Genomic DNA, 144,179 nt, shown 5'->3' with positions numbered 1-144,179 from the left:
TCGCAACTAGTATCACACAGGAGGTGTGGGGATTAGGTTTCCCAGTTGCTAGAGTTCTCCCTTATATAATCTTCAAATCAGGGTTTGCAATCAATGCTACCATGGTAACAAAGCATTAAATATTCACCGTAAGATGAAAAACTGATTAGACTCAAGCTAATATCTTTCAATCGTTAGATAGAACTTAGCTTGTTACACACAAATGAAAAGTGACTTCATTTAGATATGAGTAACCGTACCTAAGCGTGTGCACCTTGCTGGCTCAACAATAGTTAACCGAAGTTAGCCATATGAACACTTTCATATCAACCTTATTCATCTTAACCATAACTAGTTCAAATGACTCAAATGAAACTAGTTCTAGAGTTGTTCAATTGTTTATATTCTCATAGAAGTATACAAGACACAATTGAAGCAAAATCGATTTTGATTCACTCGAATCAATTCATGAACATTATATCCACGGTTTGCAAAAGATTGCATTCCTTAATATATAAATGTATTAGTTCATGAACAAATCGATTTTAGAACATAACCTACTCAAGTATGCAAACGGGTACGCATACCTAAGTGGCCGGACTAAGTTTGGGTTCGCCAGTATGCGAAGGGATACACATACCTCCAAACTCAGCTGAATTTCCGGACATGAACTTTACGCCAGTACGCATACGGGTATGCATACTAAGTTCCCGGACTTTCATTACCAACCAGTACACATACGGGTATGCATACTATGGTTCCCGGACTTGGAATAACTTGCAACAGTTTAGCATACAAGTATGCATACTGTGTTATATCCAATCATGGTTAATTGTTCTGAACTCTCATTTCAATCATTGAAATATTCTTAGAAGACGACAATAGCTGTCTCACACAAACTATTAGCTTCAAAGCAATTTTCAAGTGATCGAATGATCAATACAAAACATTTAGAGTCCACATCAAATGACTGTCTCACAGAAATAATGTAAGATGTTACCAGGAGATTTTGACATGATCATCTTTTGAATTTCGTCAAGAATATAAGATGAACTTGGTTAAAGCGAAAGCTTACTAACACATATTTCGAGAAATATGTAAGCGAGTTAAACTCAGCTCGAAATATCAAATGTGTATAATCGAAGTCTATATAGCTATACGACTTTTGTCTCAAATAGGAGATATAGTAGATAGATTTTTGAGTGATAGATGAGTTCAAGTCTCAACATACCTTTTGTTGATGAAGTTCCACAAGCTCCCATTAGTAGTTTTTCGTCTTCAATCGATGAACGCCGTGAAGTCTAATGCTCAACTACACTTACTATCCTAATATGAGACTTAGTTATAAGTAGAATATAAATCAAGATTTATAGTTTTGACAACTAAACTTGACAAACAAGCTTGAGATAGCAACACTTGCGAGTTCGACCGAGCAGTGCTCTAACACTTTCTGCAGTAACTTGTTATAGTTATTAGTAATGCTTATGTAGTGTTTATATCACATAAAACTGATGATTTATAAACATATAATGCAGCGTATATATGTTTGATTATTGAATTGTTGTATTTATTTTAAATCTTTCAGTATGGGTAGCGAGGATAGGGATTTTTTTGTAAGTATGATAAATGTCAAGTACCGAGACTTGTACGGTTGTGATTGTAAAGTTGGTACAAGTGGAGATGGTTTGCATGGTTTGCATAGGTTGGTAAATGGACATGGTTTTCATCCAAAACTGAATCTATTTGGTGATGATAATGGGTTCTCATTTGATACGTGTGATAACTAATAAATGTACTTTTCATTTTGGAGCAATGGGAAAGTAGATGAAGATAATTTTATAAAATTGCATGTATGTACTGTTAATGGTGTTATAGATTGGGGTTTCCTGATAATACTAGTGGTGTTAGTGGAGTTAGTGATCTGATAAAATTTCAAAGTTCCAGGAAGAAGGTACTTATTAGTAAAATAATTATGGTTAGGAAGAGTCTTAAACGTAATAAACATGATAACAACCAGATTAAGAATACTGAGATAAGACCAACAATGATGGATTTTTTTTTACGAAGAGGAAGTCATTATTAGTAGAAATTGTTGAAAACTGGACGTGCAAAATTCATATTTCTCTCATATGGACGTGTTATTTCATATTCCTAATTAAGGAACTCTCTACTGATGGAGGTCAAAAAATAAATATTAATGACATATTCATTCCTTTTGGTGTCCTCACAACAAAACTTTAACTCGAGGTAATATCGTATTCCGTCAGATGTACAGACCAAATGAAGCAGCAAAGTCTCGATAAAATAGCGAGGAAACATCATTTGTCATTTATTCATGGGTAAAGTTACCTATGTTATTAGAGTTTTGACTCCAAAAAAATATAATTGGGAAACTCGGAGAGGAAACAAATCATCCCCGAAAGAAAAACTTTACGTATTCCTTATATCAGACATATAGACCAAATGAATAAGCGAAGTCTCAATAAAATAAGGAAATATCATTTGTTTTCATCTCCATGGATGAAAAATAACAAAGTTATCAAATTTTTCAGCCCGAAAAAATCAAATTAGGAAATTCAGAGATGAAGCAAATCATCCCCGAGAGAAACACTTTACTAACAAATCTCCATTAAAAAAATATACGGAAGGATACATCGATGCAGTTAGGGTGAGATTTGTAAAGAGAGAGACTACGAGAGTTTCTGGTGTTTTCTCAACACACCTTATTAATAGTCAGTGTGAACTGGTCAACCTTACCAGTAATGGCGGACAAACATGGCAGAAATTTTATTTGAAACTTCATATAAGAAGAACCTTTGTTCCAGACACGATACCTATACCAGTATTGATGCATCCTGATTTCTTGTTAACATGGATGCATATATGTCTTGAATTTCATCTGAAATTTCCTGCAAAATAAATTTTGTTCCTAACATGATACTTATATCAGCATTGATGCCTCCTGAATAGATAGGTTGAAGCCATCCATAAGCTGGAAAAACTTTATGTAACCTACGTCAATCCAGTACAGGAGATTGGTACAATTTTAGAGAGGATGAGTACACGGGTCCTCGAAATATAAGAGCAAGAGGTGTCTTATGTCATTGAGCTCTCAATGTTTGGCAGGGGAAGAATAACACCATTATTTATTCCCTCAAGAGCAAGCATCAAGGTGGTATGCTGCATTGTAGCGATGCAGTTAGGGTGAGATCCATAAAGGTATGTACTTCTTAGTTTGTATGTTCATTATTATATAATCATGCCTCCTGATCTATCACTGACGAAGGCATTTCCTCTTTGGGTTCGAGTTTCTTGAATAATCCACTTTCGTATTTGAGAACCAAGTACATGCCTCACCATTCTCGCAACGCACAATACCAAAATCTAGAGGGTAACTCTGTCCAAAATATACACTACAGGCTAGGGGAGTGCATGCTTCAGTGGTTCAAGTAACTCTACAACTCGTTTTTAAAAATGATTTGAGGTATGGCAATATTGATTGACCTAATTGATACCTAATACAATCTTGATTTAGGGTTAGTGTTTGGATGGTAAAATATTCTTCTACATCAAACACGAATTTGATGATGATGACGTCATACTGACTTCATGACGGAAAAAGCTAACGACGTCAGTTAACGGTAACGGAATATTCTTAGCATATTCTAACAGTGTTAGTAACGGTGACAGAATGTACTATGGAATCAACATCTGCTGACGTCGGTGTCCAATCAGCTGCTAACCGTGCTTATGTTGACGACGTGTCAGTCTCTGGTTGGTCCATTCTGGTGACGTGGCAAGCTGACGTGTCATGCTGGTGATGTGGAAACCTTCGGTTGGTTGAAATCGCTGACGTGTCATTGCTGACGTGGGATTTATGCTGACGTGGAAGTTGCTGGTTGGTCGGTCCTTGTGACGTGGCATGCTGACGTCACTGTTGCTGATGTCATTGTGGGCTGATTTCTTACCCTAGTTTGGGGGTTCTTGCACATGGGCTTGCACATGGAGTGTTTGTAAGGCCTAGTTAGCCATGCTTGGCTAACTAAATGAGCATATTAGGCCCAATGAACTATACTTAGCTAACAGGAGGAGTTTTGTAGGCCTAACTTAGCCCATTTTTGGTGTAGAATATTTAAGGGTACAAACAGTTAGCATCAGATCAATCAGTTCGCACTTGGAGAATTAATTTTTTACCTGGTGAACACACTTTCCCTACAGATCTGTGGCGTTCGATGTTATACAGAATCTTGTTCTACTCTGACTTCCGCATACAAGCTTGTGAAAATATGGGTTTTAAAATATATTATATAAATTAAAATATCGTCATTTGGACCATACGTGTTTCTGCTAAATCCTGAATTTATTGTGAAATGTATGTTATAGCTTAGAGGAAGCTGCAGTTGCTCATGCACAAATTTGGAAAAGCGCTTGCAATGCTTAAAGGAGCACTTTTAGCTAGATTATACTTATAGTCTGGTAATCTCAAGGATAATTATTGATTTTAGTATAGTTTAATAAGGAATTGCAATATTCTAAGAGTTCACTACTTTCCGTATAGAACCAATACTCGATCATACTTCAACGGGCTTCTAGCTAATCGTGTGAGTTATTATAGCACCAAATATGTTTTCGTGTTATGAATAATTTAAAGGCGTGTTCTTTCCATTTATATGTTTTCTTATCATGTATAAATATTGGTTTGGGATTGACTTAAATCTATATTTCTCGAATTATTTCGATACATTGGATCAGTACTTAACTATAGTATGACGAAGAGGATGTCGTAGCACTACAAATGTGCATTTCCTTAAATCTGCAACGGTTCTGTCGCGGCTGCGAATTTCACAACAGGTTAGCCTCTATTGGTGCACCATCACTAGATAGACAACCATATGGACCATGAGTTTTAAGAAAAAAAAAATCAACCTGACAAGGAAATACGACAACCATCTTCACACGGAATGCGTACTTCAGCAGATCAAAGCTCGCTGGTTCAAACATGTACTTCCACCAAGTGTTCATCATCCAATCTCATTGAAAAATTAACAGTTCGTTACTTGTTGATGAAGGGAACTAACTGGAAGTCATAAAACATGCATTGCCCCATTTTATTTCCATGGAAAGCTTTTTCTAAGAGAAATCACATATGTCATCGATTCAAGAGGCTCAATATCGTCAAGGTTTTCGAGAGGTTAACTTCTTTGCAAATATTTAGGCGAAGACAGGGGTGTTACTTAGTTGTTGTCAGGGAATATGATATAATACGAGATACAATTTTCAGTAAAGGCTTCAAGGAACAAACGAGTCAGAGATTATATTTGTTTAATTTATGTATGGTTCAACCCTTTGTGACTAATTTTGGTTATACTCATTGTTTTAATTTAATAATCTCTTCGGTATAAAAGTTTTCAACGATTAAACAAAAAGTAATAATATCTTATTTTTTAATTCTGACGATTGATACTGTAAAATACTATTGTGTTAGCTCATCATATATGCACAAAAGTTTAGGATGTGTAAAATTGGTATGCATACATGTGACACCCAGACTTTTCACATGACACGTTCTCAAAGATACTTCATTGAACAAGATGAAGCTTCATCTTAAGCTTGTGAATCTTATTACGGGAAGCAACATTTAACCACGTTGATTACTAATGGAATCATTAATGATGTTGTGACACTATTATGTTGTGAGGCTTCCCATGAGGAAGTGAAAGATGTTTCCCCTCGAGGAAGATGTTTCCTTAAGGAAGTGGTACTTGGTAGGTGTCAATCCTCTCCAGAATTTTTATTTGTAGATATGTCAATAAGTCATATACAGGAAGGAGGTGTTGGTTGGTTGGAAATCGAGAATGTTTACTCAAGGAAGCATCAGTTATGCACAACCTTGTGCATATCTTGCAAAATACCGTTTGGCCTATACGTGCTAGGTTTTTCTTGGATTTGGTCTTGCAACACGAGTTTGTTAGAGCATTGCTCGGTCGAACTCGCAAACGTTGCTATCTCAAGCTTGTTTGTCAAATTTAGCTGTCAAAACTATATGTCGTGATTTCTAGTCTACTTATAGCTAAGTCTCGGACTAGGATAGTTAAGTGTAGTTGAGCTCCAGACTCCACGGCGATCATCTTACGAAGACGAAGAACTACTCATGGAACCAGTGGAACTTCATCCGACTAAAAGGTATGTGGAGACTTGAAATTATTTATCACTCAAAAGTCTATCTACTCTATCTCCTACTCTTGAGACAAAAGTCGTATAAGTATGATAGTTTTCTTACATGCACATTTGCTATTTTGAGCCGAGTTTACTCGCCTATCTATTTCTCGAAATATGTGTTGTTAAGCTTTCACTTTAACCATTTTTCATCTTTATCTGTGACGAAAGTCATGATGACGTTTCAATCTTGAAAATAACTTTGATGACGATAGTTGTGAATAACGACTGTTATAACATTATAGAAGAATGTTTCAATTTTTGAAATATGGAGTTGAGATTACCATCTATGGATATAAGCATATATAGTGTGTTCGCACATTAGTGTATAATTCCATGTGCCGGAAACCAAGTGTGTGCATATGTGTGCACACGGTATTGGTAAAGGAGACGCGTACTCATGTGCGTACTGGCGGAACTTTTCCTCCCGGAAAATTCTGCTGAGTTTGGAGTTTACGAACTCATAAACTAGTCACCTTAGGTACGCATACCCGTACGCGTACTGGCGGAACTTTTCTACCCGAAAAATTCTGCTGAGTTTGGAAACTCAAATCCGGTAACTAAGGTACGCATACCCGTACGCGTACCCAACTGGTTATTTCTTAAATCGTAAGTTCATGAACTTAAACAATAAATTATAAGGAATGCAATCTTTGCAAACCGTGGCTATATTGTTCATGAATTGATTCAAATAAATCAAACCGATTTTGTTTCAATTGTGTTTATGCATAAAGATCTAAGCAATTGAACAACTCTTCAACTAGTTCTCTTGAAGTCATTTGAACTAGTTATGAGAAAGATGAATACGGTTAATATGAAAGTGCTCATATGGCTGACCATTGGTTAACTATTTGTGAACCAACTAAGTGTACACGTTTAGGTACGGTTACTCAAACCTAAATGAAATACATTTCATTTGTGTGTGACAAGTTAAGTTTCGATCTAACGGTTGAAAGATATTAGCTTGGTTAAATCAGGTTTTTCATCTAACGGTGAATATTGAATGCTTTGTTACTAAGCTAACATTGATTGCAAACCCTGATTTGAAAACTATATAAAGGAGCACTGTAGCAACTGGAAAAACTAATCCCCACACCTCCTGTGTGATACTAGTTGGTTTAGCTAGAGTCGATTCTATTTTAACCTTAGGTTTCTTCTCGAGACCCTGTAGGTTAATGACTTAAAGACTTCATTGGGATTGTGAAGCCAGACGAAACTACTTCTCTTGTAGTTGAGCGATCTGATCTTGCCATTTTCTATCGTACGAGTTTAATTGAAAGAATTGACTTGAGATTATATCTCCGATAGGTAAAGACAAAAAGAAATCATAAACATCTTCGTCTCATCGTTTGTGATTTCGCAATATCTTGTTTCGCTACCATACGATTAAGATTATTGTGAGGTGATTGATAATTATAGGATGTTCTTCGGGAATATAAGTCCGGGTTATCGATTAGTTCATGTTCACCTTGATTTCTATCAAAATACGGAACAAACTCGTAGGTTTATCTACGGGAGACATATTTATCTATTATCGTAGACTTTTCTATGTGATACATATTTGTTTATTCAAGTCTTCGACTTTGGGTCGTAGCAACTCTTGGTTGTGGGTGAGATCAATTAAGGGAATCAAGTGCGTAGTATCCTGCTGGGATCAGAGACGTAAGGAGTGCAACTGTACCTTGAATCAGTGTGAGATTGATTAGGGTTCAACTACAGTCCAGACCGAAGTTAGTTTGTAGTAGGATAGTGTCTGTAGCGGCTTAATACAGTGTGGTGTTCAATCTGGACTAGGTCCCGGGGTTTTTCTGCATTTGCGGTTTCCTCGTTAACAAAACTTCTGGTGTCTGTGTCATTTCTATTCCGCATTATATTTTGTTATATAATTGAAATATCACAGGTTGTGCGTTGTATCGATCAATTGTGAAATCCAACCTTTGGTTGTTGATTGGAAATTGATTGATCCTTGGATATTGGTCTTTCGTACCATCCAAGTTTATATCTCTTGTATTTGATAAAGACTCATAGATTTCTATTTGTTTGAGTATATATCAAATCGAGAGATAGAGATATTAACTCCTTGATATACTTTTTATAAATATTGAGTCTGACTGTCTAGTTGATTCTCTTAAAAGTATATTCGAGTTAGTCCATACAGATTGCTAATCGAAATATTGGGTGAGGTTGTTAGACCCCCACATTTTCAGAGTTAGATTTAGATGCTAGCGGTTATTGATTGATCCCTTCAAGGTACGGAGAAGGGTACGTAGGCAGCCGCAATGAGTTGCAAAATTAATGGTCCAAGACTTTGTCGCTCATATTATTTAATTGCGAGGTGATTGCGACATTATGGTGAATTATCATATGGCTCGGCAAAGTGATGCAAGAGATGATTGTTGCCATACTTGATGAGGTAAGTCACAGTCCTTTCTTGGATGTTCGTGCTTCTTATCAAGTTGTTCCAGGTAGGCGCGCACCAATTGCGGATTGGGAATGGCCATTAAAGGAAAGTAACATGTACGCAAGTTAGGAGAATTTCATATGCACTTGCATCACAAGGATGATGCAATACAAACACGAAATGATCCTGACTGATGCACCCTTGGCACGAGCAAGACCACTGCGTTCTTTCATCAATGCTGAAGCGAAGTAAGAAAGCTGGGAAAATAAGCTTGCACTGGCCTATGTGCAAAGATATCATGCCCTGTTCCTGGACAAGACTCGGAAGTTAGTGACTCATGCAAGAATACATCAGCATTAGCCTTTATGGCATTGCACGCTTCGCAGAACAAAGGTAAGTTAGAACGGTGTGGAAATTGAGTTTATGGTATCATGGTTTCAGATAATGCTTGGAAAGGCCAATGAACGTGTATTTACCAGGTGCGCCTTGAAGTTTTAAGGCCCTGTCACTATGTTACAAGTGGCCTATAGGGTAGTTTGGCCTGCGCAGTAGGCTTGATTTTCCGGTCCATCACAATTGGTATCAGAGTAAGTTCTGACATAACACTAAGGATTGTGCGTTGTTGGACTCGTCATCGAGTATTTCGTATTGAGATTACAAAAATTTCCTTCAAAAATTAGTTTGTCGGGCCTTGAATAGCAACCTACCAAATAGTTGGTGACCTGGAAGACCGTTCAGAACAGTGGGAAACATTAAGATTGATCACCCCCTCACCCTTTTGGATCAGTGTGTGTAGTCAAGGTAGTTAACTTCCACTTCCTCAGTGGAAACGCGGAAGACCGTATGGGATGGTGGCTTGCATATGACTTCTCTGGCATTAGAGTTTGGTCCTCACAGTACTGCGCTAAGAAAGGTTTGCCATATTTGATGACCCTTTTTAAACTGTGAACTTTAGGGATTCCTAGTTTTGTGGTCGGGGACGTGCACTTAGTATACTGTGTTGGGATAATCCATTTGGCTATTCTGAGTACGTGGTATGGGACACATTCTTAGGGGATCCAAAGCGATATTCTCGGTAATATTATGGAGTCTCTTAGGATTCTTGGGTACGTGGTGTAGGACAGATGCTCAAAAGGTATTAATTGTTATTCACAACAAATTGAAGAAACCTTGAGTTATTTATGAGCATCGTGGTATGTGACATATGCTCAGGAAATCCAAACCCAAGAAGTTTATCCACTGTAGTTTTGTTTTGAATTTCTGGGATGAATTTTTTCACCCGCACTTTTGCATGAAAGATGCGTCATTGAAGAAGATGAAGCTTCATCTTAAGCTTGTGAAGCTTCCTCTGGGAAACAACATTTAACCATGTTGCTTACTAGTGGAAGAATTAATGATGACAAGGTGCATGCACGTGCTTCGCGCGTCGGAGGAATTATAAGGGGATACCTTGTGTGTCAAATTTGAGAAGGATATATATGTTGTTATATGATTCAACATCATCTTTTTCGTCATAGTTATTTGGAACTCATATAAGCGTTGCAATATCTGTAAAACCATGGATGTTTGGTTAACTGAAAAAATCATGGTCGTTTCGGTTAATCATTAGTTGCTTCAAGATCAACAACCCGCCTTAACTGGTCATCTCATCCAACGGCCAGGATTGCTCTGGGTTAAATTTTTCTCCTCCTTGCACTGTTCATTCCCTTATCCGTATTAAAAATCGTGAAAACGCGAGGATACCAAGTACACCACCAATTTTTTTGTTCGACAACCTGTATATGGACAAAACCAAGTACAATTGAAATTATACCAATTTAATGATCCTTGAAAATATGTATATAGAGTTTATATCTCTACCTATTCTCAATCAATATGTATAAGACAATGAGCCCGTGAACCTGACTGTTAAAAAGAGTACTTGTACGATCTCAAAAATCAATATCCAAGATCAATCTAGTCGTATCCAAATAATCCAATTGGAATTCTTCCAAGTAATAAAACTTGTTATCTATCTTTCAAGATACAAATTCTACAAGAAACAAGTCTTATGATCAATCACGCACAGAACGAAGTGTGTTAACATTGGATTATCGCAAGATGTCTTTAGATCCGAAGATGTTTTTAAAGATCCCGTCAATACTTTGAACTAGTCTGAGTGAATTTTATATCAGAAGAAAACATTCTCAAGAATAAACAAATTAGGTGCAATCAAAGTTTCAACGACCATTAGTCAATCAAATCAATAATCGAAAACTAATAACACTGCAATTATCTAGTTTCCCACCAACGGTACTCGTAGAGCTTCTTAATCCCACTGACGTCTTTAACGAGCGGTCGTAAGAGATTTCATCTAATTAGGATACTTTCCTCTCCGGATAGACGGCTCCACCAGAAACAACAAGAAATGAAGTTTGCCTGGCTCTTAGGATAGTTTGCAAGAAATGAAAACTCAAGTATTTATAGACCAAGGTTGTTTGGACAGGAAGGAAATTCCAAAATCGAAAATATTTTCAAGATATGCATTAAAGTATCTAATTTCGGTTTTCCTATTTCCACTTAAATGCCAAACATATCCAAAATCTCTCATAGAAAACTTCTATTATTAGTCTAGCACATTAACTAAGAATATTTTCCACAAGATATGCTTTAATTGCTGGTAATTAAAACATATATGATGAAAATCGTAATTAAAAGGGTTTTTCAATTTTTCGGACCAGGGATCACCTTGAGTATCAAGGAATATCTTTGAAAAATAGATGATAAGAGTTATGTACATGTTCAAATATGTCGACATCTAGAAGTTTCTTAGCAAACCCTAATTCTAAGCTTCACAGAAAACTTACAGAGATATGTGAATAATGGAGACTCGGTTTTGCTTTTTGGGATCGTTTGTACCAACCTCACAATGTAAGTTTTGATCGGTTATACCATGTTTCCCAAATCAGGTTGTGACCGGTTACACCTTGCTTCCCAGAGGTAGCTTGTGATCGGTTTCACCTTACTTCCTGAGTTAGCTTGTGATTGGTTACACCTTGCTTCCTAAAGGTAGCTTGTGATCGATTAAAACTAACTTCCCAATTCATCTTGTGACCGGTTATACCTTGGTTCCCAAAGTAACTAATGACCTATTACAACTTGCATTCCAATATAGCTTGTGATCGGCTATAACTAGATTTACAATGAAGCTCATGACCGATTGCAACAAACTATATTATATAGGATACGACTGGTTATACCATAAATCTCAACTAGTTAAGATAGGTTCTACCAAAGTCATCTTCCATTGGTCATCCAAAAGATATTCAAAGAATAACAAGACCATTCATGATTACCTTTGATTACGAAACAATTTCATAAATGTACTTCTTTTAAACAAATATTATAAAACATTGTTTCCTAGAGTGAAATCATTCCTAATAATGCATACATAATCATATAACTATATACAATAGATTATGTCGATGTCGTACTTACGAAGTTCCATAAGATAAGTGTTTACACTTCGCAATATGTTTTGCTTGACACTTTAATCATACCATAATGACCAAGTCACATCACTAGAGTATTATATACAATATATACATCTTCGCATGTTATGTTTTCAATATAGCACGACTTGAAAGATATGTTAGGAATGGAAACAAAATCAAGTCAATATCACTAACCTCAAGCGGAAGGATGATGTCGTCGTTGTAGTCGTTACTTCTTCACATTCTTCAGGTCTTCGGAGTAATACTTGCATATCTCAACATTCATATACTTTCTAGTCTAACCTAAACGAAGTTGACTCTAGTATTTAATCAAGCGACTCTAGGTGAGCTTTGGTACTAAAATATGACAACCAAACTTGACATACCAACGCTTGGTGAGTTCAACCGAGCTATGCTCTAACACCATGCATTCCCCGGCCTCTGGACTTAGAACTGCATTTGTGTAATTTCCTTTGATGCCTTCACAGGTACCATTAGAATTCCGGAGCACAATGCCAGTGCCACATTGGTTAGTATCATAATCAAATGAGGCATATATATTAAATTTATAGGTTCCTTGCATAGGAGGTTTCCAACGGGAAACAACAATAAATGGAGTACTAGGGTTAGACATGTCATTAATCTGAAAGTGCGAGTTAAGATGAAAATTGATCTTATGCACAGAGTTCGAAGGTTTAATAAAAACTTCCTGAAATACAGAGTCACATCTATCCTTCCAAAGAACCCAAGCTCCTACCATAAGAGTGTATAAACGTTTTTCATCCACAGTTCTCTGATTGCCAGAAAGCCAACTTTCTGTCCATTCTGAAACACTATTAAAACCATCTTTTTATGCTTTAATATTAATGCCAACAACTCTCCAGACTGCTTTTGAATGATTGCATTCGAAGAGTAAGTGCTCTATAGTTTCAACAGTTCCACTACAAATTCCACATTGAGGATCAATGGAAGCATTATAGAGAGCTAGTCTTGATCTTGTAGAGTGAATACCATGGATACATTTCCAAGAAAAAACTTTGATTTTGTGAGCAGTGTTACTCTGCCACAAAATTTTCCAGACTGAAGCTTGTATTAATCTTTCATTGACCTGAACATTCCTCTTACTCATAATAAGCATCTTGTAAGTGCTTTTAACTGAAAATTTCTCATCTTTTGCTGGCATCCAAATCATGACATCATCTTTTGAAATATCCATGAAGATACCTTGAATTTTAGTATCAGGATCAAAGAGCTGGTTCAAGAGATCAATATTCCAAGTGTTGGTGTTTAGTAGAAGTAATTCCTCCGCATCCTGATAGAATCTGTGAAAGTCATTCACATGAGAAGGTGGTTCCATTAATCCTGGTATCCATCTGTCAAGCCAAATCTTAGTCTTCTTCCCATTATTCACCTCCATGAAGAAATTTTGTTGAATGATTTTAAGACCTTTAGTGATTCTATTCCAAGTATAGGAACAATTTTTAGCATTCATTTTTTAATGCAGGATGTCTCCATTTTTGAAATATTTGTTATCCATGGTTTGAGTCCAAAGAGAATATTTTTCATTACAAAGTCTCCATGCTAACTTGGTAAGTAAAGCAAGATTGAGCATTTCTAGATCCCTGAAATACACACCTCTCGTATCTTTGGGCTTGTGCAGCTTGTACCATCCTAGAGGATTCAAGCTTCTATTTGAAGTATAACCCCAAAAGAACTTCTTTTGAAATAGTATTAAGCTTGGTGATGAGCTGAGATGGTATTTTAAAAGTGCCCATATGATATATAAGAATAAAATTAAGAACATGCTTCACTATAGTTGCGCTTCTTTCCTGAGTGAGAGAAGTTGAAGACCATGTTGAGTATCTATTCTGAAAATTTTGTTCAATGGATTTAAAGGTTTCTTGTTTAGAATGGCCAACTTTCTTTAGATGTCATTGGTTTTACACCAAGAATATTTGTGAGTGTATTTGATATCTATGGTTTGGTATGTTTACTTAAGTACACTGAAGACTTTTCAAAGTTGATTAACTGACCAGATTGAGAACTGAAGTCTTTCAGAAGATCAAGTAAATGATTAACTAAAAATAAGTTAGCTTGAGTGAAGATCAAGCAATTATCTACAAATAACAAATGATTAATGGTTGGAGAATGAACATCCACTTTAATACCTTTGATGGTGTTGTTTTGTTGAGTTGAAATGAATTGTCTTGACAAAAACTCCATAGAAAGAATAAAAAGATAAGGTGAGAGTGGATCACCTTGTCTTATTCCTCTTGTAGGATGAAATTCTTCACATGGTGAACCATTGATAATAACAAAAAGAGAAATAGTGATGATACATTGATAAATTAGATCACAAAAATCTTCACCAAAACCAAAATATTTGAGCACCTTCATGAGAAAACTCCATTCTAATCTGTCAAAAGCTTTTGACATGTCCAGTTTTAGTGCAAACCAACCAGTCTGACCCTTTTTTTCTTCTTCATGGAATGAATTATTTCTTGAGCAATCACAGTGTTGTCACTTATAAGTATTCCAGAAACATAGGCTGCTTGAAATGGAGAGATAATTTTACTCATTAAAGGCTTCATCCTATTAACCAGTATCTTGGAGATAATCTTATAAGAAGTATTACATAGACCAATTGGTCTATATTCTGCTGCACAAGTTGGTTTTTTCTTCTTAGGTATAAAGGATATATAAGTTTCGTTGGTCTGTTTTAAAATGTATTTTAGACTCAAAAAATCTAGTTACCATTTTGCAGACATCTTCACCCATAATATTTCACTAGCTTTATAGAATCCTTCTTGAAATCCTTCAGGACCTGGGGTACTCCAATTTTCCATAGTTTTACGAGTGTCAAAATGTCTTGAGAGGAAGGAAGTCTTGTCATCAAGGCATTATCAGCTTCTGTTATGATTATGGATATATTGATGAATAAACCTTCTTCTAGAAGTGGATTTTACTAAAAGTACTTATGTTCTTGAAATGCTCAGTGAGATGTCGAGAAATTTCTTCTCTAGTATGCAACCAGTTATTGTTGCTTTTGGCACTAAAATACTTATTATTGTTATCCATGTCCTTTATGAAGTGACCTCTATATTTCTGCTGATAGAATCCATTTTTTTCCATTTTGTGACATTTATCCAGCTCTTTGTTGATTTAGAAAATTTTGTTGTGGCTTTCATCAGCATGAGTCTGACCTTGTAGTAAATTTAGTTCTTGCTGAAGTTTATCAACTTTTTGATTGATATTACCAAAATGTTCTCTGTTCCAGGTAGATAATTCCTTTCTTGTATATTGAAGTTTCTTAACCAGCTTATACCCAGGAGAACCGGTAGCACTTATATTCCAAGCATTCTCAATGACAGAAGCACAAGACTCATCATTTAATCAAGTACAGAAAAATTTAAAAGGCTTCCAACATTTAGTAATTGTGGCATCTGTGATAAGCATTATGGGCTATGATCACTACCTACTTGAGTAAGATGCATGAGCTTAGAATTAGGAAAATTAACACTCCAATCACTATTACCTAAAGCCATGTCAATTCTAGATCTTATAGAGCCAGTACCTAAGTTATTGCTAGTTAATTATAATATTTTCCTACAAAACCAATGTCCTCTAACCCACAAGAGTTGAAAATATTGTTATCCCATCCATCAATAGAAGAAGATGTACCACTATCATTATAAATTAAGTGAAAGTTGGTACACTTATAAGTATCCAAGGGGTACTGAAATCTCTACTAATTTCATGAATATACTCCCATTTCTCTTTCTCTTTTGTGTAGTTTGAGAAACCATACATACAAGTAAGCAAATATTCAGGTTTACTATGATCAGACTGGATAACCAGGTCGAACATGTTATTGCTAGAATCAACCAGGTTACAGGTGAAACCATTCTTCCAAAGTAAGACTAGACCACCAGAGAAACCAATAGGTCCAATGTGAGCTTGATTAATGTATTGAAGATGGTTAAGAAGAGGTTTGCTTTTAACTTGACTGATTTTTGTTTCACATAAAAAATTATGTCAGAATTTTGAGTTCTGACAAGGTCATAAGACGATTCCTAGTAGAAGAGGATTTAAATCCTTGAACATTCCAAGAAAGGATCTTCATAGAGAAAGCTTCAGAATTATTGAAAGCAGTACTGAATCTAGGACTTGAGATTAGTACAAGGAGCAAGAAGTATGTAAAATGGTAGTAGTGATATGAAAAGAAAAAAACTCTAAAGTAGGATTTCCTAAAAAATTGAAACAAACTCTAAAGTAGGATTTCCTAAAAGAATTTTTATGCAGTTTGTAGTAAAAATTAAAACACAATAAATGATGAAATAAATTTTGAAAGGCTCTAACCCTAACTTGAAATCTAATGATGATATAATATATGAACAATAATGCAAAACTTGCTTAGAAAATTAATTAAACTACTCAGGTTGATTTAAGTATTAATAATGAAAAGCAAGAATTTAATAAGAGAAAGCGTATGTTGAATAGGGGTTACTTGACCCTCCTTAGATGCTTGTTCAGTTTGTGTATCTTGTGTTGTGCACCTTTGAGTTGTGTGAATATCCGAGGAGTCATAAATATTGGCAATGGTAGAGGATGATTCAGCTTCAGTCAGATTGGAGGAATCTTCATTAGTAATTCTAAGTCTTTTGCGTAGCCTAATAGCATCTTCATTGTTGACATCATTCTTTTTAAGAAGTGATTCCATGTTTACGGGAACACCATCCTTAGGAGGAATGAAAACTTTATTTTTGGAAAATTTCTATTGAATCTTTCTAGAAGTAGGGGCGGGTGATTGTTGAAGTGGATAATACTGTCTTCTTTAAATTGCATACCTTGCCAAAAAAGTAAGGCTTTCATGCTCTTTGGATAAAAAGTTGGTAGCATACTTACATGCACCTTTGCAGTGTTTGATTGTGTAGGAATCCGTGCATATACCACTTGGATGACGTTCATAGAAAAATTTGATCCATCGAGTCAGTCCTGCATTAGTTATAACTTTGAAATCCCTTCTCAAAGGATTAGTAAGGTCTATGTTGACACAAACTTTCACAGGATCACTTCCAATTGGTGTGGCATCTTTTGGTTCAATAGCCACACCTTCTCCCATAATCTCACCAATTTTTGTAACAACTGATACATTCATATGTTCAGGTAAGAGGAATTTGAGTTGAATCCAGAACTGTTGAAAATCCCAATGATTCTCTGAGTAAACCATATCCGGAATGTATTCATGTACCCCAAAAGCTTTTTGTTGATACTCCGTGGACGTTCTTCAATAACCTTATTGAGCAGAATCTAGTTATCAAACTTGAAGATGAAAGTGTTTGGGTCAATTTCCACTATTCTAAGATCTTCCTCAGTTATGAATTTCCAAGTAAACTGAATGTATTTTTGAACCAGATCGTGACTCATTCTTCCTTCAAATATCACTTTTCCAAAAGCAAAAGCTTCCCAGTTTGCTTCTTCATCACCTTTTTCATTGTTGATGTCATGTTGAAAGATTACCACTTCATTGGTATCTCCTATGTCAATAGCTACTTGCTTGAATTTGTTAATCAGAGCACCAACTTGAATCGAGTTGTCTTCTTCCATTATGTGAGTTTTAAGAGATTTAGGTTTTGTGGAAATGTAGTGATGATACAAGCTGTTATATGGAATAAACTGATAACGGTTATTAAAAAATATTTGCATAATTCTGTTTCCTTTTTTCCAAATAATAAGTATTAATCTCCGAAGATATTGAAAAATTCTGCCTAAGGAAAGTACAGCTGGGTATAATTAGGCTGGAAATAATGAGGATCCTGAAATTAAGGGTGAAACATCTCTTCTGAATTTTGATTTTTTTTTGAAAAAGATGTTAGGTGGGCTTTACTGCTAAACGAGGTGATTGAGTTAAACCAAAGCTGAATCATTTTCCACCAAACACCATTGATGACTACACATAATTTCCAATTATTCAAACGATTAAGATGAACAACAGACTCGGTAAACGCCAAGAACACAACAAAAATAGTGGCAAACGCCATGAGATAAACCACAAACTGCATACAAAACTTAGGAGAGTACAAAGAAAGGTTAGGTGCACATGATATAACAATCAATGAAATCGATACAAAAGCTTTTAAAAAACTGGTAATCAACACTAGAAAATAATCAAAGATAAATTATAAATATTCTAAAAGTTAACTAGATATATGCAAATAAATTACTCATTTTGGGAGAAATATGCAAACTATTAGATTTTGGAAGCACTGAGCCAGAACAACATTATCACCAGATTCGCAGAGAGGAAAGAGAAAGATCAACCGAAAAGATGATTATATTGATTTTGATCGGTAATGATCTTATTTTCTCCCTCTGCCATTTTTATAAATCAAATAAGATATTTACTTAGAAACAATTCAGTTCACCGATGGCCCCGGTTGTTCTCACATTTGAAGTTAGAGGTTCCCGTCTTCGTCCTAGAATTTGCTAGTATGTTAAAAAAGAAGAAGGTTATTTTGCGTTTCCTCCCCTCCCAAGATCGCTAATTAGCGTTTCTTCCCCAAATAGATTCAAATTAGCGTTTCCTCCTCTCGTCAAGTATTCCGTATATTTTCCTGTTAGCTAAGTCAGCAAGAGTGAACACGTGGAAAAGATAAACGCATGTGAATCGAAATACCCTCATATACTAATATGATCTGACGGAGGTAGATAAAGTAAAAACAATCGACAGTGGAGTTTTACAATCGATGGTTTAAGCATTTATACAAACACCTTCCGTGTGTGGCTTCAGTAATGAAGAAAACTTCTCTGTTGGTTTTCACACAGTTCTTTATATGCTTCACTGCAGAATTTCTTCTGCAAAACCATTTAAACTATCACAGTAGCAACCGACTCCTCTTTCAATCATCGTTGATTTCCAGTGACAACATCAAAGTTCTTTTCTTTCCCATTTGTTCATGGATTCAATCAATTGATTCATGGCAGCGAGATTTCTTCAATCACCTGAATTCTATGTCATTGGGGTATAAGTGGAAGTGGTGATCTAATGGGAGATACAAGGTCATTAAGCCACACACTCCCTTTCTGCAATGATTTTTCCTAACATTTACCTATACCCGCAACTTAAACCTTCTTCCATTTACCTTAACATCCCCACCAGTACCCTTAACAACATATAGTTTCCGTTATTTTCCTTTAATCCCAACATCAAATACTCACCAGAAATTTACCAATTTGCATCAACTCATCAGCACACAACACCATCTAAGATATGTAACTGCAATCATACAAACTCCTACACAAATTCGAGTATAACCCATCTAATTAACAACATCAACAACTTCAATTCATATACTTCTTCTCTTCTTCATTTAAAACCAAACCCTAATTTATTTATTTCATCTCTCCTGATACAGGTGTATCCCTACTCCTCTTAGAAACTTAGTAAACCTCAAGCTAAGTTGAGGGAAGAATCCTAAATTAGGGAGGAAACCTTATTTGGGAAGAATTCTTAGTTAGGAAGAGTTTTGTTTTTGGCAACACTCTTAGTTTAGGAAATAGATTCCTAATAGAAGACCTTGTCGGCTGAGTACGATGAAAGTCTATAAATATGGAGGTTTGGTTGTTTACTTTACATACCTAGAGAAAAGCTTATATACAAACACTTGTCTTAAGCTTAGCAAACAATTTAGGGTTAACTACTGTTTAGAGAGATTGTGAGCGCAACAAAGAGAAAATTGTAAATCGTTTTCTTGTTCATAATCTAGAGAAGATATATTTCTTCGAATCACTACTTTGTGTTCTGTTTTCTAAGTTTCTGTCTATTATTATTCTGAATTCCGCCTCTATAATAATAGTTACCAAAGTATAGAGATCATACGTACCACCTCCATAGCAACATCATGCTCTCTTCATTCATTCACGACTTTAATTGTAAATCGATAAAAACTCTCATTCTTGGAGCTCAACTCCAACAACGCCATCTATTAACTTCAATTCAGATCCAGAACTGACCCATCTTGTAATTTCTAATTTATTCACTATCTTCTCAATCAGTACCACCGGAACATCATCAAACCATCCCTTTTCTCCCATTAGATTTCAGAAAGAAACGATTAGAAAATTATATTTTGAGATAAACCCAATTTGGATATTAATCTCATAGATAAAAAAACAAAGAAATTACCAGTTTCGTTCCATTTCAATTGATCTATATTTTTTCTCATCATCAATCTTTGTTAATTTCTCATCTTGTACCTATTTTGATTATTCTGCAGAAATTTCAAAGCCGCTTTTCCACCACCTGGTGAATTAACAAATCAGATTTGTCTCTCGCAGGATGTCGCGACCTAGTACAACTTCAATTCATTGATATGCAAATCGAATGAGGTGCTAATAAGAACCAAGGGTTATTTATTATTCATTTTTTTTAATCAGGAATCACATTTTGGTGAAACTTTAATGTGAACAAAGAAGATGAGGTTATTTTGGACAATTTGTCAAAAAGATTTTTATTTCTGCCACGTGTACATTGTTACTGACTCAGCTAACTGGAAAATGGACGGAATACTTGACGAGAGGAGGAAACGCTAATTTGAATCTATTTGGGGAGGAAACGCTAATTAGCGATCTTAGGAGGGGAGAAACGCAATAACCCTAAAAAGAATTGGAAAACAATTCACTTAGACAAAAAAAAAAAAGTTTAGGTGGTATAGGTTTTTCTTTGAACCATCATTTGAGGCATACCCAAAATTTTTGGGGCATATTGAATAGGACAAAAGCGGGATGTTAATTGGTGTTTCTGTAGTGCCCCTTATCTAGCCATTTTTCATAATAGCAAAAATGCCCTTATTATTTATATATTTTTAATTATTTTTAAAAAAAATAAAAAAGAATTTTCTTAAAAAATTAATTAATTTTATTTTTTTAATTTAATTTATAACTTTTAGAAAAGAAAAAAATTGTTAAATTTTTTTTATTTACGAACCTAAGTTCGACTGATATGCCGAACCTAAGTTTTTTCAAAACATACGTATGTTCGGCTGATAATATGTCAGCCGAACTTGTGTTTTGTGAAAACATACCTAGATTCGGCAGAATCGATAAAAACGTAGGACATCCAAACTTAATATTATTCTTCATAAAGTGAAGTTCGGCTAACATCTTCGTGTTTAATTATCAGCCGAACTGTTTATCGACACTTTCAGGATGAAAAATGAAAGAGAAGTTCGACCAATAATTTGATTTTATTGTTAGCCGAACTTTGCTCTGTAATTCGTAAAAAAAAATTCCATGCAATAAGAAAAGAAAAAAAAATCAAAATTTTCAAAAAGAAAAAAAAATATCCAAAAATAAAATTTAAAATTTTAAAAAAAATTAAAAAATAAACTAAAAAAGTTAATATTAAAAATTAGTTAATTAATCAAGAGTATTTAAATAACTTAACCACTCATTAGGCACCATTTGTCACCCCACACTAGTTAGGGTCATCCATATGTATGCTCCAAATGATGGTTCTCTTCTTTTTAGGACTTGGTAGGCTATTATCCACCCATAAGATTAAGATAGGACCATAGTAATAGTTAGGTCCAGTTAAAGCATCTCTATAATTGAAGCCCAATAAGTAGTATTGTCCTTTGCTTAATAACCACCGTTCTACTTCTCTGTGTCACGTATGGTGCTTACCACCTTACGCAGCACTTATAACCTGTGCAGCTTTGGCAACGAGAGATATCTCCAAAGATCTTAGGGCCACTCTGCAGCTTCGGCAATGAGACATATCTCTAAAGAACTTGTTAGTCATGTAACCGGCCTACTGTTTCTAGATCTGAGAAAGAAAAAAAAAACATAAACAAAAACGAATTGCCCTGCTGTTATGATTGAACCCTCCATCTTATATTTCGTCTTTTTCACATGCTCTTGAGCTCAAAAATGATGTGAAAACAACACATTAATTTTTATGAATAAAGGGAAAACTAATCCAAATCGGTAATTAAACTCCGATTGTCGAGACACTTCCATACAAACCCAAAAATATACAAGGTGAACCTGGGGACATTTGGACTGAGAAAACCAATACCGTCAACATCTGATCCCTAAGCATACATTTATTCTTTAAATTAATGTACATCACTCGTCAGAACTATCTGATCATACAAAGCCGTCTCCCATGAATCTTTACACCAGGCATTCGGATAGAAGATAAGGCACATGCTGCACCTCACATTTTAACCGACTAAAAACCAATCAGTATGATGTAGGTATGCTCTACACATTTTTACCGAGTACGAGCTGTTTGTATCCACATTAATTCCAACCGTTGCTGCTAATATTTTTGATCATTTTAAATAAACAAGTGTGGTTCAGTTCAGTTGTTAAGTGGTCGTTTCATTTGGATTCTAATCTTGGGCCGAAGCGAGATAGAGAGCCCAGTAACAATATGGAAATTTCTCTATAAATTGTCAAAATCAGCCTGTTGAATCGTTTTTTGGGAACGACTCCTTTTCGGAGGGGGGCCTTGACTTATTTAGGATATCCACCCTACACTGCGTTTAAAGTGATGAAATGACTTACATATCCTTTGTCCTAATTTTATTTATAATCAACAAAACTAGTCATAAAAATCCAAAGTGACCAAATTTGTGGTACAAAAACCCCACTCAAATGTTGGGATCCATTAAAACTCCATCGTAAATAAAATTGATACAAAAACCCCAAATTTTTAAAAATTGATACAAAAACTCCAAATTTAAATGTTGGTTTCATCAAATTTTATTTTGGTTTCATCATAAAATTTGATGAAACCAAAATAAAATTTGATGAAACCAACATTTAAATTTGGGGTTTTTGTGTTAATTTTGTTTTGATGCGGTTTTTGTGTTACTTTTGTTTTGATGGGCTTTTGTGGAAGGATGGTGACACCTCTAGGGTTATAACTCGCGGACCGTATAATCAAATATTTTTAATCTAACTCTAATCAAAATCATCAACAAAAACAAAAACAAAACCCGCCGAAAAAAATCAAAAGTTCAAAAAAGAACTTTTTGTTTTTTTACCTCTTTCTTTTAATTCCTAAAGTGTACATCCGCAGGTATTTTCCTACCGACCCATCTCTTTTAATTCCTTTTTGATTGAAGAAATCGGGTAGTAATCATCAAAAAATAGTGAAAACGGTAGTTACAGTAGCATGTTCGGTTAGGAGATTTTTGAAAGAAACCTAATTTTATAACCGAACTTGTTAGAAACGAAGAACACCAACAACAGTTTGGTTAGGCAAATAAATTTGCTCCAAACCGAACAATAAATTTTGAGTTCGGTTCAGTCGCAAAAAAAATTGCGTAATCGAACTCTTCTCTGTATAGACAACTCTAGAGTTCGGTTGAATCGAAGAAAAAAAAATCCTAACCAAACTTTTCTCCGTATAGCCAACTCTTGAGTTCGGTTAAACCGCAAACTTTTTTTCAAAGCCGAACTCTTCTCTGTATTACCAACATAATATTTCGGTTGAATTGCAATTTTTTTCTAACCGAACATTACTCTGTAAACCCCAGCCTAAAAGTTCGGTTACCTATCCTGGAAATTTGACAGAGCAAAAACTCCATCAAAGATCAGTTCGGCTACCTGTGTCTGAAGATACAGTAACCGAACTACACTTGCAGATGAGTTCGCCTACCTGTTCTTCAGATATTGTAGCCGAACTTTGTTGACATAGCATAAATTTATTTTAAATTTTTTCCTTTTTACAGAAGTGTTGGCCAAATCAAGCATCATTATCTAAATTTGATGTTTACCAGAGTACCCAAAACCCTCATTTCGAAATCATCCATCCTAATTTATTTATTTTCCAAAAATATCTTCTTCTTCTGCACTCAAAAATTATTTTTCTAAAAAAACCCAAATTATTAATTTAACCTCACTAATAACTAACTACTTAACTTAATCATTTAACTAATCATTACACTAACTAATCACTACACTTACTTAATTAAATAGGGTAATTTGGGTATTAACATAAATATTTGGATAACAGGTGGCTTCATTTTAGTTCTAATGTCTTGCCAAAATAAAATAATGGCCCCCTCCAAAAGAACGCGTAATTGGGGGATAGAGGAAAAAGACAAAAACTGGATTTAAATATTAAATCAGGGTCATCCCTTATCTATGTATTTTAAATAATTCCCAATCTACCCCTCACTAATCAGATATAGTGATTAATTATAATTAGTAAATTCATAAGATTATTTGATAAATGATTAGTGTGAGGTGAGAGTAGAAGGAGGGAAAAAATTTGAGAGAAAACTTTTTTTGGTGAAAATGGTGGATGATTGTGAAGAGAGAATTGTTGTTGGAATCTTTAGCTCAAATACAACAAGGAGCATATCTTAAATCTTCAGCTAATGATAACCATTCACAATTAGAATTATATGATGAACCAACACCCTTAGATCGTGATTTTGTGAGCAAGAAGAATTTCGTGACGAACCAACCCAAGAAAGTAAACAAGCTCAACATATAATCACTCCCAATAATCAGGTAAAGGTGCCAATGTGTTGAAAATTTGATTTTTTTTTTTTGATTGAATCCACCATTGTTGCAGTTGAAATAGCTCGGTGTCGGCATGGACGTAGTATAAATACAATGCCGGCAGTGCTATTACCGGCATAATATTCATACTACGACCATGCCGACATTTAATATCACCCATTTTGAAATGCAAGCCGACATTGTATTCAACCAAAAACACGATGCCGGTACAAAAGTTACTTTTGACCTACCACCAAATATGCTTCCGACATAGTTCAATTCTAACATGACCATGTCGGTACCTCCAAAAAAACATACATGAAGCAGTGTCTTCCAAAGCTTAATATCGGCGTGGTTGATTAATTATCGAGGATGCCCGCACTTTGTACAGGCATGGAACCACGGGTAACGAGCATGCCGACACCTAGGTTTCCGGCGTTGATTTCAAATGAAATTTTAATGCCGGGAGCGTTTCAAATTTAGTCTTCAGTTTCGGTTCAGTTCGACCATGCTGGAACTTTGGTCGAGCACCGGCATAGTATTTAATTTTTTTGGAACTAATTTAAATTTCTTTTAATTCTTCTCTCAGATTGTGACATATACTGATCCAACAAATGCAAGACCGCTTGGTCGGGATACGTCGGAATACTATAAAATGCCACATGTATGTCACCAATGAATACTTTTGACTTAGTATCTTGAACTTTACAAATGGATTTCTTATAATGAACCTTATAATCTCCCATTGTTGTCTTTATGTAGGGAATAAAATCTAAAGAGGAAGCAATTGTTTGGGCTAAAGAGACGGCTCTTAAGCACATGTGTGTGTTGGTGAGGAATACCCAAGGTTCAAAGATTCGTTTTGAGATTGCTTGCGAGAGAAGTGGGGTATACAAGGAGAAGAATAGCCACAAGAGAAAGGGTTATGTATATCCAAAGAAGACTAATAGGGTATACAAGACTCGTACGAGGAAGGATAACTGCCTATTTAAGCTTGTATTCCATTTAAGAGACAAGGAATGGGATTGTGATGTGTGGTTCGACCGACATAACCACCAGGATCCAGAAGATTTTGTTGGTCACTCCCTAGTTGCGAAGCTAAAACCTCATGAATTTGAGGATGTAAAGAGAATGACCAAATCATGTGTCAAACCAAGAAAAATTCTCAGAGGCTTCAAAGAAAAGGATCGGAAGAACGTTTTTTCTCTAAGTACAATTTATAGAGCACAAGAAACTATTAGAAAGGTGGAATGGAAAGTAGGAGCGTTATGAAAGAATTTGAGAAGATAGCTTGGGATCACAACTACACTCGTATCATCAAAAAAGGTCCGGACAACAAGCCCCTTCAAATATTCATTTCGCATCCTTTGCTTGCACAATTGGCTCATACATGTTTTGATGTTCTTATGATGGATTGCACCTACAATACAAACAATACAATATGTCGTTGTTCAATATCGTGGGGCAAACATCGGAAAATGTATCATTTACATTGGCTTGGTGTTTAATGGAAAACGAGAAGGATTATAATTATAATTGGGCATTAATACAATTGAAATTATTCTTCCAGGAAAATCAACTTTCGAGGGTCATCATAACCGATAATGATGACGCATTGATGAATGTAATATCCGACGTCTTCCCGAATGCACAAAATTTCCTATGTACATATCATATAGGTCAAAATGCGATAAAACTTGACATGCTTTGTTTGAACCCACTAAGGCGGATACTATAAAAAGAGAGTGATTGTTCAATTAGAGGAAGACGTTCGCAAGAAGAAACTATCACCCGAAGAAGAAGAAGATGAAAGAGGAAAAATTAAAGAGCGAGTGGACAAAGAACACGATGAAAATCATAAAAAGTGGTTGGAACTTCTAAGAGAGTGGGAGAAAGTTTATTAGTCTCTTTTCGAGGATACGAACGAAAAGAATTTGAACATGTTTTTTGCCAATTGGAACGAAGTGTATCCAAGTGTCGTCTCGTATTGTTGGAAGCAATTCTTGGATAAGTACAAGGAAAAATTTGTGCGTGCATGGAAAAACCGGTATAGACATTACTGGAATGAAGCAAATAGTACAGCGGAGTCCACTCATGGGAGATTTATAGATCTCATCGAGTCTAACCAAGGAAACGTGGTTATGGTAATCGAGGCAATGGAGCAATACTTCAAGAGTGATATCGATAGGATCAAGAAGGCTTTTGAGAAAAGCTCGATGGAAAGGATGACTCAATATCTTCTGTATGGTAAGTTGCTACGAGGAATATAATTCAACGTGTCTCGGTGGGCAATAAAACATATGATGAGAGAAATGCAAAAGGAGATAAACTACGACAAACCTGGTGATGTGTCTATTTGTTCCGACATGTCTTCATTGGGACTTCCGTGTCGTCATATGCTTGTGAGGTATGAAGAAGTGATACCTATTGAGGTTATCGATCCGTTTTGGAGGCAACTATCTCTCCCCCTACGTAAACTCCCGGACAACCACCATGGGATACGAACGAAGCAAAGGAATTCTTCGAAGCTTACTTACGTGGCAACTCAGCTATCCGACAAGTCTTGTTGATCCAACTAAGGCTAATTACTCGCCCATTGACAACACAAAGTGAAGATCCAACAAAGGGAGATCCTCCCAGTAGACCACAAACCAAAACCTCAAGGAGAAAACAAAGGAAAGAATTAAAAGAAATGAGCCAACGTGAATGTGAACTCGAGGCAAGTAAGAAACGAGATCCAACCGCATGTGAGATTTCAGAAGCAAATTCATGGAAGCGATGATTCCAAACAAAAGGGTTAGGCCAAGGAAGGAACCGCTATCAAGTCAACAACAAACGGCATATTCCTTATCCATACCAAAAGTCGATGGAGCGGTGGTTGCAAAGAAAAGGGGAAGGACGACGAAGGTACCTACATCAAGTGACAAAGAACAACAAGGTGAGCGTTCCGAAGCCAAACCCATAGTTGATGAAGCGGCGGTTGCAAAGAAAGGGGAAGGACGACGAAGGTGTTAGAGCATTGCTCGGTCGAACTCGCATCCGTTGCTATCTCAAGCATGTTTGTCAATGTTAGTGATAAAAACTATATATCTTGATTTCTAGTTTACTTATGACTAAGTCTCGGTCTAGGATAGTTAGAAATAGTTGAGATCCAGACTCCATGGAGATTATCTTACGAAGACGAAGAACTACTCAAGGAACCAGTGGAACTTCATCCGACCAAAAGGTATGTGGAGACTTGAACTCATCTGTCACTCAAAAGTCTATCTACTCTATCTCCTACTCTTGAGACAAAATTCGTATAAGTATGATAGTTTTCATACATACACATTTGCTATTTCGAGACGAGTTTACTCGCCTATCTTTTTCTCGAAATATGTGTTGGTAAGCTTTTGCTTTAACCATTTTCATCTTTACCCGTGACGAAAGTCATGATGACGTTTCAATCTTGAAAATAGGTTTGATGACGATAGTCGATTCTTTATGTGTAACGACTATTATAACGTTATAAAAGAATGTTTCAATGATTGAAATGTGGAGTTGAGATTACGTAATCAACTATGGATATAAGCATATATAGTGTGTTCGCACATTAGTGTATAAATCCATGTGCCGGAAACCAAGTGCGTGCATTTGTGTGCATGCGGTATTGATAAAGGAGACAGGTTAGGTACGCGTACAGGCGGACGTTTTCATACCGAAATTTTCTGTTGTAGTTTGTGAAGTTTGCAAACTGAAAACCAGCCACCTTAGGTATGCGTACCCGTACGCGTACCCATATAAGTTTTCAAATCGAAAATTTCTGCTGATTTTCCAAACTCAAGTCCGGTAGTATGGTATATGTACCCGTACGCGTACTTAAGCTGGTTATATTTCTCAAATCGGTAGTTTCATGAACTTAAATAATAAATCAATAAGGAATGCTATCTTTGCAAACCATGGCTATATTGTTCATGAATTGATTCAAGTGAATCAAACCGATTTTGTTTCAATTGTGTCTATGTATAAAGATCTAAGCAATTGAACAACTCTTGAACTAGTTCTTATGAGTCATTTGAACTAGTTATGAGAAAGATGAATACGGTTAATATGAAAGTGCTCATATGGCTAACCTTTGGTTAACTATTTGTGAACCAACCCAATGTACATGTTTAGGTACGATTACTCAAACCTAAATGAATACATTTCATTTGTGTGTGAGACAAGCTAAGTTTTGATCTAACGGTTGAAAGATATTAGCTTGGATAAGTCAGGTTTTTCATCTAACGGTGAATATTGAATGCTTTGTTACCAAGGAAACTAAGATTGCAAACCCTGATTTGAAAACTATATAAGGGAGACGTCTAGCAACTGGAAAAACTAATCCCCACACCTCCTGTGTGATACTAGTTGGTTTTGCTAGAGTCGATTCTCCTTTAACCGTAGGTTTCTTCTCGAGATCCTGTCGGTTAACGACTTAAAGACTTCATTGGGATTGTGAAGCCAGACAAAACTACTTCTCTTGTAGTTGAGCGATCTGATCTTGCCATTTTCTATCGTACGATTTCAATTGAAATAATTGACTTGAGGTTATATCTCCGATAGGACAAGATAAAAAGAAATCACAAACATCTTCGTCTCATCGTTTGTGATTCCACAATATCTAGTTTCGCTACCATACGATTTAGATTATTATGAGGTGATTGATAATACTAGGCTGTTCTTCGGGAATATAAGTCTGATTTATCAATTGGTTCCTGTTCACCTTGATTTTTATCAAAAGACGCAACAAACTTGTAGGTTTATCTGTGAGAGACAAATATATATATTATCGTAGACTTTTCTGTGTGATACAGATTTGGTTATTAAAGTCTTCGAATTTGGGTCGTAGCAACTCTTGGTTGTGAGTGAGATTAGCTAAGGGAATCAAGTATGTAGTATCCTGCTGGGATCAGAGACGTAAGGAGGGAAACTGTACCTTGAATCAGTGTTATATTGATTAGGGTTCAACTACAGTCCAGACCGAAGTTAGTTTGTAGTAGGCTAGTGTCTGGAGCGGCTTAATACAGTGTGGTGTTCAATCTGGACTAGGTTCCGGGGTTTTTCTGCATTTGCGGTTTCCTCGTTAACAAAATTTCTGGTGTCTGTGTTATTTCTATTACGCATTATATTTTGTTATATAATTAAAATATCACAGGTTGTGCGTTGTATCGATCAATTGTGAAATCCAACCTTTGGTTGTTGATTGAAAATTGATTGATCCTTGGATATTGGTCTTTGGTACCATCCAAGTTTATTATCCTTGTATTTGATAAAGACTCGCAAATTCTTAGTTGCTTGAGTAAAGATCAAATCAAGTGAGAGAGATATTAACTCCTCGATATACTTTTCTCTAGATTGAGTCTGACTGTCTAGTTGATTCTTGATGAGTGCCAAATATTGTATATATTTGCACCTTTTTATTGGCATTTAACTCATCATTCATGCACTAACGCTCCATTTTATCCCATATTATGTGTTTTCGTTGTTTTCAAGAATAAATACTTTTCTCAATTAATTTTGCATTTTTAGGTATTAAATAAAGCCTGGTTAACTCACGGAGCAAAAAGAGCAAAGAAACGGCAAATACTCCCGCAGAAAGGCAGTGAAGATTGATGTTTGCAAGAGCCGGATCAATTAAAAGTGGGCTTGAAGAGGAATAATTGTTCTTAAAGAAGATATGGGCTTGGCATACCCAAGGCCCAAAACCCTTACCCAAATCCATTTCCATTATCCATACCCATTTCCATGAGAGCCGTCAGATTGGATCCATCTCATCATCCAACGGCCACCTCATCATTGTGCATCAAAATCCGAAGCTCCTGTCAAACACCATAGTACCTAACTCCATCTGAAGCCGTCTATTTTGTTGTATCTCATAATCCAACGGTCGCTACATACCTCTCCATCGTAGCCATTCGATTCAATCTATATGGGATCATCCAACGCTCTTTACTCGCTGTGCATCAAATTTCGCTATTCCCGCTCAACACCCAAACGCCAAAAACCTACACCACAAACCAAACAACCCCTAACCCATTCTTCATCGACCTCTGCTCCTCTTCTCCCCAAATTCCTCTCTTCCCTATCACCTGCAACTTCCGCCACCACCATCTCTTGCCATCACTGCCACCACCAGACCTCGAACCACACCACCACCACAACCACCCGACAACTCCACCATCTCTCTACCTAGCCTAGGTGTTTCATCAAATTCACATCCCACTGACCTAGGGTGTGGAGTTGATGAGACGACTCGAGCTAGGGTTCGCAGTTCACAAAGAAGAGCAGCAAAAGCAGCAGAACAAGTGGGAAGAACAGAAGAAGGTATGGGTCGAGGTGAAATCGCAAGTGGGTACGTCAAATTGAAAATCCCCAAATCAAATTTTAGGTTTTCAAAAATTAGGGTTTAGAAATTTGGGGATTCTGCACTATAAATAGAACACGGTGTTTGTAATGTTAGGGGTATGCCCGGATTAGCCGGTGCACCAAGCTGTAGTAGTATATTGTGTTCATCATGTTCTAATTACTTTTGCTAGGGTTGAGATGAAACCATTAATTTACTGCTAAGTTTGATTCATGTTTCTGATATTGTCCTTGTTGTGCTTTACTTGTTTAGGATAAATATAATCTGATCTCTTCATCATTTTACTTTCACAGTGTATATCATGCATCCATTGTAGTTAGAATACTTCTGTGATGAATGTGTTGCAATTCATGCTTCATTGTCTGTTATTGATCCCTTGACTAATTGTGCCCTGAAAAGACAGTTAGTGCTTTGGAAAGATACCCTAATTGCGATTAGAATATCCATCTTAGGAAAGGTTTAATTATCTAAGTTATCAAATTGATCTGTTATTAGTTGTACTGTGAGAAGACAACTAATACTAGGGATTAGTTAGTTGGCTTAGTTGATATTAATCCATCCATTGAGACCCTGGATAAATGGCAGACTTGCATCTTGTCCGGTGTCCATAAAAAGGGACAAGAACATTATTGAAACTGGACTGACTTAGCTGAGATTAGGTGGTGGATTCGACTGCCCTAGGGCCCTTTAATATGCATTCTTGTTTTCTATTTTGTGTTACATAACCAACATCTAGCCGTATCGGCAAACAAAATCCCCTATTTGTGTTACTTCTTGTTCTGAAATCAGTTGTAGTGAGACCATAGTTTCCAAGCTACACCCACCTTGTCCATGTGGATCGACCTATGCTTGACCTGTGTTACATTGTGACACTGTGCACTTGCAGTTAGACATAGTCGTAGGTACTCTTTCAAGTCCTACCAAGTTTTTGGCGCCGCTGCCGGGGACTTGGCTGCTGTGTAGTTGAACTGTTGTCCTAACTGTTTTCTGGGCTAATTTCTGTTATAGCTGTGTAGTTTTGTTGTGCATCTTAGTCCCTGTATCTTAGTTCTTGTGCATCTTAGTTCCTGCATCTTGCTGTGCATCTTAGTCTCACTTGGCATAACTTAGTTCTGTAAGCATTTAGCTCACTTGTTGTGCATTTAGTGTAAGCATACTTGTTGTTCTTCTTACTTGTTGTGCATTTAGTGTAAGCTCACTTGCTGTCTTGTTCTTTGCATCTTTTAGCTTAGTGTTATTCTTGCATCTTTTAACTAAGTGTTGTTCCTAATTCTTGCATATTCATCTTACTTGCATCATCTTTGCTGTTCTGCATACTAACTTGTCTGCATATTGTTTTGCATTAACATGTTCATCTTAGCTTGTTCATCTTCATTGCTTTTCTGAGCTAGTTCTTAGCTAGTTCTTGCTGTGTAACTGCATCTTAGTGTAACTTGCATATCTTGCATAGCATATGTAGCTTAAACCCACGTAGTAGCTGTAACTTTTCTGATAAGCATCTTAGTGTAGTAGTTTTCTGTAGCTTTGTAAGCATCTTAGTGTAATTTTGCTTGTTTCTTTTTCCTACACACAACTGAACTTCCCTATGTGAAGGTTATGACAAGCTTCTTTGATCCACTAGGTACCTGTGGTGCTGTTGAGGAAGAAGCTTGTGCTGCTGTGCTGCTGCTTGTTACTGCTGCCAGCTGCTGCTGTTGAGTGTTGTGTAGCCCGGATGCTGCTGTGGCTCTTGCTGCTGTTGAGTTGCTGCTGAACAGGCCTGCAACATTGTTGTTGCCAAGGCTGGGAGAAAAGGGAAAGGAGCAGGAGCTTGTGAACTGTGAGTTGCTGCTACAGCAACCAAAGCATACAACCCAGTTTATTGGGTTTGGTGTTACAAGCTGTTGCTGGGCTGCTGTTGGAAGAGCTAAGAAGAAGTGAGCTAGCTAGTTCTGTTGTTGGGTTGTGCTGTAAAGATTAAAATCAAAGCCCAACTGGGCTTGTGCAACAAAAAAGGGATAAAAAGCCCAACTGGGCTTCCCTCCAAAAATCAGGTAAGCCTAAACCCAGTAGGAAAGCCCAATTGTCTGTTGGGTTTATATTTTTGAATTCTGGGCTTGTAATATTAAACATAACAGTTGGGCTTGTATTTTCTTTGGGCTTGTAACTTTGATTATTTGTGGGCTTGTAAAAACTTTTGTTTCAAAACTTGAGTAGTTTTTAAAGCCCCAAATGGGCTTCACTTCACAAACTTTTTAAAACCCACTTCTCAAAACCCAACAGTGGGCTTCAAAACCAGGGCTTCCTTCCAACTCCCAACAGTGGGCTTCAAAGTACAAACTTTTAAAGACCCAATAGTTCAAAGTTTTCAAAAAAGCTTTTGGGCTTCTTTTCAAAACCAAAAGTGGGCCTTGCTCAAATTTCTCCCATTTTGAAACCAAAAGTTTCAAAACCCAACAAAACCAAAAATTTCTCCCATATTCAAACCAAAATTTAAACCAAAGCTTTGCTCCACCAATGTGGGCTTGCTCCCAATTTTAAAACCAAATTTTCTCCCAATAACCAAAATTTTTCTCCCACATTCAAACCAAATTTTCTTTTCAAAACCCAACAAATCCAAAAATTTTCAAAACCCATCAAAACCAAATTTTTCTGAAAACAATGGGCGAGTATGTGAATAAACCCCGTAGTCTCCATGAATACATGTACTCTAACAGAATAAGTCAGTTATCATGTATCGTCTTACCCCAGACTGATGGCCCATTTGAACTAAACGCAAGCATGATACAAATACTTCCTATATTTCGAGGGTTCGATTCTGAGAATCCCTATAATCATGTAAGAGAGTTTGAACAAATTTTCCGGGCTATACAACCTGACTATATGTCTGAAGACTCTTTGAAATTGCGTTTGTTTACATTTTCTTTAAAGGAAAGGGCTAAAACATGGTTTTACAGTCTGAGACCGCAGTCAATCACCACTTGGGACCGACTCACAAATCAATTTGTCAAAAAGTTCTTTCCGCATCATATGACCATCTCTATTCGTCAAAGTATTAATTGTTTTGTCCAGTTAGATGGAGAGACACTTTTTCATTATTTTGAACGGTTTAATGATTTGTTGTTTGAGTGTCCTCACCATGGCCTTGAGAAGTGGAGACTGGTCACCATTCTTTATGAGGGACTAGACTTTAAGTCTCGAGCCTTGGTTGAATCTATGTGTAACGAAGAGTTCATTGATAAAACTGTGGACGATGCATGGTCATTTCTAGCTGAAGTTGCAGAGAAAACCCATCAGTGAGAAACCTATAGGGAAACTAGGACCATGCCACATGATATGGGTAATCACCATGAGTCAGATGTTGATTTTCCCAATGAGCTTAATTCTGGATATAGTGTTTCATACCCTATTGCTGAAAATGTCAATCCATATTCACCTATTTTAGAGGCAAATGTATGGACGAAAAACACTAATGGTTTTGACAAAGTAGGATTTTCATATATTTGTGATGATGATGATGATGATGTTATGTTAGAAGAACATGTCTATTCTGAAAAAATGTTATGGAACCTTTGGGTTCAAATGCATTAGGCTTTTCTACCCCGACCTTCATGAATGATGTTTCTTCTAGTATTCCATATACATGTGATGAGGCTACTGATTTAGATATTATGCAGTTATCCTGTGAAGAGCATGACTTAGGTAATGTTGAATCTTATGTTGACACTAATGATCCTATGCATGAAAATATAGTTGATGTGTCTGATTTCATACTTAAGACACAATATATTGCTTCTTTTGATGCTGATTTGGATATTTCAGATAACCATGATTCTGAATTTGGACTTGTGCAATTGTTTTGTGATGATAAGCATGCTACACAACTTGATTATGACTTAGAAAATGCTGATGTGACTGATAATATTGGTACTATTGATCTCATGCATGTGAGAAACTTAGATGTCACCTTCCTACTTAAGTCACAATCTGATAGCCTTCCACCCGACCTAGATTTGGTTTGTAACAATATTGTAAAACCAACTTTTCTGAGAATACCTAATCTAGGCCTGAAACTGTGTGCCTCCCAAGTCCTCTTGGACTATTTTGCATCTAAATACAATACCTTTAAGGAGCCACGGTTGGAATATGCATGTTTTCCCGTCCCTAGAAAAGTCCATTTCGAGTTAGACCTTGTGCATGATGAACCCCCAAAACTGCGAGATTTTGTATCCAATAGTATATCTAGTGTAAAATCCAGGTTTAGGGGTAGCTCATTTGGTTTTTCACTCTCACTCGCATTTCAGTCCAACTATAGTTGTTTGAAACTGTCTATGTTTCAACACTTTGTCTTTTGGGTTGATCCTCAACTCTTTAGACTGTATGTATATAGTGAATTGTTTGTATATAATCTGGTAGGTAATGTTTAGTGGAATCATATGTTTCTTGTATATATTGTGCTAACCCAATGTGAATTCAGTTGAGTTACTGTTGGGTTTTTCCTTGAATAATGGAGTTCAAAACTTGCTTTCGCCAATATCCGGTAATCTCTTTCCTTTTTCTACACTTAGCATCGTTCTCATGGTATGTGTAATAATCATGTTTATCTTTTGAAACATTGAGGACAATGTTTAGTTTAGGTTTGGGGGTAAAAAAGTAGATACTTTGATAACATGCTATAATTGAAAACAGAACTCTTTCTTTTTGAAAAAAAAAATGAAAAAATGAAAATGAAAAATTAAAAAAATTTGAAAAAAACATAAAAATGGAGCTCATTTACCTTGAAATGTTGACTCTTGTGCATGTATGTAAACATAAGGATTCTTAGTCTAGATATTTAGGCACCCTGATTCTAGCACAATTCACATTGTGATAAGAAACTTGCACGCACACGATCTACCAATACATGTATAGCCTCATCCTTGAGGTGTTCTATCGGAAGTCATGATTGCCAATCACTTTAGAATACTGAACGAAACTTGACTAGCTTGTTCTTTGGTTGGTTGGGATAGAAGGTGGAGGTTACATTAAGAAAGACAACCATCAAATTTAACTGGGTGCATCAAAAAGGACTACCTCTTGCAAAGTGTCATGTAATTTTTTGTTTCTTTTTGCTTATGTATCAAAAGAGTTACCATGTTGTAAATAAATTTTTTTCAAAAAAAAAAAAAAAAATCAAGTATTTATCAATTCCATCCTCTCTTGTTCCAAAAATAAGAGAGAGTAGTCAATGTAAATAAGAGTCATGTAAAGAGTCATCTTTTGTATTTTTGTGTTATAAGCAAGGAAGGGTGTATTCCATTGATGTACAACGCGAGTAATTGTGAAATACCTCCAACTCATTCATAATTCTCGTAAAGTCCGGACAGCTAGCTAGATTTCGACCTCGGTTCTTAGCCTGAGAAACTATCTCTTGGTGATTAGTAGTCATAACATCCGATCTTTCTTTACACATGTGTAGATACACTTTACACTCTTATCACATGTCTTTATTTGTTATCAGTGCTAGGATTGTGCCTTTGATAGCTAGATTGACATCTCCATTTTGTTGTGAGCTTCTACTGTCTTGCACATGTCACATTTCATGGAATCTGAGATTATATTTTGTCCTAGAACTTTGTAGGTACGTCCTAAGAAAACCTTCACGAGACTTCAACTCGTCCACTAGGGACACTTAGTGGTTTAAAAGGCTTATTGCATTCGCTAAATGCAATCGAGAGACCAGCGACAGTGGTATAGGTAGGATTTCCTTAGTTTTGTTTTACTTGAGGACAAGTAAAATTCAGGTTTGGGGGTATTTGATGAGTGCCAAATATTGTATATATTTGCACCTTTTTATTGGCATTTAACTCATCATTCGTGCATTAACGCTCCATTTTATCCCATATTCTGTGTTTTCGTTGTTTTCAAGAATAAATACTTTTCTCAATTAATTTTGCATTTTTAGGTACTAAATAAAGCCTGGTTAACTCACGGAGCGAAAAGAGCAAAGAAACGGCAAAGACTCCCGCAGAAAGGCAGCGAAGATTGATGTTTGCAAGAGCCGGATCAATTAAAAGTGGGCTTGAAGAGGAATAATTGTTCTTAAAGAAGATATGGCCTTGGCATACCCAAGGCCCAAAACCCTTACCCAAATCCATTTCCATTATCCATACCCATTTCCATGAGAGATGTCAGATTGGATCCATCTCATCATCCAACGGCCACCTCATCATTGTGCATCAAAATCCGAAGCTCATGTCAAACACCATAGTACCTAACTCCATCTGAAGCCGTCTGTTTTGTTGTATCTCAAAATCCGACGGTAGCTACATACCTCTCCATCGTAGCCGTTCGATTCAATCTATATGGGATCATCCAACGCTCTTTACTCGCTGTGCATCAAAGTTCGCTACTCCCGCTCAACACCCAAACTCCAAACACCTACACCACAAACCAAACAGCCCCTAACCCATTCTTCATCGACCTCTTCTCCTCTTCTCCCCAAATTCCTCTCTTCCCTATCACCTGCAACTTCCGCCACCACCATCTCCTGCCATCACTGCCACCACCAGACCTCGAACCACACCACCACCACAACCACCCGACAACTCCACCATCTCTCTACCTAGCCTAGGTGTTTCATCAAATTCACATCCCACTGACCTAGGGTGTGGAGTTGATGAGACGACTCGAGCAAGGGTTCACAGTTCACAAAGAAGAGCAGCAAAAGCAGCAGAACAAGTGGGAAGAACAGAAGAAGGTATGGGTCGAGGTGAAATCGCAAGTGGGTACGTCAAACTGAAAATCCCCAAATCAAATTTTAGGTTTTCAAAATTTAGGGTTTAGAAATTTGGGGATTCTGCACTATAAATAGAACACGGTGTTTGTAATGTTAGGGGTATGCCCGGATTAGCTGGTGCACCAAGCTGTAGTAGTATATTGTGTTCATCATGTTCTAATTACTTTTGCTAGGGTTGAGATGAAACCATTAATTTACTGCTAAGTTTGATTCATGTTTCTGATATTGTTCTTGTTGTGCTTTACTTGTTTAGGATAAATATAATCTGAGCTCTTCATCATTTTACTTTCACAGTGTATGTCATGCATCCATTGTAGTTAGAATACTTATGTGATAAATGTGCTGCAATTCATGCTTCATTGTCTGTTATTGATCCCTTGACTAATTGTGCCCTGAAAAGACAGTTAGTGCTTTGGAAAGATACCCTAATTGCGATTAGAATATCCATCTTAGGAAAGGTTTAATTATCTAAGTTATCAAATTGATCTGTGATTAGTCGTACAGTGAGAAGACAGCTAATACTAGGGATTAGTTAGTTGGCTTAGTTGATATTAATCCATCCATTGAGACCCTGGATACACGGCAGACTTGCATCTTGTCCGGTGTCCATAAAAAGGGACAAGAACATTATTGAAACCGGACTGACTTAGCTGAGATTAGGTGGTGGATTCGACTGACCTAGTGCCCTTTAATATGCATTCTTGTTTTCTATTTTGTGTTACATAACCAACATCTAGCCGTATCGGCAAACAAAATCCCCTATTTGTGTTACTTCTTGTTCTGAAATCAGTTGTAGTGAGACCATAGTTTCCAAGCTACACCCACCTTGTCCCTGTGGATCGACCTGTGCTTGCCCTGTGTTACATTGTGACACTGTGCACTTGCAGTTGGACATAGTCGTAGGTATTCTTTCAAGTCCTACCAATTCTCTAGAAAGTATATTGGAGTTAGTGCATACAAATTGCTAATCGAAATATTGGGTGTGGTTGTTTGAACCCCGCTTTTTCAGAAGGTACCCTATATCAAGTGACAAAAAACAACAAGGTGAGCATTCCGAAGCCAAACCCATAGTTGATTGAGCGGCGGTTGCAAAGAAAAGGGGAAGGCCGACGAAGGTACCTACATCAAGTGACAAAGAACAACAAGGTGAGCATTCTGAAGCCACACCCATAGTTGATGGAACGGTGGTTGCAAAGAAAAGGGGAAGGCCGAAGAAGGTACCTACATCAAGTGACAAAGAACAACAAGGTGTCATTCCGAATACACACCCATAGTTGATGGAGCGACGGTTGCAAAGAAAAGGGGATGGCCGACGAAGGTACCTACATCAAATGACAAAGAACAACAAGGTGAGCATTCCGTAGCCACACACATAATTGATGGAACGGATGCAAAGAAAAGACAAAGGCCGACGAAGGTACCTACATCAAGTCAAGCACATCAATGTGAAAATTCCGAAGTCATACCAAAGATAAGTGATAGCAAAGGTAAGCGACCCATGTCTAGACAACAACAACACGATGGTGACAACTCCGTAGACATGACCAAAGTTGATGTAGTTTCGGTTCTAAGGCGAAGGGGTAGGCCAAGGAACTACGCACTCCCATCACATATTGTATCCATTGATAGTCTAGAGTTTGCAGAGGATGGATTGGAGATTTTAAAGCTACAATATGGTAATATGAAGATGTATAAGGATCCGAAAACAGGTAGGACCATTAGAAGTTACCATTGTAGGATCAGAATCTCGCAGCAATAATGCCTCAGCGAAATTATTAACAACACAACACACCAGTGTCGCAGAACAACTTCAGAAATGAAATAATAAACGTCGTTAGCTAAATCATGAGAAAAATGTGATGGTCCTGCGAAAATTAGGGAGTTTGTGAGATTAACATTTGTAAGGTTGCGAGAATGTCACAAACCATATCCGAAAATAAAGGAAAAGTTAGCTGTCATCCACTATGTAATTCCCTATAAATATCCGTTCAATTGTAAAGTAAAAGAGGGAGATCTTTTCTGAGTGAGAAACAAGTAAATAGGAGAGAAAAAATCTAGAGCAGTGGTTATTCTTGATTCCTCTATTTTTTCTTGTAAGATTATTCAAAGATTCATCAATAAAATTAAGATTGTTAATCTAAAATGAGTTGAATGTTAATGAAATCTTGTGAGGGGTGTAGTGTAGGATTTCCTGCAACTACATAATGGCGCTAGAAACAGGGAGATTGAAGATTATTTTCTAGAAAAAATTGAAGATTAATATTGAGATTTGTGAAGATTTGGAGTATTGGTTAAGAATTTTACATAATCTCTTGCAATTCATTAATATTGAAGAAATGGCTAGAAGAAGAAATACATCAGAACAACCAACTACTGTTAGAAGAAGCAAGAGAATTGCTGGAAGGGAAAGAAGTGAAATGGGAGAATCTACTAGAATGAGAAATAATGGAGAAAATCAAATTCAACCACCAGTTCAACAAACACTAGTACAAGGAAGGAATAGATTATGATAGGGTGAGTATACACACTTGGCAATCAAATTCAGCAGAAGAAGTAGAAGAAGAGCAGCAAACCAGAAACCATAGACAGGTAGAGAGAAATCAAGAAGAGATGAAGGAATAATTCATGGAGATGAGGAAATTGGAGCGTTAGAAACGTTGAGACGAAGAATACATGAAGAAAGAAGAGCTGAGGCAGAAAACGTGCAAATCTAACAAGGCAAAATCACGAATTGAGGATGGAAAATATGAGACTACAGAGTAGAAGATCGAGAAGTATACAAAATCATATTCAAGATCGACTAGAAGAGAGATGAGGCGAAACTCACCACACAATTAATGCTGGAAATAATATTCGAAAGAAATATCAAATCCTAATGAAGAACATCGCGAAAATAGAGAAAGGACTGATGATCGTTACGTTCCACAAAATGAAACTTTTGATGATAGGCAAAATGATAGAAATCAAGAGAATGGACAACGTCAGGGACGAAATAAATCAAGATGGCGAAGGGAATCGAGAGGAAGGAAGGAGAATTTTACATGAGAGAGAAGCTCAAAGAAATCAACAAACGATTGAAGAAGAAATTGAAAGACATTATGCTGAACAAGCACGTTTAATTTGCGAACGTGAAAGATTGAGAGCGGAAATGGAAGAACAAGAGCTTCAGGAGACAATTCGCCAGAACAATCACGACAATCGAGAAAGAAGGCGTACACAAAACCGGAATAACGGTAATATCAATGAAGAGTATGATAGAGTACAGAGGATGGCTGAAAGACAGCGAATGGAATTGATAAGAAATGAACAAAATCATGGAGGGGAAAATGAGAGACATCATCATATGCGAATTCAAGATAGAGATGAGGAAGAGAATCGCAGAAGAAGACGAGATGAGGATGATGAAGAAGAAATGCAAAATTTCGCGAGAGAAGAAAGACATGAACAGAAGAAGGGAGGCGAAATTAAAAAGACCAATGGATCAAAATTCAGGTGTAAATAAACAAATCTTAAAAGAATTAGAAGAAATGAGAATGCTAAAGAGGAGAAGTAGGCAGAAGACAATTAGATGAAGCTATAGAAGAAGCTGCGAAAACTCCATTTACAAGGGAAGTACAACTAGGAGGAATACCTCCGAAATGCAATTTGCCCGCATTAACCAGCATTTTTGATGGAACAACTTGTGCAATTCAACACATTAAAGCCTACGTGAGGTGCATGTTGCAATGGGAAAATCATGATGCGTATTATGCAAGTATTTTGCATCCAGCTTAACAGGGGAGGCGTTAAAATGGTTCGAAGGTCTACCAAAGAATACAATAACATCCTTCAATCATTTGCAGACTACATTCCTGGGGGCATATATAAGTAATAATTCTTCGCGACCTGGTATTGAAGACGTGTTTGGATTAAAACAAAGGATTGGCGAAAGTTTGAAGCACCTAACTAAAAATGGAGGACTATGTGTAGCGAAATGGCTGGCCGTGTGGATGAGAGATATCTTATCTTATCATTTATCAATGCTATGTTTGCAACCAACTATTGTATATCCAAATTTTCAGAGTCAAGAATACATCACAATGACTGAATTGCGAGAACTTCAGGAAGAATATATTGCTCTAGAGGAAAGGCAAAATGAAATGGAATCATACCCAGTTGCGAACACCAGTTCACAAACAGCGAATGCAAGCTTATTACCCAAACTAATAAACACAGTGGCGAGCACTTCGCAAGTACAACAAGAAAGGTGACGGGCAACAATCAACAGAAACTGGTGGCTATGGGAAGCCGAGATCAAGAGGAGTATGAAAGAGAAAGAAATTTCTACAATCGTGGTGGAAATAACAAATTCAAAGACTCGATCAGCCGCAAGAAACTTATGGAGGTCAAAGACAAAACTAATAGAGGACAAGGAGGTCACAAGGTAGTATGGGAAGAAATCAAGATGCCACCTCTAAATGCAAGTGTGGAGAAAATATGGGAAGCTATAATTTTGATGGAGAATATACCAACACCATGGAACATGGGAACGGAACCACCTCCAAACCACAGAAGTCATGAGTTTGTTCTTATCATCATTTTCATGGACATACTACAAATGATTGCAGAAATGTAAAAAGAATTATTCTGAGAATGATAGATCAAGGAAAACTAAACCACTTTTTGGTAGGGCACCCACAATCTCAACCATTCCACCACCACCAGAGCATCACAAAAGTAAACACGATGAAAAAGAAGGAAACATTCTTCATAGAAGTTGGTGCAAAAGCAAAAATCTATTCTGTCACTCTATCGTACATTCATACAAGACAATTGAAGATTTTCATGACAATGTTTTGAGTAGAGTGTTCGCAAGAGATAATGATGGAAGAGAAATTATGAATATTGCGAAAATCTCGCCACTAGAGGAATGGCAGAAACAGATATTTCTTTTACCGCAGAAGAAATCCCCGAAGGTGAGAGGTACATGATAATCCATGTGGTAAAATTAGAAATTAATCCAAAACCGAAAGAAGATGAGGATGATGAAGCTGAAGATTCATGGGCAATTAATAGGATTCTAATCGATACTGGAAGCTCTGTGAACATCTTATTTTATCATACTTATAAAACTATGGGAGGAAGAGATGATGATCTTATACCATCAACATATAAGATATATGGTTTTAATGGTACTGCCAACAAGCCTAAAGGGGAGGTTACTATGCGAATTCCATTGAAGGGAATATCTTCTGAAATCCTATTCTGTGTCGTTGACGTAGAATCACCCTACAATGCATTAATTGGTCGACCTTGGCTACATGGGATTCTAGGTGTAGCTTCAACTTTCCACCAGTGCATCAAATTCCCTCACCCCAGCGGTGTAGGAATCATAAAGGGAGATTGGGTTGAAGGAAAGAGGTGTTACGAAACTGAGGTAGAATCCTGCGAAGGAAGAGCAAACAAGAAGGAAAGTTGGCGACACAAAATCAAAGAGACACAAAGAAGTGAGAGGTTGATGGTGGATGCAATCGAACGAAAAGAAGAAGAATGTTGCGAAACTAATGCTAGCTCAGAATAAAAAATGGTGAACATACCACTACCAAGGAAGCAGTAGCAGAAAATAACAAAGAAGCAGAATGGCAAAGGTAATAAAAATAAGAATGTATGAATGATTGATTTGTTGCGACACTCTCGCAAAATAAAATTCTCAAAAATACATTTTATTGAATGACAAAATTGAGATTGCGAAATGCAAATACGATATGATGATGTGCGAGAATCTCGCAGAGATAATGAATTCTACAAAAGACAATCAGAGAACAATGACAAAAGAGAAAGGGGCGAACCTTTATGGCGTACACCCTAGTTCGCGAATACAATTTCGCAAGAGGCAAATGTAAGACCTAAAGTACGTCATATAAGGGGGTACCTGTTGCATGGCTCAGGGAAAGGCTACACCGCCACCGGAACCTGAGTCATGGAGATTTGGGGTCAATAAAGCCCATCCGGGAGAGGCACCTTGGATTCTCAGCTTAAGCATATGACTTAGGTTGGGCGACTAAGGTAATAAGGACTCTCCCAAGGAGTGCAGAATCTGACAAGGCGCCGAGGTACACGGTTGAGTCAAGAGTGCCAGGGGCGTCTGGAGCGTACCTTGCCATTCTTGACAAGTCTTGGCTTATACTGCACTCGGCCCGAAGAAAACCCCACTTAGGGTGCAGTCTCGTAACCATAAACCCTATAGGTAAAAGGGATAAGAGGCTGCGAAAACAACTGGTTGTTGTTAAGACCGGATGGGAGGAGCCAACCTTGTATGGTAGAGTACGCCTCCTTGAAGGGGCAACCAGGGGGAAGATAAGGGCGGCACCCTCCATTAGGGAGCTGATAAGTGTCTTAAGACGCAAATGTCATGAGGCTTTTTACTCGCAAGGGTATTAAGGCTTGTCATATTTGTGCGACAATCCTGAAGAGGAAATAATACAAAAGAAAAAGATAAGACGAGATCAATGGGTTTTCGCATGAAAGTGCGAAGACGTCCTGCGATTTCGTCGCAAGACGGCAATGTAATGGGGCTTTATTTTCGCAAGAATATTTAGGCCTGTCATATTGTCGCAACATTCCTGAAGAGGCCATAATACAAAAGAAAAAGTTAAGGCAAGATCAATGGGTTTTTGCATGAAAGTGCAAGGACGTCCTGCGATTTTGTCGCAATGACAAGAGGTGGCATAATAAGACCTTTAACTAGGAAGGCAAAATAAGACCACACAGGAATGAGATTTTGAAAAGAATCAAAATTCACTTCGCATATAATTGCGAAATTATACATAAACAACTGCGAAGTTGAGGCACAAAATAAGAAAAATCTGCAAAATCTCTCATTTGGATACAAATAACAGAGGCAAGTATGGGAATGAATGAAATTAGAAAATGTTATTTGTCTCCATATGATAGATTTACGCAAAAATTCAAAAATTAATGATTATATTGATTAACCATATTGCAAGGAAGAATTGTTTTAATGAATGCAGGTCAAAATGAAAGAAACTCATATATTAAGGAATATGGGGAACCAAAAGAATTCGCAAATATACAGAAAGGAGGAATAAATGTACAAGTATTACAGAAGATCAAAGAAAGAAACAAAGACTACTTATTAGTTGATCCTTCATCATCTTCATCATACTTGTTCCCTTCTTCGTCTGCATCAGAACATTTATCTCCATCAGAACCTTCATCACCATCAGATTCTTCATCATCAGCTTCGCTATAAGAGATGGTCAGACTAGGAATGTTCTTTGGGATCTCCTCCAAGAGACAAGGATAATCAGAGTGAGGAATACTATGGTCATCACAAAACATTTGAATAGTTTGATTGCGAAAATGCAGAGCGTCGTTCTTAAAGTTCGCAACAGTGATCTTGATTTGATTCTTTAATCTAGAATACTTGTCGTTGCGAGAAGAAAGATTCTTTGCGAGTTCCTCTTTTTCAACTTCAAGTTCCTCAATTCTTTCGCTATATGTACTTTCATAACCTGGGAGCAAAAGGCAATCAATTAATAACTTGATGAAGATTCATAAGAAACAAAAGATTAGTGAAGAAGAACAGTTGATAACCTTCTCTGTCAGAAATCATATCTCTAATCAAGGATGTATGCTCAACTTGGAAACTAACATTTACACCTAAATCTTTTCTGGGATCGTCTAAGATTTTCGCAGACAAGCGAATTCATCTTCATTATTTATAAGGAGACACAAACGAATTTGGTTTTCTCTCTCGTTAATCACGGCATTTTGGCGGTTAGATTCATCCCATTCAAGTTGAACTTCAAGAAGAATTTCTTGGAATTTCGCCAAAGTCTCAGCACCTTGGTTAGAAATGCGATCCTTATCATCTATGAGACCGCTAATTTTGGTTCTTAGCTCATTGATTTTCTCTTTACAATTAAGAAAGAAGCGCTTAAATTGGTTGGCTAAGCCTAAACTAGATCTATGGTCAATCTCTAAGAGGCGAAATTTGGATCTCAGTTCATTCAGAGAAAGGGATGAAATTTTATCATTTGAGAAACTATTTAAAGATTTATTAAGACGCTCAAGAAGAGTATCATTATCCAAGGCATTAGGAAATGAACGAAGAACGGTAGCTTCATCAGAAAGACCATAAATGTCTGCAAAAAAGATCAATCAAATAAGATAAAACAACATGATGAATGAATAAAGAAAAAAGAGAAAAGTAACATACCATAGAGTTGATTATTAGCTTGCTGAAGACTAGAGATTTTATTCTTGTACGAAGAAGAATCAATTTCTAGTTGTTTGTTCTTCTCTCGAAGACCTTTGACTTCAATTTCCAGTTCCTCATTCTTTGTACGAAATTGAAGATTCTTCTTTTCAAGAATTTCGCGTCTCCTCTCCAGATCTGAGGCAACATCGAAAGAAGCTTTTTCAGCCTGCGAGAAAAGGTAAAAAGTATTAAAATAGAAAGAGATTTTGAGTTACAATAATGAAGAAGTAAAAATATGAAAGCATACCAGACTATTAAGAGAATGCAGGAAGTTGGGAGTCACCGATCTAGAAACTCCGCGAAGAGAACTATCACCATCCAATAAAGGAACATCACAAATAGTGGCGAGAGCTTGCAGGTATTAGCGAGTTGTCTATCTCTCATTCCTTGCCAAGAATCAGAAAAGATACTAGAGAGCTTAGCCATAGAAGATTCAGATGGAGAATCTTCATTTGCAGCAAGGTCATCATTATCCTCATCATCCTCATCACTCTCGGAGTTTTCATGAGAAGGAGTATTTGAAGGAGAGGAAGAACGAATTTTTCTCTTCTTTGAAGGAGTAGCAGTTGGTTTTCCCTGCAAAGAGCACATTTGCCTTTATCACCAGTCTTCGCAACATTGGCAAGCTTTTCTATTTCAGCAATAACCTTCACACACAGATAAAAATAAGAAATAGAGGCAACAATATATTGTTTAAAATCATAAGAGAATATTTCTTACCTCATCTGTGTATGAGCGAAGAGCTAACAAGGTACTAGCCTTACCAGTCCTGTAGTAGCTATCTTTCAGTTTTTGGATCTGTAGAATTTCGCAAGAGTCAACGAACAAAAGAATAAAGATAAATAAAGAAATGTAAAGTGGGTGAAACTGGAAGAAACATACCTCTTTCTTCTTCTCGGGCCAAGAGAATACCCAAGGTTGATAAGTAGCGAGATTCTGAGGAAGAACATTTGACCCAGCAATGTAAGGTCCTTTCAACATCAAAGGAAAAACGCACCATTTATCATCTTTGGATTGGAAAGGGGTTGTGTTCTTACCAGAGTGCCAATCAATGTCTTGCATGAGTATTTTACCTTCATCAATATTATCTTTCCTTTTCAAGCGAATACCCCATCGAGTATTCTCTTTCTTCATGGAGATCAATTCATAATTCTCAAAGAAACTCGCTACTGTGTATTTTTCCGCGATTATCTCCAAGTCTGCAAATTTAGGATCCTTAAGTTCTTTAGAGTAAAGAGATCCTTTACCAGCACCATGATTAGCGAATTCCAGCATCAGACGGATGCAATCCCCACTTAATTGAAAGATAGCTCGCGAGAAGTTTGGATGAGCGAGAATCTCATAAAATAAAGGAATGTCAGGGTCATAAAGAGGAATGGGGAGACCTGCGAGAATTTGACCCAGCGAAACTATGATTATCTGATCATCACAGTGTTGATCAAAAAAAAGTTTAATAGAAAGAATTGATTTGGTACTTTCACTAGGAATGGTAGAAAGTGTAAAACCTCTCTCGTCGAGATCTTTTTGGGTTTCCTTAAAAGTTTTCTCATGCTTTTGACCGCTTGGAGGCATATCTGAATATAGAGTATGGGAATGAATGAAAAGTAAGAAGATTGAAGAGGGAAGAATTACAGTAGCAGAACTTACGGAAGAACAATAGAGTTGCAGAGATGAGAGAGTAAAAAGAGAAGAGAAAGTAAAAAGAAAATGGAAAGAAGAGTAAGAAGAATGTATAAAGAAGATTTTTTTTACTCGAAGAAATAAACACCATTAATGCGAAAAGACGTGAGCGGTTGAAAAGCATCGGTTACAGAAGACGTGTCAAGAAATAGATGGAAGAAAGGATATGTGTGATAAATGCAGAATATGAAGAGATGGACAGCTGCGACATTTCTCACATCGTTCTCTACTTCGTAGAGAAGATATGAGAAGAGGCAAGATGTAGGATCAGAATCTTGCAGCAATAATGCCTCAGCGAAATTATTAACAACACAACACAGCAGTGTCGCAGAACAACTTCAGAAACGAAATAATAAACGACGTCAGCTAAATCATGAGAAAAATGTGATGGTCCTGCGAAAATTAGGGAGTTTGCGAGATTAACATTTGTAAGGTTGCGAGAATGTCGCAAACCATATCCAAAAATAAAGGACAAATTAGCTGTCATCCACTATGTAATTCCCTATAAATAGCCGTTCAATTGTAAAGGAAAAGAGGGAGATATTTTCTGAGTGAGAAACAAGTAAATAGGAGAGAGAAAATCTGGAGCAGTGGTTATTCTTGATTCCTTCATCTTTTCTTGTAAGATTGTTCAAAGATTCATCAATAAAATTAAGATTGTGAATCCAAAAATGAGTTGAATGTTAATGAAATCTTATGAGGGGTGTAGTGTAGGATTTCCTGCAACTACAACCATACCAAAATAGAGTCTTATATAAAGCAACTTCCCAAGATTATTCGCGAGTATATTGTATATAAATATGATGTCGATGCAGATGAAAATTGTGGTTATCATGCCATGACCGAACAATTAGGAATCTTTGAGACGGAGGTTAGTAAAGGGATGACACCATGCCAATACGCTAGAATGAGGATGGCCGCTTAACTTGTTAAAAAGAAGAGCTTTTATGAGCAATTTCTTGGTGATGATGAAGATTTTGATAGTTTGTATGCTCGAGTGTTAGGGCTCGAGAACGAGATCAAGTTCCTTCCTACTCAATATTGGATGAGAATGGTGGTTTGTGGGCATCAAGTGGCAAATACATTTATTTGTGTTGTTCATTATTTTTCCCCCACCGTCCAAGCAACATATATACCAAAGTGACAAAAGTGCGAAGGATCTTTTAAGAAGAGAAGAATTGTTTTGGCGTTAGTGAACGAGAATCGTTTCATTATTTTGAAACTCAAGGAAAATTGTCCATTTCCACAGGTGTGTGCGTTGATTAAAAACAAGGACATAGTTCCTAATCACTCTGAGGAATTGATGAAATTGTAATAGGAGAATCACCAACTTTGGGATGCGTTGGCCCTATCAATTACCCGAGAAAACATACTAGTTAATTTGTGTGGAAGCGATGATGAGTAATTTGGATATATGTGGTTCACTAATATGCAACATTTTGTGTTTTTGTAAGATTGAATTGCAATCATAAAATGATATTTTGATGTCAATGCCGACATGATTATGTTTCAATACTACAATGCCGTGAGCTGGTACCGGCATAGCCGTGAGCTTTTGAGACAGTGCCGGAATTTCAGAAAAATATCCAGAGAAATTAGTACATATGTCGGCGTTAAAATTAAATTACAAAAAACGCCGGTACTCTGACAAAAATATTTTGCGTATGGAAAATGCAGACTACCGGCATAGTAGAAAAAATAATTTCGATGCCGAAACTCTAAAATTTCGGTTATTTTGAAAAGGATTATAAACAGATGTATCCCTATATTTACATCCGACTTAAAAATGTACCCCCATTTTTTTTCTCATTTACAAATATAGTCTTGTTGGATGTTTTCTATCCAAAAACGTTAGAAAAGTCAATTTTTCGGTCATATGGTCAATTTATCATTGACCGAGATGAGAAAATGAAGCGTAAGATTACACTTATACCCTCTAATGGAATTGTAACCATTGATTAAAAATGAAAGACTGAATCTCATCCTTTCGTCTATACCTAAAACATAAAACATCTTTATTCTTCATTCTTCTTAGACAAATGTTATCCCACACGATTTTGCGGGATGGCTTCCCGCAAAAGCGGCTTCTTTACCTTTGGATGATTAAATAAACGGTTAGATTCACATTCAGGAAAGGACCCATCACTTTCAGGAAAGACCCACCACTTTCAGGATAGGATCCACCGTTTTTTCTAAAGGGTTCAAGGTTGTTAGATCTGGATTTTAGCATGATCCAACGGTAAAAAAGCCGCTTGAGCGGGATAGCTTCCCGCAAGGTCGTGCGGGATAACACTGCTCTTCTTCTTATGTTCTTCAGTTTCTCCCCGAGCAGCAAAACCTTCGGTCTTCTTCTTCAATTCCTCCTCGAGAAGCAACACGCAAACACCTGCAATAGTTGTTACAAATACAACAGCCACCAGCACGGCAACACCGTATTTCTCTTTTTCTTTTTCTCCTCAATCCCAAGCACTCATGTATTAATTCATTGCCCCAACTTGAAATTTCTGTTTGTATAGACTTATTTGATGATGGGTTTTCATATTTATGTGCTATTATGATGCTAAGAATGTTTAATTTGGTGAATTGATCTTTAAATTTTCTGTTGCTGTTTGATTTTCTGTAACCTTAACAATTAAAATGGATTCATGTTTTCATTTATCTGGTATAATTTTCCTTAATCTATTGATACTGGATTTAATTTTCCCCGGGGATTTATATTTAGCTGATTGAAATTGGATTCATTGTTTAACTATTTTGGTTTCACAGTTCTACCTTTCCCTAATCGAGTGATACTGGGGTTACTTTTGAATTCGTTCCTTTCTCCTTAATTAATTTTATGCATTGATATTCGATTTCATTTCTTACTGTTATAGTTATACTGAGGAGAGGGATTTATATTTGTTTGATTGTTTTGATTTGAGATTTCTTAAAATAGAATTTTTGAATTTATATATAGTCCAAAAACTCCAAAGAATAATGCTTCTCTGGTCCATTTTATTAATAGAAACTAGTGCTTACTAGAGTTTTGATACTTCTATTCTATATTTATATGAACATATGGCCTCCATAGCAAGAGTTGCATAGTTGGGTGTGAAGTTTTTTGGGATTTTGGTGGTTAAAATGTTGATATGTGGGTGTTTTGTAGTGCGGAGTGGCTTCACACGGACTTAAGAAGAACAACTGTAGGAGTGGATATGAACGTTGAGAAACTTGAATGAAGCTTAAAGAATAATGTTGATACAAATGGGGTTGATGGTACTGTTTAATAGGGATGTACTAAAACTTAAGGATGCTAGGCTCCATATGCTCCACAGTAGAACAAGGTATAAGCCTCCACTATAATCTCTTGAAGCATCAACGCAAGATTCTCCATGCATTTTCATACATCTGGAGACTGTAAGTTTTTCCTTCCTTTTTACCTTACCATTTCCCTTTAGGCCTGTTAATCTATCTAGTAGTGTGAACCTAACTCTCTCGCACGCTTGCTGCATTTTTAATTTTTTTGGATTTCGATTGATTGTTGTGAAGTAATTCACTTAGGCGTGATGGTTGATTTTTGTCCTGATTAGATTATTCTTTCTGTTCTTAATTGGTTGAAATAACTTCAATAAATTGTTCTAACATCCGATTGTAATTCCATTGATGCTAAACAGAAAATGTTGATTCATAATGCATAAAGAATAAATCGGCTGAGTGGATCAAAGTTACATTTGGGCTTGGGGTACGAATCCAACTAGTTGAGAATAAGGTTGCAGTTGTGAGGCTCTTGTTTTCCTTGGTTTTTTTGTTTTCCTTATTTGTATGATGCAATCTTACCTGGAGTTTAAGAGGAGATATAGTTTTATTTTTCGACGAATAATCCGCTAAAGTTTGTAGGTTCTTGTTATGGTCGTTTTTTGCAGGTTCTTATTTTGGTTGTTTTATTTGTGTATGTGATATTGGTGCTACCTCAGGAGCTACCATCTCCATGCTGGTTGCTTCTGTAGAAGTTCAGGGTAAAGCAACATTAAAGAAACACAAGGAGATAACCATTGCAAGAGTAAACAAATTGAGAGGGCGGTCGTCTGGTGATAAAGTATCTCAAACACATTTGTACAGGTAATGCAAGATATTTTACCTTGTCCGTATGTTGGGGAATGTTCAAGCGATGTTACTTGTTGGCTGGATCTTATGCAAATTGTAAGTGTCAGGAAAGATGGCAAACACAAGGATAATTGTATAGCAATTTGTGTTTTTTTTTTTTTTGAGTTTGATGATCAGACTGCAGTTGTGAATTTGAGCATAAATGAATCGAATATACTATGATCTACATGATCATAAATTTGAGTGATTGTAAATGTGTTTTGGTTGGAGTAACGAAACTAGGTGAAATTTGCTTAATAATGTTTGCAGCATGATAACGAATTATTGTTTCTTTTTTCTTTTCTTAGCTATTACGACAGCTAATTATGTCCCTGAGATGTGGGACCACCTTTGAGTTCCAACATGGCAATGTAGATATGACATATACATAACACACGTTTTACCAGGGACTGATCTGAGTTGACAGTTGAATCAGGGACTTGAAGTAGTTGAACATGTTGCCTGTGAACTCGGTGATTTAAAGGACTAAATTAAGTGGACTTAACTGCTGACGTGGAGGATAACTCTCTGTTAACCGTTTTTTCAAAAAAAAAAAAAAACGATCAAAACAGGAGTGCATTTGTAAAATCCAAAAAAACAGGGTGCATCTGTATACACCCATAAAAACAGGGGTACATCTGTATTTCACCCTTTTGAAAATTCAGGGTACCGGCATTGTTTTTACGATTTTCGACCATGCCGGTACTGTCAAAAAAAACATTAATTCGACATTTTTTTGACATTACCGACATTCCTAATATATGCCGGAAAATGGATAAGTTGACACATGTTTACCAACATAATAAATCAAATAACACCACTAGATTGTTTAAAAAAACCATCTCCAAAGTTAAGATGTTCCAAACCGAAAACAAACCGAACATAAACCAAAACAAGCAAAGAATTTAGCAAGACACACAAACAAACAAACACATGTTTAATATTATTCAAGACATACAAACAAGCATAAAGCAATACTAGATTGTCAAAGACCTAACTAATATCATAGAAGAAACACACGATCACTCGGTCCTTGGCTTCTTGTGTACCATTTTCTTCCTTTCGGCCCACAGGTCTATTGCATTTGTATCTTCGATTATGTCTATCTTTTCCTCTAGTTTCTATATTTCTTCCGAGGTTAGCACATCTCCTTTCTTGTTCTTGCACTTAACTTGATTTCTCAATTTTCCTAGATGCTGACGCTGTTGTCATATTTTTCAACATGTACTTAGTATGCACACTTATATAAGTTTATAGATATAGATTAAAAGGATAAGAAGTGATCAAGAATTACATACCAACAATGTAAGGATCTTTTGAAGTCCTGGTACAGTTGTTTCAGCCGGAGTGGTGGAGGGAGGTTTTGCTTGTGGAGGCACTTCAATGGTGGTCGGGCGTACAATATAAGGATGTGAGTACCTCAAATGACCTCTAAGGAAGTTTCGTTCGGTCTCATAACTGTTTTCCGCCAATTCCCAACCAACCATATTCAGCATAAGTTCTTGTTCTTCCCTTTCCCTCTAATGCATCCGTAAGACTTTTCTGCTTGTACCCAAGTTGGCGCATTACACGGCGAGGTTTGTGCATAACAAATCCCTTTGGATGAAAAAACGGTCCGTTGTAAAATGAAACATTGTCACGCCTTGCAAAGTGAACTCCTCTGGCATTCATATATGTGTCAAACACAACATCTTGGGCAGCGACAGAGTCCAAAGCCACTCTTATGGCGAATAACCGACGTCTTTTATTGGGCGTTGGAACATTGTTGAAAAAGTATTTATGAGCTAAAGGATGATGCGGTTGATAATCATGCATTAACTTCAACCATTTGTGCCTCGTGAACAATGTTGGGAAGTGTTCATAAGCCCACACTTTTACAATGAAAAATAGTTCCAATTATATGTATAAGAAGCTAAATAATTGGAAATTAACAAAATTAATGACAATGATCAAAAAATAACTAGTTCAATACCTGAACAACGGTCCATTGTACAATGCAACGTTGTTCAATCTCACAATTTGGCGGTTTTCTCTAGCTTCCATGTAAGGGTCGAACAAAACCTCTTTGGTAGTCATCGCGTCCAGAGCCAATCTCATATTTGTCAGTCGACGACTGTTAACGAGCTTCAGAATATTGTTGAACTCGTATCTCTTAGCTCTAGGATCCTCAGGATCGAAAATATTTTTTATCTTCAAGAATTTGTAGTTCGTGAACAATGTTGGGAAGTGTTCATAAGCCCACACCTATGTCAATGTGGAATGATACATATAAGAAGCAGTAAAAAAATTATCTAATAATAAGGGTACATGTGAACAATATATATAAGAACATAAGTTTAAAAACAAAATTACCTGGAGTAGAGTGAAATTCCCGAAAAATTGGTTGGTAACAGCCTTAGAGGCCCCTCTCATCTTCGTCATCAAACGTGCCATTACCACGACGCCCCAAGCATAGTTACACTCTTCCAACGGATCCAAGCATTGTAGGTGGTTTGCACTCACCCTGTTACCACTAGCGTCATGGAATACCTTGGTGCCCAAGATGAATAACAGGTACACAACGGCTGTATAACGAAGTGCAGGGTCCATCCTTCTTCCTTTCGTCTCTTCTCGGTCCCTTGAAAGGTATCCTTAAGCAACTTCAGCTTAATTGTCTTTGTCCTACTATTCTTAGATACGTAGAAGATTTCCAAAGAAGTTTTGTAGTTCCAACCAAACAACTTGTTAGTCAGAGCGTGTAACTTCAACCATTCTAAGTCCTGACAGTTATCTCCTTCTGCAACTGATTTTCCGCCAACCCATAAGCCTAGAATGTTCTGAGCATCATCAAGAATCAAGGTCATCTCTCCAAATGGGAAGGGCATGGTATCAGTTTCACCATGATACCTCTCGACGAAGCAATTGACTGTCACAGAATCATACTTCACATAATTTTCAACCAAAGCATATAGCCCAGATTCGTTTACTAATTTCTGGACCTATTCACATTCGTTTTTCAAAGGCCAATCACTCGCGAGTTGGTGTCGGCAAACACGCACAACTTTTTTATGATCCTGCAATTAGGAGACAATACAATTAGGAGATTTTACATAAATACAAAATAATACATATGCACGCAATGAAAATTCTTACATAAGTTTGATAGATAGTACGATCTCACGTGTGCTTGTAGCCAAATAGTACTGCCGGTTCGTCAGCTTCACCCCAAATTTTACCACGATCAAGGTCAGGTATCATGTCATCAGTATGAGGAAGGTGCGAACCTTTTACTTTTACTTTGACTACCTTATTCTTCTCTTTATCCCCTTCACCTTCACCTTGTGTCGGTTGTTGACTTGGCCCACCAACTTCGCTTTGGGTTGCTGAATCTATTGGCCCATCATCTTCCCCTTCAACCTCATTATGATCCTCCTCAGATTCCTCCTCATCATGCTCATTGTGCTCAACTGTTCCAATAGGTTCGCGGATTACGAGTTTTCGGCGGTCACCACCACTCTCCAAAATTTTACCTCCTGTAGAGCCTACCCCCAAACTCTTTTTGCGACCTTGTTCTTTCCCTAGAGGAGGCAGAGACTCAGGAGTACCAAGAATGTTCTTCTTTCTTTTCTTAATACCAGCATCTTTAGCTTTTCCTTTCTTAACTTCCTTGGATTTAGCCCTATATCAAAAGAAACACGAAATAAATATAAGACAACTCACAATCATAATTGACGTCGATATACTGAATAACGGCACAAAATCATCAGTACCGGCATTGCTTCACAAAATAGATCCCATGCCGGGACTAAAAACGACATACTAATTTAACAAAAACGCTATGTCGGGACAGAAAGCCGGCATTGACGAATAAATATCGACTATGCCGGTAGTCATTTGTAATTCTTAGGATATTCCTGCGTACAAAAAGACTACTGCCGGCATAGTCGAAAATTTTTAAACTATGACATAACCATGTACCGACATGGTATTCATCCTAATTTCAATGCCGGTACTAAAGATTCAGTTTCAGGTGATTTTAGTTTTGTACCCGGCATAGTATTCATATTAAATCCAACGCCGGAACCAGATACCGGCATGGTATTCATACGAAATTCAAAGCCTTAACTCAGTACCGGCATTGTATTCATACTATTTTCAATCCTGACATTTCCTGAACTCAATTGTTTCAGTTTGGCTTCGCGATTCTAACCTAAACCCACTGACTTAAATCGATTCAAAAACTTATAGAATAGTTCAGAAGCACTTAACTTCTCACAGAAGCCGTGTTTACGAGAAGTTGATTGTCTGAAGCCTCTTCTTATTCTTGCTCTTGAGCAATCAAAGCAAGCCTTTGTTCTTGTTTTTGTTCAACAATCGATTTTGACTTCGATTGGGCATTTGATTTCTTTCGTGGAGGCATGGTTATAGATTCGGGTAGGTTAATCGACGAAGAAATTTTTGAATCGACGATGAAATTTTTTTTTTTCAAAACCCTAAACCTAGATGAGTGTCGGAACAGATGAAGATGGAAATGGGGGATGTTTTGATGTTTTGATTTTAAGTTTTTCGATTTTTATTTTGTGTGAAAGGTATTATAGTCTTTTCATAATGTTTTTAATTAACCAAAGAGTATTTTAGTATTTCCACCCCCAAAAATCTCCCCTTAGTAGACATTGTTGGATGGGGATAGTAATTCATATCCCCAAATTAATAAAAGTATCCCCCAATTGCGCGTTCCTCCAAAAAGGGGTAGTGCCCAAAAAAACGGTTCTTAATAATATTATAAGAGAGAGCAAGTTTAAGTTAGTCTAAAGTCTCAAATATTATCGACTGCTTGATTAAACTGTATAAAATTAAGAAGTATGAGCTCAGAAAATTCACCCAAAGTTTCAACGAAATAAAGCTGTCAAGGTGTTTTGGTTTTGACCGAAACAAAACCGAAATCCAGAATTCATTATATGGAACGAATTTTACTACCTCAACAGAATATAACTGTAAAGTATTTTACCGGAAATATTCGAAGATTGCAATTTGATTTACAAATCAACTTAGACACAAAGCGTAAAAAAATAATCAACAATTCTTGCCAAAAAAAAATAAAATAACCAAACAAACAAACCGACTCTCATATAAGGTGGGCTCCACTATTCCCTAGGATTAGCAGAGACCCACCTTGTGTGAGTGATTGTGTTTTTTGTTTTTATGTGTACCAATTTTTTTCAAAAATAATATAAAAGATCACTGTCTTGTTTAGGCATCCTTAGATCATAATGTTATTTTTCTCTTTAATAGGATAAATGCTGTTAAATCTGGAAAAACAAAATTTGAAACAAAAGAAATGAAACCTATGGGATTTTTAATAAAGTGACTATCTTTTTAAACTATAACTAATAAAACGTTTTCAGCCCATTATATAAAATGGCTAAGTTTAACATATACCATCCCGTTTTTTTTAAATAACGGGCAACGACACTAACTGAGCACTTGTCACTTAACCTACTTAGTAACAGACATGTTAACCCCTCAGATGAGTAGCTCTCTGAGTTCACATAATAAATCGTTTCCGAGCCAACTTGGTGACTCAGAGCACGTAAAAAAAGTGTTATCAGAAAAAAATCGAAGGACCAGATTCCACCCTTTTTTATAACGGGTTTCTTCTTTATCTTCACTTCATATAATGACAAATAAGAATCCTAATTTTTTCCAACTGATTAGCTCAATGATCCCCAAAAATCCCCAATTAACTCACACATAAAGACATGAGCCAAGGTTTTACGACTTCTTTAGGTAATATTACAACATCAACATCGATAACAAGGTAAGAGACAAAACAAACAAACTAATTTCATGTTTTATATATGAACAGGGAAACCATGATCCAATGGTATGTCCTTGGATTTATTCCAGGTGCAAATATATATTTTATAATGGAATAAGACATCTATTGTGCTCAAAAACAAAGGAAACGAACGGGAAAATGTTTTTGAAGTATTTAATTCCAACATGTACATACTTCGAATGGTTTGGTGATGCTATTGACTCTGTCAGATGCAAGATGTTGAAGTTAACAGTAGAGAATGGTTGTTATGCTTGTGGAGAAGCTGGTCACTGCTTCAAAAGCTGCCCACTGCAAAATCAAACCTGCAACAAAGATCACTGTAAATCAAATATGGAACTGAATTTTTGCAAGAATGAATACAACAAAAACATATCATAACTCACTTGTACATATTGTGACGGTTTTAAATGGGTCTCAGAAGAAGTCTTCGTTGCAGTAAAAATAGACTTATAAATTTAAGTTTACACCTAAATGCCATATGTAAGGAACTTGACGCAATCTGAAAATGTACTAATAACTACATTTCATTCATGATTAAGTCTTTTAAGTCTGCAAATCTACTAATAAACAGAAATCTTTTCTTAACTTTAAAAAAAAAAAAAGACTGCAAACACATAAGCCAAAAAAGAAAAAGAAAAGAAAAAAACAGATCCAACTTAGAAATTCCCCAGTCACTTGCATCCTTTCTTCTTAACCCTTTCCTTTACTTTTTTTACATTATGAGATACATATCCAACTCGGAAAAAAATACTGAGAAATGTTACGGCGTAGTAGAAGTTGTAAGAGCATCGCTCGGTCGAACTCGCAAGTTTTGATATCTCAAGCTTGTTGTCAATGTTAGATGTACAAAACTATATCTTGATTTCTAGTCTACTAAAGTCAACTCTCGGACTAGGACTAAAGTATGGTAGTTGAGTCTCAGACATCACTGAATAATCGTCGAAGATTGGAGACTGAAAAACAAAAAAAGTCATTTGCGAGAACTTTATCAACAAAGAGGTATGTGAAGACTGACCTATCCTATTTACTCACGGAATTTACCATTCTATCTTATGAGATTATGCCGTATGATTTTAGTAAATTTAATATCGCAAAGGATAAATTTCGAGTTCGAGCATGTCTTGGTTAAACTCTCGAAATATGATCCAAGCAATGGATGTTCATAGATCCTTAACATCTTAGTTAAAAAAACTTATTTTTCATGAACTATTTTTATTTCAAGTTGATCATTTGGAAATTGCCTAAGCAACAATGCATACTGTCTATGGCTATTAGGAATATTTCAAATTAATCATGTGAGATAAAGAACTGCTTGGAGATAGATAAACATACTTATATATTTTACTAAAGTCAGTCTGAATTCTGTATACTATAGAGGTTAGCAAATCCGGTGTGCCAACCTATTACATCTGAGTTCGGAAATTAGGTAGGTTCGCGGTTTGCAAACCCGTACTGTATGAGTTTCGCGAACTGCCAAGGTTTGCAAACCCGGTTTAAAAACTCTTGTGACCTGACTTCGTGAACTGTCAGAGGTTTGCAAACCTGTCTAGTTCTAGTATTAGCAGAAGTCACGAACTACTCTATATGTTTATGTTCGATTTTGCTACAATTCTCATAGAGACTCCAAGACAACTTGTTCATAAAATCACTTTATGCTTGTGGATAATTGATTAGTCTTGAGTGTTATTGAACACCACTATGTGCTTTCCAGTTCAAAGGCTACTTAGCCGCTATGAATCATCATTGCGCATTGTTTCAGTTTCGAGGACTATAATGCATATTCTTCTGTGTAATTTCAAGGCGAACTTCTCACATGCTTACATAAATCCCTAATAATAAATTCATGTAAACTGATGAAGTGTTAGCTTGGATCTCAAGCTATCCTAGCTTGAATTCAAAGATACCTAGATCCTTGAAAATCTATAAATAGAGAGACTCTTGCAACTGGATTTCTCATGCCTTGACACTCTCGTGTCCTAGTTGCTAATCTAGAGTTTTCCTTTATAACATAATTTTCATATCAGAAACATAATTAGGTTACGACTTTGAAGACTTCAATTAGGGATTCGTGAAGCCCGGTCAGACTATCTTTTATCTGATAGTTCTTGTATTCGGATCTTATTCTTATTGATCTTAGATCAGGAATGACATATATAGAAATCACAAAGTTATCGTCGTCTCATACTTTGTGATTCCTCAAGATAGACATCTAATTCTTCTTTGAATTAGTTGGATTGTTCTTGAGATGTGTTTTCTAATCCAGGTTTCTCAGCTAACTGAGTGCAAGTGTTCCTTATTCGATAGGTTTGGTGGACTTTGTCTACGAGAAATAAATTTCCAAATTAACCTAGATTGAAAAAGGATTGTCTGTTAAAGGCATATTAGTGTCAAATGTCTTCACCGAGGTTGAAGCAACTATTAGGCTGTAAAGGACGTCAGCTAAGGGAATCAAGTGCAAAATCTTGTGGGGTTCAAGAGGCGTAAGGAACACGACTGCAACTATTCAGTATCAATTACATTCCAGTCCAAAGTCTAATAGTATGTTAGTATCTGTAGCGGTTTAATACAATGTGGTGTTCAAAGATGGATGAGGTCTCGAGGTCTTTCTGCAGGTGCACTCTTCCTTATTAACAAATTTTCTGGTGTCTTGTGTTTTTCCTTTTCGCATTATATTTTTTATCTTTATAATAGGAATAACACAAGTAGCACATAATCAATCTAGATTGTTTAAGTCCTTATTAATTGAGATAAAAAAAACAAGACTTTTTCTTGTTGAATTCATATCTTGAAAGATAGATTGAAAGTTTCACACTTGTTATAATTCAGATCCTCTTAATTCAAATACAACTAGACTAATCTTGGATATTGATTTTTGAGATTGTCCAAGAACTCTTCTACACAATTAGGTTCATGGAGCCTTTGGTCTATACATATTGATTGTGGAAGAGAAAGAGAAAAACTCTATATACAATTTAATTCAAGGGTCTTTTATTTGACTTACTTGTGATTGTATTAGGTTTTGTCAATACAATTTGTCGAACGAAAGAGTTGGTGGCGTACTTGGTACCCTCTCCTTTTTAGGAGTTGCGTAGAAGACGGTTCGCTGGTACTCTAACTGCTAAGTCCTGTTGAATATTCACCAACAAATGATGCACTTACCTTCTTCATTTTTGACTTAGCATCCCCCTTTACTTTGCTAGTTTGACTTGTCTGTGTTTCGGTGAAGGTGAAGTTCTCTGCATTGCATTCATCCTTGGCATGTTTCCAATTGGATTAGATCCAACTTTACCACCAGCACATATTCTTTTATTGTGCCCGGTTGTAGATCCACATTTAGTACACTTCATTTTCTTCTTTTCCGCATGAGGTTCATCATAACTTTTGATCCTCTTGCTTTTAGGTCTTCTAGTTTTCTTACTGTGAAGAGGGTTCAAGAGCTTCTTCTGCATCTTTGGATGCAATAAGAAAAAGAGACTTAGTGCTTATGAAACCTAAATATGGATGTTTAAAAAAAAAACCCTAAATATGGTATACTAATATAAATTTAGAAAGGTAAATGCATAACTATCAATGTGATTGAGAATATAAAGTAGTACATGTGCCCAATCAGCTTTGTCATCCAATAGTTTAAAGGTTGGTGCTAGGTACAATCAATTAGAAAAGTTACATAGCAAAGTTGAAAAATTACAGAGTTAAATAGAAAAAAATTACTAAATTAAATTTGTTTTTTTCTTTCTTCATTGTGGCCTTATGGGTTGCAATGCACTTACTGCATGCATACAACGGAACCCTCTCAACTTCAACTGCAAACAATAACAACTCTCGACAAGGATATTAACATTGAACACACAGTTCTTTGGACTAGTCACCAAATAGAGTTCTTTAGACACAAACGGGTCAACCATATAATCAGTCACATATAAAAGCATATTATCTATCAACTTCACAGCTGCATGAACCAAAGTTCCATCTACCCATGATTCACACTCGGTCCTCCTCTTGTATCACATACCAATCACTAAGTTGGCATACACTATTTCGGTCATGGTTATTGGTTGGTTCCTCAACTTAGTGATCATATTATTAAAAGACTCTGAAAAATTATTGTTCATATGTTCACAGCAGCGGACTCGACCATATACTTAGTTGGATCTTCTTTGTTAATATATACACCAGCAGCATCATTCTCCTTCACAATATGTGAATAACCAACTAGTGAATAACCCAAAAAAATAAAATAAGTATATGTGTGAATAACCCAACAAACAAAAAATAATAACTATCAACTAGTGAATAACCCAACAACTAACTTAACTTCAGTATGTCTGAAACTTAATAACAAACATGAAAATGCCTTATTTTGTATGATTTTGCTGCATTCTGCAATAAAGAATATAATTCATGATCCTTGTGATACTTCTTAATATTTTTGTGTAAATATCTTTATTTAACCCAATGTAATTAAAGTAATGATGGGAACACCAAAAAAAGAAACAAAGTTATAAAATTAAGAAAATTACCTCAAACAGTATTTGTGTTGATGACCAGGGAAAAATCTATGAACAAATTCCAATAACCCCGCCTATCTGAAATGAAAGCCACTTTTACTGGATGTGCTAGGATGCCATCCTTCAAATGATCCAAATTTTTTTCCCAATTCTTATTTGTTTCACTCCTGTATACAATAATTCCCAAAGGAACTAACACATTATGTCCACCAAGTGCAATTGCAACCATCGATACTCCGCCATAATCTACTGCATTAGATGGCATACATCTAACCTACCACTCCTCTGCAACCTTGATGAAAACCCCTTATCGCAGGCTCAAATGAGATTATCATACTCTTAAATGTGTTATCCTTTGTAATAAATGTGAACTTAGCAACAAAACATTCATTACTCTTAGTAACCATCACAGAAAAGGTTGCTACGTGATTGTAGCTCTCTTTATAGTTCCATAAACTGACTCAAATCAGATTCCTAGCCTTCCATGGACACTGATTTGGTATATTGAATTTCTTTGCATCCAAGAAGTCATCCTTGATTTTATGGGGGGATTGTATTACAGTTTTAACATTATTTCTTAACTGATCAAGCACAAAAACATTTACAAATGAGGATCAACAGATCTATTCCAATTCTTATAATTCTCTACACACTTGTGTTACAAATTCACTTTCCTAATAACAAAAGTTGACTCACCCTCCTTCTTGCTAGCATACACAAATAATTCACTACAGTATTCTTTTTTAAACCTACACCCAGCCTTGACTCTCTAGGGAGCACTACTGCTCAGTTTATATTGATACCTATGATCGAATAACAATAATCTCTCTAAGATGTTTTTGGTAGGACTTTTTGTTTGAGAATCTAGTTTTTACCTCCATTGTGTTAGGATAAACTGAAGTAACTACTTCATATTCATGGAATAGATCTGCTTCTTGTTCATCCTTCATGTACTCACCAGAATTATCTTTAAATTGTTTCATTATGTTGTTTTTTCATGAACATCCTTACCTGCACATTCATGATTGGGATAATTGGTGTTTGGTACTCAGGTTTATACCAACACTAGGCTTTGGTCTAACATTTGTCCAACGTTAGGGCTTGGTACCTGGACCAGACGTTGACCCGAATTGACCGTCTAAGACCAAACTTTAATTAATTTTGTAAAACAAAAATCTGTAAAATACAGAGATTGCAACTCTAGCCCTGAGGTGGGTCTAAAATCCAACAATTATAAAGAAAATATATTAATCTTCGGCTTAGATGCAAAATACCAATAACCCTAATACTTAACTCTTTTCTCCGCCCTTATGTTCTCGTCTTCTTCCCTAAATATTATCAAGAACACAACTGCCGAAAATTCCATTAACTTCTTCCCTGATTCTTCAGTCACAAAGCCATTGGATCGGTTACTCTCCCGAATCAATACCTTAATTTCAATAAATCTAAACCCCAACTTCTAAATCAAACAAAACCCAGATTTCTCGAATCAAACACAACCCTAATTTAGTGACTCAAAATCAACATAATTTCTGAATCAACAGAACCATTATTTACCAAATCGAACAAAACCCTAGTTTAGTGATTAAATAATCCCAATTTCATCGAATCAAAACCAAAACCCAAATTTCTACCCCAATTTTGTCGAATTAAAACCCTAATTTCTATAAATAGAAACCCAATATATATGTTGTTATTCTCTTTTCTGGTATTGATTAAATTGGAGCGTTGTTACATTGGTGGCGCTGCTGCTGATGAATATTTATTCTTTAGCAAGTGATGTTAAAAAGTCGACGAAGAACAAGAATCTGTTGATGGGTTTATTACAGAAGATGATATCGAGAAGTGATATAGAAGTGGGTGTTTGATGATTTGAGAGAAGTGGGTTTAGGCGAGATGGTTCGAAGGTTTGTTCAGAATCAATGAAGAAATTGGCAGCTGGGTTTGAGTTAATTTTGAATTTGGCAGAAAGATGGTTTGATTTCAATTTGATGGTGAAATTAGGGTTTTTACAGCTTTGTAGTGAGATAGTTTGATTTCAGATTGATATGAAATTAGCTTTGACAAGAATGAGTTTCGGTTATTTCTTGTTTCTGTGATTGAATGTTACTGCTAAATTGAAGATGAGTTTCGAACTAGATGAGAGGAAAGTCAAGGTTCGGTATAGGTGAGTGGGATAATGGTGTATTGCTGCCATTATTGTGTACAAATGGTGCTAGAAGACTTTGAATTGAAATTGGCAGATTAGGTTTGTGGTTGAATTGCATAATGTTTTGGTGGTTCCTAGTGAGTGTTGCAGATGTTGCTGCAGAGAAGGTGGTGGTGCTGAGTTGATGTAGCAGATGAATTGGAGAAATTTTGGTGCTTCTGTATTGATTTGATCGAATGAGTTGTGACGGTAGTCACAGATATGGGTACTGTGGTGGAGGAAGAAGGTTATAATAGTAAATTTTTCTTTTAATTTCATTTTTTCTTATTTTAATTTTTGTTTTTAATTTTTTTTAACAATTATTAAACAGAAGTTAAGACTTAACTTAGTCAACGTGGGTCAACGTCCATTCCAGGTACCAAGCCCTAACGTTGGACAAATGTTAGACCGAAGCCTAGTGTTGGTCTAAACCTGAGTACCAAACTCCAATTATCCCTTCAGGATTACCATCAGAACCATATAATGAAACTGAATAACCAACAAGTCAATAATGAAAAAAAAAAGTTATAGGTGAAACATGCATTCTTCTTCATTTTCTTGTTTTTAATTTGTCTTCTTCTTCTTTCTCTTCTTCACTAGCACTTCCATCATCATTTGATCCATAATTATTGTATTCATCACTGTTGAAGATTGTAAGAGCTTCTGGATCCTCAATAGGGAGGCATTCATTTATATTGAGGTTCTCGAACTGATTACTCTCCACAACTTCAAGAATCTTAACTCTTTTTGTAGGCTTGACTAAATAGCCAACATCAAACAAATCTTTATCAAGATAAATAGATTATTTTTGTTTTGATTGACTTCAGCTAGTCTGACTAATGCAGCAAGTGGGTACCCTTCAGTCAATAAATTCATGAAATTCAGCTTTCTTGATGCACCTTGTGGTGAGTTCTCCACAGTTTGTAGATTTGGGTATATCCTAGTGTGGTTGTCTTAGGTGTCTTCTTTGAAGTCCCAAACTGTACATCATCCCCATCTACAGACATATATACCCCTTATCATTCACCCGAGAATCCTCTTAAAACTCATCAAAGTCATCATTGGTTGTCAATGGTATTGGCTTACATGGATCCTATACCAAAATAAGCAAATCTTCTCATTAACATCTATACACAAATTTAAATACAACTTGTACTCGAACTGCCCCAAGGCTGCTTCATTTCTATGACAGTTAGAAAATAACAATATCTTATTTCTTGGCTCCACATATACACTACTATTCCTGAATATGAATAAAATGCAACACAAATGAACCAAAATTTTTTTATATACAATACTAAAATAACCACTGTAACTAAAATTGAAAGTGAAATAACCAAATTAAACCCCAATTAAACAATAAATTCATGAAACAAACAATCATTCATGAAAATTAAACCCCAATGAAACAACAAACCGTGAAAACAAACAATAATTCATGAATTACAAATATACCAAACATTTTTATAAAGGAAAAAAAAAACTAAACCCTAGCATATAAATCTGTTAGAGTCTTGCTCGGTTTAACCCACCAAGTGTTGGTATGTCAAGGTTGGTTGTCATATTTAGTATCAAAACTCAATTAGAGTTGCTTGATTAAGATTACTAGAGACAACTTCTTTTAGGTTAGACTAGAAAGTCTAGGAATGTTGATACATACAAGTATTACCTTGAAGATATGAAGAACGTGAAGACATAATGACTACAACGAAGACATTATCCTTCCACTTTAGGTTAGTAATACTGACCTGACTTGTTTCCATTCCTATAGTTTCTTTCAAGTCGTTTAAGATTGAAATCATAACATCCGAGGTTATATATATGATGCTCTAGTATTGGACATGGTTATATTAGTATGATCAAAGTGTCAAGGAAGTATATTGAATTACGAAGTATAACATTTATCTTTTGAACTTCGTAAATACGACATCGACATAATCTATGTAACTTGTTACTTGATTGTGTATTGGGTATATGTGTGATTTCATCCTAGGAAACTATGTTTTATTACATTGGTTTAAGGAAGTAGATATACGAACTTGTTTCGTAATCGAAAGGAAATCAATAAGGCGTTTTGGTACGGTTTTCTAATGAAGATCTATTGGATGACCAATTCGAACCGAAGAAAGGAATTCAGGTAGAACCGATCTTAACTTATGTTGATAGTGAAGGCAGAACTGATCCCTTCTTATCTTAGGATACTTGGTAGAACTGATCCTAGCTTTTGTTGAGAGTCAAGGTAGAACCGATCCCTACCTATATTGGAAGAATTGGTAGAACCGAACCTATCTTTTGTTGGGAGTCATGGTAGAAAGAATCCCTACCTATATGGGTAGTCATGGGATAACCGATCCTAACCTATGTTGGGAGTTATGGTAGAACCGGTCCCAAGAGCAAAACCCATTTTCAACATTCACATATTACTTCACGGTTTCGTGTGTGTTTGGGATTATGGTTTTCTAGTAAGGAAAGTTCTGGATGTTGACATAATTTGAACATGTACATAATTTTTATCTTTGATTGTTCAAAGATATTCCTTGATACTCAAGGTGATCCCAAACTGAAGATATTGGAGAATCTTTTTATTAAGATTTTCAAATTATATGTTTTTGATTTTCCATCAATCGAAACAAATCTATAGAAAAGCTATATTAGTTAAGTGCTAAACTAATATTAGATATGAAGAGAGATTTCAGAATTACAGTTTGGATATTCTTTGGAAATATGAAAACCGAAATTATGTACTTTATTGCATATCTTGAGAATCTTTCGCTTTTGGAATTTCCTTGTTGACCAAATAACCTTGGTTTATAAATTAAGAAGTTTGTTATTCTTGCAAACTATCCTTAGACAGGCAAACTTCATCTTTTTGTTCTTTCTGGTGGAGCCATCTATCTGGAGAGGAAAGTACCCTAGTTAGGGGAAATCTCTTACGTCCGCTCATTTAAAGACTTCTATAACTAACGATTGTTGAGACTTTGATTGCACCTATTTTAATTATTCTTGGGAGCCTTTTCTTCTGACAAGGTAACTCAAACTAGATCAAAGTATCGACGGGATCTTCAGAACTGTTTTTAGATCTGAAGACAACTTGTGATCATTTATTGTTAAGAGACTCCATTCTATGTGTGATTGATCATAAGTGGAATAAAGTTTTTTGTGCAGGTACAATTGAAGATTTGAAGGCAAAAAGGTTTTTCAGATTGGTTGCGCATCTTGTGATATTACTTTGAGTACACATCTTGATTGGCTGGGATCCGACTAAGATCTAATTTATCTTTGTATTTGATCAAGTAGTCGTATAGATCGACAACTATCATTTGGTAGTATTCTTCGATATCTGAATTTGATAGTTTGTGAATCTAGCTCTGATTATTTTAGATCTTGGTTGATCTTACCCGACAAAGGAATTTACTTTTTAAACAGAAGATCCTTTGCCAAAACTCCACATATCTTTATTTCTTAAAGATTAATAGAGCGGTTACCAAGCAACTTTGTTCCTTTACTGTTTGGAATACGATCAAAAGGATTTGAGTGCTTAAGACTTTACATCGGTAAAGCAACTCAAGATAGTGATTTCTATCTTGAGATTCACGTGCATTGGCTAGACGGTTGTATGCACACGAATACCGAGGGAACTAAGTAACTAGGGGTAGATTACTTGGTCTCAACTATACGAAGTTGCCTTTGTTCTTTGTATAGCGGCTTAATTTTGAGAGCATTCTAAATTGGACTAGGTCCCGGTGTTTTTCCGCATTTGCAGTTTCCTCGTTAACAAAATCTTGCTGCTTCATTTACTTTACTTATGCATTTTAATTGTTTAGTTATAATAAAGTAAATAACACTTGTACTTTAATCCAAGACACTTGATAGTGATCCTATAGTATATCGGTTTCATACCTTAACTATTATCAAGTGTATACCTTGTTGTTGTATTGTCTCGACTTTGTCCATAGACGATCATACTTGGTATCAGACTTCTAGGTTGAAACAAAAAGATTATGATGTACTTGGGTACCTTCATCATTACAAAATTAGTCGATCGATTTACCTATATAAACATGATTTTCATTATATACTAAGGTATGTATTTAAAAAATCTCACCTGAACTGAGAGTATTTCATCCTCGATTTGTACTTCATTTCCACAACATTAAACGTGTCTCTAAAAACCCTAAATCTTCAGAACTTCTCTTCCAAAAATCCTCAATACGTTATTCCTCTTGACTGAATCTTACGTCTTCAAACTGATGACTCAAATCCACTAATCACTTCAATCTCTAACCCTAGTCTCGACGAGAAAGAGCTTGAGAGAGAGACAGAATGGAGAAGAGAAAAATAAAATAAAATGAACTATTACATACCGGAATAGCAAAGCATTAACCTTCATAACCGCTGGATTCCCCTTAGATTAACTCTTAGCCATTAGATTTAGGAATATTCTAAAAAAAAATCCCGTCACAAAATTCTGTATTTACAAAATTTCCATTTTTATAAAAATAGAGATAAATATTTAATAACTCCACATATTTCAAACCATACGTCTTGTGAATTTTATATATTTGAAAAGCCATTTGAATTATCTATGCAACGAGCATAAATAACAATACAATTTTTTTTAATGCTTTTCCAAATTTTTGTATGTTTTCCCTTTAAAAGATAGACATGGCTTAAGAATGAATTTAAAAAAATTATACCTTCAAAAAAAATTGAAAATATTTGTAAAGAAAATTGATTCAAAAGCATACAAACAATGATCAATTTCGGATTAAAAAAATATAACATATGGTGTCAAAGCACCACCAAATTGTTTGCAAAGTAGAAAAAATAATATTATCGACGTGCAACACACGTGCTCACTATTTGTGATGTGTTGTAGGGCCTACGACCCAACTAGATATACCTAGAGTTTCCCTTACATGTATATAAGAATATTATAGATATGTAATGTGGCTAATGAATCAATTAGATTTTCCGCTCTCTCTTATCTCTTTGTCTTCTTCTTTACAATTCTACTGCAAAACGTTATCAAACACGATCTCTGACCCTGTCGTAATGGATTTTTTTTCTTTTGTTTGCATCAAATCAATCAATATTATTTCGGGAAGCTCCATTATAGCATGGATTTGGTACTTCCGTTTTTTTTTTGTTCTTCCAATCGTAAGCTGAGAAGTTGGAATCAAATCACAAATAAGTTGAATCTAGTTTCTCGTATTGTTTTTTCCTTTTTTTTCTTTTCTCTTTTTCACCCTGTTTTCCCTGATTTTGGCATCCCATAATCACAATTGAGTGATTACATTTCATAGTATATTGATGTATTCGTGTGTTTATGTTGTGATTGATTGGTGCGACGGTTGGAATCTTCCGGGGAACGAGGAGAAAGGAAATCTGTGAGAAACGAAATTTTGTGCAAGGATAAAGAAATCCCGTCCCAAAAGTACAAAAGTACTTGATAGCCTTTTGTTACTCAAATCAAGTGACTCTAAACCACAGAGTGCGTTTACAGTTAGATTAGAACGTTCACTTATAGATAGAAGCAATCAGGTGGATGTGGTATACCTGTCTAAGGCTAACCCCCTATGGGCTAGATTGAACTGCTAGATTGGCCAAAAGTGTTGCAAATCTTGAAAAAAGTGTGGGAAAAAATTTAACACTAGCAGTTGATAGTTCTCTCTCCTAGCAAGTGCCCGCAGTTCAACTATCAACGAGATTGAAACGCTGAATGGTTCAGTGCTCAAAAAGTATTTTTAACGCTAAACGGTTCAGCGCTGGGAGATAAATTTTATGATCTAACGGCTGAGATTTAAAACGCTGAACCTAACAGCGCTGACGCTGAACCAAACAGCGTTCTATAGTGGTCCCGGATGACGTGGATGACCAATCTGCTAGATATCTAGCCCATAGGACTTAGGAGGTTTCCCATGCTGACGTGGATGGCCAATATAGCAGCTACATATCTAGCCCATAGGACTAAGCAAAATTAACTATTTGATTTGGAGGGGATAGACAAGTAAGTTATTTTTCCTTGCGTATTCACAAGAAAGTTCCTGATTTGGAATTGTAGCTATCAATGTCGATGGTACATACATGATGAGTACTCTTGATATAATAAGAGACCTTAAAAGCTATTGGAAATTCGAATTTGAGATGAAAAATATGGGAAAAGCTCGACCGAATACTGAGCTTGTGGTATATTATTCCATCAGTTTGCATATGTCTAAAGTTGTCAGGAAATTTAATAAAGACATGCATACTGATAGCACTCCCATGATTAGTCGAGGTTCAAATGTAAGTAAGTGACCATTTCGTCTAAAAGAAAATCACGAAGATGTGTTGGGGATGATATTCCCATATCTAAGTACAATATACGCATTGTTGTACTTAGTATAGTAATATACTCGATTAAATTTTACATCCCCAGGTCACTTGTTAGCTAGATATAGCTCAGCGCCAACGCAACGTCATTGGAATGGTACAATAAATGTAATCATGTACTTAAAAGTAACCAGTGACATGAGTTTGTTTTATCCCTAGAAAGACTTTAAAAGAAATACTAAAGGAATTACAATCCAAAGCTTGTTGATTATGAAGGGACAATAATCTCTTCTCCAACGAAAGTAATCAGGGGGGATATGGTAGACTATTTTCTAAGTCATTACCAATATTCAGTTTCGAAAAGTACATGACTAAAGGAACTGTCTGGAACAACTCTGAAAGTAATCATGGGGAGATGCCGACATCAAGGGGAGGATCCAAGGATATGATGTTGACATATTTTACTTCGAAACTGAAGATGTGTTGTACTCTTTTTCCCTTCAATCGAGAATAGTTTTTCCAAAGGGTTTTGTTATTCGACAAGGTTTTTAGCGAGACAACACTAAAAACATCAAGTATGTTGAACGTTGAAGACATAAAGATCGCATTGATATTACTGAAAATATCTGAATCAAAGAAATGAAACGTGATAGTATGTTAAGCAACATAACTTCCAGAATCAACAACAGGGTCTTATAAACTTTCAAGTCACCAAAGTAAAGTGTGATAAACTCCTTTTGACTGCATTAGACTAATGAAAATTGTCTGACATCAGGGGGAGCATCTAATAGTATGTAGCACTATTTTCCTTCACCGAGGTTGCTTTTTCCCACAGGGTTTTGTTACTCGGCACGGTTTTTAATGAGACAATAACAAACATCGGGAATGTAATTTCCCAGCTAAGGCTATTGTCTTTACCACGAGGATTTTCTTCCTTAAGAGTTGTGAAGCAACTAGTCAACATTAACAGAGCAAAGTGATCATCTGCAACGGATCACTTTTACTTGCATCTGCCACGTTGTACTCTTTTCCCTTCGTCAAGGTTTTGTCCCACTTGGTTTTTCCTTGTCAAGGTTTTAATGAGGCAACATATTCAAGCAAAACTATGTTCTAAGTTTGCTTAATATTGTACTCCTTTTCTTTGTCCAAGTTTTGTCCCTCTGGGTTTTCCGGGCGAAGTTTTAACGAGGCAATTAATTTAGACTGTCCTTGAAGATCATACAACATGTGAAGTACTATATGTAAAATATGAGATAACATGTGAAGAGTTGTACCAGGGTTTTGTCCCACTGGGTTTTTCCTTGTCAAAGTTTTAATTAGGCAATTGATTTCGGCACAAGTCATCAAGGAGAGGACGACATTTGAAGAACTACATTCGAAACACTATATGTGAAGCAGTGCATATGAAGTTCTATTGGACCGCACAAGGAGAGTGTTCTAGGGCCTATGACCCATGGATGTGCGGCCCAACTAGCTATATCTAGAGTTTCCCTTACATGTACATGAGAATATTATAGATAATGTGGCTAATGAATCAATTAGATTTTCCGCTCTCTCCTATCTCTTTGTCTTCTTCTTTACAATTTTACTGCAAAATGATGGTAATTCTAACGACCATAATTGACTTAATCAACGAGGTTGACCATGAATCCGGATGGAAAAACTAACAGAAATGTCATTTTATGTAAGGGCTAAAAAATAGACGAATTATTAATTAGGAATGAGGAAGCTAGCTATACTTTGTTAATTTGCCCAAAATCGATCGTTAAACCAAATTATGTCTTCCCCTTGAAAGGGCAAATGGTTGCACTAGCTACTGAAAAGCCAATGCGCGGTCTACCAGTAAAAATTATATACCAACCGCATGATTATTGTTTCAATTAGCTGTTTCTATTTATAGTATTTGATTCCTAACTAATACTTGTAGTGGAAAATTTAACCCAATTGAAGTTGTCAATTGCATTGATTATATCGCAAATAATAGCTAGTTATTGTCAATCACATTGATTATCGCAAAAAACCTAAGCAATAAACAAAGTGAAGCTAGTTAAGACACGAAACCGAAAATGATATAAAGCACACACGTGCAATCCACCGTCTATCCACCATTGATTTAATATAGTCACTCCACTTGAATTCGCATTCAACCGGTGATTAGGGGCCTCCCATCCATAAGCCTGCATCCTAACACGACTCAGAGCTATCTTCGAAAACTTAAGCTTGTATTTCAAGAGCATCCCTAGTGTTAATGTCAAATTTTGCATAATACGAATACCCAACTAAATTGAGTTAGATAATCAGACTCGTCCGAGTCAGGCAACAACATTCCACAAATTTACAAACAGATTTCTCCTCTTTTTCATCGAACCATATGATTTTCTTTTACAAGTGTTCGGCTGTGGCCTTAAGCATAGGAAGATGCAGAGAAAAGAACAATAATAATACTAGTATAATCAAAGGAAGTGTAGCAGGCAGCAGCCAGCAGTAGGGTCTGTGTACCTCACCCAGTTGCAGGGATATTTATATTGCCATAAATGAAAGCTTATTAGTAGATTACCCTTTATGGAAAGTCCTAAAGACAGTGGTAAAGGGAACAAGGAATAGAGCTATATATGGGCTGTCTGCAGTCAGGATGATGTATGTAGCACTCGAGATTTTTCTCACTTTTTTTTTTGGATCAACTTCATTTTTATACTGATAATATCTATTTCAAGATAAGAGATATTATTGACAGATCGATCTTATAATAATACCGGATATGGTTTTATTCAACTGCCAGCTGCTACAAATATCCATTTCCTTCACAAATACCGGAAGCATATTCCCGGGTTTGCAATTCCACTTGCACTTGCTTATCGGATGAAAGCAAATGTTACATACCGATACATTATAACAATATTATTACCATTTGGGAAGTCATTATTCCAGAATTTTGGTATATTGCCATAATACAATAGGAGGAGAAAACATTGCACCTGCATCAACTCCTGATGTTTTTACCATCTCAGTATCCTTTTCGACATACTTACTATTTTGATCTACTAGAGAGTTAATCCATGTACGTACGCAGTGCCATGCCACAAATCAAAGATACTCATCTTATATATCGGAGTAAGAAAAAGCTTACAAAAACGTAAACACGAGTATAAGTTGTAGCAATGTTCAGCAGTGTTACCATCTGAAAATACATTTTCTGACAATTTTAGTCCGATTTTAGTACCCTGAAAAATTATGGGCCGTCCAATCTCCAAACCATTTCTTAGATAATAGTCAAAAATGCTTACAACACTTGGAAAAGGCTACTGCATAGTGACTATAGTTGGCTGGTCGCTCTCGAGCTAAATCTTTTGCATATCGACATACCAAAAGTGGTTTGCTAGCTTTGTTCGACTGTTAGCTTGGCAATTTTATAGCCGCTGAATTTTGTGTGTCGATTTCATTGTCGTCTTGAATTATACCAAAGTTCTAATATGCATTGAAGGCCAACAAATTTGATTACTGATTGCCAATTTCTTTTCGGAAATGCTATTCTAAGCCCCACTCAACGCCCTACTCAGCGCCCAAATGACGTGGCGGAACATGCTGTCAAAAACATAAAAAACACGTCACTTTTGAAAATTAACCGGTTTGAGCAATTTTCGGCGGAAACCAAATGTCTCGCGCGGGAAAAAAATTTAAGCGCATTTGACCGAAATTTGGTCGGGAAAAAAATTTGTTTCGAAATTTGAATTTTTCTTTTTCTTTTTTCCGATTCTTTTATTTATTTCTTACCCACCATACTCCTGCACATGAATGAAATAGAAGACTGAAAGTTACTTTCCATTGATAACTAACTAATGGTGATCCTAAACGAAGAAAATAAAGAATATCCGAAGGCCAAAGGAAAGGTGAGTTAAAATTTTCTCTCATTAAGAAATCCATAAGAAATACCTAATTTAGTGTAAGTGTTCTGTTTGGGTTTTAGATATTGGAAGAATTGTTAGGGTTTATGTAATTCAATTCAAAAATTGTTCCAATCAAGTATAAACTGTGTCTTGCTCACTAACTGTTCGAATAAATATCTGAGATATGTAATAAAGTTTTTGAGATGAATACGTCTCTACTGTACTTAATATAATGTTTCATTGTGATAGGATAACTTCTATGGAAAGTCTGATTACATTGCTACCAAAGGAGATGGAGATGAAATTCGACCAACAGATCCCCAACTTGGTATGAAATTTAAAACTACAACTGATGCATATGAGTTTTATAAAAAATTTGCGCAACGAACTGGATTTCCTGTTATGAAAAGCTCAGTTAAGAAAAACGTTCTAGGAGAGATAAGAAGCTACACATTTACTTGTGCTCGAGCGGGTAAATGCGATAGTAACGGTGAGAAACCATTAAACCCACAAGTTACTATTAAATGTGAATGCCCAGCAAGGATAGTGATACGATTAGATATTTTAGTTGGGTATGTGATCAGCAAGATTGAGTTGGTTCATAACCATCCACTAAACCCTGATGATACAAGATTTTTTCGTTGTAATCGGTACATTAGCGCCCATGTAAGGAATCAGATTGATCTATTTGATAGAGCAGGTGTTAGGCTGAACAAAGTCTATAATATATGTACAACTGAACATGGTGGTCCTGAAAAAATGACCTAAGGATTGCAGAAATATGGTTGATAAGCTAAGGCGTATAAGGCTTGGGGAAGGAGATGCCGCTGCAATTCTTAAATATTTTGCAAAGATGAGTACGCAAAATTCTGGTTTCTATTATAAGGTGGATTTAGATGAGGAGGGTCACTTGGATAAGGTGTTTTGGGCAGATGGTAGGTCTAGAGAAGCATATAAGGAATTCGGCGACGTTATCTCATTTGACACTACATACTTGGTGAACAAGTATAATATGCCCTTTGCCCCATTTGTAGGGGTAAATCACCATGGACAGTCGATATTACTTGGGTCTGGGTTGGTTTCCCATGAAAATTCTGATTCATTTGAGTGGTTATTTTCTCAGTGGCTTGATTGTATGTCTGGACATGCACCTCCAGCAATAATTACTGACCAGGATCTGGCCATGAAAAAGGCAGTAAAAATTGTATTGCCAAATAGCAGGCATAGATGGTGTTTATGGCATGTGATGAAAAAGTTGCCGGAGAAGTTTAAAAGCTATAAAAACTATGACCGCATTAAGTATTCAATGAAGAAGGTAGTATATGATACACAATATCCGTCGGAATTCGAAACTAAATGGAAGGAAATGATAGATAAGTATAACTTGTCCAATAATGAGTGGTTAAAGGATTTGTATGAAGATAAGGAGCGTTGGGTACCTTGTTATTTGAAAGGAACTTTTTGGGCTGGAATGTCCTCTACACAAAGGTCTGAAAGTATGAATTCATTTTCGACGGATACCTCCGTCCACAAACAACTCTAAAACAGCTTGTAGAGCAATATGAGCTGGCATTAAGGGACAAGGTAGAAAAAGAAGCTATAGCTGATGCAGAGTCTGCTTCCAAAATGATAACTACTGCCACTGAGTTTGATATGGATAAACAGATTCAGGAAATATATACTTTATCAAAATACAAAGAGTTCCAAACAGAATTAGTGAAGAAAATTTACTGTGAAATAATCCGTCAAGTAGAGGAGGATCCAGTAGGAACATTCAAATATGTGGTTCGTGAAAGTGTGTGGTTTAAAAGGTTTGACAAACAGAAAATTAAGAAACTGGTTAACTTTGATGTGATTTTTCATTCAAAAGACTGTGAAGTTGCTTGCAGTTGCCAGAATTTTAGTTTTAGAGGAATTCTCTGCAGACATGCTATTAGTATATTAACCCGTCAAGGAATAGAGTTACTACCTGAAAAATATATTGTTAGAAGATGGAGAAGAGATGTGAAAAGATCCCACACATCTATGAAGGTTAATGTCAATTTTTGGGAGAATCCTGTTGAACGTGAACGTTATAATAGTTTGACTATTTTGTTCAGTGAGGTTGCAGACATGGCAGTAAAAAATGGTGATGAATTCGATAGTATTAAACATTGGTTGGTCAAGAAGCTGGAGATGTTAAAGAAACAAAAAGAAAGTGCTGAGATTGAACCAAAAAGTCTTTCCACCAGTGAGTGTAAAGAAGGGGAAGAAACAGATGTGATAGAAAAAAATGGGGAAGAAAATAATTTGCATGAAGAAGCCATGGATTCAGTTGGAGTGGGTGTACTTGATCCTACAAGTAAGAGACAGAAAGGAAGACCACGAAGCACGGCATATAAAAATACATGGAAACCTAGTAACAAGAATTATTCAACCAATGATGCAAGTGTATCTAATGAAGGTGATGGAGATGTAGCTTTGGAAGTTCCTACTATGACGAAAAAGAAACGAGGCAGACCTCCAGGTAGCAAAAATAAGAACCAAAATATGAACACCAATCTGGCAGGTGATGGAATTGTGCAGGTAAATTTCGTGGCTTAGCATCCTTCTATCAGTTACAATTTTATCTAATTATTTTAAGTAATATGATTCGAATAATCCTTGTATATAGTGCAATATTAGGATGTTAGTGGATGTTTTCCTTGTTGTAAGTTCTCATGCCTACTTTAGTGTTAGAACTCCCACGTTTAAGTAGCATCATTTACGTTATGGATGTCCTAGTTTCGTCTTGTTTCTCAACTAATATGATTTGGATCATATATGTTTTTTTCCAGCAATCTCAAGCAACATATGCCATACAAGAGAGTGTCGTGTCCAATGGAGTACCACCACAAGCGCCTGTATACCAACCATGGGGATTATATCCAATTCCCCATTCAAATTATGCAGGACTGCCGATGGTAAGATGTTAGAAAAATTAAACTTTCTTATTTTCAGTTAGATCACTTAGTAATAGTGAGACCCGAATGGTAATGAACTTTTTGTTGCGATTATTGTAGGACCCGAATGCAGTGACTCAAGGGTCGTCGTTTTCTTATCTGTCCGCCGTGCTTAATCCATGGATGTTTGGAGGACAGTTTGGATAATGCATAATATTGAACCTTGTGCTGATTTTTGGTTTTTTTGGTAGTTATTATGTGAACAACAAAACTCAGCAACCTTACTTATTAACTGTATGAGTTTATAACATTGAAAATTAAGTGATGCAGTTTTAATTGTTATTTATTTGAAGTTATTTTGTGTTGATAATGCTAGTTACAATTTGAAATTTGGTGGTGCTTGCAAGCTGCGGGATGTTTTTTTTATTATTATTGGATTGTACATTCAACTGGGAGGGAATGATAGCAACGCAAGAAGTGCAAACAACAAAAATGTTAGCTAGTGCATTGTGTGTGCTAAGTGGAGACAACACAATTGTGCTTTCTTGTGCTGCATCTAAAACTGGCAACACTCACCAGCTCACCGTTCACTAATTAGAAGACATCATATAGCATGGAAATGTAATATTGCCTTTTGTTCGTGAAAAAAATAATTGAATTTAGCACTACAAACTACGTACATAAGCTGTTTTAGGAAATCAAATCTCAGACATTTTATAGACTTGTAAAAAGATAAACTTAGCATCTTGAGTTGGAGACATTTTGTCAAACAGTTGTAGAGCCATACACACCCTTAGTGCAGAGAAATTTACGACCAAACTAAAAGCCTGCTAAATCATTTCTCTTAAATAGAAAAGAACAACAACCAGAGTATTTTATAGTAACCATTACATTCACAGTTGAAGTCCACTCCTTATTTCTCCATTTTTAAAAAACTTCCTCTTTATTCTTCGTCTCGAATCTTGATGTTAAACCTCCATTTAAAACTGTTAAGGAATGGAAGAGGAATAGCTTCATTATTTTTGGGAGTTGCTCATGAGCATAAATCAATTTGCCTTGGCAAACGGATCTGAATAAAGTGGATTTAAAAAGAAAAGATAATTCAGATTTCAAAACATTTGGTTCCCGCGCGAGACATTTGGTTTCCGTCGAAAGTTGCTCAAACCGGTTAATTTTTAAAAGTGACGTGTTTTTTTTGTTTTTGACAGCATGTTCCGCCACGTCATTTGGGCGCTGAGTAGGGCGTTGAGTGGGGCTTAGAATAGCATTTCCGTTTTTCCTTTTTTTTTTTTTTAGTAGCAGTTAATCAATGAAAGGAAAAACAAAGGAAACGAAAAATGGGAAGAAAAGCCAACTGTTTAACAGTTAAATCAATGAAAGAAGAGAGGACCACCATGTGTGTATATACCATGGGGAAACTCTTCTGAATCATTACAAATTATTTACTACAGAGTCCCAGACAAATGAATTAGCTACAAATGACTTTCTTAGTCGGTACATTCTCAACAGTTGAGTCAGATTACGAATAAGAAGAAAACAGCAAATACTATTCAAACAGAAGTAATATACAATAAGAAAGTCAGAAACAGAAGATGGAAGAAAATCTTCCTCTAAGTTTTAGTTCAGTAAAAAGAATTAAACAAGTAAATGAATGATCCTCTGAGAAGTGTTTGGTTTGCTATTTTAAAGGAGTAGCTGAATAGGTATATCCTCTGGAGCACTTCACCACTATCTATCCACCTGCAAATATCCCCATCCAGCTTGCGTACTTACTATTCCGATCAAAAAGAGGTGGACGGTTCAAAACCCTCTGGGCCCACATGTGTAATCAATCGAAGAGTTTCATCATCAGGAAAATGAAAAATCACATATAAGAAGACTTCTGTGTTGGGTTTTCTTCTTCTTTTCTCCAACTCTGTCTGTTGGTTGAATAAGCGAAGAATACTCTGGGGGAAGGGAAACCATAGATTGGGGTCTTCTTCCATCACTTCAGAAAATATCTTCTATTTATAGTAAACTTGCACACGCGCTACTCTAATTAGACCATGGTATCCTTTTTCCTTGCGGGTGAGCGCGTAGATATTCCAAATCTGGATGGAAGATATTTTCATGGGCGTGGGTCACAGTCGATGTAATTTTAATACTTCTTCACAAGTGGACCGTGGGGTCCACTCACACGTCCGCTCACCACAGCATTTTTCATCATATCAAAGAAAAACTAGATAGATATAGCCGCTCACTCTGACTAGGTCAACACTATCACGCGCTTGACCGCGGAACTGACCCCTCTCTATCTTTTTTTACTGGTTATAATAGTAAAATTTTCCTTTGTCCTAATCTTTTGCCTCCTGTTAACTTTTGGAGAAATACAACGGAGGTCTCAATCCATTTGCATCACAATTCATCGTTCTACCTCGAAGAGAAAATCAAATTACATAAAATTGGTCAATTCATTCAATAACGATAATTTTTGGGTGAAAAGGACATGTAAAATTTGATACTGTTTAAATGGACGAGAATGTAAAAATAGTTAGGATGTAAACAGTTTCATCATACCCAGTTTCAAATATTTTTTCTTATTTTTAATTCGGAAAATGAGTCATTTGTCCAAATATTTTTAAAACACGGTTCAAATGGACGAGTAAAAATTATTATGGGTTAAATGGACACAAAAAATAGGAAGAATGAAATTGGATTCATTATGGCTTAAACTTAAAAAAGAGGGAGGATGCATCCTGAAATAAATTAAAAATAAGAAACGAAAAATGTGTCATTTGTTTAAATATTTTTAAATCACGGTTCAAATGGACGAATAAAAAATAGTTTGGGTGAAATGGTCAAAAAAAAATAGCAAGGATGAAACTGGATTCATCCTAGCTTAAATTTAAAAAATAGCAAGGATGAAACTGGATACATCTTGTGTAAATTAAAAATAAGAAAAAATATTTGAAAATGGGCACGATGAAACTGGTTACATCCTGCCTATTTTTACATTTTTGTCCATTTAAACAGTATCAAAATCTAACTGTCCATTTTGACCCAGGAATTGTTGATTTTGGTCTTCGTAACCAATTTTGTGAATAAGAAAAAACATTTGAAAATTGGTAGGATGAAACTGTTTACATCCTGACTATTTTTACATTTTCGTCCATTTAAACAGTATCAAATTTTACATGTCCATTTCACCCAGGAATTGTTGATTTTGGTCTTTTTAACCAATTTTGTGTTATTAATTTACATCAGGATGCATCCAGTTTCATCCTCGCTCTTTTTTAAGTTTAAGCCAGGATGAATCCAGTTTCATTCTTGCTATTTTTTTGGTATTCATTTCACCCATACTAATTTTTACTCGTCCATTAGAACCATGTTTTAAAAATATTTGGACAAATGACCCATTTTCTGATCAAATTATTACTCTTATATTTTCCTTCTAATCAAATTTATAATTTATGATTCAGTCAGAAGTAACGAGGTTTTTACGCGCCAAACCTTATAATAATTGCCACCCATTTGCATTTTTTTCATGCAAACTCATTTGCATTAGAAGGAGCGAACTAGCGATGATAGTTTGTTTTTCTTTTTTTAATTTCTTTATGTGTAAATTATTTTATTTATTGATACAGAACCTTAAAGAGCATGTTACTATCAAGAACAACAACTCATATAGCAAATTACAATTCGGCATAAAACATATATATATACACGTAATTACAGCTGAATCGGTGACTTAATGGAACTTTAGATGATCTTATAACAACCTTTACTAAAAAAATAACCTTTATTCAAAACAATCTTTGAAAGCTACCACCGAACCACCAACCCAACTAGAGAAATGGAGACCAAGCATTATTACCGAGTACTCCAACACCAAGAGTTAGGAACAGCATCAACAACAAAGTCAAGTCAAAACCACCAACAAAACTAAGCCAAAAGCAGTATCAGGAGAGGCTAAACCATTTGCAGACCAGACCCGATAAGCAGAAACCCTGGCCACCATCCTTCAACACAATGATTTTGATATATCTTCATAAACGCTATTATTGTACAAGGTTAAATGTGTGATAAGCTTAGTTATCATTGTTAGAGTTTCTCAAAAAACAATCATGTGCTTTAATATTCTTTATACTGAATGAAAAATATTAAAAATACACACCTCTAAATTTAATTAAAATGATTTTCTTAAAAGTTTAAATGATAATATGTACATGATATCACGTAACACTCATATATGTAATAAACTAAAATGCAACTTCTAATATTTTTTCCCATCATGTGGATCATTCTAAGAAAAATTTGCTTCAAATTTATAACTGATTATTTTTCTAATAAACAAGTTTACATTTATAAAAATAATTTAACCCGCTATCTTTTAATAAAATTGGTATCAAGGTGAGAAGATCATTTTCCCAGAAAATAGCTTCTTTTTAATTCTTACATTAAATAGAAATGGTGCGCTTAAATATAAACTATAAATGTAATGTCAATTTAAACGTTTTATTTTGTGTTAAGAGATTATGCATGATTTATATATTTATCAACAAACCAGCATATAATAATTTACTAGTTAGTTTCCAAATTACGACTCGAGATAATTTCGTTTTCCGCATTTAATAATTTACTAGTTAATTTCCAAATTACGACTCGAGATAATTTCGTTTTACTGGAAAAATTAAAGTGTCTAGAGAATTTGAGATTTAATTGGCCTCGGATAAAATATGGGTGCTAGATGTGTATTGATTCAAAATCCAGAAAGATAAAATTCAGAATGAAAATAAGTTACCAGAGTTAATTTTAAAAAAAATTCATAAATTATCTCTCATTTTAAAATAAAATGATATCTGAGTTACTTTTTTTTTGGTTCCCAGGATATATCTGCCTAGCTACTAACCATGGTCAATAGGTCAAACTAGTCTCGAGGCCCAAGAAGGATATAATATACAAATCATAACATGATCTTCATTTAGCAACTGTCAAACGAAATTTTCAGAAAATTATAGCGATTCTACACGCATCGAGATTATATCCCGTGAAGCACCCCAAATAAAATAACTCCTAGGATTCCACCCAAAGAAAATAGGGGGTGGGTTTGGTTCCACTAAGTTTGTTTCAGTAGGGAGATTTCTCCTTGGGCAAAACTATCGTATTTTCAAGAAGAAGTATGATTTTAGGGTTGATATTGATTTGTGCAATGAGGAAAAATCTCTAGTTTTATCTTGGGCTGCTGCCAAAGGATCTAAAGTACATCTGAACTTCGATTACTCGATTTCAAACTGGGAAACTTTATTCTTTCGTAAGTAGTTTTTTTTTTGAGGTTTTGTTCTGTTTTTTCTACCTCTGGTTGACCCTTTGTATATTCTTCATCTCTATCATGAAATCTTCCTTTTGATTAAAAACAAAAAAGATTTCTCCTTGGACGTATCTTTGAGAACATTATCCTGTGAGCAAACTATCCTACTAGAGGTGGGAATGAGATTATAAAATGAGCCAGGTGAGAGCAGTTCCTATGGTAATGTTCAAATTCAAAATTTTGTTGAGCCACATGGATGGTCAAACGTGTTTCTCCATTATGGTAAAACAGGGAAAAATGAACAGATTTGGTTTTCTAGCGCCCCACTAGTATTTCTTTTTAATATAAAATGTTTTGTAGGATAAAGATGAAAAATAAAATATAATATTTAAGTGAGATAAAATAGGATGAAGTGAGATAAAATAGGATGAAATGAGATAAAATAGGATAAAGTGAGATAAAATAAGGTTAAAAAGTAGTAAAATAATCAGGGATTGTACTTGGCGCCAATCCAAGAGTCGCGGGCGTCAATCCAAGTGTCGCTGGCGTTTTTTGCATGAACGCGCGTCATTTCTTCTGACGCCAGCGTTAATAGGGATGGCGCGCGTGCTTACAATATATAGATGCGCGCCTGATGTTCCGACTCGATGTTCAAATGAACGGATCTGTTCATTTGAACACCCATTTCCTGTGTTTGTTCATTGCATAGTGGGAGCAAAATGAACAAACTCCAAGTTTGTTCATTCCATAGGAATTGCCCTGAAGGTGTCAAGTCTGATGGGAGGATTAGCCGGAATAATAACTATTCGACACGTGGCAACCCACAACCATTAAAATGACGACACATAATGTACTATCAATTATGTACTGTGAAATCATTTTTAAATTTAATAGAGAGAAACAAATATTTTTCTGCCATAACGTTAAACACAATTTTAATTTCATGGGTTGGTTGGTCCTCTACTTTCCTCAGAGCTTCTCCAATGGGATGTGTGTGAAGAAAAAAGTCTTCATTCACATAGGATTCACATTCATTTTCTCTAAATTCTTTCTCCAATCCTAACCTCTTTAACTAGTAAGCAAGTGACATGGCATAAATTTTGATAGACATCCTATTGGTCAACCTCTTGTTTTAGAGGTTCACCAAGAGGATTTGTTACCATCCTAGTCAGCTTTTTTTGAATTAAAAATAGATTTAATACATTATAAATGATTTACAATTTTGCATAGAATTTTACTGAATCAAAATCAAAAAAATTCCCCTCGGTAATTTTTCTTTCGTTGTTCTGTTTCTTTTTTGAACAAAAGCTTTTCATTCTTCTTTTTTTCTTCTATCGAGAGCCATTAAATCTTACTCTCCAAATATCAATTATACACTCATCGATACATCATCTTCGATTGGGTGACTTATTTTTCCTTCTATCAGCTTCCATTGACAGACTAAGTTAACATCGTAATGTAAACGTATGGCGGGATCAGGAGTAGTTAATAAGTTTTTATTTGGGTTCATGGGTTTGTAATTTACAAACTATCTCTTATCACTTCCCATTGCTACACTTTTGATCTCACTTTGTCCGGTCCTTATTGATTAATTTTGCACACTTAATTCTAATCGGTGGGTGCAGAAGAACACATAGATTAATTGTCGTGGATATTGTTCATTGATTTCGTATGATCACGATGAACAGTAGTTTGAATCTTGACTTTCACTTAAACAATGAAGATTTCAGTACTCTTTTTCTTTGATGCATCAGTCGCAGTACTTTATTCAAGTTGTTGTGTCAATGGGTTAAAGATATTTTCTCAAGGAACTTTGTTGTTTGCTTCTCGCAATTTTTCCTCTCAATTTATTTATTCATGTAATAATTTGGTTTGATTTTTCAGGGTTTTAGTGCTATGCACTCTTGTAAATAGCCTGAACTTTTTCTCTTTTCAATATATCCTTCCTCTTTCAAAAAAAAAAAAAAAATGACAATTTCTATTTTTTTTAATCAAATAAAATCTTTAATCAATAGTAAATGAGATTACAGCTACGCCAAGAAGTGGTGAAAATGCAAGGGGTTGGAGAAGAATTTCTTTTATTCCTCATATTTAGGAAAATTGGTTGCAAAATAAGATAAAGGATGTCTTCCCATATCGCCACATATGAAGCTGACCAAGTAACCATTGGAGAAGCTCTCGGTCACTCATCTTCATGTTTAAACTTTGTTGTGTTGTGTTCACTTCCGGTTAAAATTGAGACAAATTAAATACGAAAAATAAAAAAAGAAAGAAAAAATGGATAGACTACTTAGGTAGAGAGATAAATAGTCTAGTGAGTCTTGTGAGCTCACTAGACTACTTAGGTAGAGAGATAAATAAGGAAAGTTAGGTTTTGAATGAGTTTGTTCTTTTTCTATATAAAGCCATTTGAGCGAAAGAGGAAAGAAAGTTATCAAGATAGATACAACCTACAAATTCCAAAATAGGGTCGGTCTTTCTTTCTCAAACAGAAGCATCTTTTTTCATTCTTCATTTTTCATCAACACCTTCAAGGTGAGTTTGAAACTTTGAGCTACTTGATCTTTTTCTACTAGTACTAATTTTCATGATTTTATTTCAAATTTGATACTGATTTTGACTTTTTTTGTTTTTGATTTTGGTGACGAGGAAGATAACAAATTATATAAGAAAGTAGATTTTTGAGTAGAAATGGTGAGGGGAAAAACAGAAATGAGAAGGATAGAAAATGCAACAAGTAGACAAGTAACATTTTCAAAGAGAAGAAATGGTTTGCTGAAAAAAGCTTTTGAACTTTCTGTACTCTGTGAAGCTGAAGTTGCTCTAATAGTCTTCTCACCAAGAGGAAAACTCTATGAATTCTCCAGCGCTACCAGGTATTTTTCCTTCCATTATTTTTTCCCTTTTCTTCAGAGTAGTACTACTCTTGTTTTACATGTTGGTTCCTAAAGTAGTCTTTACTGTCTTTTCTCTACAAACATTCTCTGTGTCTTATCTTAGCTCATCCTTCAAATTCAAAAAGCTGAAACCAAAATCCCTTTTCTCCGGATCTTAATTTTTCGTCTCATTTTCATCATACAATCATTTTTATTCATCGATTTTAGTTTTTAATTCACAGATCTGTGTTTTTTTTCTTCACTATATTTTGTTCTTCAACACATGGATTTGATTCAGTCCTCATTCTCATGGTCGTGTTCTGGTTTTCGTTATCGAGTTCATCATTATCCCCCGCCTCGAGATTTTTTCAGTTGTTTTAGGTAAGACTATTGGTCCATTTTTGAGATACTTTTGTGTTTTTTCGAAGATCAAGAATGGTCATTATTTTTTTTTGTTCTCAAAGTGAGGGAAACATGTTGTGTTAGTCTGCTATTGGGTTTAGGGTTTCACAAGTAAATAATTATTATATAATTTGGGTGAATAAATTAGATCCTATCATGTTTCAGGGTTTTCTTTTGTGTTCTTCAGCTGTATAATTTTAATTGAATCCGATCAATTTTATGCTGTATGTACTAAATGATTCTTTGCATGAGATGAATTTTAGTAGTTGAAAGTGTCAGTGTTCTTGATAATATCATCATCATCATCATCACCTGCTATATAAATCAAGCTAGTTGCCTATTTTCTGTAATTCCGATATCATCATTTTCTCTAGAATAAATTACACTCTCTCTTTGTTTGTGCTAGGAAATTGATAGTGCGCAAAATGAATGAAACTAACCCTAATCCCCAAATATGTAGACAAAACCAGAATATGAAAGTTAGTAGCTAACTTAGCTTGATAGTCCTTGATTGCAACGTAATGAGAAGTCGAAGTGTAGATAACGGCAATAATGGTCTTTGTTTGTGTTGTATACTGTTGAGTCCAATTCATGTATATCAAAGGGGATGAACAGTCTGATTTAGTATTTTATGTAAGATAGAATATCGATATACTTTTAGGCTCCCTAGTTTTGCATTAGATGCTGATAGCAATGCCAAAATTTATTTGATGGTAGGACAAGATCAATAGTACGAGGAATCTTCTTAGCAAATTATTAAATTTCCCTAATTCAAGGGTATTATAGATACCATGCACCATGTAAAATTCTAAACACACAGCGCAAATCCGTTATTTTTCGAATTCTTCTACTTTAGTTCTCTGGAGGAATTGTTGATTCGACATGATGAGCTCCATTAGCTTCTTAAGGTGGGGTCCTCGTTAGTTGGTATGAACTCATTCTATTTTTTGCTTTCAGTAAATATAAATGACGAGTTCTGCCATTCCTAAACTTAAATCCTTCTTCAAATGAACATTTACTGAGTACATGCATGCTCAACTTACAAGTCCTGCAAAACCTTGATGAATACTGTAGAAACCTCATAAAATGTCAAACTGAAGCTTTATAAGTGTTGGTTATTTGTTAATTTTCTCATTCTTGTTCAATATAAGTCGTTACAACTTTCAGTGGAATTACTACATGCCACGATTTGAACGAGTGTCAACCAAGAGTTTATTAGGACATGCTGCTGTATTGAAGTGATTATGCGTTGATTTACCTCATATTCTTCACATTAAGTCAATATGCATAAGCATTGTCTTTATAAGCAATCAGGCTAGATAGTTTTTATTTAGATGTAAAGTATCTAATCTACGTGTTGTAAAAAGTGCTTCCTAGTTAGTTGGATTCGTGCAAGGATTGACTATTATTTCCTCTATCTAGGAGATGGGCGACCCATGTAAAAGAGGCTTTTTTATCCCTATTTGTTCACAAAGATTCGCTCGACCAAGCTTGTTAGTTTAAGCTTTATTTTTATGACTTTTTCTTTGATGATGTCGTATAGAGTGAGGTATTGCTGAGATTAAGGAGTTGATCATAATGCTGCTGATTATTTGATTGTGCATCTAAGTGCTTAGCACAGAAACCAACCCTTGTTGCACTTAGTCATTCCTCTCAAACTTTTGGCTATACAAATAGTTAGGGTTGACCAGCTATGTGTGGATAGGCGTCCCTCAAGTCTCATGGGACACCATCCAGAGCAAGAAAAAGAAAAATGAAAGAGTCACTGTATGTGCTGGTTTTGTTACATACTTAGTGTTACTCTCGGCTCACTGGCTTTCCAGTGGACCATTGTTTAATGTTTGAAGCACTTAACTGCAGTATCTTATCTATGAACAAAAGCATATAATATTTACGTTGTTTCCAAATTTTAAGAGGAAGTAGGTTGGGTTTGTCATCTTAACCCTAGAAAACACTTAATACCTTAAGTGTTACAGGGACTCAACAATAGACATTGTGTATTTACCAACAGTTGAACAGATACCAAGCCATCACTACTAATTTGATATGACAGCCTTCTGCATTGTAGTTCGATCCATAGGTCTTGGTCAATTAGCATTCTTATTGGACTAATGGAGTTTCCGATCGTGTGTGCGAGAGCATAAACCATCAGCTGGGTTATAAAATTGAGGTGTTGCATTAGAGATATTGGCAGAAATGCTTTCTCTATTTAGTTTCCGCATTGTTTTTGAACTTTTTGTTTCCCTGTGGTGTTGTTCACCATTTTGTTTGTGTATTTCCCATCTGCCCCATTTGCAACTAGATTAAGTTATTCAGTAGACGTCTTTCATCATTCTCAACTATATTGATGATCAAATCTCGATAAATCCTAGGGTGATTATTGACATCTCCTCTTGAAATTGTAATCTAGCTTTGAATTTCCCACGTTTTCTTCGAAGTTAATCATCACATTAAATGTTTGCTTCGGCATATTAATATCATCTCCGAGTACCTGTTGGATGGTCGGTAATCTCAACGTCTCCAAACGAAAGATTCCATGATGTTTGGGGCAATTTTGATGTCTATGATATCAGCCTTGTGCTTAGCTTTTTCAATGTTGGTCTTCACATCTTGCAAGAATTTAGGGCTTTAAACAAATTTTGAATCATTAAGCATTCCTCTCTTAAATACGACCTAGAGAGTTGTTGAGGCATTTCGAGTGTATCTTGGGGGATGAACTTGTCATCCTTCATATCATTTCCTCAATACGAGGTTGTAAGACACGAGCCATCACTTTCTTGACTTTGTCTGTTGAACGCCATGGCTAGGTGGGCGTTGTTATCCTTGTAAACTAGAAGTTGTTCTGTTCATTGTTTGTTTAAGCTTTAACTAAAACTTAAATATAAGGTCATAGTTGATGCTCATAGTTGCGGCATGTCCCAAACTAGGGAATGGAAATGTGATCCAAGGAGCATGATTCCTTACTCCCAACCAAGCGTGCTTGAGAATTCCTATATTGTAGTGAGATGAGAAGCATTTGGTAATGTGTGTCCCAATATTTCTTAATCCTGTGAGGAGGGGAGGAGGGTTGAAGAGCTGAGATTCATGTGCAATTACCTCAACAACAATTGAAATGATAATGCTTTTATTTGCAGTTTCTCCCCTTAAGAGTTTCCCTACTAGTGTAGGGTTGGTTGGTTGCGGGAATATGAATTCCCTTAGCATCTTATTTCTTATAATTATTTAGGTGCCAACATTGATTAAATAATTTAAATTGATTTATTTCTTATAATATTTAGGAACCAACATTGATTAAATTGATTTATCTTATTTCTTATGAAGGTGTTACTAATATATTACTTAGCGTTGCTGGACTACAGTCATTCTTGTTCTATATAATGGAAGTCTACAAAATGCTGAGATTTTGAACGTAAGTTAATGTATGTCAGCAGGTCACACTGACTATACACAAGTTGCTAGGGGTCTGTAAAGAGATCTAAATAACAACACTCAAAGACAAACACAACAATAAGTATGTTGGAAAAAACCATGTGACATTGCCGCATGTGGCATATAATCAAGGAATGGAAATTCTAGATTTCCTTTAGAACTTGTGATACGGGAACCTGATGTTGTTTTTTTCTTTGTTTCTAGCTTACTTCTTCAGTTAGAAGTTCTAAATAGTAGGAGATATTTAGTGTAAAATTGTTTAAGTTTTTATAAATTAATTGCTGGTCTTATGTTCTAAAAGATCTTTTTACATCATCTTAGTTCTGCTGTCAATAATAATTACCACTTAAGTGCTGTACTTTCCTTTTCCAGTTTCACTTGGTTTTGAAACTTAAGACTGTTGTTAACGATTTATTCGTAACTGTGGTTTCCAGTATGCGAAAGACGATCGAGCGCTACCAGAAGTACAACAAAAATGTACAGGTCAATTACAGCAGCAACAGCAAAGCAATAGAACAACAAAATTCACAGGTCAGGTCACCTCTTTGACTTAAACTTTTTCACTCAAATATATCTTGTGTCTTGTTTGTCGGAAGTCTGATAAGTTGGTTTGAATGCCCTATTCACTAGTATTTGGATGTAGATACTAGCTAACGCCAACTACTCAGGTTTTCATATTAGGACATCGAGTGTGTAGTAAAATGCGAAGTTAGTGCTTGAAAATGTCAAACTCTGTCTGTCTAGAAAAGTAGATCATGCTAGCTCTAAAATGACTACTGCAACCTAGTAAGATCCAGTAATATTTGGTTGTTGATAAATATACAACACTAAAGCATGCAATCAATACCTCTCTGGAGGTGTGGAGTCTATGGACTTCGACGGAAAGTTGAATAAGCCAATAACTTCGCTATTGCACGATTCCTTTTGGATTCCTTTTGTGTTGCGGCTGAGGTGGTAATTTGTAGTGGTGTGATGAGAACTGCTGTACATACCAGGATATATAATATAGTATCATTTTTCCCTTTCATTAGGATTTTTCAGTAAAACAGAAGATTTCTGACAAGCCAGAGTTCTTTATTTTCTTGATAGACTAATGAAGTTCAAAACTCTGTTCTTTGCTGTACTATAAAAATTGCTGCAGTGTGCTTTATTGTGTGTGCAGTTGTTTCGACAAATGATATATTAGTAGTTTATATGAAGACGTACATCACTGTTTCTATGATCTGAAATTTTGTCTACTGATCTATGGCTAAAGAATTCTGAAAGCTTAAGTCAGTGTGTGATGCAAACGAGATAGATATGGGTATACGAGTAAAACGTTCTAGCAACAGTCTTTTTCAAATTACAGGGTGCCGTAAAATCTTTTATTATTAATTCATTTCATTGTGAACGTGTGTTCATTTTTGTCAGTCTATGAAATACTCTTCCTAAGATCACAAAGATCTCTGAAGTTTTGGAGGAAGCAGACACAAGTTCTTATAATTTGAATTTACAAGTTCCAAGTCTAGTAAGCAATTGTATTTTCTTCCAAGAATGATTTAGCATCCAGTGTATACTGTTGTCCTTTGTCACCTTATCACCCTTGCTAGCGTGAAAGAGCTAGTTCATTCACCAGAATCACCACTTCTTCTATATTCTTCTTCTTCTTCTTCTTTTTTTTCTTTGCTGTTTCTTCGGTAATTGACAATGTTAACGCACTCCTGATATCTTAACTATTTGTTTGTCTCAGCAATTGAAATATGAAGCTGCAAACCTCGCAAAGAAGATCGAGAATCTTGAAGCCTCTAAAAGGTTCAAAGACGAGAGCCTTTTCAACGTAGTGCATTTTTTGTTGGAATGAGTTGCCTGCTTTAAATTCATTTTATGAACTTTGGAAACAATTTCTTGTAGGAAGCTAATGGGAGAAGGCTTAGAATCTTGCTCCATTGACGAATTGCAGACAGCTGAGAATCAGTTGGAGAAGAGCCTACTTAATATCAGGGCAAGAAAGGTAAAATGGTGTAATCCATCACGGCGTTATCATGTTCGATTTCTTTAAAACTCGAAAAACACTAACTGAAAATAAACATATCTTTGATGTCTTCCTGTTTACTTCAGAATCAATTATATAGGGAAAAGATTGAGCAACTAAAACAAAAGGTAAATTGACACATTACATGTCACTTTATTAGATTCGCACATTCCGTTGATTTTTTTTTTAATGCTTGATAGTAATTTGCAAATGATATTGCATGACATTTCAGGAAAAGCAGCTTTTAGAAGAGAATGGAGTTTTATGCGAGAAGGTAATTTTAGTTAGTTTTATTTTCATTTTCAGACTTAAAAAAAAAAAGATAAGTACAAATTGTGAACGAGTTCTGGTCCAGTTTATAAAGTCCCACAACCATTTTGGTTGTATTTATTTCCGCAGAGGTGAGGAATCACTCACTTCTGCCACCTGATTTTAATGGTGAAAATGAGAGCATCCAATTGTGGAATACCATGATAGAAAGGAGTTTGTATTTGAGCATGTGCAAACATACTTAGCTTGAACCGCATGAGTTTTTTAGGGAGAAACAACAAGGGTCGGAGCTAAGTCTGATTGTGATAAAAGAGAGAAGAGCAAGCTCAAAGCTACCTAGTTAATGACTGACCATCTTTCATTTTGCCGTAACAGTGCGGGCCTCGACAAGGGGAACCACAGCACCAAAAGAGGGAAATAACACCTTATGAAATTACTCCAGATTCTCATGAGGTGGAAACTGAGCTACAAATTGGCAGACCTGAAAGAAGATGACATAATGTCGTTATATATAACTCCACATCCTCTTACTTGCTATCGTTATGATTGTGCTTAGGCCCGAGGCAACGAAAGTTGATATCTCATCATAACTATATAAACATATTAAAGCTGTCATATTATTTATTCAGTTACTTAAATAGGTATTCTTGATTTTCAAAATCATACGGCCAATTTCTTGTGTTAATGTAATCAGAACTGAATTTTCTGATATTGAGGTGTGTAAAATAAATCAGCTTGAGTATATGAGTGGTGTAAGAATTTAATATTTATATAGAACAGGGCTGAATTTTTCTTGATTTTCAGAATCATACGGCCAATTTCTTCTGTTAATGTAATCAGAACTGAATTTCTAATATTGAGGTGTGTAAAATAAATCAGCTTGAGTATATGAGTGGTATAAGAATTTAATAGTATTTATGTAGAACAGGGCTGAATTTTTCTTAATAAAAGGAAGAAACGTTTATAAACTAAATCAAACTAGGGCATTGCCCATTACATAAAGTTTCAAAGAAAACTGTCATTGTCACATTGTGACATGTTTTTAAGTGTTAAATTTTGAAGTTCAAGAGCTCCTAATACTTTTAGCAGGATGTTTAATATTTTTATATTGTCTTCAGGGCAAGCATAAAGGTGCGCCTCATTATAGGGGAAGGGCATCCCTTAGCTTACATATACGAAAACTCAGTTTCCCTGCAAATGGTGCAAAACCTTTCTTAATTTTTCTTTTTTACAAATTTTATTTCAGTGGATTTAGATAAATCTTATTTGTGGGTAAAAAAATTTCAAAGGAAAAAATAGAAATATAATAGGAAAAAAGGAATAGTAAAACACTTTATATAATACTGAAATTTTGAAAACGAAAACTCAATATCCGCCCAAAAAAGTCACGGAAATTGAGTTCCTGTAAAGCAATTCTTCAAATGGAAAAAACTCAGTTTTCTTGTCTCAACTCTTAATTACAAAGTGCATCAGATCTAATCCATTTTTACTTGTAGCGAAGTGAAGCGAAATCGTCACATTAAAGTGAAGTGAAGGGCTATAGTAGTTGGATTTTGCTGCAATTAAGATGTAGGATGGACATGCCTAAAATGGTTACATGTGCTTTAGACTCGCGTATGACGCTTTTTTGCGTCAGACACATAGGTGGCATCATATGCATATATCAATACAGTAAATTTACGAAAATGATAAACTTACCGACATATTCTCCTGACCATAATCCTGCAAGAGACGTGCAATGGGACCCACTTCAGCCTTTACCCATCGAGATGTTGAGAGGAGCGGCCATTGAGAGGAGCGGCCAGATTAAATTGGTTTCCCTTTCGGGATATCACTCGAGAGAATAATCGGTGAGTGTAGCAGCTCCCGTAAATTTAAGCAATGCTTTCATTTAACAAATATTTTTGTAAATGTTATCATAATAACCATATGTAACCCTAATATTAACTCAAAAAATGCACGAGTAACACGTGAGCAAATTTTTTACTATTATGACCATGTTCTCACACTCATTTTTACATGACTCTGATTAGGATTTGGACCAATATCCAACTAAATTATTAGAAATTTACTATTCCCTCCGTCCCTAATTAGACGACCTAGTTGTAAACTGCACAATTTTTAAGACAAGGATGTTAGTAAAACTTAGAAATGATTTATCTCTTAAACTATATCACGGTTTTTCGTAAACTTTATATCGTTGAAAAGCATTTTAAAACGCCTACGTAACGAATATAAACATAATTAACTATCAAATTATACATATTTCTTATAGTAACAAAAATAGATCATCTATTTATGGGACAAAATTTAAAACCAAATAGGTCGTCTAATTAGGGACGGAGGGAGTAAAAAATTGAGTTAGATGGTCGGAATCATCATAACCTAAAGTTTACTCTTTACACCTTTATGAATTCGTACATTTTGTCATTTCACTTGGCTTAGAGCAACCACAGTCATGACCAAATTTGGGGACTATACCCAAATTTGGTCCCAAATTCAGCCGCAGTGGTACCGACTAAAACCATATTTAGTCCAGTTAATTAGGGTTTGCGACCAAATGTGGTCGCCAACCCAGACTAAAATGATTAATAGTGGGACGGAAGTATAGTGGGCGTATGATTTCAGACGGAAGTATAGTGGACGCTCCACATCGGGCGTACGTATAAATAACGTATGATAATGGGGCGGATGTATATAGAGCGTTTGAGTTAGGCGTCATTATAAACACCGCCGGGCCATACGTAGATAAAACCTACGCCCCATAGCAGACGCAGTTATTAAAAACGCCTGGTTTGGACGCAGTTACTAAAAGCGCCTGGTCCGGGCGCATGTATTATGACCGTATGCGGGAGACGGACGTATTATTAACGTCTGTTGGTATTGCTGGTCCGTTGTTACTTGATGGGAGAGAATATTCAGTACCAATGGCTACTATTGAAGGTTGTTTGATTGCTAGTACAAACCGTGGGTGTAAAGCGATTTACGTTTCTGGGGGTGCTACTAGTGTTCTGTTACAAACTTGACTGGTTCTGCCATTGCATCTACGCCTGAACTAGAGCAACCACAGTCATGAGACGGACCAAAAGAATCCAGTACGCCTGTGTGAGACGTAATTTTAATGTACGTCTGTTTTGAGCGCACGTAATATGAGCGTTTGTTACTCAACAGTTACTATCAGAAGAATCCAGTACCTACTAGCTGTGATTTTGGAGGTGCTGCGATGCTTGTTAATGCCAACCCATGTAAGATATTTAAAAGCTTATACAGATTAATTCATCCTGTTTTTAGCTTCTTAATTAAACAAATTTCTTTGCTGACAACTTGTCAGCTGTGAATCTTTATTTTCTAATTGGCTCCATGATAGCTAATGGAAATTACTTATTCTCTTGAATTTCTTCTTAGGTACCGGATCTTGTGTATTTCAATCATCCACATCCTCATTATGAGCGCACGTAATATGAGCGTCAGTTTTGTGCCCACTCAGACGGACTTTCCATAAACGCCCCACTCAGACGGATTTCACGTATACTCCCGACCCAGACGCACCTTTCATCTCCGCCCTACCCAGACGCACCTTTTATGTCCGCCCGACGGAGACGCACTTTCTATCTCCGTATGTATCAGACGCACATAACATCTCTGTCCCAGTAGACGCACTTTCCATCGCCGTCCCATGTTCGGCGTGAATTATACCTGCGCCTCAATCAGGCGCACGTAATAACTCCGTTTCACTCAGACGCATATTATAAAGACGCTCGGTCAAGAAACGTGAGTATAAGTTCCGTCTCGCATCAAGCGTTCGTATAAGTTACGCTTCACCAAATTCTGGTCGTCCCCATTGCGCTTGAACACCCAGAATACCAATTTTTTTTGGCTTTTAGTCTGGCTTTTGGTGTTTGGTCCGTCTCATGACTGTGGTTGCTCTTACAAATCACATTTGGGATATCTGAGTCAGAAAATAAAACAGCTAGCATCACAAATTCACAGACAATTTTCTCCTGCAATTTTTTTCATCATATCATTTTATTTTCTTTTACAAGTGTTCGGTTCTTGTGTGTTGTGGCCTTGCCCTTACGCATAGAGTGATGCAGAGCAGTAGGGTCTGTGTACCTTACCAAGTTGCAGGGATATTTATATATGTTATAAATGACAGCTTATTAGTAGATTGCCCTTTATGGAAAGTCCTAAAGACAGTGGTGAAGGAAACAAGGAATAGAACTATATATGGATGGGGGTGTCTGCTGCAGTGAGACTGAGGATGATGTACGTAGCTCTCAAGATTTTTCTCACTTTTTTGGACCAACTTCATTTTATACTAATATATAAATAATATCTATTTGGAGATATTATTGACAGATCGATCTTATAATAATATATCAGATATGATTTTAATCAACCGCCACTGCACAAATATCCATTTTCACACAAATATCTCGAGCATAGTTTATAACCAATCTATATACGATGCGCAGGTAGGCCTGTCAATGGAAGAATATCCGTCGGATATTTAGAAATTCGATATCCGACATGTTAAGCACTACCGGATATTCGATATCCGATAATATCCTATAGGATATCAAAATCAGATATCAATTCCATAGGCTAAGCTGTCGGATATCCGATAAATATCCGGTTATAACAAAAAAGCTTAAAAACCCTTGTAAAACATTTTCATAATTGACGCTTATGGGATATTTATCCGACAATATCCGATACTAGACTCGAAATTAGGATAAATTATAAATAAGTTCCTATACGATAGTATCACAAATAAAACGGATAAAACGGATATGTTAAGGAAGAAATATCCGATAAAACGGATAAAATCCTATATGATCTCGAATACTCGGAAACGGATACCGGATATCGGACAAATATTGACAGGCCTATGCGCAGGTGTGCAATTCCACTTGCACTTGCTTATCGGGTGAAAGCAAATGTTACATAATCAACATACCGGTACATATATAGCAACATCAATATTAGCTTTACCATTTGGAAAATTAGTTTTCCAACATTTTAATTACATTTACATTCGGATGATAAAACTCATCTGTAAAGTGACCTTACGGTGAAAAGATGAAAGTCATAAAATAAATAAAATTGGAACAATGCATTATGCTAAGAAATACCACACCAAACATTGTGACATTATTTTCCGCCCTACAATCTAATCATCTCAAGATTGTTTACTGGGTGATGTTGCCGTACTACATTGGGTCGAGATCTTTAACAGTCATAATGAAATTAGGGTTGTCTCGAATCTCTACGAAAAGGCTTGTATCACGAACCCCTCACGGGTCGTTCTCGAGCTAAATCTTTTGCGTGTCGACGTGTCAAACCTCGTTTCCTAGGGAAAATTCTAAAACTGGGATAACTAACATAGTCCAGATGTATCCTTGTGTCACTGGCGTGGCAACTATGTAAGTCGCTGAATTTTGCTGTCGATCTCATAATCATTTTGGATTATCAAAAAATTGTACTATGTATTATTGTATTGAATTGAAAGCCAACAAATTTGATTATCTAATGATAATCTTTTGTTATTGTATTGAATTGAAAGCCAAAAAATTTGATTATCTACTGATAATCTTTTGTTTTGTAACAATGTTTTCTCGGTCTTAAAAGTTATTAAAATTTAGAAGTAAAAAGATTTTGCTTCACAAAGTAGCCGTTTTTTTTATACTAAAAGAAAGTTATTTTCAAATTATGATTTTTTTTTTTTATTTTTGATTTCGGAAATTGACTTTTTATTGAAGAAATCTTACATGTCCCGTAAAACCAATTATAAAATTCTATGTCTTTACGGTGTCACAAAAGACCCAAACGAATGAATGAATAAAAATGTCCCGCATTTTATGCTGTCAAAGACTTCCGGGAGTTGCACATTCTCAAAAGAAATAAACATTACTATTCTCTTCAGCCGCAGAGAAAGTTGAGTCAGATTTCAAACAACCATAATAAATACTAGTATTCAAACAGAAGAAGGGAAATCTTCTGAAAAGTTTTTGATACTTTTGCTATTCCAAAGAATAGGTATATCCTCCATAGTCATATGACTCATATCCTCTTTCATATCCACTCGAGCACTTCACTGTCTATCCTCCTACAAATATCCCATGCAGACTATTCTGATCAAAGAGAGGTGGACGGTTCAAAACTCTGTGGGCCCACAAATAACTACATATGTAATCAATCGAAGAGTTTAATCATCAAGAAATTAACTTTGATGAAAAATAATATAGAATAACATCTCTGAGAAGACCTTCCATGTTGGTTTACGTTGGGGGAAACCCTAGTTTTTCTTCTAACATCACTTTATGTTAAAGCAGAAATATCTTCAATTTATACTGAACTTCACGCGCGCTACTCTAGTTGGACCATAGTATCTCTCTTATTGAGCGTTAGCGCGTAGATATGCCAAATTTGGATGGGAGATATTTTCATCGGCGTGGGTCATTGTCAAGTACTGTAATTTCTGTGTAAGTGGACTGTGGGGTCCACTCCCGTGTCAACTCACCACAGCATACTTCATGATGTAAATAGATACAGGCGCTCACTCAGACCGGGGGAACTCTATCACGCGCTTGACCGCGGAACTTACGGTTCTCCATTTTTTTCGGAGAATACATTTTTCAACGTATGTATAGTCCTAAATCCTAATTTCTTGCCACCAGTAAATTAATTCCTGGAAGATAACTGCTGGATGCACCCATCACAAAGTTAATGCGTCCCGATTCAAATAACTGTGACAGAACGGGTGACTTTGATCTTAAGGCCAAGTACAATAGCAAATGCATTTCCCTTCGCTATAGCTTATTCAAAGCTAAGTGAAATGGGTGGGAGGCGCACCTCGTTATGGGTGATGGGCATTCCTTCGCGGAATTATACGGAATGTCAATTTTCGTTTTCTTTCTTTTTTTTCCAAATTTTATTTTATCCGATTTAGATAAATATTATTTATAGATAAAAAAATTAAGAAAAAATAAGGAAATATAATAGGAAAAAAAAGAAGAATTTTAGTAAAATAAAAAAGTTAAAAGTGAAAAACTAAGAGTGAAACTAAAAATTTGGAAGCGGAGACTAACTAGCCGTTCAAAATCACACGGAAACTAAGTTTCCACGTGGAGAATGGGGTGCTTAAGGGGGGGTCATATTTGATAAACTCCTTACAGTAGCTAAAGAATTTCGCTACAATAAAACGAAACAGAAGACCATAGTAGTTGGATTTCCTACAACTAAGCGAAATCGCTTACCATTGTGCTTGGCCTAAGAGCACCATAATCGTTATGCTAAAAAATTATACTATATAGGAGGCTGGAAATATTGCTAGAACATTTTTGAATTAGCAGATTCTTGACCGTCAATATCGTAGATGTGATGTCATCTAATCCACAGATTAACCACCATTACCTTAGTGATGCGTAGTTGTTTTTTTTTTCTTTTTTCACGTTCCAATTTTAATTTGTTTGATTAATTGCTTCTACATACTTCAACTGAACAGAGCATAATAAGTATATATGAAGATGATCTTTTATGTATATCTAATTGAAATCAAAGGAAAAAAGTAATTTTTTGGGATAACCCATGAACCTGCTAGAACCCTTGCAACTTGAGGGCCGATGGGAAGAACTCTGTTTTGCAAAATCGACTTGTCACTGGAGGCGTCATTGATGGCTGATCAATGTGTTTATTATTGGAGGGTATGGGTATCAGTATAATATACTCCCTAGTTCAAGTTTGCACAATTCTCAAGGCGATGAGGAGAGAAGAATATTTTTAAGTTTTTTTTTTAATAATTATACCCTTATGGATAACAATTAGTGAAATTTAGAAATGATTTATCTCTCAAATGATACATTGATATTCGTAAACTTTATATCGTTGAGATGAACTTTAAAATACATACGTAATGAATATAAACATGACTATCAAATTATACATATTTCTTATGCTAACAATAATCAATTAAAAAGGTAGTTTACCTATTAAGGGCAATTCCTATGGAAATGGCCAAATGAAATTTTTTGTTGAGCGAGGTGGATGGCCAATCTGGTTTTTCCATTATGGTAAAGCACTCAACGGTTGATCATCAAGAGCCCGTACTTCAGACACACGCTAGCGTTGTTAGAAAAAACGCAGACGTTGAAAACCAAGGCGTTGGCGTTGGCGACAGAACCGTTGGCGTTGAAGACACCAACGCGGGCGATTCTCTAACGGTCGATTCTCTAACGCCAACAATTCCAACGGTAGTATTTTCAAAACTATAAATTGCAACTGAATTCATTTTCAGTCACACCACTACTATTTCCTTCTTATGAAACTCTTCTAAATCAAAATTTTTTGAAACAATATGAGCGGCATTTTAAAAAAAGAGGTCAATAGTGTAAAGAAGAGAAGAGGTCGAAGAAATGAACCGGCACCGGGGCCTCCTATAGGTGTAGATTTTTCTCAAAGTCGGGAAGCAGAGTTTGCTTTGCCGAGTGTCGTTGTTGCTCCATCAATATTCCAAGGTCATGTGTCGGGACTTCAAGATCGGTTCTGAGGATTATTTTAGAATGAGAGGTGGATTTTCGGACTTAAAGGCTGTTTATGTAGTTTTACCTCCTCAAGTCCGAGAAAGGGTTGACAGATATCCCTGGCGTGCGTTTTGTAGTGTGAAGTCTAGAAGACACAACAATATAATTCCGAAAACAGTGGTAGAAAGGTGGTGGGAGACGTCGCAAACATTCCATTTTTTGGATTTTGAAATTGGTAAGCTTGTTTAACTTAATTTAAATTATATTATTTAAATAATTATTAAATAATCAAAAGAATTAATCATAGTTGATATTATACTTGTAATAAGAATTACCCCCTTGATTTGTATTTCATTTGTGGGATCCCAAGTGGAATGGGAGAGCCGCCACCATTCAACCAAGACGAATGGATATCAAATAGTAAATGGGAGGCGTTTTTTCCCTCGTTTATAGATTCAGAAATACGTGAAGATTATAAACAATTGAAATGAGGTGGGATTAAATGTTCAGCGTTGAAGTATTTCCTTCTCCAACCCAGAAACCCAGAACATGTAGATGACTATCCAGAACTCGAAAGGATGTTTATCTTATGGGTACTGGGTCAGACATTCTTTCCAAACTCAACTTGTGTTGCTCTTGATGGTTGGCTTCAAGCGTTAGAAGATTTTGACAAAGCACCAGATTACGACCGGGGATCTGTAATTTTAGCAGAATTGTACTGTGGGCTGGATCAAGCATCCATGGGCGGAGATAACTTCACTAGTTTTTGGGGCATCATAGAGGTAAATATCAAAATTATTATTTTTAAATCTAAATAATTTTTATGAGCAAATGTATATTAAGTCAAAATACTAAAATTATGGAGTAATTTGCAGTATTGGTGGTATACCTACTTCTGTGTTAGTAAACCAATCCTTAAAGACGATACCCTTAGATTTTCAATGTTGGATATGTACATCTCGACCAACTTAGCGAAGGACACTGGCAGCGACGTCTCGGGTTCCAGTTTTTTTCCCAGAGGTTTCATCAGATGACTCGGAGACACAACAACGTCGTTTTTCACCCTTACATCGATTTTCCTCAGTATGGTGCTAATCATGGACAATGTATTCTTGATTATTCTCTGTGTAGAGTTGTTTTTTACACTCCAGAATCAGAAAGAGGGGTTTGGTACTTGGGAGAAAGAGTGCAGTACCAAATTCAAGGTATATATGCAATTGCAATTAACCCGCCACAACATATGCAAAACCTCTAGATCAGATTTTTAAAGGCTGAGAAGAGCCAATTGGGAGAGATATGAACTAAATACACAGAGGGATATTAGTGAAGCGCAGTATGTCAGATGGTACGAGTCGATTGCGAAGCCTGTAATTGGGACACATGAGATGCACATCTATGGGTTTTATTTCCCAGGGTTATCACGCCTGTCCCATGATGCAAATACCGTTCCTAACTAGCCACCTCCAAAAGAGCCATGCTTTATGATTTACCCCACCACAGATGTAAGTTCTTCATCATCTTCGTCAAATATGCCTGAAATTCTTTGGGAGATGCCAAGTATTACTTCACAAGGTGAGCCAACCACGATTCCCATTGTTTCCCAATCTATGGAACGTGATTATCCTTACTACAATGTCACTGCCACTGATTAAGAGTTGCGGAACCAAATGAACGAGTACCATTGGATGACTCGACAAATGGGGGTTATACACTTGAATGTGTGTCGGAAATGGCACGAGGATACAATGATCCGATTGAGTCCAACTGTAAATGATGATGGGTGGCGGTCACAGTATTCCGATTCCACCAGGAGCAACAGATCATGGCACGATAGTGATGAAACAGTGGTGGGAGAAACACAAGTACGACAGAGTTCTTCTTCACCACACATACAACACAATACTTCACCATAAACTGTGCATGTATCTCAATCTCAAGTATTTCGGCTAGATCCTAGGCGCATTTCATCATCATTCTCTCCCTACAACCCAAATGATTGCTATACACCACCGCCACAACAACAACAAACATCTTATATGCTTGGAGGATCGAGTGTTTTCCAATCGCCTAATATTGTTCAACCATCTTTATCTTCTTATGGAAATTTATTATCTATGTTGGAAACTAGGGATATCGCAGGTCTATCCCCAGGTCTTGGAGAATTCTTGACTCCAGAAGATAACAATGAGAGAACTAGCGATGAGCGATGTTAGAGAGACTGTTTGTAATTTTTAATTCTGGTACATTTGTAATTTTAGTTTTAAAAGTACGACGATCTGAATTAAATGAAATTACATATGTTTAAAATTAATCGTTTTACATTAGCTTCACTGAATTACGGCAGACTACATTAGCTTCAAACAATGGGTTGAAACTGTTCAATACCTTAAGGATTTCGAAAGGAAAAGCCACATTTTTCCATCTTCGCCATTCAACCAAAGATCTTGTTACCATCTCAGCATCAGTTTGACCTCTCAGTCTATATCGATTGGCTTGTATGGTTAAAGCTACAAACTCAATTACTTCTTTCTTAATTGTATGAAAGAGATTTTCTACGTCGCATATATCACGACGACTCGGATTACGGGTATCACTGCAGAACCCGCCGTGAATAACCGCCCAGAAATTCACCCATGGATAGTTTGCTGAAGCAAGCTGAGTAAATAAAAAAAAACATAGTTTATGCAAATAGATTCATCTTCTTCTTTAGTATATGGAGCGCGCCAAACTAACAAGGGCCGAGACATGTTCAAGAATTGAAAAATTTGTTGAAGTTGAAGAATTTTTTTAAGCTCATAGAAGAAGAGAAGACTAGATGTGTGAATGTGAATTTGGAGTTGAAATGGAGAGTATTTATAGACTCAAAAATTATAGCCGTTAGATCACAAGAGTTTTAAGCCGTCCAGATTCAGCCGTTGGCGCTTCTGTGAAAAACGCAGCGCTTTAAGGAAAAACTCTGGCATGTGAAGTAACAACTGGCGTTGCAAGGAAAAGCGCCATCATTGGTGCCAAGGCCACCTAGACTTACACCACGCGTGCGCTACATGATCCAACTCACTCAACAAACCAACAAATTTGTTGGTTTGTACATCCATTTTTCATGTTTGTTGAGTCCATAGTGGGAGCAAAATCAACAAACTTCAAGTTTGTTGAGTCCATAAGAACTTCTCTAATGGGACAAAATATAAAAATGAATAGGTCATCTATTGTAGGACGAAGGGAGTAATTAGGAAGATAAGGACGATAGATGAAAGTACCATCACATGAAAAAAACAAGCCACATAAAATCAGTACATGTGGGATTGTTTCGTTGTCACCTAAAGCATATCTGTATTCTTCTTCATATACGAGCACTCGTATTCGTCTTCAGAATTAGGCCCTTAGTTTTACTTAACTTGCCAAATTTGACATCATAAGAAGATGAAGAAATTTAATGAAATTAGTCATGGTTATCTGTGGGGTTAGATGACGTCACATATACTATATCTGATGGTCACAGATCCACTAGTTCAACAATGCTCTAATATTGTTAGAGCGACAAAAACATTCGCCTGTGTAAATGCTAAAGGTATTGTATATACCATGGTAAACTCATTTGGTATATTTACAATACAAATTTAGGACTGCTAAATTTAACTCAGTAGGAATTGTAACTTTACGCGAAAACTAGATTTTAGAAGATAGGGCATGATTTTAAATCCAGCTGTGGATTAATTTTAAACGAGACGGGCTTTGAAAAACCGTCGGCTATCCATTATCTAACGATTTATATGGAAAGTTAGTGTACTCTTATTTTTACTGACGAGGTTTAATATACTGTCGAAGTTTAAGCTTAATTCCAATATGTGCCGACTGAATATTTAATATTTTGGATCAGTTTCAGTTACCGTCGAAAACATATATAACATTCATCAAGTATAGTTATAAACCGTTATGGATGCTTTAAGGTTGTGTTTGATTATTGTTAGAGCATTGCTCGGTTGAACCCACAAGTTTTGCTATCTCAAGCTTGTTGTCAATGTTAGATGATCAAAATTATATCATGATTTCTAGTCTACTAAATGTTTAAAGGTTCTTAACAATATTAGTTCTATGAATTAATTTGTGGATCAATTGAAAATTGCTCATGCAAATAATCATATCACTTGGGAATGTTTCAAACATTATAAGAGAGAAATATGAACTTACTGATATTTCTACTCAGGGTAGGTTGACGAACCAGTTTGCAAACCAAAAATGTCTGAGATACAGAAATACATGAGTTTGGCGAACCAATTCGAAAACTGCAAGTTCGGTTGAGAACAGTTCACGAACCTGTGGGGGAACAGTGGTGAACTGAATTCATAAGTTGGATAAATAGGCTAGCAGTTGGTGAACCCGGTTCATGAACCGTTGTCAACTGAGTTCGGTAGTCTAGAAGGGTTGGCGAACCCGGTTCACGAACCGTAACACCCTGACTCGTGAACAACCTTACAATTGGCGAACCGTTGTACCAACTGTCCGGATAATGTTTAATAGATACTTAAAGACTTATTATTTTAATATGTTTAACATTGTTAGAAATCTCCTAAACACTTCTAAGACTTCATTGATCACTTAAATACTTACGTGTATGAATCATGATTAATTTCTTAGGTGTTTAAATAAACATCAAATGGATTTTAGTTCTTTGACTAACTTGCCGAACCGAACAGTCATTATACACGGTTCCCTAACCGAACCTATGTGTATACTTTTCTATTGTATTTTGAAGACCCAAAGTTTTTACTTGATTCTCAAGTTAGCTTGAATTTTAAGCAAACCCTGGTCTTTGAACACTATAAATAAAACATCTCTGTTATCTGGGAAATTCAATCTCTGACACTTTGTGTCCTATTTGATTATAGAGTCGTCCTCTACTGACTTAGGTTTCCTATGAGAAACATAGGAAATTGGGGATTCGTGAAGACAAGTTCGACTATCTTTACCTTTATAGTTCGTGAATCCTGATCTTTCTTTTTTGTTATCGAGGTTCTCGTAATCTCTTTCAGGCAATATAGATAGTAATTGCAAAGTTCTCTTCGTCTCAGACTTTATCTTGGATATTAATTTTTGATATCGTTCAAGTACTCTGCTTAACAGTCAGGTTTACGGACCTTGTGTTTATATACATACTGATTGAGTAGAGGTTAATATATTAACTCTATATACATGTTGTCAAGGATCATTCAATTGGTGTACTTGCACTGTAATAAGTTTTCCTATACAGGTTGCCGAACGAAAAAGTTGGGTTTTGGTATCCCATAGATTTTCAATTATATCTAATTTCATAGAATTAGCCATCATTCCATCAAAACAACACGTTTTCCGTCGTTCGATTACCAATCCAATTTCATATAATTGTGGGTGAAAAGACGAGGGTACCCAAATATACCTCAATCTAAAAAAATTCCACCTATAAGTCCTTTCTCCGAAAGTGATTGTATATGGACTGAGACAATACAAAAAATCGGTTCACACTTCGTGTGATCGTCTATGGATATGAGATCGAGACAATACGACAACAAGAAAACTTGTGTGATTGACTATGGATACAAGATCGAGACAATACAACAACGAAGTATGACTACTTGATAATCGGTTCGGACTTAACCAAACACTATAGGATTGCTATCAAGTAATTAGGAATTAACGTTTGTGTATTTTACTTCTAATTATAATAAATCAATTATACTTGCGGAAATAGAAAAGTAAAAGACACAACAAGATTTTGTTAACGAGGAAACCGCAAATGCAGAAAACCCCTGGGACCTTGTCCAGAATTAAGCCGCTATACAAAATCTAAACCAACTTCGTATAGTTGAGACCAAGCAACTAAACCTATAGTTCACCTAGTTCCCTCAGTATCCCTGCGCCTCCAACTTGTAATAAGTCACGCACTTGGAACAATTCCTTTGGTTCGTATTTCAAACAGTCAAGGAACAAGAAATCTGTTCGGTAACAACTCTTTTCAAACAACGTGATATGAGTTTGACAAAAGGCTCTTTCGTTTATACCAATAAACTCCTTTGTCAGGTTCTTAGATCAAACTATTTAACAACTACCAAAGTAATTGTTTAGACTATGCAATCAATACTATTAATCACAAAGAAATGTATTGATGCCGATCTACTCAACTAATCAATCCAATATATCAAAAGATAAACCGATAATAGTTGGATCCCCAGCCGATCAAGTTTTGTGAACACCAAAGATTATGAACTCAAATAAGAAATCTTCTTAGATCTTCAATAAACACCTGCACACAAACAACTTGAATCTCTTGTGATCAATCACACACAGAACGGAATCTGTTAACTATGGATTATCACAATACGTCTTTAGATCTACAAAGAGTCTAAAGATCCCCGTCGATACTTCGATCTAGTTTGAGTGAATCTTATATCAGAAGAGAGGATTCTCAAGCATAAACAAACTAGGTGCAATCAAAGTTCAACAACCGTTAGTCAATCAAATCAATTGAAACTAATAATAAACTGCAATTATCTAGTTTCCCACCAACGATACTCGTAGAGCTTCTCAATCCCAAAGAAGTCTTTAAAACGAGCGGTCGTAAGAGATTTCGCCTAATTAGGGTACTTTCCTCTCTGAATAGACGGCTCCACCAGTAACAACATAACTAGGTAGTTTTGCTGGCTCTGAGGATTAGTTTGCTCGAAATGCAAACTTCAATATTTATAGACCAAGGAAGTTTGGACACCAAGGAATTTCCAAAACCGAATATTCTCAAAGATATGCAATAAAGCCAAAATCGGTTTTCATAATTCCTGGAAATGCTCTGTCCAAATATTGACCGAAATCTCAGTAGAAAATCTCCAATTAGTAAATGCACATTACCAATTTTTATTTTCTAAAGATATGCATTTAATTGGTGGAAATTAAAAGCATATAAAACTAAAAACCTTAATTAAAAGATTCTCAATTTATTTCGATCCGGGATTCTCCTTTAATTATTAAGGAATATCTTTGAACAATAATAGATAAGAATTACTGCACATGCTCAAAATATGTCGACATCTTTACTTTGTAAATCCTTTTTCATATTTACAATCTTGGAACTGATTTTCCACACTTCCAAACGAGTTTAGAATTGGTTCATCTGATTTCCAAGAACTATTTGATTGATCAAAAACATTCAATCACCATTCATACGTTTAACGGTCTACCAAACACAAGTTCGGTTCTACCTCCAAGTGGCTACTAGGATCGGTCACAATAGTTTCCAAAAATTTGTTAAATAAGTACCAGGATCGGTTACCACTATTTATGGTACTTACTTGTGATCGGTTGCACAAGTTATACGATCGGTTACACCAATAACTAGAACTTGTTAACCTATTACAAGGATCGATTGCACATCTTGTGATTAGTCCCACCAAGTTCTAGAATCGGTTACCCAATGACTAGGAATGGTCACACCAATTACAAATATGGATCATGCCATCTCAGGTGATTACTTAAGATTGGTTTCACTAATAAAAGTCATACCGATACATAAGTCAGGCATTGTGAATAGTTTTACCAAGATACATAAAAAAGTTATGAGCGGTTATACTAAACACACATATTAGTAATCCAAAGATTTGCAATGAATAAAAATACCAATAAGCCTAGCGATTTCCCTTTCGATTCACAAAACAAGTTTATGAATTGTACTTCCTTTAAACGAATGTAAAACATTGTTTCCTAAGACGAAATCTTCACCCATACACATACATAATCACAATAACATTCATAAGATTATGTCGATGTCTTATATACGAAGTTCAAAAGATAGGCGTTATACTTCGTATTATAATTCCTTAATACTACGTCTAACTAGAGTGTAATCATTCACAGCTTCGCAGTTATGTTTTCAATATATCACGACTTGAAAGATACGTTAGGAATGAAAAAGTTCAAGTCAAAATATTACTAACCTCAAGAGGAAGGATGATCTCGTCGTTGTAGTTCTTTACTTCATCACATTCTTCAAATCTTCGAGTAATACTTGTATGTCTCATATCCTAATAACTTTCTAGCTAACCTATACGAAGTTAACTCTAGTAAATAATCAAGCGACACTTTAAATGAGTTTTGGTTCACTAAAATATGACAACCAAACTTGACATACCAACGCTTGGTGGGTTCAACCGAGCTATGCTCTAACAGTGGGCCCATTTAATAAAAAAATAAGTTTTTACTTTTGAGTTGTCAAAAAAGAAATAAAGATTGGCGGTAGGGCAGACAAGCTCCCAACCATGTAATCACAGTCATGAGGTTCCACCAAAACTATTGGCTTTGATTAAGAGATTTGATATTTTTTATTAATTATGAGCAACGGTGCAGTGATAATAACAAAAAATATAACGTTACCAATTTATATTTGTTGCCTAAATTTTAAATTAGAGATTATTAACTAGGATTCCATAGTAGGGGTTCTGCCTTCAATCTTTTGAATTTCAATAATGGTAATTAATGGTGTTATACGATATGAGTTTTTTTTTTTTTTTTTTTTTTGAAGATGTGCACGAGTGTTATTCTAAATATATATATATATATTCTTAAGTTAACATCACTTCAACCATGTGACTTTGATATAACTTTATGAATGTTAATACAGTAGAACATTTGTATATCGGTACTCTCAGGCAAGCACAAAATTATTAATATATGGAGGTTATTAATATATAGAGGATCATAAATCTAAGATTTTACGTATCAGGACTATGATTTTGTATCAGTATGTAGATGTTATTAATATTTAGAGTATTAATATATGGAGGTTTTGGTCTATAATTGGGATAGTGGTCGTGACGTTTGTTTGGATGTAACATTTGTATCCCCTTTTACTGGATGCGCACTTTTGTGCCTGGACAAGTAATTAATAACGTCGTAGCTCGGAAGCATAACAAATATCTGGAGAAGTGTACTGCACAGGGGTTTGGTTTGGGGGTCCTTGCATTCACTACTTTGGGGGAGTTAGGTGGAGATACTATAGATTTCCCGAAAAGATTGCGAAATTACATGGCTAGTCATGATGCGAATGTCAAAGTGAGAGATTTCCTATTCTATAGGTTACGAGTTGTCATCCAAAACGGGATTGGAGCTCAGCTTGTTGCTCGGCTCCCGTCAAGTTTCTTGTGTAATATTGATAATGATTGTGCTATTTAAATCAGAAAAGATTTTGTGCATTAAGAAAATTTTTTTCTGAATCTTACAAGAAGAGAATTGAAATTGATGAATTGATTGGGTTGAATCTCCGTTGTAATTCTAAAGTTGTTAGGTTGATTAGTTTTAATAATTGTTCAAGTTTCTCTTTTATCTTTGTGTACTCTCGTTGTTGCTGGTAATAACTTGTCATTTTTATTGAAACTAACTTCTATTGTGACTGCCACTTATACAACTGTTGTTTGAATGAACTAATCATTTTTTTTTATGTTTTTTTTATAATTTAGAAAAATGACTTTCTTTAGGGACTGAAAATACGCAGAACATTTATTTCGACCTTGCTACAGCTGGGACAGTGGGGGTTGGTCCAGATATGGGACGTGATGTGTCACAATCTTAATGGTGAAGAGGAGAATGACTCTAACATTGAGATTGGTAATAGGGTAAAGATGAAAATGATTAAAGATCTGGATTGATTGTCCCACATCTGGCTTATGTTAGTTGTCTGAGTTATAGAGTTTTCCTATTTCTAATCCAAAATATGTATGCCAATTGCCCACAATTTATATGGTTGATACCAATATTACTAGAGGCTGGTACCATTTAGACGATCCAACGGTCAGGATCGCTTAAGATATTTTTGTCCTACATGAAATGGTATCAGCCCCAATAGTCTGGTATCATCCCATATAAATGGTGCAATTGCCAGCTAAAATGTCAGACTAATGCAAAGGGGGTTACTTATATCATTGCATGGACTTCGTTTAGCAACAGTCGAACAAAATCTCCACAAAATTGTAAAGACCCTAAATAGAAATGAGCCACGTGAAGGTGTCTGGACGAGGGGAGAGGAGGACTACCAATTGGGATAAATGCCTATTTGACACTTGGCAATGCACTACCACAAATGACACGTAATGTACAATGAATTATGTACGGCGAATAGAAAGAAAGAAATATATTTTCTGTATTCTTTTCTGTGATCACGTTAAACTCAATTTATTTATTAGTTGGTCCTTTACTTTCCTCGTTCACTCACTTATCTTCATGTTTAACTCTGTTGTCTTCTGGTTGAAATTAAGAAAAAAAAATTAATGTGAAAAGAAAAAGAAAAAAAGAAATAGATAAAAGTCGGGTTTATGAGCTCACTTGGGTAAAGAGATAAATAAGGAAAGTTAGGTTTTGATTGGGTTTGTTCTTTTTCTATATAAAGCCATTGAGCGAATGAGGAAAAAAAGCAAGATAGATACAAGCTCCATAAATAGAGTTGGTCTTTCTTTCTTGAAACAGAAGCATCTGTTTCTTCTTTCATTTTCCGTTTTTCAGTCTTCTTCTTCATCAACACTTTCAAAGTGAGTTTGAGCTGCTTAGATCTTTTATTACTGGTACTAATTTTCATGATTTTAGCTCAAATTTTAGTTCGAATTTGATACTGATTTTGACTTTTTTCTTATTTTGATTTTGATGACGGTGATGATGACGATGAAGATAACATTTTATGAACAATCGATTTTGAGTAGAAATGGTGAGGGGAAAAACAGAGATGAGAAGAATAGAAAACGCAACAAGTAGACAAGTAACATTTTCAAAGAGAAGAAATGGTTTGCTGTGTTGGCGCAATGCGGAAATGTGATGGGTTTATGGAAATGATTTTGAAAGAGAGGTTGGTTAATTGGAAAGTGAGGCTTTGATTAATATGAAAATGAAAATGTTACAAGAGTTTTGTGTAGCAACTTTGGCTTCCACTAGTTGTTTACAAAGAGGCACTTTGGCTCTTACTCTAACTCTAGCTCTCACTCTACTACTTACTCACTCACTTGAGTTGTGGATGACCACAAAGGCCAACATTTGCTTCTATTTATACTACTTCATGACCAACTACTAAGAATACTCTAGACTTGGAAATCTCTAGAGCTAATTGACCTAGATCATTCTAGAGAAAGAATTCTCTAGATACACATGATGGAAAATGTCTTAGAAGACTCTAGAATGGGCTTGCACTCTTTTTATCTTAGAAGAGTCTAGATATCTCTAGACTGGGCCTATGCATTGAGATAAGCCCATGGGAGTTATAGTTAGCTATCTAGATAATTCTAGATTTACCCATCACAATTATCAAATGTTTTTAACACCCCCTCTTAATTGTGATGTTGAGCTTATCTCTAAAATGATTGAATTTATCCACCGTGACTGCTTTTGTGAAAATGTCCGCATTTTGTTCTTGCGTCGGACAGAATTGGAGCTCGATTTCCTTGTTCTCTACTAACTCTCTGATGAAGTGATGTCGTAGCTCTATATGCTTCGTCCGTCCGTGGAACACTGGATTTTTTGTCATTGCAATTGTAGACATATTGTCACAGTAGATAGTTGTTGGTTCTTTTTGCTTTTGTTGTAGGTCGGTCATTATTCTTCTTAACCATACCGCTTCACATGCTGCACTTGTTGATGCTATGTACTCTGCTTCGGCTGACGATAGTGCCACCGTACTTTGCTTTTTAGAACTCCAAGAGATAACTTTTGTTCCCATACAGAAAACATAGCCTGATGTGCTCTTTCGGTCTTCAATAGAACCTGCCCAATCGCTATCTGTGAAGCCAATTAAATCATTATCTTTTTCTCTTGTATACTTGATGCCAAAATTCTTTGTTCCCTTGATATACGAAGAATTCTTTTGCGGCGGCATAGTGTAACTTGCTTGGCTCGCTCATAAACGAGAAACAATGCTGGTTGCATTGACGATGTCTGGCCTTGTATTTGTTAAGTAGATCAGTGAGCCGACTAGACTTCTGAATAAGGTTGGATCAACTTTTGGCGCTCCATCATTTTTTACCAATTCTCATTGTACCCATTGGAGTTGCAATTGGTTTGCAATCCATCATGTTGAACCTTTTCAGTAAGTCTTCCGCATATTTTTCTTGAGAAATGAATATTTCTTCTGGAGATTGTTTTACTTGAATCCCAAGAAAATATCGCATAAGTCCTAAGTCTGTCATCTCATATTCTTTCATCATCTCCTTCTTAAATTTTTCTGTCATCTCTTGTTTTGTACTGGCATAAATTAAATCATCAACATAGAGACAGACAATTAGGAAGTCCGTACCTTGTTTTCTGATGTAGAGTGATGGCTCACTTGGACTTTTCTCAAATCCATTATCTCGGAAATACTTGTCGATTTTGCTGTTCCATGCACGCGGTGCTTGCTTAAGACCGTATAGTGCTTTGCGGAGACGATATACCATTTTTTTTTTCCTTTTCGGATATATCCTTGAGGTTGTTCAACGTACACCTCTTCTTCAGTTCTCCGTTTAGGAACGCCGACTTTACGTCTAATTGGTAGACTTTCATTTTGAGTTGAGCTGCCAAAGCTAACACCATCCGAATTGTTTCCATGCGAGCGACTGGGGCGAATGTCTCGTTGTAGTCAATTCCTGGTTGCTGGGAATATCCTTTTGCAACTAGCCTTGCTTTGTGCTTTTGAATTGACCCATCTTCATTATTTTGTCTTGTAGACCCATTTCAGACCAATTATTTCTTTATCAACTGGCTGATTGACGCTCCCATGTCTTATTTTTCTCAATTACTCGCATTTCTTCGTCCATGGCGTTTCTCCATTTTTCTTCTTTTGCCGCTTCCTCATATTTTTGAGGTTCTAGTGCTATAAAAGCACAATTAGATACATTATAAATATCTCTTAGGGAACGCACCTTTCTAGGTGGGGCACTTGAGTCAGATGAGCTTGGACTTTGTTGTGTTGGACTAGGAGATCTCGGGCTTGCTGGTGGAGTGTTTTCTTCTTGGTGTCAGATCTGGCTCTTCTTCGATGAGTAGTGGAGACTCGTGGTTATCTGGTTCATCATTCCAATCCCAAGCTTTGAATTCATCAAAGATAACATCTCTTGATATTACCAGTTCCTTTGTATCTGGATTTAGAAGTCTATAGGCTTTAGACTCCTCGCTATATCCGATGAATATAAGCTTTTCTCCTTTTTCATCGAACTTTTCTCTATGTTGGGATGGAATATGTGAGTATGCTACAACCAAAAATTCTGAAAGAAGTTACCTCAGGCTTTTTCTTATGCCATCCCTCGTATGGAGTTTTATTGTGAACCGCTTTTGTTGGCGAGCGATTAAGGATGTACACTGCTGTGTTGACTGCTTCCGCCCAGTAGGTGTTGGGTAGCTTCCTTGCTTTTAGCATACTGCGAGCCATTTCCACGATCGTACGATTTTTTCCTTTCCGCGACGCCGTTTTGTTGTGGAGTGTATCGGACGGTGAGCTCCTTTTTAATTCCATTTTCTTTGCAGTAGTTGATAAACTCTTTTGAAGTAAATTCTCCACCACGGTCTGTACGGAAAACTTTCAATTGATGGCCACTTTGCTTCTCTGCCAGCGCCTTGAATTCTAGGAATTTAGTGAATGCCTCGGACTTTTGCTCAAATGTACACCCACATCATCCTGGTATAATCGTCCACGAATAAGAGAAAATATCTTCTGTTGTTGAGTGAAGTTGTTCTTGTCGGACCGCATATCAGCGTGCACCAATTCGAGGGGCCTTCTTGCTCTCCACGATGTCTTCGTAAATGGAAGTCTATGAAACTTCCCTAGAATACAACCTTCACATACTTTATCTCCACCGTCGATATTGGGAAGACCAATTACCATGCCTTTTGATTTTAGAACCTTTAAGGATCTGTAGTTGAGATGCCCGTATCTCAAATGCCATAGCTTTCCTTCGTCAATATGGTTGGTACTCATTGCACAATTTTCAATTGATGGCATAGATAGGGGAAAGACAAAATTTCCTGACATTTTTACTTTTGCCACCAATTGATTATTAATTTTATCGTAAATTGTGCATTCTCCGTCTTCGAAATGTAGTGAGTACCCTTTTCTTATAAGTTGTCCAACACTTAATAAATTTTGAGCTAGGCCAGGAACATAAAGAACATCAGATATGTATCGAGTTTTATCTGACCTTGTACGTACGGATATGACTCCTCTTCCTTCAACATTCTGGAACTTTCCATCTCCAAGTTTGACTGGCGGAATCTCTTGTTCCTCCAATTTTACGAAATATTCTTTGTTTCCTGTCATATGGCTGCTGCATCCGCTGTCGACGTACCATATACCTTGCGATTCTTGTTGCGAGGTGAGGCAGGAATAGAATACTTGATTCTGAGAATTGTTTTTCTCGGAATAGTTTGCTTCATTAAGCCAACAATCTTTCTCCATGTGATTTAATTTATCACACTTGGTGCACTTATACTTGCAATCTTCAGTTGCATGTCCAAAATTTTTGCAAACATTGCATCGGAGATTTGAGGAGTTATTTTTTCCGTACCTTTGATTGTTGTTTCTATAACCTCCTTTTCCTTTTCCACGTCCGCGGGAGTAATTTCTGGGTCCTTGATTTGACGTCGACCCTTTCTCATACTGCGAGTTGGATGATGATCCCCCTCTAGAGCTTTCTTTTTTGGCTTCTGTATTTTTCTTCTCACTGAAATTTATTTTTGATTGAAATGCCTGCTCCAATGGTTGCTCCGCGAACCTATTTATTCTTTTCTCGTGCGCCTCGAGTGAACCCATTAATTCATGTACCGAGAGAGTCGATAAATTTTTTGATTCTTCAATGGCAGCGACGATATGATCAAATTTGAATGGTAAGCTTCTTAATATCTTTTCTACCACTCTTTTATTTCCAATGGTATCTCCATAACTACTGATTTGATTTACTATGCCAGTAACTCTTGAGAAGAAGTTCTGGATAGTTTCATTTTCTTTCATAAGTAAATTATCAAAATCTCGCCATAAATTTTGTAGTTTAATGGAGATTACCTTTTCTGATCCTTGGAATGCTACTTTGAGAATATTCCAGGCCTCCTGTGAAGTTTTTGCCACCGAAATTCGAGGAAAAATAGCTTTGCTTACGCCCTGTTGTAGAAACAGTAATGCTTTAGCATCTTTCTTCTTATTTTCCTTATACTCTTTTTTCTCTGCGTCCGTCCATGACGACAGAGTTTCTGCCGACTCTGGTACTTTATAACCTTCTTCTATAAAATCCCATAGGTCTTGTGAAATGAATAGTGTCTTCATTTGTAGACTCCAATAATCGTAACTCTCACCATCAAAAATTGGAATTAGACTTTGGGCATAGTTGAAACCTTGAATATTTTGGTTAATTGCCATGAGTAGAGTTTTAGGATTACTGGGTTAGGTTTGCTCTGATACCAAATTTGTTGGCGCAATGCGGAAATGTGATGGGTTTATGGAAATGATTTTGAAAGAGAGGTTGGTTAATTGGAAAGTGAGGCTTTGATTAATATGAAAATGAAAATGTTACAAGAGTTTTGTGTAGCAACTTTGGCTTCCACTAGTTGTTTACAAAGAGGCACTTTGGCTCTTACTCTAACTCTAGCTCTCACTCTACTACTTACTCACTCACTTGAGTTGTGGATGACCACAAAGGCCAACATTTGCTTCTATTTATACTACTTCATGACCAACTACTAAGAATACTCTAGACTTGGAAATCTCTAGAGCTAATTGACCTAGATCATTCTAGAGAAAGAATTCTCTAGATACACATGATGGAAAATGTCTTAGAAGACTCTAGAATGGGCTTGCACTCTTTTTATCTTAGAAGAGTCTAGATATCTCTAGACTGGGCCTATGCATTTAGATAAGCCCATGGGAGTTATAGTTAGCTATCTAGATAATTCTAGATTTACCCATCACAATTATCAAATGTTTTTAACATGCTGAAGAAAGCTTTTGAACTTTCTGTACTTTGTGAAGCTGAAGTTGCTTTGATAGTCTTTTCACCGAGAGGAAAACTCTATGAATTCTCCAGCAGCTCTTCCAGGTATTTTCCATTATTTTTCTTCATCTTTTTTCTTCACAGTAGTACTACTCTTATTTTACATGTTGGTTAGTAAAGTAATCTTTACTGTCCTTTCTCTAGAACATTCTCTGTGTTCCTCCTTCAAATTCAAAAAGCTGAAACCAAAATCCTCTTTTTCTGGATCTTAATTTTCGTCTCATTTTCATCAAGATCCTTATCATACAATCATTTTTATTCATCGATTTTGGTTTTTCATCCACAGATCTGTGTTTTTTTTTTTTTTCACCTTTTTTATCTGTTCTTCAGTATACAAAGATTCAATTAGCTCATCGTCATCCTCATGGTCGTGTTTTGGTTTTCATTTCGAGTTCATCATTAGCGACCACCTCGAGATTTTTTCAGTTGTTCAAGACTATTTGGGCATTTTAAAAATAATCTTGTTTGTTTTTCGAATATCACCTCGAGATTTTTTCAGTATTTCTTGTTCTCAGAGTGGGGAAAACATGTAGTGTTAGTCTTCTGTTGGTTTTAGGGTTTCAGTAGCAAATAATTATTACATTAATTATTACATCTCTGTGATTCTAATACCATTTCTTTAGAATAAATTACACTCTCTTTCTGTTTTTGCTAAGTTAATTGCTTGTGCACAAAATGAATGAAACCCTAATCCCCAAATATATGAATAAGACCAAAATATCTACATCAGTAGCTAACTTAGTTTGGTAGTCTTTGATTTCAATGTAGTGGGAAGCCGAATTGTCAATACCACGGCAAGTATGATCTTTATTTGTGGTGTACACAGTTCATTCCGGTTCATGTATATATATATATGAAGGGTGAAGGACAGTCTCATTTAGTATTTTATGTAAGCTTTTGAAAGCTATAACATCAATATACTATTAGGCTCCTTACTTTTGCATTAGATCGCGGTAGCAATAGGAAGTAGGAACACCTAAAAGGAGATGAAAAGAAGAATTTGCTAAAATTTCATTTGATTGTAAGACAAGATCAAACAAGTATGACTAATATTCTTAGTAAATCATTTAATTTCCCTAATGGATGGGCATCATAAACACCATGCACCATGTAAGATTCCAAACACACTGGACAAATAAATTCCTGTTCGAGTCGTTCACTTTAGCTCTGTAGAGGAATTCCAGATTTTCAACATGATGAGTTCCATTTGCTTCTTAAGGTGGGTCCTTGCTAGTTGATATGAACTCATTCCAATTTGCTTTCTATAAATATAGATAATGAGTTCTACCTTTCCTAAACTTATTTGAGTGGGAAATAAATAGTAGAATCTGATTTCTTCAAAATGGATTTTGAATCCTTCTTTAAAATGAACATTTTATGTGCACATGCATGCTCAAGTTGAAATTCCTGCAAGACTTTGTTGAACACTGTAGATACCTCATAAAATGTAAGACTAAAGCTTATGTTAGTTTTGGTTGTTTTGTTTATTCTTTTTGGCAAGAAAATCTCCTCCTTAACTTCCTTCTCATTCCATATTAATCGTATAACTTTCAGTGAAAGTACTGCATGCCACGATTTGAACGAGTATCAACCAAAAGTCTGTGAGGAAGTGCTGTTGTATCGAAGAGATTATGCATTGACCTCATTCTTCCCATGTAGTGAATATGCATAACCATCGTCTTTATAAGCAAGCAGGCTAGATAGTTTTTGTTTCGACGTAATTATCTAATCTTCGGTGTTGTAAAGAGTGTCTCCTACCTAGTTGTATTTGTACAAGGATTGACTGTTCTGTCCAAGCTTTAATTTTTGCGACTTTTGCTAATAGTGTGTATAGAGTGAGCTATTGCTGAGATTAAGGAGTTCATAATGCCGCTGAACACTTGGTTGTGTGCCTAAGTGCTTCCTACAGAACCAAACCCTTGTTACTCACTTAGTCATTCTTCTCTATGGGCAAGTCATTTGTCTATACAAATATTTTCAGATAGGCGTACCTCAAGTCTCATTGCCTTTCAGAGCAGGAACATATTACGAAGGTGTCACTGTATGTACTGGTTTTATTACATATATAGTGTTACTATCGGCTCCCTGGCTTTCCAGTGGACCTTCTGTACTGCATATTCTTTTCAATGAGCAAACTAAAATAATAATTTTTCTTCACGTTGTTTCTAAATTTTAAGAGGGAGTAGGTTGGGTTAGTCATCTTAACCCTAGAAAACGCTTAATTAATAACTTAAGTGTCACATGGACTCAACAATAGATATGGTGATTTTACCAATGTTTGAACAGATACCAAGCCTACTGTTAAATGTCATATGCCTCCCTAACTTGATGGTGTGTTGATTTATGTCTTAGGATATATGCATCCTTGGATACAGGAAGCTTATAGATACAAATTTCTTGGTGTGCTTAAAAACATAAGGAATAGTGGGATTCATGAACATCCTCATGAGAATTCATCAACACTCTAGGGCCTAAGTCATTGTCTATCTGGTGGAAAACTATGCTTCACATAGGATACATGTCAAAAATAACTAAAATTGGTCGGCGGACATTTTGTTTACATCTGAAATCTTTTTTCTTTATACTAGATTTGTGCCCATGCTACGTATTGGGTATTTTTTCTTTGCTTTTAATTTGGTGTGCATTGGGCTTCGCTCCGTCTCGTGACGATGCATTTTTGATTTGGTGTGGGGGACGAATGCATGAAATGGGTGGATAAAAGATAGAAAATATGTGCCGATTTTATTTATTTATTCGTTTTATTTTCGTAAAAAATATGTTTTTTTTTCCTTTATGCATTAATTTGGAAAAAAAGTCCTAGTATTCGACTTCAGGATTGAATTTGGACTTCCATAAAATTCCAAACACGTAAATTAAGTTTTCCTTTTGGGTCTGTTTGGCAGCTTGCATACGAAAACGTTGTCCAGGTTAGGGTATTCCTTGGTTTATCCAAAACTATCATGGCAATGGTTATTTTAAATGGTGTTTGTTTTCCACATTGGGTTAATGTAGTGTGTTGTTTGTCAAGAAACTTGTATGCAAGTTAAATTAATTAACTAAAAAAGAAATAAAAAACTAAACCATATAAATTTATGGTTTTGAGCATAAGAAAAATTTAAATAAAAAAAGTAGTTATAAAAATAACTGTCTAACCCGGGAAAGGATTAAGGTATTCCACGTTTTACATGGAATTCCAAAACTCCACCTTTTTAGCATCCTAAAAGTTAGGTAGGATCTGAGTTATAAAAGGCGGCGCCTAGGCGCTTGGAGGCCGAAGGCCGCTTAACTTTTTACCGATTTTTTGATCTAGGCGTTTGACCGCCAAGGCGCCGATTTTGACCGATATTTGATAAATAGGCGCCGACTTTTGCCGATTTTTTTGAATTAGCCCACTAAGAAAATTATCCCAAGTTAACCTTAGGGTTTATCATATCTTCCTTGGTCCTTCTCCTTCTCCAATTTCGTTCAGGGTTCTTCTTCTCCCCTTCTTCTGTCTATTCTTCTTCTTCTCCTTCTTCTACTCTCTCTTCTCTCTTCTTCATCTTTTCTTTAGAGTTTTTAATAAATGGCTGCTACCAACACAAGAAAAACACTGCTGATGTTGAATTAGATGGGATAATTGTTGGTGATGCTGAAGAGACAGTGGACTATGGCAATGAACCAGAAGAAGATATCGAACTCTAAAGCTATTAAGATTGTTTAAGTGTTGGTTTTTAATTTCTAACTTAGGACAGCTTTGTTGTTGTGTTGTTGTTTTAGATATTTAGAAACGTAAGAGCGGTGAGTAACAAAAGTATTGAGTCCAAGTAGCAAATTTTAAGGATTATTGAATGATATATCTATTTAGTACATGGTTTATTTAGCCCTCCATCTCTTGGTAATATTATGTATGCATTAATTTTTTCCCGACTAATCCGCGACTAGTTCCCGACTAGTCTCTCCAGGCGCTTGGCGCTAGTCAGCCGCCTGACACCCGCCTTACGACTTTTACAACTCAGGGTAGGATACACTATTTTTATCTTGACATAGAATAAGTACCCACACAAACACAATATACGGTTATTTAAGGGATAACCCAACTTAGGTTAGTATTTAAGGCTGTAATTTTTAAACCAATCATATGTTGCCAAGTGTCCTCACCAAATCTCCCGCTTCACAAAAGCCACAAAAAGTTTATTTCAACCAGTAAGAAATGAGGGTTTTCTCACCATCCAACGTGGGAACTTTATTTGACCAGGCCTTTAAGTCTTTAGATATCTAGCTTTAAGAGGCCGTTAGCATGACACCAGAGCTTGTATTTGAAGTTTCGGCACATCAGTTAGTCATAAATTTACATTTTCTTTCCGTGTTTCATTGATGAGTGGACCATGCATCTCTCTAAAAGCTCCATTCATTTTACCACTCTGCTCCGACACTGGGAATCAGATTTTTCACTTCTACATTGTTGTTGCCAAATATAACTAGTTGGCATTCAAAGTAGGCAGAAATTTAGAATCCATGACCTAGGCTCATTTCAGTATCCTGCCCTGTAGCAGTCACACCTTCCCCAAGTACAACTTTGCATATATAATCCGAAAATGTATACTCACCGTGGTGTGTCCCGACAGACACAGTGGGGTGTGACGCACACTAAACCCACCCCTTGCTAAGCCATCGGACTGGGACGGGACATACTGCGGGATTTAACCCGCGGTGAGTGTAGCAGTCCCGTATATAATCTTGTTTGTGTTCATGTAATCTAAACTTATTTTAAAGAGGAAATTGAAAACACATCTTCATTTTCCGAATTCTTCAAAAATATTATTTAAGTTTTAGGATCTAGTTTATGGTTAACATGTAAGATTAAAATTGATTTGAGAGATTGAATCCACACTTTCACACGTCAATACGTTATAATTAAGCTTCAGGAGTCAGGAAAGTATGGGTTTACCTTTAACTTGTTTTTAATCCTTTAGGGGTATTTTCCTAAAGGAAGGCAAAATGAAGGGTAAAATAGTAATACTCCCCATTTTGAACCCTGCCAATTGTACACACTTTTAGAAACCAGTCCTAAGATTGTGATGGAGATAAGAATATAAATATAACCTATGTCAGCCTCTCATAAGCTCAGCATCTTTGTACTTTTAAAGCTAGTTCAACCTTATTGAAATTGCATTTTCACTTCCCAATTTAAAGATATTTGCTTTATTCGCCCCTTCATGAAGTTTCAGGCATTCAGAATTTTCTGCAATGGCTTTGCTACTCAAATGCTATATAATCCATTGATACTCAAACCAAATTTCTTAGATTGTCAATGACCCAAATATGATTCGTGGCAAAATCAATTAAAGGTCATGGATAAGGTGGATATTTACCATTGAGCATTATTTTAGAGTAATGATGATATGATCCTCCAATTCTTAGGTTTCATGTGCAACAAGAAAATAACCTTTCGAATGCTGACAAGGACTTGAATGAGTCATCTTTTGAAATTTGATCATATCTCCACTGTTTTTGTTTTTTGTTTTGAAACATTTGATCATATCCCTATGACATTCTTATGACATTGAAGGTAAGCCTTCTTTATTATAGAGTTGGTGGAACATGAAATTGCCTTCATAGGCTAACAAGTGCTGGTATTCTTTCCATCTAGCAAAATTATGGGACATAGGTTGATAACTAGGTAAGCTGGCAACATATTTGGTTAGTTGATCATGTTGGATATTTTAATAAACCCTTAAATTGTAGGTGTTGTAGCAGAGTGATCGACTTGAAAATTGAAGGAATTTTTCTGTTTTAGGGTTTCTAATGACAGTTTGAAACCGAACAGAAACATTGTTTTCCAATAGACACCATTGTTGTCTGTTAAAGGAAGAGACATCTATTCGCTATGGAAAGATGCCTGTTGGAGATGACGAGTCATCTTCAACGGATGTGTAATGTTCTATCAATAGCGTCATAGTTTTCCTTTCAAAACATATCTCAACTCTCTCTGTTTTTCTATCTAACAAGTATCATCAGAAACTAATTTTGTGTGTTCTTAGTTGGGTCTAGGTTGTACAAGCTTTGAATCCAACATTGTTGTGGGGCTTCAAGTATCCTGACGACAATATGCATTGACCTATTTGTACTCGCCAATCTAATTGGGAGAGGTCGAATAATTGTCGAAAAAAATCTAATATTAGAACCTTGAACCCAGAGACAACATTCTTTTCTTCACCCTGTTTTAGTGTCAATTTTCCAATAAATCACATGAAAAATGCTTGATAACAGTGATCTGAACTCGAAATCATTAGCACCAGATTCTTTACCAATTAAAAATAGATTGATCTATTGAAGTTGGTGTGTGATTTGATCATGTAATATTAATTACTTCCCTTTGATCTCCTTCAGTTTAGTCTGTTTATCAATGAAGTAGGATAGGGTCATTTTAAAGGTTACTAAGCTACTTTAATGGGTTAAATAAACCATGATCGCTAAAGCGGGTTATTGGGACTAGCAGAAGCTACCGTTTTGTACTAGATAAAAAAAAAGGTTAAAGTCAATCCCGACCGTCGGATCATTCAAACGATATCTAATTCAAACGGTACCTCTGCTAATCACAGTAACCATTTTTAGCAATCATGAAATAAACTAGTCCTGGTTGATAAATAAAAATCAAAATTGAGATTTGACGTGTAATCCAAATTGAGGGACTAAATCGTCAATCCAACAACAAAAATATAAGAGTGGATGTACTGGATAAGAACCAAAACGTTGGGACAGGGACCCATTAAGTCAAAAAGATTTGATATTGTCTTGCATTTGGAGAGAACCATAAGTGACAAGACCTACATTTTTGGCAACTACCATATTTTTGACCTACAAAAAGCTAAGAAATTGTCTCCTAGGAGCAGTTTTAGGGAGGATATACTTGGGCCATAAAGTGCTTTTAAAGCACTAGGAAGCTGTGTCCATAAAGTGTGAATTTGGATTATATGAATATAAAATTAAAAATAGAATCAGAGCTATATTCTTTTGGTAGTACACTGAGCTTGTAAAGTTGTACTCTTTGTTTTGGTTCATTTATATTAAACACCTAACAGAAATATGGTATGATTATTCTGGTTGTTGAGTCAACTGATTTAAGCTTTTGAGCTTCTACCAATAGAATGTAGCTCTAGTACTATTTTTATAGGTTTTATTTCAGAGGGAGGATCCATGCCCAACGTTATTCACACACTATTTCACCAAAAAAATATTGTGCATGGAATCTGCTTAGCCTTTTACTTGGTCCTTGTTCTTCTATAAAAAGAAGAAACTCTTGTTGTGAAAAAAACTAGAATCAAGGATGTCCCTTAGAAATTTAATCATGACATTGCCTGGTAGCTTTGCATGTAGGTATGTTTCTTTATCTTAAAAAGATTTTATAGGAAAAATGCATCTTAATCATTGGAGATGTCAATCTTATAAACTAGCATATATATAATGGGTTTAATTTTCTTAAAAGCTTTCTTTACTAGTGGGCTGCGCAAGCCGATGTAAGACATTATTGAAGCAGATGGTCGAGTTCATTACAGTCTGCCTCAGATGTCTTGTTAAGTCGTACTGCTTGCTTAAAAGTCAAACATAAAATTATCTTTTGAGTAATTGGTACATCTCATTGATTCTTTCCACATTCGCATTAGCATTTGAAAGTTAGTTCTGAAATGTGACGTCGTTATTAGTCCTTGTCATCAAACGGGGTGGTGGTAGACATGAGGTTGATGTAGTTAGAATGAGGCATTAACGATGATGATGAAATGTGATGGTTAATAGTTCTCGTCAGCTGCTAATGTGCCATAGTTAGTTATTTCGACCCATAATCACAGAGGTTAGGCCATTTTTAATAGATCACGAATTCTCACCTGTTTTGGTGGCGAGTTGGCAATGTGTTTAGTGGTATGAACCATGGTGTCCGTGTTGGTAGGTGAGATGGTAACGGTGATAATGGTTGTGGTGGTATCAACCATGGGAGGGTATTGATGGCAATGTTGGTGGTGAGGTGGTAACACTGATGGTGGTATCAAGCATGGGATGGCCATTGGTATTGGTTTTGGTGGGCTGAGGTGGCAATGACGGAGATAATGCTTGTGGTGGTATCAACCAAGGGAGTAGGGACGAGTTTTTAAGTCTGTTGGTTGTGAGGTTGCAATGGTGGTAATGATTTTTGCGTATCAATCATGAGAAGTGATTGGTGAAGGAGCTGGTAGGTGAGGTGGAATGGCGATAATGCTTCTTGTGGTATCAACCATGGATTAGCATTGGCACCGGTGGTGGTAAGGTGGCAATGGTTGTGGTGATATCATTATGGGTATTGGCGGCGATGCTGTTGGTGCCGTGGCAATAGGGATAACGGCTTTAGAGGTGTTGATGTATCAGCCATTTGATGGGCATTGGCAGTTTGGTACTGGTGTTGGTGGGATGAGGTGGGACTGCGGATTATCAATCATGGGATATATATTGGATTCCATGCTGGTGGGGATAATGGTTTTGGAGGTATCAGGGCATTGGTGCCTATTGTTCGGGTGAGGTGTCACTGTTCATAATGCTGAGGTTGGTGATATAATGGCTCTGGTGGTATCAACCATGGATGGGCATTAGTGCTGGTGGGATGAGATGGCAATTATCATACCGGTCCTCGTGGTACCAATTATGGGAAAGGCATTGGTGGCGGTGTCGGTCATGGGAAAATGGTGAATGGTTGTGGTGGTATCGACCATGGGATGGGTATCGGCGGCAATGGTGATAATGGTTTTGGTGGTATCAACCCTGTGACGGGATCTGTATTGGTACTGGTGAGGTAAGCTGAGGGAAGGTACGTCTTGGTATGATTCTGCATGAATCTTTAATATTACTAAATGATTCTAGTGATCGGTGGCACCCTAAGGTACCTAAGGTACCTCTTAGTATGATTCCTAAGGTATCTCTTAGTATGATTCCGCATGAGTCTCTAATCATTAATAATAGCTATTCCATCCATCAAGGACATTTTTTCCCCTAGCCAGAAATTCAGTGATTACTATGAGTACTGATAAGCATCATCCACTCCGTTTACCATTGATTGTTTCTCTCAAACATGGAGCTTTTGAGAAGTGATAACATCATTCTAGCTTTGTGGGGACACGAGCTTCTATATAAACACCATATATTTTGGTACAATTTATAGATGGGTGCTTATCTTTCCATTTCTTAAATGGGGAGAATTATTTAGATTAGAGGTTGTGTGGTGTTTTCACATGGTTATTAGAGGATCAGTATCCTCTAATGAAAGAGCCTAAAGGAAGCCAAGCCTCCTCTGGCCTCATCTTTTGCTTCTTATTCACAAGCAAGAAAAAGCCCTTTAAGGAGGGTCTCTCTCAAATCACTCTCATTTAACTTTCGTAAGTACTTATCCTTCTCTTTTCACAAAACTCATTTGAAGTCCCACTAAGACTTTAGGTGCTTTGTCCTGTGATTTCCCACATTTTGTCATTTACATTTTGGTTTTGGATTTTTAGTGCTCTCCCCCTAAGGTATTTTTGTTTTAAAATACCTCAAGCCTTGAACTGTTTTCCCCCCTCCAAAACGGTGTCTTCCACATCCTTCGTGTTTAACAAATTTTTGGATAAAAACTCCGTTAAACTTTACTTGGTGTTTTATCCATTTGGTTTCCACATTGTCTTTTGTCTTTGTGATTCCGTGTGGTTCTGTTTGCCTTTCTGTTTGTGTAATTCCCAGCTGTTGCATGTTAAGTTAATCAGTGGATATCTTTCGTCATTCGTTACTACATTGACGAATAAATCTTAATATATCCTTTTAGCCTGCAATAGGGTGATTATAGACATCTCCTCCTGAAATCTAGCTTTGAATTTCCAAAGTTTTCTTAGAAGGTAATAATCACATAAAATGTTTGCTTCGGCATATTATTATCATCTCGTACTACCTCTTGCATGGCCAGTAATCTCAACACTTCCAAACAAAAATCACCATTATGTTTGGGGTACTTTTGATGTCCTGTGATATCTCACCCTTTCTTAGTAATGCTATCAGCCTTGTGCTTAGCTATTTCAATGCTTGTCACCCCACATATTGCAAGAATTTAGGGTTTTGAACAAGCTTTGAATCTTTGAGCACTCCCCTATAAACACTACTTAGATAGTTGTTGTTGCAAACACTCCCACCAATATATAACTATGTTTGACAATAGACGATAATGGTTGGTGAAATTGTTAAGGATCTTGCCAAGGGCTAATTAGACCTTCTGTAGATCTTCCAGTTTCGTAGTCTAAAAATGCTTCACTTAGTTTGTTCTTTCAGACCCAAAGGTGAGCACTTTACTCTGGGTTAGTTTGACATTTGGCATAACTTGGATTTGCTTTCGTTGAGACATTTTGGGTGTATCCTGGGAGATGAACTTGTCATCCTTCATATGGTTGCCTAAACACGAGGTAGTAAGCCACGTCATCACTTGCTAGACGAAACCATCAGCTCGTGGAGCACATAGGGTGTACGTACGGTTGAGGTCGATGAGTTCTAAATTTTGTCCATTAAACCCTGGCTAGGTGGGTTTGTTTATCCTTGTAAGCTTGAGGTTGAACTGTTCATTATTTGATGAGTTGTATTGACGCTAAGGCTAGGCTCACTGTTTGATGCCTGAGTTTTTTGCAATACATTTAGTGAGGTATATTGAACTAGATCTGTGAGTTAAAATTTAGGTTCATGTATGGTTTTAACTATTAGGCATTTAATATAACATTATGCATGCAAGAGAGTTCCACAACATGCCTATTCATATCCGCAATCTGGAATGTTGGCCTCCAATTCTGTCTTATAAGTGGGTTAATCTGATGAAATTGTTTCTAATCTGCTCGATTATTGATCATCGAGCTGTGTGTTTGCTAGCTAGATCTCAGTGTATAATCACAATGATTTGGTGTGCAAGGAACAACATTCCAATATAATTTCTGGAATGTTGGTCCTTAGATCTATGTTGTAAAAGACGTTGGGCGAGGCGAGCGCCCGGAATTTAGAAACCAACATAACAAGCTTTATTTTGGCGCCTGGGAGCTTTTTTTCCCAGGCGCTGGCTCTACGCTTAGAGCGCCTTTGGCGCTTAAGGCGAGCGCCTTTGACAACATAGCCTTAGATAGCTAAAATCATGTTGATTTGGGTTTCTATGATGAAATTGTTTCTAATCTGCTCGATTATTGACCATCAAGCTGTGTGTTTGCTAGCTAGCTCTCAGCGTATAATCATAATGATTTGTGTCATATAATCTTATTGCATGTTTGGTTGGTGGATAAGGAACGAAATTCCAATATAATTCCTGAAAATGTTGGTCCGTATATGGCTAATCAAAGTCCACAGAAGTCTAAGATTGGGAATGTAAGTTAGTGTATATCAACAGGTTACACTGACGAATCATCACTCAAGTTGCTAGGGGTCTGTAAAGGGATCTAAACATGAATAACAACAAGACAAACATAACAATAAGTATATTGGAAAAACCCATATGACAATGTTGTGTAAAGCATATAATCAAGTGATGGAAATTCTCGATTTTGGTAAAAAAACTCAGTAATTCATAATCCTGATTTGGTTTTTTGTATTTCTAGCTTAAATTTTCTAGTTTGAAGCTTTTTACATAGGAGGAAATATTTGGAGTAATATTGTTTAAGTTCTTCCTATACATTTATAGCTAGTTTTATGTTCTAAAAGCTACTTTACCATACATAAGACGCATCCAGTTCACAGCACTGATCATTCATAAATAACTCTCGTGTGTTCATCTTAGTTTTGAAACTCAAGACTGTCATTACTGATTATTTTTAACCGTGGTGTTCCAGTATGCAAAAGACAATCGACCGCTACCAGAAGTATAATAAAGATGTACAGGTCAATTACAGCAGCAACAACAAAGCAATAGAAGAACGAAATTCACAGGTCAGGCCACCTTTTTGACTTTATAATGTTCTTTCAAATATCTTGTGTCGTGTTTGTCTGAATTCTGATAAGTTTGTTTAAATGCCTTATTGTGTAGTACTTAACTACATAGGTTTTCTTATTAGAACAACGGATGTGTCGTATAGCGCACAATTACTGAAACTTGGCATATCTGGAAAAGTAGATGAATGGTAGCTGTGAAATGACTGCTGCAATCTAGTACGATTAGTCCTGTAATATCTGGTTGTTAATAAATATAACAATCCTATAACATGCAAGCAATACCTCTGTGGAGGTGTGAGCTTCCCAAGTTGAATGCGGCAATATAGTATAGAATCATTTTTGTTGTGACTGAGTGTATAATGTTTAGCGGTGTAATGAGGACTACATACAGGCTAGGATATAGTATAGAATCTTTTTTCTCATTAAGATTGTGGTCTGGTGTAAGAGAAGAATTCTGACAAACCCAGATTTCTTTGTTTGCTTGACAGGATAATGAAGTCCAAACCTCTGTTATTTGGCATGATATAAAATCTCTGCAGTGTGAGTTTTATTGTATGCAATCATGTGTGCAGTTGTTTTGACGAATGTTATGTTAATAGTCTATCTGAAGACTGGAATCACTTTTTGTATGATGTGAAATTTTGTCTACTGTTCACTAAACAATTTTGAAAGCTTATGCCAGTGTATGATGAACTGATATGGGTATATGAGAGTAAAACGTTCTAGGCATGGGCATAGTCTTGTTCAAATTTCAGGGTGCCGTAGAATTTCTAATTATTCAGTCATTTCATTCTGAACTCATTTCTTTTCATTTTCCCCAGTCAATGAAATACTCATCTTTAAATCACAGAAATCTCTGAAGTTTTGGACGAATCAGAACTAAGTTGTTATAATCTGTCATATTCAAGTCTAGTAAGCAATTGCATTTTCATCCAAGAATGATTTAGTACATTGTGATCATGTGTTGGTTTATCACCCTTGCTTGCATCGAAGGGCTATTTCGTTTACCACTTCTTTAGTCTTTCTTTTTCTCTTTGCAGGGTATATTGTTAAATTGATAATGTTAACACACTCCTGATTTCTTAGATAATTGTTTGTCTCAGCAATTGAAATATGAAGCTGCAAACCTCGAAAAGAAGATTGAGAATCTTGAAGCCTCTAAAAGGTTCAATGACGATAGCCTAACGTAGTGCTTTTTTATTGCAAAGAGTTACCTGCTTTAAGTTTATATAATAAACTCACGAAACAATTTTTTGTAGGAAGCTAATGGGAGAAGGCTTAGAATCTTGCTCCATTGATGAATTGCAGACAACTGAGAATCAGTTGGAGAAGAGCCTACTTAGTATCAGGGCAAAAAAGGTAAAATGGTTTAATCCATTATGGCGTCATCATGTTCAATATTCTAACTACTTGAGAAAACTCTAACTGAAGACATACATATCATTGATGTCTTCTATTACTTCAGAATCAGTTATATAGGGAAAAGATTGAGCAACTAAAACAAAAGGTAAATTGACAGGTTAAATGTCAGTTTAATTAGATTCGCGCATTCACTTTATCTTATTTTTTATGCTTGTTAGTAAATTGCTAACAATATTGTTTGCATGACATTTCAGGAAAAGCAGCTATTAGAAGAGAATGAAGTTTTATGCCAGAAGGTAATTTTAGTTTATCTTACTTTCATTCTCAGACCTCAAAAAAGAACAGTACATACTATGAACATGTTTGGTCTAGTATCTAAAGTTGCACAACAGTTTTAGTAATTTTCTTGCAGAGGTGAGAAATCACTCACTTCTGCCATCTATTTGATTTTAATGGCGAAAGTAAGAGCTTCCAATTATGGAATACCACGACGGAAAGCAGTTTGTATTTGATATTTAAACTTTGACCAATTTGTTACAGTTGCAGCAAACCTTAAGTGCTACAGCAACCCTGACTCATGAATGAGCCATAAATCTGAAATCTATTTTGCATTAGAATTTGTTTATTTCAACCATATTCATACACATGTGTGTGTTCTTTAGGGAGAAACAAAAATAGTCTTGCTAAATCTGACTGTGAGGAGGAGTAAAGAGCAGGCTCAAAGCTAGTTAATGAATTTTTTTTTTTGTCATAACAGTGTGGGCCTCGGCAATGGGAACAACAGAACCAACAGAATCACCAACAGAGAGAAATAATACCTTATGAAACTAGTCCAGATTCTCATGAGGTGGAAACTGAGCTACAAATCGGCAGGCCTGAAAGAAGGTGACGTTATACAACTCCTCCTAATTGCTATCATTATGATTGTATGTAGGCCTGATAAACGAGGCAATGCAAGTTATGCTATTGTATAATTATTCAGTTAAGTATGTGTCTTGATTTTCAAAATCATATGACCAATTTCTTATGTTAATGTAGTCAGAACTGAATTATCTGATATTGAGGTGTGTAGAATAATAAACCAGCTTGAGTATATGAATGGTGTAAGATTTCAGTATTTATTTAGAAGAGGACCAAATGAATACAGGTATATTCTCTAAATCTTTATACGCCGCCTGAACTGTATAGTCCATGATATTGCATCCTCTTTGGACATAACTTTTTGTAGTTACCGGCTGCAGGTGTAAAGCTCGGCCAGATTTGCAAGGATGCTACAGGGGTTACCAAATTCATACAAAACAAACCAAACCTAACCACTGGTCCACTAGATTGGTAACCGATAACCCCTGTAGCAGTCATGCAGATTTGTTAGGTTTTCAAGTGAAAATCATTTTAGCTTCTCATGTTCTTAAACTGGTTCAGGGTTCTAGTTGTTTGAATTTGACAAGATGTCATGAATTAGCTTCTGTGTGGGAAACTAATTTTATTGTTGGGCTAGGGATGTTAGTGGATAATCATGGCTTGTTGATACAATCAAATAGGCTAAAAGCCGTAGCCCAACCCAGTTGCGCTTCACTGATCATTCTTCCCGTGTGTGTGACTGTTTTATTTATTCTTTTTGAAGAGAAAAAAGATTGCAGTGTGTTTTTCTGGCAAGTGGTAACTGGTAACAGTGTTAATAGTTATTTCTTGGAGAACTGTTTTTATTGCAACATTCAGTTGGTTCTACTTTCCAAATCCCTAGCCCAATGACTACCTAGAATGGGTATGAGGGTATCCAAACAAAGCTCAACGATGGTAGGTGCGATGAGACTAAGAATTCAAGTAGCCTGAGGAATGAGGAGTGTTGATTGTCTTTAGACTGTCTGAATTCTTTAGTTAATATCCGACCCTTATTTATAAGATCTCACGGGGTGCAACATTACAAATGAAATAGCTGCTTTGGTAAAGTCCGCGGGCATCCAACTCAAAACCAATTGGTAATGAGTGGAGTGGCCCTTCCATATTATATTTTAAGTTAATTAAGCGGATTATAGCGATGTGGAACTATTGTCCTTTCACACGCCCCCTCACGTGTAAGGCCAGTCACTGGGGCCTCACACGTGGACCTACGTACGAGTTTACCAGTCCATCGGTAAACAAGTGTACACAGGTGAGTGACTAAATCAGGGGGTAACATCTCGGCCAGTATCGGCAGTGGTCTACACCCCGGGTGTACAAGTGACAAATCGGCCACGATAATAATAATGGCCAAAATCGGGCCTACACCCTGCGTACGTAAGTTTGGGTCTGGGCTTAGCTCTGATACCATGTTAAAATCTGCGGGCATCCAACTCAAAACCAATTAGCAATGAGTGGAGCGGCCTTTCCATATCACATTTTAAGTTAATTAAGCGGATTATATCGATGTGGAACTATTGTCCTTTCACATGCTTGACAGGCCGTGATTACAAACAACACTAAAATACACCGTGTAAGCCTACTGAAAAAGATTGCTAAGTCGGCTTTTTTTACGACGGTGTGTCCAATATTTTTTTAAAGAAATTTCTGTTGGAGTGGACTGACGAATTCATTTCACACCAAAGCCGCTGCATATTTGCTGGTTTTATACCCAAAAGTTTTATCCCCTGTTTGAACAAATTATTCTCCCCTATTTGAACAACGCCTAAATCTTAAATCTTAGATCTAAGAATAGTGAACTTTTTTCGAATGGTCCTATCTAAATAGTTATGGATCAATATCTTTGTGACACATAAACAGGTTATTTATTTTGGTGTATTTAAGTATTTTCACATTTAAATGGAGTTTAAGTGCGTATATGTGTGCACAAGAAAAACATATACCTTGGCTATCACGGTGGTTCATGCATCCCAAGTTTTATACCATGATATGGTGGTGGGAGATTGATTTACTGGTTGAAAAAACCCGAGTTAACAAATCATTAGTCATTATAGGCCAATGTAACATTCATGAAAGCGAATGATGCAAGTATTTCATGAAACTTTTTGGGGGTGTAGGAAGTATTCTCGAGTAACTTGGCACGATGAAGAGAAAATCTATTTCTTTTATTTTTAGGCAAATTTCTGACGAGAAAGTAGTCAACTTTCAACAAAAACTACAACGAGTACTCTCTATTCTTAGCCAAATCGCTTTAGTTTTAAGTATTACCATCATTTGCAATTGTAGAAGTCCCAAATCGTCTAGTACGAGTATATATTCTTAAATCGAATCGACTCTTACATGCAAATCTATTATGGATTGTATCATTAAATTTAGCTTATATTGAGTCAACACGATTCAGGTAAAATTAAGTTTTTCCAGTTCTTTTTCACAAAAATATCTTCATTAAAATCAGACCCTTGACTCTATCTTTTTGACACATTCGCATACATACCCACTAGGATTAGCCCAGTTGGTCAGGGGTTGACTCTTATACTTAAAATCAATGGTATGAATCCCCATAAGGACTGTTTCCAAATGAATTTTGCAATGAACGTCAGTGTACAGGCATCAGAATTTCGTTTGATATTCACCTCACAAACTGGAGATCGAGGGTTCAGTTTTTCCTGGTGACCACTCTCACCATAAATACATTAACTTGGTAAGGGTTCGTGGTATTAACCTACCCTAGGGATTAATTAGGTGTTCAAAGAGGCCTGAAGGCCCTGGCGCGCCACAAAAGTAAGTATATTTTTCGATTTATATTGCATGTCGTATCTATATAGTTCTTCCATGTCAAAAAATCGTCTCATTTTAAACACAATTATGTTCAAAATATTTCCAGCTATCAATTTTGAATACATATTCATGATTGTACGTGGAATTCTGAAATGACGAGGGTATCGAGTACACCACAATCTTTTCTATATCAACCTATATGATACACACCTTGTGCGATCTAATATATGCATAGACCGTCAAGAAGATAGCAACCACAAGATGCTTAATTGGTATGTAGTATAAGCCCGAAATCTCACCAAGGATCAGACCAAGTGTTTGATTAACGTACAAGTGCAATTACTTTATTATAACCAAAAAAATAATTATAATGCAGAAAGTAAAGTAAAAGCACACAACAAGATTTTGTTAACGAGGAAACTGCAAATGCAGAAAAACCTCGGGACTTAGTCTAGTTTTAAATACTCTCATAACTAAGCCGTTATACAAAGACTACTACCAACTTCGCATAGTTGATACCAAGTAAACTACATCCAAGTTACCTAGTTCCTTCAGTATCCCTGCGCTTACAACTGATTTGGTCAACACACATGAGTATTAAGATAGAGTCAACTATCTTAAGTTGCTTCACCTATTGTGAAGACTTCTTGCACTCAACTCATTTGGATCGTATTCCAAAATACTGAAGGACTAATCTGTATTCGGTAACCGCTCTAAATATCAAGAACTAAATCAGAGATATTTTTTAAGTTAAACAAAAGCTCTAGATTATCTAGATCAACGAATAAACTCATTTGTTTAAACAAAGCCACATTTGAGATATCTGTTTTAACTAATAAACTACTTTGTTCGGCTTAGTTCAACCAAGATCTATATTATCAAGATAATCATATCTAGATTCACAACCTATCATATTCGGATCCTAAAGAGAACCACCAAATGATAGATCGTCAATCTATACGACTAGCTATAAGTTGTCTATCGATATAAACAAAGCTAAGTCGGATCCCAGCCAAACAAGTGTGCACAAAAAATATCACAAAGATCAGAAGCCAATAAGAAATCTTTTTGCCTTCAAATCTTCAATTTTCAATGTACCTGTACAAATTATGATTGATCACGCATAAAGCAGAGTCTATTAACCACTGATGATCACAAGCCTATGTCAAATCCCAAAAAAAGACCTGAACTATGTCGATCCTTGATCTAGTTTGTGTGAACTTATGTCAGGAGAGAAGGCTCTCAGAATAATCAAACTAAGTGAATATCAAGATTCAACCACCTTTAGTCAATAATTGAAAACTAAAATAACACTACGATTCTAGTTCCCGCCAACAGTACTTTTAGACTCTTCTTTATCCAACGAAAATCTTTAAACAACAGATGTAAGAGATTTCGCCTAATTAGGTTACTCTCCTCTCCATAATAATATTACAAGTAACCGAAAATATCAAAAGATGTGCAATAAACACCAATTTTCGCGGTTTTGTCTAATTCCAGCTAATATCCAACTAATATAACGAAATCTCTCATGGATGACAACTCAATATTAGTTAGCATACAAGTATACTTTACTAATATATCTCCTAGAGATATGTTTTACTTACTGAGAAAATATAACATATAAATTCGAAAACCCTAATATAAGATTCTCGAATATTTCTGTTCGGGATTTCACCTTGAGTATCAAGAAATATCTTTGAACAATCAAAGAATAAGATTTTAGCATGTGTTCAAATTACTCACTATGTCGCCATTTTGAACTTTCCTAAATAGCAACTCATATTCTGATATTCATATAAACCTTAAGGCACATATAAAACCAGAAATAAGATTTGTTGTTGGGACCAGTCCTGAAAGAGATCCCTAATAAGGATCGGTCCTAGTATAAATACCCAAGACGGGGATCAGTCTTACTATAGAACTCCAATAGGATTATTTATCCCCTAATAGGGATCAGACCGCCAATCTTGTTGATTCATGTCTACTACGAAACAAGTTTCGCAAGTTTACTTCCTTAAACTCATGTGATTTAAACATAGTTTTATAGGAATGCAATCAACTTAAAGTTCAGTATGCAATATAGTAACATGTTTCAAATAAAGTTTCTATACCGCTATTATGAAGTTCAAAAGATAGACATATACCTCGTAATTCAATATATCAAAGTTGTAATACAACTTCTATGTTCTTCATTGACACTTTGATCATAATGAAATGATCAAGTCTCTAATACTAGAGTTTGATATACATAACTTCACATGTTATTTTTTCAATATAAAAGACGTGAAAGCAACATAGATGGAAATGAAAACAACTCAAGTCTTGTATTACTAACCTCGAATAGAAGGATGATGCGTCCTTTTATGCCGATACATCTTCAGGTTCTTCAGAGTAACACGAGTTTGCCTCGATATTTATAGACTTCCTAGTCTGACGTAACGAAGTTGACTCTAGTAACTTAATCAAGCGACCTTGATTTCTGGACTAAAATATGACAACCAAATAACTTGACATACCAACACTTGGCGGGTTCAACCAAGCAATGCTTTAACAAATTCGATATCTCAATGTACAAAACAAGACATGTCACAGTTCGTAATTAAAAACCTTGTTCATTTGATTTTGATTTTTCCTTGGCTAAATTAGGACATACCCTTTTTATTTGGGGCATATATTACATGAGACAGAGCGTTGCTTAGTTGAATACACAAAGCATTTATATGTCAAGTTTGGTTGTCATATTTTAGTTCCAAAACTCGAAGCTGATTGATTTGATTACTAGAATCAACTTCATTAGGTTAGACTAAGAACATATAAATGTTGAGACTCTCTCTTGTTACTCATGAAGAACCTAAAGACGTATCGGCATCAACAAACCCATCATCCTTTACTTTGAGGTTATTAACACAAACTTGACTTGTTCCATTTCTATCTACGTTTCTTTCAAGTAAGTTTATATTGAAAATGAAACATACAAATTTTTTTTACTTGTCTCTAGTATTGGTGACTTTATCATTTTATTATGATCAAAGTATTAAGAAAAGATTTACTAGTGGTTTCATATAACTTTGGAATATGGAGTTACGAAGTATAGTTTATCTATGGACTTCGTAGAATCGACAAAACATTAATTGATAATTCGTTATTGGTTAGTGTGTTGAACTTCCATTTGAATCAATACCTTGGAATTATGTTCAATTACATAGTTTGAGGAAGTAGACTTGCGAAACTTGTTTCATAGTTGAATAGTGATCACTAGGATCTCTAGTATGACTGATCCCTTAAGAAAAGATCTCTACTTGGACTGATCTTAAGGATCTCTACTAGAATCGATTTTATATAACCAAAAGCATCTTCGGTTTGTCTACTATCTTAGGGTTTACGTTGATAAATGTAGTTTGGTTAAAAAGAAAAGTTCACAAGATGTTGACATAATATTTGAACATATGATAAACTCTTATTATTTAATGTTCAAGTATTTTCCTCGATACTCAAGGTGAGATCCTGAAACTGAAATATTCTAATATCTTTTAGATATTCGAATTTATATGTTTTCCATATCCTAGAGGATAGCATATCTCTTGTTTTCATATTAGTAAAATATGTGTTGTATTCTAGATAATATTAGTTGTCATCCAAGAGAGATTTCGGTATAATAGTTGGATTGTAGTTGGAATTTTTCAAAACCGAAAGTGTATTATTATTGCATATCTTTAGGATTTCCGGGTTTGGTATTCCTTGTTTTCCAAACGAGCCTTGGTCATTATCCTATAAATAGTGGATCTTGTGCTCTTACAAACTCATCAAGGAACACACTGCCTAATCATTATAGGAAGCCCACTCGTTGATAGAGGAGAGTAATCTAATTAGGTGAAATCTCTTGCGTGGCATTCGTTTAAAGTTTTTCTTGGGATCAAAAATCTTTCAGTAGTACCACTGGTACGAAACTAAATCATATTGTTATTTTTAGTTTTCGATTGTTGATTTGATTGACTAACAATGTAGTTATCCTTGATAGATCAAAATTTTATTATGTGGTCATTATCTTCTGATATAAGGCCGCTCGAGTTTGTTCGTTGTTCTGTGTGTGATAGATCATTAGTGAGAATCAAAATTTTTATGCAGGTACTTTGAATATTGAATACTTGAAAAAATTATTTTTGGTATTCTGATCTTCGTGATACTTCTTGCACACTTGATTAACTGGGATCCAAACAAGCAGTTTATTTCATAGATATCAGACTTTTGAGAATAACTTTATAGTATGTAAACTAAGATTGGTTATTTCGGTAATCTTTATATTAGTTGATCTTTGACCACAAAAGAGCATGTATTGATTATACGGAAGATCCTTTGACCTATATCTGACTAAACTTTTGATATTGGTGATTGATAAGTGAGTGGTTACTGTAACAGAAAAGTCATTCACCCATCCCTAGATTACTCCATCCCGAGCACGCTGAACTGAAGAGTTTTCTGCCAACTCTGGAGCCAACTGTGCTGAAAAGCCTTGGTGTTAGGAAAGGAAGAACCATTACTTATATTCTATTCGGCGAACCCTAACTGCAGGATCGGGGTATTACATTATCTCCTTTTTTTTCACTTAGTTTAACTCTGGATCTCCAAACCCTCGAATCTGATTCTATTGGTAATAACCCTAATTTACCGGTTGTGTTAGCACTAACCAAAATCATAGTAGTGATGATTATGATCAGGAGCAGCCTATTTACTTCTAAAATCACGAAAATTGTGTACCTATTCAACTCTTCAAGAAACTGATAACAATTACGGAGAAAAGGAAATTGCTGAGAACGAAACTCTCCATCTATTTTCTACGCAATCTGGCGAAGATGTTGAAAATTCCAGTAGAGAATGAAATTCCCAACCGCTTAATTAGATCACCAAATAAGGATACATCAAATCCACTTACTGATTGTTATATCATATCCTATGAAAATTTAGTACCATTACATTATGATCATCATCAACATGTCATGAATGGAGGGATAAAGGGAAGGAAACTTCACCCGAACTCATTCTTAATTTTTAACCCCATTATACTAGAGACTGTCAGTGTTCATGGTCGCATCATAAAATGAATTAAATAGTTAAGCTATGGTCACTAACTCAATCTATGGGATTATATGAAGATCAAAGCTTGATCTGTTTGGGTGATGGTGAAGGAAGATAAACCTAGCGAGATTGGAATATACCAGATTAATTGGGGTATACCAAATAAAACAAAATGTCGTCATTAGGAAGTAAAATTGAAAGTGTTCTAAAATCAAAATCATAACCAATGAACTCTTATTTTCTAGATACATGTAATGAAAGAGACCCCCTATCTCCTTTATTGTTCTTAAATTTTGCTCTTATCATCTGATCTCACTTTCTCCCGTTTAGCATATAAAAAGATTAGGAAGATCAAGACACGGAGTACAGAAAAACAAAAGCAGGGAACGGTGTTAATGGAAGTTTTCTATACTATCTCTCTTTTTAGATGCAATTTTATGAGAAAAAGAAAAGAAAATATAAAATAAAGTAAAAAATTGAAGTGGTTTCGGAGGTGGTTTTCTAAGTTTTCTCAACAAATAGGAGAAGCCGGAATGTACACCCCTGTTATAGGGGATGCACATTAATCCTTTTTTTTTTATACTAATATGGTAATTTTTATTGACTGTTGGAAATGATTACATTATTCATGTCAGCTTGTAATGCTATCACAATAAAATTTGGTGGATGCTGGATCCAACTCCTACTTAAATGAAAAGAACGTGCATGTTTCGCCAGCTTATCTGCTGGTTTATTATACTGTCTATTAATGGACTTACAATCCCACAATAGATACTTGCCTAAAAGACTAGTGATATCGGAAATCTTATTCTGTAATTCCCATCTGACTTGTTGATAGTTTCCTTTAGCTACTGCAACCACGTTCTGAGCATACAATTCAAAACACACTTGTTGTATGTTGAGCTCCTCTGCCCATAACATTTCATGCATAAATCCTTCTTTCTCTGCGTGCTATGCATCTAGGTGTCCACATTCATGGATGCAACGTCCCTGTTCGAAGGCACCTGTAGAATGACGAAGGATTAGTCCTATGCCTGTATTATTAATAGATGAAACAGTTTTAAATGAAGCATCACAACAAATGGAATAAGCATGAGCAGGAGGAGGTATCCAGTTAGTTTGTGTATCCCTAGAAGGCCTGCTGACACACGTATTTTGTTGTGTTTTCTTCATAGATGACCCTGTCATGTTGTTTAGATACTGAATGTTACGAATAACTTCTACATGATTAGGTTTCTTCCCATCAAAAACACTTCTGCATCTTTCCTTCCATATTTCCCAGCTCGTATTTTCCATTTTCACAATCTAGTCTTTATCTAGTTTTGTAAACTCATTTGTAAACCATCTTGTCATCCGTCTATCTATACTCATATCAACAGTTTCCATACTCCTCCTTGCACCAGGAATTGAGGTCCAAACATCCCTATCAAATGGACAATCCCATATTATATGTTTAGTTGTCTCTTCTACCTGATGACACATACTACAATAATCTCCACCAAACTGTGTTACTCTCCCCATGCGTTCACTTGAGGGTACTGCATCATTCATACATCTCCATAAAAAGGTTTTGATTCTTGGCAGAATATCCAAGTTCCATAGATTTCTCCATAGTGTTGCCATGTATGCATCATAGATCTCAGCTACATTGGTCTTGATATCCACAAGCTTGTTGTAGGCAGATTTGACTGTGAACTCACCGTTTTTTTGTTAAAGTCCATACTAATATGTCTGGTAAGTTGGCAGGTATTCTCATGCTTAAGATCTTGTTTGCATCATCAGGGGAAAAAAGTTGTTGAATTACTGTGACCTTCCAAGTTTTGGTATCTAGGTCTATAAGATCACTGACAGTACTGTAGTTTACTGCCACTTCAAAGTCACCAATGGAGATTGGCGGTTCTTGTTTTCCCATAATCCAATTATCCTTCCAAGTAATTATCTGTTTTCCATCACCTACAATCCAGAAGCTATATTTTTGAACAAACTTTACTTCCCCCAGTATACTTTGCCAAGCATATGTCTAATTTTTCTTTTTTTGTTGAGGTGCAGTATTGAGGTGTCTGGAAAATTCCTTTCTTTTAAAGCTTTAGCCCACAACTGATGAGGATTATGGCAGAGTATCTAGACAGACTTAGCCAGCAAGGCCTTGTTAAAACATTCTAAATCTCTGAAGCCCATACCACCAACATCTTTATGGCTGCTAACCTTGTCCCAAGATATGAAGTATACCCCTTTACCATCTTGTTTTTTCCACCAGAATCTTATCTGCACCTTGTCCATTTCTTTAATTGTTGCTTTTGGTATCTTAAAGACTCCCATTTGGTGATATTTCATGGCATTTAAGACATGCTTTACCATAACTGATCTGCCAGATTGTGTCAAAAACTTGCAATTCCATCTAAGTAGTCTAGACTTCATTCCTTCTACCAGAGAAGAAAAAAAAAGTAGCTCTTCTCCTGTTAAGAAACAGTGGGATACCCAGATATATCTCATCAAGAGACATCTTTTTCATTTTCAATCTTCTCAGTAAAATTCTACAATGTCTTGAGTGGAGATGCTTTGAGAAAAAAACTGCAGATTTTTGGAGATTAATTTGTTGGCCTGATATGGAGCTGAAGTCAGATATTATTTGTAGCAGATTGTTAACATTGTGTAGATCATCTTTCACATACAGTAAGCAATCGTCTGCGAATAGAATATGTGAGACTGGAGGTGCATTTTTTGCTATTTTGATGCCCTGGATCTTCTTTTCATTTTCTGCTCTTGCCAAAGCTCTTGTGAATTTCCATTGTGAGAAAAAACAAATAGGGTGATAATGGATCACCCTGTCGTAGTCCTCTTGTTGGTTTGAATGCTGTACAAAGTGATCCATTTAGCATTATTTGAATCTCTATAGTTCTTATGCATTCATGAATCAAGTCACAAAAGTGCTCTGCAAATCCAAAACTCTCTATGATTCTGCGCAAGAAAGACCATTCCACACGATCGAAGGCTTTAGACATATCTAGCTTCAATGCCATGTGACCCATCTTTGTCTTTTTTCTTCTCATGCAGTGTATTAATTCATGAGCAATTGTAATTTTTTCTCCTATCTGCCTCCCAGGACATAAGCCGCCTGCATATGTGAGATTAGTTTTCCGTCAGTGGTTTTAATCTTAGAGCTATAATTTTTTTAATAAGCTTATATGTAGTGTTACATAAAGCTATTGGCCTGTAATCTCCAGGTGATTGCAGCAATTGGACTTCTGGTATCAAACACAGCTTAGTTTGTTCATCTTTCGAAGTAGTCTCCTGCTTTCAAAGAATTTTTGGACCATTTGTATGACATCAGCTTTTGTAGTATCCCATTGTGTCTGGAAGAAGCCAGGTGGAAAGTGATAGACGCATTTATGTGTCTATTTTGTTCTCAATGTTCTGTATTGTTAGACTCTATTAAATACTTATTGTGTTATTTTATGTTTTTGTAGATGTTTTTGGAAAAATAAGCTCTTGCGGCGAAATTGGCTCGAAAAGTGGTGTTTTACACCCCAGGATAGAGACTAAAGACACCCCAGAAATGCGCCGGAGGAACCCAGAAAAAATGATGGAAACACCCCAGAAAAATTACTTAAGGCACCCCAAAGGACATATGTTATTCGGACTCCAGCAATGGATAAGGGGCGACCACTGGATAAGGGGTGACCTTCTTCACAAATTCAAAAAAAAATATTTTGGCGGGAAAATATTTCTTTTCACAGGCAGATTTTTCGATCGGATTTTGGAGGAGTTTTTGTGCGATTCAATCGCTGAAACTTCATGGGTAGATGTGATATGTCATAGAAAAGCTGGTATGGGTGTTTGTTTCGATCAAATTTGGCTGGGTAACTTGGTTTAATTCAAACAGTGAGTTGGAGGATAAACACAAACTTACACGAGTTTAAACGTGTACTGCTCGTGATTGGAAGAGTTAATCAATATTCTGGAGCGTGAAGAAGGTATAAAAGGAAAGAAACACAGCTGAGAACGCGTGAAAATCAAAAAACATGGAAGAAAATCTTCCCGAAAATATTTTTTATCACCCGAGTAAAGAGAGGATTATCTCGAGTTATGGAGGAGATTTCTTGTGCTGTAGGTGTATAAAAAGAGTATTGAGGTATCATAGAAGGGGGTCGAGAGTTTGGGGGTCTTTAGAAGGGCTGAGGAGTGAGAAATCAAGACGAACAACAAGCTTCCTGCTGCTGCTAGTGCTGAAGAACGCGAAGAACAGACTCCCAGAGACAGTCGTTTTTTAACAGTGTCAGTGACACAGAGGCGAGGGTCGCAACACAGTGTTTACATCACTTTTTGTCTGTCATTTTCTGTAACAACTGGTTTGTAACACTTATAACTGTTACAAACCCGGTTTTATTGTATTTCTCATATTCTCATCATTTGTAAACCATTTTTGAGCATCAATGAAATTCTTTGAGAGGTTTTACAACATGATGAGCGGCTAATTATCTCACAACCAAGGCAATGAGGAAGCTATTTACGCATGAATAATTGGTAATTATTTATTCTCTCTAATTTATAATTTATAATTCACTCAATCACTGCTTTTGCAGAGTTTTTAATTGTTTGCAAAAATTTTCTTCATTAGTTGTGATTCAATTAGATAGGTTGTGCTTTGTTTAGATAATCTATGCTTAGGGGATACCATTAATTTTTGAGAATTTTTCAGATTATTTGTGAATTAAGAAATAAGAGTCTTAAAAGATAATTAGAGTTTTAAAATATGTATCATTCAATTTTGCGTCATAGCGGAATCTAGTGTCTTGGTTACCTCTCGCCCACTCTGTTAATATTTTTGTATATAATTTTATTAAATCTTTAAATTTAATCTTCACAAGTCCGAGAGTTTGTACCTCATTACTACAACATCATTCAAAAATATTTATCATTTTGGCGCCGCCGACGCGGATTTGTTCTTAGGTAGAATTTTTAGGTTTTTTTTTTATTTTTTATTTCATTTGTTCTTTTTACTTCTTTGGGTGATTCTTTGTATTACAGGTTTGAAGTTGGATACTAAAGAATTGGAATCAAAGCTAAAGCCAAAAGAGAAGGAAAAAGACAAAGCAAAAAAAAAAAAGAGCGAAAGAAAAATTAAAAAAAAAGAGAGAGAATTTTATTTTTAGAGACCTTCCATTTTTTTTTTATTTCTTTTCTTTTGCACTTTATTTGGACTTTGGACTTGGACAATTTTTTTTAAACCCTAAGGAAGGGTACATTAAATATAAAACTTTTTGCAGGGAAGGACGACGATTACAATATCGTCTCGGCCCCTCGGGTTCGCACATGACATAGGAATCGTGGCTCGAGTCGACTTCAGCGGTTCTGCGCCCGTCTGGTACGGTAGGTAAGCTTTCGAAACACCCGCGAATCCCCTGTCAGCGGATTTATTGTATGCCTTAAGGTGAATATATGCTGAGGATTTGAATACGGTTGTTTTAATTTCCTAGTAAAGGGCAAGTCCTGGCCAAATTAAGATAAGGACTCGGATTTCATCACCATTTCCTTCTTGCCCGCCTTAGGAAAACGAAACCAAACGCGAACCTAAACTTAAAATTTTGACTAGAACGAGACCTATAGGGTAGTGAGCTTAATAGGAAAGTCGTTCGAAAAATATTGGTTACTCTTTTGAGCATACTTTGAAGTTCATGATGGTTTCTGCGAGTTGAATGCGTGACTGCGCCGCCTTATAATACCGATGAGACCGTGGGTATCAAAGCTCCTCGCAGCTTCCCTCGTCTCAATTCAACTTACTTAAACTCATATTGATTCCAGAGAGGTTTGCTCAGATTGTAACGAATTCCTTTTCGAAAGATTAGAAGCTGGTCTAGAAACAATCTAAGTGGAGCCATCATGCTTGTTGTTTGCTAGATTT

The 144,179-nt window shown here is 36.0% G+C and overlaps 3 protein-coding genes and 1 long non-coding RNA gene across 8 annotated transcripts; all 4 read left to right on the top strand.

Moving 5' to 3' along the window:
- The first annotated feature begins 50,776 nt into the window (after nt 1-50,776).
- Nucleotides 50,777-51,839, top strand: LOC113273663. Of its 2 annotated transcripts, none has more exons than XR_003322540.1 (3): nt 50,777-51,072; nt 51,330-51,424; nt 51,630-51,839. It is a non-coding gene; the product is annotated as an uncharacterized LOC113273663 (long non-coding RNA). The 2 variants fall into 2 exon arrangements; XR_003322539.1 differs by having other exon boundaries at nt 51,579-51,639.
- Nucleotides 51,840-74,339: 22,500 nt separating this feature from the next.
- On the top strand, nt 74,340-77,745 carry LOC113273662 (protein FAR1-RELATED SEQUENCE 1-like). The gene is made up of 4 exons (XM_026523307.1): nt 74,340-74,514; nt 74,761-77,076; nt 77,328-77,453; nt 77,553-77,745. The coding sequence occupies exons 2-4, from the start codon at nt 76,138-76,140 to the stop codon at nt 77,637-77,639; spliced, it is 1,152 nt and encodes a 383-aa protein (XP_026379092.1). The 5' UTR covers nt 74,340-74,514; nt 74,761-76,137; the 3' UTR covers nt 77,640-77,745.
- On the top strand, nt 75,293-76,054 carry LOC113272245 (protein FAR-RED IMPAIRED RESPONSE 1-like). The gene has a single exon (XM_026522116.1). It carries the CDS (start codon nt 75,293-75,295, stop codon nt 76,052-76,054), a length of 762 nt encoding a protein of 253 aa, XP_026377901.1.
- Nucleotides 77,746-85,086: 7,341 nt separating the features above from the next.
- On the top strand, nt 85,087-130,684 carry LOC113275028 (MADS-box protein SOC1-like). 4 transcript variants are annotated; one of them, XM_026524452.1, is made up of 8 exons: nt 85,087-85,254; nt 85,373-85,595; nt 89,861-89,957; nt 91,156-91,217; nt 91,317-91,416; nt 91,524-91,565; nt 91,670-91,711; nt 92,083-92,513. In XM_026524452.1, the coding sequence occupies exons 2-8, from the start codon at nt 85,411-85,413 to the stop codon at nt 92,200-92,202; spliced, it is 648 nt and encodes a 215-aa protein (XP_026380237.1). In that variant the 5' UTR covers nt 85,087-85,254; nt 85,373-85,410; the 3' UTR covers nt 92,203-92,513. The 4 variants fall into 4 exon arrangements, with proteins under 4 accessions (XP_026380237.1, XP_026380236.1, XP_026380238.1 ...); XM_026524451.1 differs by lacking the exons at nt 91,524-91,565; nt 91,670-91,711; nt 92,083-92,513 and adding exons at nt 129,627-129,668; nt 129,778-129,819; nt 130,281-130,684 and having other exon boundaries at nt 85,091-85,254; XM_026524453.1 differs by lacking the exons at nt 85,087-85,254; nt 85,373-85,595; nt 89,861-89,957; ... (3 more) ...; nt 91,670-91,711; nt 92,083-92,513 and adding exons at nt 115,823-116,281; nt 128,062-128,158; nt 129,265-129,326; ... (2 more) ...; nt 129,778-129,819; nt 130,281-130,684.
- Nucleotides 130,685-144,179: the final 13,495 nt, after the last annotated feature.

This window comes from Papaver somniferum, chromosome 4 (assembly GCF_003573695.1).
Source record: "Papaver somniferum cultivar HN1 chromosome 4, ASM357369v1, whole genome shotgun sequence".
NCBI classification, from domain to species: domain Eukaryota; kingdom Viridiplantae; phylum Streptophyta; class Magnoliopsida; order Ranunculales; family Papaveraceae; genus Papaver; species Papaver somniferum.
The sequence above is the reverse complement of the archived record's forward strand: the minus strand, read 5'-3'. Positions and strand labels throughout refer to the sequence as shown.

Coding starts and splice junctions, on each gene's coding strand:
- LOC113273662 (XM_026523307.1), top strand. CDS start 76,138: ATGATAACTACTGCCACTGAGTTTGATATGGATAAACAGATTCAGGAA. Junction 77,077..77,327: donor CAGGTGATGGAATTGTGCAG/GTAAATTTCGTG, acceptor GTTTTTTTCCAG/CAATCTCAAGCAACATATGC. Junction 77,454..77,552: donor ATTATGCAGGACTGCCGATG/GTAAGATGTTAG, acceptor CGATTATTGTAG/GACCCGAATGCAGTGACTCA.
- LOC113275028 (XM_026524451.1), top strand. CDS start 85,411: ATGGTGAGGGGAAAAACAGAAATGAGAAGGATAGAAAATGCAACAAGT. Junction 89,958..91,155: donor TAGAACAACAAAATTCACAG/GTCAGGTCACCT, acceptor TGTTTGTCTCAG/CAATTGAAATATGAAGCTGC. Junction 129,820..130,280: donor ATGAAGTTTTATGCCAGAAG/GTAATTTTAGTT, acceptor TTGTCATAACAG/TGTGGGCCTCGGCAATGGGA.
- LOC113272245 (XM_026522116.1), top strand. CDS start 75,293: ATGGTTGATAAGCTAAGGCGTATAAGGCTTGGGGAAGGAGATGCCGCT.